Source organism: Podarcis filfolensis (genome assembly GCF_964270895.1).
Source record: "Podarcis filfolensis genome assembly, chromosome: 6".
Classification (NCBI taxonomy): Eukaryota; Metazoa; Chordata; class Lepidosauria; order Squamata; family Lacertidae; genus Podarcis; species Podarcis filfolensis.
In genome coordinates this window covers 23902300-24010590 of record NC_139609.1, presented here as the reverse complement: position 1 = coordinate 24010590, position 108291 = coordinate 23902300, and the positions used below count along the sequence as shown (strand labels likewise).

The 108291-nt window shown below is 43.2% G+C and overlaps 6 protein-coding genes and 1 long non-coding RNA gene across 16 annotated transcripts; 4 read left to right on the top strand and 3 right to left on the bottom strand.

Annotated features, from left to right (window-relative positions):
• Positions 1 to 10706: 10706 nt before the first annotated feature.
• On the top strand, positions 10707 to 32783 carry MFSD14A (major facilitator superfamily domain containing 14A). The gene is made up of 12 exons (XM_083620498.1): positions 10707 to 11074; positions 19413 to 19508; positions 21883 to 21945; positions 23024 to 23151; positions 24093 to 24207; positions 24631 to 24849; positions 26623 to 26736; positions 27515 to 27586; positions 28052 to 28164; positions 29630 to 29727; positions 29978 to 30141; positions 31245 to 32783. The coding sequence occupies exons 1-12, from the start codon at positions 10988 to 10990 to the stop codon at positions 31449 to 31451; spliced, it is 1476 nt and encodes a 491-aa protein (XP_083476624.1). The 5' UTR covers positions 10707 to 10987; the 3' UTR covers positions 31452 to 32783.
• Positions 32784 to 34498: 1715 nt separating this feature from the next.
• SASS6 (SAS-6 centriolar assembly protein) lies at positions 34499 to 52020 on the bottom strand (the record flags this gene model as incomplete). 3 transcript variants are annotated; one of them, XM_083620446.1, is made up of 17 exons in its annotated part: positions 34499 to 36308; positions 36415 to 36509; positions 36981 to 37078; positions 37581 to 37706; positions 38028 to 38149; positions 38731 to 38812; positions 39394 to 39573; positions 39663 to 39752; positions 40293 to 40487; positions 40656 to 40847; positions 40929 to 41048; positions 42211 to 42288; positions 43105 to 43276; positions 46303 to 46407; positions 46798 to 46877; positions 48628 to 48688; positions 51895 to 52020. In XM_083620446.1, the coding sequence occupies 17 exons, from the start codon at positions 51963 to 51965 to the stop codon at positions 36220 to 36222; spliced, it is 1956 nt and encodes a 651-aa protein (XP_083476572.1). In that variant the 3' UTR covers positions 34499 to 36219. The 3 variants fall into 3 exon arrangements, with proteins under 3 accessions (XP_083476572.1, XP_083476571.1, XP_083476573.1); XM_083620445.1 differs by lacking the exon at positions 51895 to 52020 and adding an exon at positions 51708 to 51835; XM_083620447.1 differs by lacking the exon at positions 51895 to 52020 and adding an exon at positions 51479 to 51498.
• On the top strand, positions 51529 to 60340 carry TRMT13 (tRNA methyltransferase 13 homolog; the record flags this gene model as incomplete). Of its 4 annotated transcripts, none has more annotated exons than XM_083620502.1 (11): positions 51529 to 51548; positions 53218 to 53264; positions 53356 to 53422; positions 53857 to 53919; positions 54824 to 54893; positions 55642 to 55748; positions 56566 to 56733; positions 57025 to 57091; positions 58194 to 58268; positions 58951 to 59362; positions 59680 to 60340. In XM_083620502.1, 5 exons carry the CDS (start codon positions 56584 to 56586, stop codon positions 59873 to 59875), a joined length of 900 nt encoding a protein of 299 aa, XP_083476628.1. In that variant the 3' UTR covers positions 59876 to 60340. The 4 variants fall into 4 exon arrangements, with proteins under 4 accessions (XP_083476628.1, XP_083476626.1, XP_083476625.1 ...); XM_083620500.1 differs by lacking the exon at positions 51529 to 51548 and adding an exon at positions 52076 to 52219; XM_083620499.1 differs by lacking the exon at positions 51529 to 51548 and adding an exon at positions 52076 to 52219 and having other exon boundaries at positions 54821 to 54893.
• Positions 56916 to 72402, bottom strand: LRRC39 (leucine rich repeat containing 39). Of its 4 annotated transcripts, none has more exons than XM_083620507.1 (9): positions 71544 to 72402; positions 71015 to 71179; positions 70473 to 70578; positions 68520 to 68676; positions 66894 to 67030; positions 62969 to 63114; positions 61263 to 61415; positions 60905 to 61044; positions 56916 to 60158 (listed from the first exon to the last, which is right to left on the bottom strand). In XM_083620507.1, the coding sequence occupies exons 2-9, from the start codon at positions 71173 to 71175 to the stop codon at positions 60109 to 60111; spliced, it is 1050 nt and encodes a 349-aa protein (XP_083476633.1). In that variant the 5' UTR covers positions 71176 to 71179; positions 71544 to 72402; the 3' UTR covers positions 56916 to 60108. The 4 variants fall into 4 exon arrangements, with proteins under 4 accessions (XP_083476633.1, XP_083476635.1, XP_083476636.1 ...); XM_083620509.1 differs by having other exon boundaries at positions 71015 to 71353; positions 71544 to 71710; XM_083620510.1 differs by having other exon boundaries at positions 71015 to 71268; positions 71544 to 71710.
• On the top strand, positions 71610 to 73523 carry LOC310765505. Its single transcript, XR_014549619.1, has 2 exons — positions 71610 to 71716; positions 73049 to 73523. It is a non-coding gene; the product is annotated as an uncharacterized lncRNA (long non-coding RNA).
• On the bottom strand, positions 73314 to 93169 carry DBT (dihydrolipoamide branched chain transacylase E2). The gene is made up of 11 exons (XM_083620495.1): positions 93055 to 93169; positions 88766 to 88889; positions 87250 to 87325; positions 85856 to 86037; positions 84458 to 84585; positions 81942 to 82179; positions 80514 to 80680; positions 79305 to 79382; positions 77426 to 77617; positions 76415 to 76486; positions 73314 to 75650 (listed from the first exon to the last, which is right to left on the bottom strand). Exons 1-11 carry the CDS (start codon positions 93103 to 93105, stop codon positions 75483 to 75485), a joined length of 1476 nt encoding a protein of 491 aa, XP_083476621.1. The 5' UTR covers positions 93106 to 93169; the 3' UTR covers positions 73314 to 75482.
• A 1658-nt stretch (positions 93170 to 94827) lies between these two features.
• RTCA (RNA 3'-terminal phosphate cyclase) lies at positions 94828 to 107996 on the top strand. Of its 2 annotated transcripts, XM_083620506.1 has the most exons (12): positions 94838 to 95019; positions 97518 to 97618; positions 98897 to 99040; positions 100621 to 100744; positions 102355 to 102413; positions 102609 to 102750; positions 104380 to 104504; positions 104611 to 104669; positions 104949 to 105043; positions 106023 to 106127; positions 107456 to 107872; positions 107909 to 107996. In XM_083620506.1, the coding sequence occupies exons 1-11, from the start codon at positions 94972 to 94974 to the stop codon at positions 107552 to 107554; spliced, it is 1101 nt and encodes a 366-aa protein (XP_083476632.1). In that variant the 5' UTR covers positions 94838 to 94971; the 3' UTR covers positions 107555 to 107872; positions 107909 to 107996. The 2 variants fall into 2 exon arrangements, with proteins under 2 accessions (XP_083476631.1, XP_083476632.1); XM_083620505.1 differs by having other exon boundaries at positions 94828 to 95019; positions 107456 to 107996.
• The last annotated feature ends 295 nt before the right edge of the window (positions 107997 to 108291 follow it).

Genomic DNA, 108291 nt, shown 5'->3' with positions numbered 1-108291 from the left:
GGCCCCCCACAAGGTCTGAGGGACAGTGGACTGGCCCCCTGCTGAATAAGTTTGCTGACCCCTGAGATAAATGCTTTCTGAACATGTCGTCTTATAAGCAGAAATCTAGGGCAGAGGAGAATCAGGGTTTGGGGGTGGAGAGGATGCCTAACCCTTTCTACATCTTAACTCACAATGCAAAAGCTGCTCTCCCAATGTCATTTCCTTGCATCCTAACTTCTTCCAACATCATAACCTGACTGGGGTTGGGATGGGGAGAGAATAGCTTCAGACCTTAATTAGAAACAATTGAGAAGCCATGAAAATCTTCCAGCGTTCCCATTTCCTGTACCATGAACAATTTTCTAACAGTCCATATGTTATTCGGCCCTGTACCAAATGCTTTTTTAATTAATTATAACCCTGCCCTTCACCAACTGCTCCCAAGGTGGGTGGATGTTGCTGCCATCATCATTAATGTTTTAATTGCCTTCTACACCATCATCTCAAGGCGAGGTACAGTACAGTGGTGCCTCGCAAGACGAAATAAATTCGTTCCGCGAGTCTTTTCGTCTTGCGATGTTTTTCGTCTTGCGAAGCACGGTCCGTCGCAACTGCACCTCTTCAAGCGGCTTTAGGAAAAAAGCGAACAAACTCGCAAGACGTTTTCGTCTTGCGAAGCAAGCCCATAGGGAAAATCGTCTTGCGAAGCGACGCAAAAACCGACAAACCCTTTCGTCTTGCACGTTTTTCGTCTTGCGAGGCATTCGTCTTGCGGGGCACCACTGTACAAACTGCCAAAAACCTTTGAACACCAAAAGTTTTGTTTGAAAACAAAACTAAAACAACACAAAATAGACGCATTTATCCAGCTGAGAGAGAAGGCTGTTGGAACAAAAATGTTTTCTGTTTCTGGAAAATGCAGAGAGTGGGTTTCTGTTGTATCTTGACAGGAACGCTGTTCCACAGAGCAGGGATATCCATACTGAAATTGTGCAGAATGCAATACAAAAACCAACAAATACAGAAAATAAACGGCTGGAAAGTCCCAAATACAAATAATTATATAAAAATAAACAACCAACCATTGCATTCAGACTGCAATTCCATACCTGCTTTCCTAGAAACAGGAAACTCCATAGAATGTACTTCTGAGTAGACTTTATAGGATCGCACTGCAAGATTTTAGAACTAGAAAGAACTATAAACACAACTGACATTTTTTTTTTAACAACAACTGGCCATTGTGAAGAAAATTAATTATGACAGTTTAGTCATCTCTCATGTTGGTGGAAGGGAGCTCAGGTTGGAAGCCGATGTTTTTCCTTAAATTCTATTTTGTTGTTGTTTAGTCGTTTAGTCATGTCCGACTCTTCGTGACCCCATGGACCAGAGCATGCCAGACACTCCTGTCTTCTACTGCCTCCCACAGTAGCTTCGAGAACACTGTCCAACCATCTCGTCCTCTGTCGTCCCCTTCTCCTTGTGCCCTCCATCTTTCCCAACATCAGGGTCTTTTCCAGGGAATCTTCTCTTCTCATGAGGTGGCCAAAGTATTGGAGCCTCAGCTTCATGATCTGTCCTATTTTACGTTTTGCTTATTACAATGCTGCACTTGGAATTCATTCGTTTTTCCTCCCATGCTTGTTTGGATAAAACTACTAAGAAGTTTGAGCTATCCCTGAATTCAGCATGGGTGTGGGGCAGAGTTACAGTAAGCATGAATCTCCCAGTATTATTAGGGTTCTCTTTCGTTCTTTGGGGGCTCTTGAATTGGACAAATTCAGGCATTGTCAGAGACATATTCATTCAGTTGAAATGGTAGCTTGTTGATAACTGGGTAAGTTTATTTATCAAGAGGGTGGGTTCCTATTGCCCCCGCCCCAAACACAGTATTTCTCAGGAGACATTATACTAGTCTTGATCATTTTGGCTATCTCATCTAGCAAATTCCTTTCTGTTGGGCGAACAGAGTGTTTGCTTATTTAGCAACCCTAATTCAGAGGATTAGCAAATCACTTTATATATAAAAAATCAATACAGCACATTTTAATCATTTTTACAGTATCCGCCCCCCCTCCGAAGCCCGACGATGAAATTGGGCCTGTGATTAACTGAAATGCAGGACTCAATGTAATAGTTTGAGATTAAGCCGTTATCATTTTTAATTACTTGAATGTGCTTCGCTTGCCTGGGAGAAAGATCCATTGAACCCAATAGGATTAATTTCTGAGGAGACAGGGATTGCTCTGTAATAGGATATCTGAATCCTGTAATCTGAGGAAATAATTGGTACTACGGTGTTGAACAACCTCTGTAAGTAAGAATAAAAGTTTGGAAATACTAAAATTGGCTGATGGAGGTGGGGAGAATGACCTTAAAGGGCAATGTAACAGTTCAGTGTCCACTGAATGCTGTTTAGCTGTTCCAATTGTCTTCACAGCAACCTTGCAAATACTTTTCTCACTATTAAATTCCATTTTACAGATGGTGAAAGTTTTGCCATCCTGACTGGCAAGTGAACTGAACCTAGATCCCAGAACAAAATAGAAAATAGCTATCCCACTGCCTGAAAAAGTGCCAATTAAAACTAGTTAAATATCTGAAGCAAGCGCCAGTGGCGTAGCGTGGGGGGTGCAGGGGGGGCCGGCCGCACCGGGCGCAACATCTGGGGTTAGGGCAAATCCACGGGTTAGGGGGCGCAAATCCACGGGTTAGGGGGCGCAAATTACTTGCCTTGCCCCGGGTGCTGACAACCCACGCTACGCCACTGGCAAGCGCTCAGAGAACACGGCAGCGACAGCTTCAGATTCTTCAAATGGCACAATCGGATTCATTTTTAAAATGGAACAATGGGATTCATTCCATACATTGCTACCCTGCTCTGTATCCCAAAGTTTCCAGAGTAGCTCACCAATCAAGAAGAAATTAAAACCTAAAAAAGTCCTCTAATGCAGCAAGTAATTAAAAACCAATACACTTTTACAATCGCAGATGTAACGGCTGCAATCTTCTATGATTCCACACTTTACAGATTAATTGAAACTCTTAGAAAAAAAGTTATTGAAAAAATCTGATGCTCCTACTGAGAAGTCTTGCTTGCCCTTATTATTACCTTTGCGCAGACGTTATTGGAGAAGCATGTAATGAAGGAGAGGGGAAATAGCAAACGTATCACTGGTTGAGTAATAATGGATCCTCAGATAGGGTACGCGGGTGGCGCTGTGGTCTAAACCACTGAGCCTCTTAGGCTTGCTGATTGGAAGGTCTGCGGTTCGAATCCCCGCAACGGGGTGAGCTCCTGTTACTCTATCCCAGCTCCTGCCAACCTAGCAGTTTGAAAGCACGTCAAAGTACAAGTAGATAAATAGGTGAGGGATGCGGGTGGCGCTGTGGGTTAAACCACAGAGCCTAGGACTTGCCAATCAGAAGGTCGGCGGTTCAAATCCCCGCAATGGGGTGAGCTCCCGTTGCTCGGTCCCTGCTCCTGTCAACCTAGCAGTTCGAAAGCACGTCAAAGTGCAAGTAGATAAATAGGTACTGCTCTGGCGGGAAGGTAAACGACGTTTCTGTGCACTGCTCTGGTTCACCAGAAGTGGCTTAGTCATGCTGGCCACATGACCCAGAAGCTGTACGCTGGCTCCCTCGGCCAATAAAGCAAGATGAGTGCCGCAACCCCAGAGTCAGTCACGACTTGACCTAATGGTCAGGGGTCCCTTTACGTTTTAGATAAATAAGTACCGCTGCAGTGGGAAGGTAAACGACGTTTCTGTGCACTCTGGCAGTCGTTACGGTCCTCTGTGCGCCGGTAGCGGTTTAGTCAAGCTGGCCGCATGGCCCGGAAAACTGTGGACAAACACCGGGTCCTTTGGCCTGAAAGCGAGATGAGCGCTGCAACCCCATAGTCACCTTTGACTGGACTTAACCGTCCAGGGGTCCTTTACCTGTATCATACGTTACAATTAGGGGAGCTGATTTATGCTGTAACATTTAAAAGCTTGCCACTACATGGTAGGAGCTAACTAAACCATTTTTGTATAGCTGGGACAGCAGCAATAATAATGAGCTAAGGACCCATTATATACAGGTCCCTCTCACATGCCGGCATGCCTTTAAATGCTACAGCAGCACCATCTATGGGATAAACCTGCAGAAGAACAGCTCTCATGCCACTTCTAAAACACCCAGACTACCCAAGATGCCCTTGTTTGTAGTTTCTGCAGCCAAGAATTCACTCGTGTACAGTATTTGAAAGTAGTTTTGATATACTTAAATGAACCTTGCCAATGAATACCTCACTATGTCACACCCACATTATTTATAATGAGTGCAAATTTATTTTGGAAGCGTGCATGCACACAGTAGGAATATTTCACTGTTGTATCTGATCATCTTAGGAATATGTTTTCCATACATCTTAAACAAGCCAGAGCAATGGCTAGAGAAACAAAACAATAGCTACCTGCTGTTGATGTGAAGAATTATTCTGAGTAAGTTTAAACTTGGCATATGCAGCAGTAGCAAAAACGGGAGACGACCAGGTTTCTTGGCTCATCGTTAAAGAGACCCACTTATGCAAAACTGAATTTGTTAAGCAGATTCATTGATTTCACTTATGACTGCTACCAGTCATCATTCTCCCTTGTCACTTCTTTCTTTTGACATAATACCTGTTGTCAGAGTCCATTTTGGCAGATTTAGCTCTGGCACTGCTTTAAACGGATAGCGGATTTGGATAAACAATACTGTACATGAATTGTATGTACATATACACAAAACTGGATATAGAACTTCCTATGAAACAATAAAATTAAATTGAATTTGCTTGTAGTTTTTCTTACATTCTAGGCTTAGCCAAAGAATAATTGTTCCCCTGCCAGTCATTTGCACACAGGAAGATGAGCAATTTTTTTATCCTTGCTTGTAAAAACTATATTTTTACTGTGACCTGCTGCTGCTGTTTTGTCTCCCTTTAGAAAGTGGACTGTATGTTTGGCCACAATATTTGCTTTTTACATAATAGGATGTTTTATTATGATGCATACGTGTTGCTGGAGTTGTAGAAATGTAATTTGATGGCTACCGTTTGGAAGAATTTAAAGACCTGGTTTTGTTTACTTTTTAAAATAGATAAATCTTCCCTGATTTTTATAATGCTGGACTGATTTCATGTTAGCAGCTGCTTCTAGGCGAAAGAATGTTTGGATGAAAGACTTCATGCATGTGCTCTTGCATCAATTGATGATGATGATGATCCTTTTACCCTGATAAAACCCAAAGCTCTATGCATACTGAAGGAAATTTTGTACCTTCCAAGTCAGAATTCACTTGTTGTTGCTGTTGTTTAGTTGTTTAGCCGTGTCCGACTCTTCGTGACCCCATGGACCAGAGCACGCCAGGCACTTCTGTCTTCCACTGCCTCCCACAGTTTAGTCATACTCATGCTGGTAGCTTCGAGAACACTATCCAACCAACTTGTCCTCTGTCGTCCCCTTCTCCTTGTGCCCTCAGTCTTTCCCAACATCAGGGTCTTTTCCAGGGAGTCTTCTCTTCTCATGATGTGGCTAAAGTATTGGAGCCTCAGCTTCACGATCTGTCCTTCCAGTGAGCACTCAGGGCTGATTTCCTTAAGAATTCACTTAGGAGAGTCCTAAGTTCACAACCTGTGCTGCAAGCTCGGCCCCAATATTGGTGATGATCTGCAGGGGGAAACCATGGAAGTGGTAAAGTTCCAGGGAGCCAAATGGAGCTCCCTCTTCCCTAGTCACTTTTTAGCACTGTAGGCTTCCACTGACTCCAAAAAGGTGGTAAGAACTCCCTCCCGCTGCCCCCATAGCTGCAGCTTGCTGATACATACAGCCAACCTCATTTCTGTCTTTAGAGAGCTTCCCTGCTCTAGCCAGAGACGGTATTTCTTTGGCAGACAGTAAAAAGGTAAAGGGACCCCTGACCGTAAGGTCCAATCGCAGACGACTCTGGTGTTGCGGCGCTCATCTCGCTTTACTGGCTGAGGGAGCCGGCGTACAGCTTCCGGGTCGTAGCCAGCATGACTAAGCCACTTCTGACCAAACCAGAGCAGCGCACGGAAACGCCGTTTACCTATTTATCTACTTGCACTTTGACGGGCTTTTGAACTGCTAGGTTGGCAGGAGCAGGGACCGAGCAACGGGGGCTCACCCCGTCGCGGGTATTCGAACCGCCAACCTTCTGATCGGCAAGTCCTAGGCAATTGCATGACTGTTCAGCTCCACAAGCTCATTTCAAGTTTGGGGGATTGGAAGCAAAACAGGTAGAAAAAAAGGGGAAGTGTGGTCTAAGCTTTTAAAAGAAGTTTTGAGAAATTATTACTTGGGTGCCTGACCAATCTATGGCCCAAACTATGCTACAACAGGAGACACCTTATTAGTCACCTCCTGAAGCATTTGTTTTATTCTCTTCACTTCCTCACCAGTAGGTAAGAGCGTGGGCTGAGGTTTAATCTTGTTCAGCTTCCAAAAGACAGAACACCAGTCCTGCTTCCCCTCAGGCCTTTCAGTTTATAATATGCATACGCAGCCACCTCGAAGCTGCAGACAGGTAAGCAGCCTCTTTGCTCTGTCAAAACCTGTTGCGGCAGGTGCCTGTTATGAACCTTTCCCCTTCCCTAGGTGTAATACAATCTCAAAAATACAATCTCAGCTGCAGAGCATTGTGAAAGTGTTGTAGGCAACTCGCCAAGGGTTTCAGTTGGTAAGGTGAAAATGAGTTTTATATTTGGGTCCAGAACCTGATGGGATAAAGATGAAAAGAAGGGAGATAATTTGGTAGACATCCTGTTTTAGAACCACAAGCTATCGGAATAATGGATGCCCTTTTCAGACTATTTAAAGAAATATTTTATGATGAATTTGAACTGGAGGGCCAAAAGAAGTAAATGAAAGAAACCCTTGTGAGCTGTGAGGTCTCACTTCCAAAACATGCTTTCTGCTAATCTCAGTGTGTGTTTTCTGTTCTTGGATTGCCTTCTTCCAAATGCATAGGCTAGACTACCCTGAGGTTAAGAACATAAGAATAAATTTCTGGATCAGGCCAGAGCCCCATCTAGACCAGCATCCTATTCTCACAGCGACCAGCTGGACACCTATGCAGAGCACCCAAGCAGGACTTTGTTTTGTCTGTCCTGAGCCTTCCAATGAAGCAGAACATTGGATGCCCATGGGTTCTTCTGCTGTGAAAGAGGGAGAATTTTTTTGTCTTTATCTTTCTTCATCCCACACATGCTTTTATGTGCTTCTGTTATGTCATCTCTTGCTCACCTTTTCTCTAAACTAAAAAGCCCCAAATGCTGCGACCGTTCTTCATAAGGGATTTGTTCCAGTCCTTTGATCATTTTGGCTGCCCTTATCTGAAACTTTTCTCACACTACCAAATCCTTTTTGAGGTGAGACATCTAGAACTGGGCACAGTATTCCTAATGTCGCCACGGCATAGATTTGTATAACAGCAGAACGGCCATGGCAGTTTTTATTTTATATTCCTTTCCTAATGATCCCTAGAATTTGCCTTTTTCATGGCCTCCACACACCAGGTTGACATCTTCACTGACCTATCCACTATGACCTCAAGGTCTTCCTAGTTAGTTCTGGTTGGGCTGTTCTTTCTTTCTTTCTTTCTTTCTTTCTTTCTTTCTTTCTTTAAAATAAATAAATAAAACAAACCGATACAAAACTAACCACAACAATTCCAAGGATCATGTCAAGAGAGGGGGGAAACGTACATGAATGATACGTCCTCATTACATGTGTTTGGAAAGAATATATTTATAAATGCCAAACATATAGGATCAATTACAACAGCAGACTTACAAAGTTGAAAATAACCTTCTTTAAACCTCGGAGACAGTCAATATGATACCTAAATAAATAAAAATCTGAAAGTTCAGTAAATATCTCAAAATAAATATAGAATAGAAGGTGGTCCAGGTTCTTCTGCTGAGGAATTAATGAAAGAAATTAATGGAGACCAGTTATCATAAAATTTATCTCTGGTAATATTGCCCCTGATTTCTCCACAATGTTGTGTTCGTCTGTCTACAAGCACAACCTTCCAAACCCTATCATAGCAGTTTTGCATAGCTGAGTCTTACTCTTTACACACACTAAAAGCAAATATTTAAGACTGTAAGAAGAAAGTGTCCTTCCAATTTAAATTTGGGCCAGGGAGTGGGAAGAAATCTGCCAAAGTTTGCAGAAGCTCTTTGGGCAACAGTGGCCTGCATGAAAGGTGGTGATGGATAAGCTCCACTTGGCTTGCTGCAGAAGTCACTTAAAAAAGAAAAAAGCTTTTCTAATAAATGTTTTTAAAATAACAACCCAATTCTGAGTCGTTAAAAAACCAACATCTTGACTATCCTTGGCAAAGCAGGGAAATAAATGGAAGTGAGAAGGGCTTGCTTCCAGTATGAGAATCGCTGTGCATGTTGGTGAACGCTGTTTCCTGCTGGAGAGCATGAGATCTGTAGTTTCCCCTGCCTCCCAATCAGAGTAGGGAAGCAGAGAAAACTTCAAATCTCAGGTTCCTCATCAGGAACCTGATGTTTCATCACATAGGAGCTCATTTCCATTCAAGAGTGAGGCTTACCCTTTTCCTGTCTTGATGAGAAGCAAGCCCTTCTCATCCACAGTTCCTTCCTTCCAATCCTTTTCAAGGGTATTTTGTTTGGTTGGAGGAGGGTATGGTGATGTGGACAGGATTGCAGTGGAAATGGAGACAAACCCTAGAACGAACTCTAAATTCTGAGGCATCATAACTGAGGCTTTCCAAACTGGTGGATTTTTGTATTTCAGACTCCTCCAATTCCCTATTTGCCCTCATTTGGCAAATGGCAAAGGGCATCTCATGAGTTGCAGGCTAGTAGCAAGTAAAGTCCTGTGTAGAACTGCATCCATCCGTCTCTGTTCTCTGAAGTTTAGCCAGTGAGTTAAGCTTCATAAAGGACAATTTTCTACGAGTCACAAAGTGTGACGTCTGTGTCAAATTCATTCTGCTGCTCTGTGTATCAGTTAAAGATTTATACTGCCAGTGCCTCTCATTTAAATGGCTCTGAGAGCAGTAGGGTTGCACAGGGCCTATGTGAGTTAGTGTATGTATTGACCAGGAGGGTCAATAAACCCAGTGTGCAAGAACTGGCTTAATGTGTCCCACTGTGAGAGAGGGGGGGAATAATAATGGAAGAATGAAATACATTAATGTACACTTTGTAGTTCCCTTTTTATTGCACAATGTAAATATAACCCAATGTGCTATATTTACCACACAAAGTGTAAATATACAGTATCTTTAAAAAATAAAAAAAATGTTGTTACATTCATAGCAGAACAGGACATCTACAGCTGAACCAAATGGGTGTGATTTGTATACTGCCGGATGCTCCCTCAATCTTCTAGTGGTGTGAGATTCCAGGAGCTTAAACAGGGTTCGTATTTTGTTTTGGAATGAAACACAGTGAAGTGGTGTCTTTACAACCTGAGCCTTAACGGAGGGGTTCACAGCATTGACATCCCAAAAGGGTCTTGTTTCTCCCAGCCTTGGATTCAAACACCAACTGAGCATTGTACCTCGTTGGCATGCCAGCTTGCTACTTTACGTCTACTTTCTGGCTCACTTGCCACAAACTCAATTCTAAACTCTGGCTTTTTTCTGATTTGAAAGAGAGGCTCCACCCATTTTGTATCTAGCACAGAGCCCCCTTTCCTTTGCTCTCTTAATGGCCCATTCCCCAGGCTATTACCTGAACACAATAATCTAGCCTGTCTTGGTTAGCTTTTAACACTTGCTGAGTCCAGGGATTAGGTGTCTGGCACTCAGTTTAACACCCCAAGCTTGATTCCAACTCTTACTGGATCCAGGAATAGAGGGGTCTGGCACCCGCAAACGCATAACAATACTTTTGGTTGTACCTAATTAAAGATTTAATTCAGTACTTTAGGCTGTACCCAATTAAGCCATACTTGGAACAGAGCCACTGAAATAACAGAATCATAGAATTAAGTCCAAATGAATGGATTAAAATCCATTGGTTTTAAATGGATCTACTTACAGGGCACTCTACCAACATCGATATGAGCTGCGATTTCAGATTATTGTTGTTTTATCTCATTTAAAGGCCTGCACATACCACCCACTTACAAAAAAAGGCAGTTTATTATTATTTTAGGGCATTTGTACTCCTGCTTTTCATCCAAAACATACAATCCATTCGAAGTAGGCAGGCTTACAAGGGGGGGGGGCACAGGCAGGGGAGAGTCAGGGCGGGAAAGCAAAATCAGGAACCAATTCTTCAAACTGGAACTCTGAATTATTATTTATTATTATTATTATTATTTGAATTTATATACCGCCCTATACCCAGAAGTCTGGCGGTTCACAGAAAAAGATCACAGTATATAAAATAAAAATAAAAGCAATAATAATAATAAAATAAGACCGCAGCTTCATTTTAACTTATGAAATCTTGGTACATTCATGCCTACAGAGCTAGAAAAGGGAAGAGTGACGCGCCGCCCTCACGAGGCTCCTTCCTGCCACGCCCTGCTCTGCCAGTCACGTAGCCCCGCCCACCCCAGCGACGTGAACCTCTCGAAGGTTGGGCGGGGCTGGCGCGAAAATTAGCGTCGACGAAAGCGATTGGCTCCCTTCCTCCGCCTTGTGTTAGAGGGGGGTGGAGTTAGGGGCGAGGCCCCCGGGGCTCACGTGCAGGGCCCCCTGACCAATCGGGTGATCGCGTGATGTGAGTCTCTGTTGCCGGCGCCGCAGTTGTTGTTCCCCTTCCGCCCCGCCCTCCCCTCCTCCCTCCCCTCCTCCCCTCTCCAAGATGGCGGCGCCGGCGGGTGCCTGAGAGGGAGGTTGTCGCCGCGCGGAGGAAGCGAGGTCCCGGCCGCTGCCGGGAGAGGAAGACGCGACGCCTCCGCCCCGAGCCCCTCTCGCTGCCCAGCCCGCCCTTCCCTCGGCCCTCCAGGACGATGGTAAAATGACCCAGGCGGGGAAGAAGAAGAAAAGGGCCGCCAACCGCAGCATCCTGCTGGCCAAGAAGATCATCATTAAGGACGGCGGCACGGTGAGGGGGGGCGGCTCCGAGGGGCCCTGAGGGGAGCGGAGTCCTGAGGGGAGCGGAGCCCTGAGGGGGGCTTCGCGAGACCCCCGCGGGACCAGGCCGGCCTCCCGCCCGCGTGCTTCGGGCCCAGGTGCCGCCGCCTGCCCGCCCAACGAGTTTGGTGGGTCGCCTTGAACTGAAGGCGGAATGGGTCAACTGCCCCGGTTTGACCGAGGGGGGCCTTTTTTTTCTTTTTGGTTCTGCGTGGGAAAATGTTAAGGGTGGCTTTTGAAAGGAGCTTGGTTGACTACACTTTCCCTAGAGAGCGAGTTTGCCTTCCGCCGTCCTTTGGTCCCGAGTGGGTTTGGGGTTCCCGTTACACAAAATCAGCTTGTCACACAATAGGCTCCCTAAAAGATGTGTCCCTCTTCAGGGACAAAATTTGTAACCAGGCCTCGTGAGGAAGGTGAATTTCAGGTGGGGAGAATGGGGGAGGGGAGCACAGCTTCCTCTCTCTTTCCTCTGCTGTCCTATATATCATTAGAGGGGCTTCTGGTTCAGAAATCTTCATAGATATACTATATGGTGTATATATATACACACTATACTGGAAAGTGTGGAAGGAAAAGGGCACGTCCTTCTTTTGATTCACAAACATATGTTTTCTCTGAGATCTCCTGGCTGGTGCAGAAATCATTGGCTTTATTCTGGGCGGACCTGTTGTGCTTCCATAGTGATGGACACTCTTGAGCTGCTCAAATTCACTATTTGAAGGAAAGATCCACCCGGAGATTGCAAATTCTATTTAGCATAGTCAGGTGTTTTTGTTAAAGGAAACTGCTGTGGTTTCACCTGTGCATCACCTCCAGCCGGTGTAGGATGCCTGCTCTGTACTATGCTATATTAAATATATGGCTGTTTCAGCAATGTGTGCTGATGAAGTAATCTTGATTTGAATGTTTCACGGTATACAGGCATGTCCCTGTTTTCATCCCTGAAACTTTTTGGGGGGGAGGGGAACGCAAAATGAATGTCTGTACAGCTTTCTCTGTCACAAGATGTAGAGCACTTTTCAAAGGCATTTGTAATTTTGCAAGGGTGCTGAGGTTTCTGTGTAATAGATCATTTTCTTGGCAACTAGTATTTCTAGTTCAGTCTTGCCAGTCCCCCAGATGGTATGCTGGCACATCCACTTTTACCCTTGGATTGGCAGTTTGAACAAAAGCTTTGGCCTAGGGGGCTTCAATTGCTGAACTTAGTTTTAATTTCTATGCTTTGCCATTTACAGCATGTCACACACCCACACCTTCACACACCCTGTTTATGAGCTACTTATGTACATCTCTTGCTAATGGATAGCTTCATGCTTTAAATGTATTTTCTGCGTGGAGATCATCTTGTCATAGACACATGAACACACACTGTGTTTCCTTCTCTAGAGCCATCAAGTAAGGTAAAGGTAAAGGTACCCCTGCCCGTATGGGCCAGTCGTGTCCAACTCTGGGGTTGCGCGCCCATCTCGCTTAAGAGGCCAGGAGCCAGCGCTGTCCGAAGACACTTCCGGTTCACGTGGTCAGCGTGACGAAGCTGCTCTGGCGAGCCAGTGCAGCACACAGAAACGCCGTTTACCTTCCCGCTAGTAAGCGGTCCCTATTTATCTACTTGCACCCAGGGGTGCTTTCGAACTGCTAGGTTGGCAGGCGCTGGGACCGAGCAACAGGAGCGCACCCCGCCGTGGGGATTCGAACCGCCGACCATGCGATCGGCAGGTCCTAGGTGCTGAGGTTTTACCCACAGCGCCACCCGTGTCATCAAGTAACAGATGCACAATTATCTTCTTGTACTCTACTGGTCAAGCTTGTGATTGCAATTTTTACATTTTTAACACTATGGTTGGAATCCAGCTTTGCCTGTTCTTGTTATGTATTTAAGGCAGGGGTGGTTAACCTGTGATCCCCTAAATGTTGTTAGACTTCTAAACTCATCAACCTTAGCCTGCATGACAGGTAACGGGGGATGGGAGGAGTTGAAGTCCAGCAGCAACTGGCTGGAAAGATTAGCCACCTATAGTTTATGGACTTGAGCAAAGAGAGAGTGAATTTATGGCAGAGAACTGATAATAGCCTATTGATGTTTGATTTGAGTTTGGCTTGACTTTCCTGCTCGGTTATGAATTCGGAGTTGTTTTACATTTAACACATTCTGTGGTCGCACCAATGTTTTCCATAATTCACACACAAAATGTGAACAGTACATATGTAAAATGTGTAGAACCATGAATAGATATGCTTCAAAGAGTTGTGGCCAATTAGGAACACACACATCAGGGAACCCGAGTCTTTGGGGACAGGCCTCCTGTTTACATTCTTCATGTCACCGCTCTTGGTGTGAGCAGCTATTCTGGATTCTGCTGTTGGATTGGTTGGTTTGTTTTTGCAGACGTGCTCTTCACAGTTCTGCACATGAGAAAGTCATGCATGTTTCTTCATATGCAGGAAAATGTTTTGTGCAAATTGGCAATGAAGAGCTTTGACTCAGAGTTCTGAATGCCATAATCCTGTTAGTCAAACACATGTGTTATCAATTTACACAGTTATTTATGATGGTTCAAATGAATGACACTTTTCACTGAAGGAACAAAGCTTAGAAGATACATTTTCTTAAATGAATTCTGAGTTTCCTGTTTTTAAAAGGGGAATAATAGTACAGAATTGTTGAAGATAAAGCATTTCAATATTTTTTGCAATTCCATATCACATTTTTACTTGCAGTTAACTGTAACTGTAGGTAGAGCACCTGTTGCAGCCTCACTTGCTTGTAAAATTCACTGTCCTTTTTAAAAAACCTTGCTTGTCAATGCTCTGTCCATTTCTCTACTTAGGAAGGCACACAGTCTGTATATCTTGATTATTCTTGTTCAGGTAACTTGTTCCAATGTAGTTTAGCTTTTTTTAATTGAGTGGGATCTGCTGTATCAGTAGAAAAGGGACACAGGTGGAGACACTGTATTCATGTTACGATAGAAACCATTAAAGCACAAAGTTGCTCCCTTGAATGTTTAACACCACCTACATAATTATTGTTAAAATTGCTAAGTAGTCAGCACAGGTGGTGTGTTGCCTTGTGCTGCACTGTATAGAGCAGTTTTGAGAGAGTGGCCTTTGCCAACCTGGTGCCCCTCCCCCAGATGTTTTAGACTACCCCTGGCTACAGGAGTTGTATGTCCCAAACCTGTGGAGGGAACCAGGTTAGTGAAGACTGTGAATAGAGGGTTGACTTCTTATCCAACAGTTGTTCACTTTCTGGGGACTCCCTCTGTGAACTTCCTGTGCTTTCAAGGAGAGACTGCTTCATATTTTTGAGGTTGGTTGTGTTGAAACTAAGTTGAGAAAGGATGTATACTTATTAGTAGCCTTGAGTTCTGATTTAATAGGTGATGTCTCATTTCCTGACTTTGATTCGGTGGATGTCTCCTTACAACTTACAGTGAAACTTATCTTCCTCCAGCTCCTGCTCAATTCCTACCCTTTGTCAAATTACTGTTGCAAATGCTCACACTAGAAAACAAATATTTTAGGTTTCATAGTTGTCACTTTCACCCTCCTTATTGCAGGTCAGATTTCTAAGTTCAACATAAATGTATGTGAAACTTCAAAACATAGGGTGCCTTATAAATTACTCCAGAAATCTGTACTTGAAATGTTTGTTGTCCTGGGGATTACCCCTCTTGATCCTTGAAGGTGCTTCAGTAATAGGTTGGTACTTGTGTGGCCTTTTTATTGCTAAGAAAGGAGTTGGCAATTGTGACCTAATGCTCTTCTCCAGCAGGAGAGTAGGTACGCTGTTGCAGACAAGTCACCTTTTTCATCCTTAAAGGGATGACTGAGACACCTGCAGCACTTCCTATTATAAGACATGAGGCAGGGTTGTCACGGCTTCCCAAGGCACATGCCCTAGCTTGGCGATAGATTCAGACCTCTGAATCACTACTTAAAGAATCTCAGGTAGTAGAGACAGGAAAATCCTCTGCCTTAGACTTTGGTAAGCTACTGATAGTGGTGGTTCACATGAATCACCAAATCATTTTGGGGCATTAGGTGGAAGAGATTATCTGAACTTTCAGGCTCACATTCTGCTGCAAAGCCAGGCAGTCAGTAAATCACACACTTCAAAACTGGAGATAACTGTGTATTAGCAAAGCACTATTTTCACAGACTGGGCGGTTTCAGCACAGCATCTTACTTCATGAAATCAGTTGCTGAGACTAAAAGTTCCTTCCTCCCCACAGCCACCTATGTCTTCTCCTCTTCAGTGCTTCTTGCAAGCAATTGGAGACTGTCCCTGTGTGCAGCTTGTCTTTCCTTCTCTTTCATGCCTCATCTGGTTCTGGAAGTTTGGGTGAAGAGAGGACCTTGAGGAGGAGGAGACACCCGTGATTCTTCACCAGCCTGTCTCATCTCTGCCTCCTGGCCACCCTTCTGCCTCTGATTCTGGACTTTTCTCTGCCACAGACTCACCCCGCTCACTAAACCCCATTTCCAGTTTCTGACACCACCTCCCTCTGACCACTCATGTCATCCCTCCACCATTCCCCATGCTTTGAGCCTTTTTCCCTTGGTGGCTCCCCAGCTGGTTCATCCTACCACTCCTTTGCATCCAACCAGTCCATGACACATGGTCCCTTCCATCATGCACCACAATTCCCTACTTCTATTCTTGGATTAATCTCAAAGGAAAGAGGTAATGGCCACACAGAAGAGTAGGAAGAAGCGTACAAGACCGAGGCTTGTGCACGTAATGTCAAACCTTGGTTTAGCATTGCTCTTGAACTATTGCCCAGTAGCCGAGAATGATGATGGTTACAGCCGTACCTTTGTTGTCGAACACCTTGGTACTTGGACGTTTTGGCTCCAGAACACCGCAAACCTGGAAGTGAGTGTTCCGGTTTGCAAACATTTTTTGGAAGCTGAACGTCCGATGTGGCTCCAGCAGCCAGTCGGAAGCTGTGCCTTGGTTTTCAAATTGAATGGACTCCCAGAACGGATTAAGTTTGACAACCAACGTACCACTGTATGTATAGTCTAAGACATCTGGAGGACACCTGTTTGGAGAAAGCTGAACTAGACAGACTGACGTTTTGACTCATGGCTTAACAGGCATAGGCTATACACTCTACAAACCACAACTACTGGGTTAATATTGCATCTGAACCAGGTATGGTGGTTTGTTTTGCTCCAAAAAAACCATGGCTGATAAGCAAAGAACAAACTTTTGCTTATCCTTGTGGTTTGGAGTAAAACCAAAACATGGTTTGGATGGAACATGAAGGCAGGGCTCGTGGTTTGATTCTCTCCAGTGCAAGTAGGGAGATGGGCAAAGTGAGCATGATCAGTGCACACATGGCAAATCATGGTTTAAAACACATATCACTCTAAGGCAACTTCATGTATTCATATGTAGGAAGAACAGTATTGCTTCATTACAGTTCATTTTCCTCTTGGATAAGGAGTGTTGTGCTCTTTCCAGCCCAGAGTAAGATTGTTGTGGAGAATGAGGAGGTGCTGTTACTACTTTACACCCTCAAGGGAAGCATGTAATTGCCCTTCTGTGCTGATTGTACATAATGGTATAGTAGTTACGATGTGTTTGGTGCTCTGTGGTCTTCAGCTGCATATTTAACGCCTGGGTGCCTTCATGAAAAGTTGCAGAATTGCTTGTAAACATAGCTGACTTTTCTATCTACATATAAAAGCAGTGTGGTCAGTCAGATTCTCTTATAAATGGATGTTTCTGTGTGGATGTTTTCAAGCATCACTAAGAACTGTAAAATATGTAAAATATGTCTGGAGGAAAATGTACATAAGTGACAAAGTTCTGACTTGTTTTCCTGTTCCATAATGTGAATTAACACTACTCAAGAAAATGTCAATGCAAAAAAGTTAAAATAAGTAAAGAAAGCAATACTGCTCCCCAAAAAGGAAGTAACATTAATTCAGTGCCATTCATCTTTGTTGTACTTCCCTGTTTGTAATATTCAGTCGATTCCAACTCTGTTCATACCACCATTTTAAGGAAGCATGCTATACAGCTCCTGGGTGTGACAGGATGTGGTTAAGCATTTGATTGTATTTGAAAGTGCTCTAGAATTTTAGAAATGTGAAGTTGTGTGATGCTACTGCAGCTTGAGTACTGTTGTTTTTTAAAAGTTTCTACACTCCATGTTTTAATCCTTTGCAGCAGATTCATAACTTTTTTCCAAGTCTGTTATGAGTAATTACAAGGAATTGAGGCACCACTCCTGTTTATACCTTCCCTTTCCCCTCCGTCTGCCACTGTTCCATCATGTCCTTTCGGGAAAAGGATGAAATCCTGAGGGTAGCTGCAGATGAAATCCTCCCCTCTGTTGGCTTGGCTGGGAAAGCGTATCAGCATAAGTTGGCTGCTGCTGGTCTGAGTGCTATAGATGTGTCACAATGCCATAAAAGATGCAGTGTACAGATGCAGGAGCCTTAACAATTTTATGTAAGGAAATGCCACAACACCTTGGCTGCTGCCACTCTCAGCGTGTGTGTGTGTGTATATACACTTGGGCGTCAAATTTTTTTGGGTGGCTTTGGTGTCTGAACAAAAACATTTCCTCTGAACATGCCCCTATTTTGGGGGAGTGGGAGATAGCCAGTGTGAAGGAATACAACTTGATCTATTTGAAGTGGGGGTTTTTAATGCCAGAGTGGTTGATTTCTGGTTTAAGTGGTGGTTCTGAACAAGAGGCTCAAAAATTCAGCCTAATAAACTCCAAGTACAAAATGAAACCCAAAGTTAAAGGGAGGAGAGACAAGAAAAGAAGAAAAATGGGGAATCAGAAACTGAAGCAAGCAGCTACTCCCCTTCTAATTGGCTGAAAGATTGGGAGGGGAAGGGAATCTTTTGCATATAAGTAAAGCTGCTAAATAGGAAATTATTGTTTGTGTGTGTGTGTGTGTGTGTGTGTGAGAGAGAGAGAGAGAGAGAGAGAGAGAGAGATGAAACAATATGAAAATTAGAGATCATGTTTGGAGCTCAGTAAAAAATGGGGAAATGATTAACTTTCCTCCATTCTCTCTCACATTGCAGCTGGCAAGGGGTAGCAGAGGCATGCAGACTTTTTCTGCCTCCCAGCCAGGTGATCATCTATCTTAGCCTGATGAACAAGACTGTCAAACCCTCCAGTTAAATTACTTCCGCCTCCCCCAGCTTTCTGTAGTCACAGAAAGAATGCAAGCGTAGATGCATCAGTGCCAGGAGCTCCTCTGGAGAAATGTTGAAGCATTCTGGCAGTTACAACTCTTGGCAGGGTATTGTTTTTCCATGCATGAGTTTTGATGCAAACTTCAGCTCAGTTTGGGGCCAAAACAAAAAAAAAAGTAGTGCTACACTGAAATATTCCTTTTTGGTTTTGTGTGTACTGTAGTACAAAGGTGTAAACTGTGCTGTGGAGACTTGTACTCATTCTTGGCTTAATTCTATTTGAGGAGTAATTGAATTCCTGTGGCAGTTAAGGTTTTTAGCATCGACCTTTCCATGCCCTCAAAGATGTATTGCACTTGTAATCCCAATTAAATGTGGTCTCATGCAGAGTTATTGGGAGAGATATAGTAAGTAAGAGAACCAAAATGAGCCCACTGCATGATTGTCTCTGGGTGTAGTGCCCAACAATAAGCCGCTGGCTTAACAGTAGTATGTTCTATATTGAAGAGTTTTCGCTACAGTAAGGCATTTAACCTTAACATCCATTTTAGCAAAGGGCTGTGGCAGTTTTCCAATACATTTATGCAATTAATGGCCACACTTAAAAACTTGGATACTCTCATTTTGATTTGTTCAAGCAATACTATGTCTGCATGTTACTTTGTCATTGATACATTTTTATGGATAGTGGGTTTTGCATGAAGGTATGCAAATTCTTTGCAAAAGAAAGAAGTAGCACACTTTTAAGTTGAGAGGATTAATTGGGGAAACACCGATCTAGTAATGTAAGGATAGGTAACTGGAACATGCACCATTGTCATGAATGTCACTTGACCTGAGAGAATAGAGGACCAGTATTCAAACCTATAGTGGAATCATACAAGAGTCAAAATAGATTTTTTTAATGGAAATGAAAATGCTTACTGAAAAATTGTATGAATAGTTTGATGCATTCAGACTGTGGTTTTTCCATTACATGCGCATGGAAAGTTGAGTCTTGGGCTCATGCACTTTCTCCACTCACACATGGGGGTTTCCTAAAGTGGCTTCCTGTTAGCCAGCAAGCCATCGGTTTTCCATTTTATATGTGACTGGTTGTGCTATATGCAGTAACACTTATATTTCTTTCTTTCAGCCTCAAGGAATAGGCTCACCTAGTGTCTATCATGCTGTGATAGTAATATTTTTGGAATTCTTTGCATGGGGGCTTCTGACAGCACCTACCTTAGTGGTAAGTGATTTTTTTTTTTTTAATTGCTGTATTTTAACAAGGGATTAGACCTGACTCCCACTCCTCTCTCTGCTTCCTCCCTTCCTTGGTGCTAAAAGCTGGTTAGTAAACTGACATTAAATCACTGTTCCCTGTTTTGGAATAGCTGAGGTTTGATTGAATCAGCAAGCAAATATTTAGGAGGAGGAGTGAGATGGGTTACTCATTCTTACTGCTCAACTACAGTTTAGGATGTTGGGGATTGTGCACCTGTATCATGCATAAAACAGTGCATGGTTATTTGGAAATACACAACAGAGTAAACAGTCATTGCCGTCAGATAAATGTGTTCAGTCTTGGCATGACTGGCAGGTTATGTGTATGGCTGTACGAGGGAGCCAGTCCCCTTAAGATGACTTAATGCATGCTAAAAGCAAATTCTGAATATATTCTTAAGTGTTCTATTGTGGTTTATTGCCATTTCTGTATCTTGCAAAATGCTGTTATTGATGGTAATATGTAACTGAAATGGGGCGGTTTGTGTTCAAGAGACATAGTGTGACCGGGGTATTTGTCCTCAAGTAAACGTTCTGTTCTCAGTTAAATATTCATGTAATCCAAGTAAACTGGCTTGTCTTGCATTTGAAAGGTAAAAATAAACACTCTTTGAACATACAATTTTAGCTTTGTAATAAGAAGGAAGTAATTGCACTATTTCACTGCTAACTTTCTGAAGTATGGAAAGCCTAAAACAATCCAGCAGAGGCCGTGTTTCTGTAAATTCAATTCCAAAACACACACCCATTTAGAATTTCCTAGGGCAGCTCTGCTCTGATTTCTTTCACTTTCCCCTTTATTGATGCAGTGTGAATCTGTCTTGGCCAGAAACATGCTGGCAACCTCTGGCTTGCATGTGGATAGGTGGCTTTGAATTTTGTAATATCTTCAGGGAAAGGTCTTCCTAAAGGTTCCTTTGCCAGTTCTAACTCTGCAGCATGCACAGTATCCATGCCCTCTGTCTCTTCAGACTTCTTTTTTCCTAGCTCACCCCTCAGTAAGAGTCAAACTTTCCTTCTTAGTGCCTCGTGATATAAATGTGAGCACAATTCCAAATTCTCTGTGCAGAAAAAGCAAACAACTGCAAATAGTGCAGTGTATGCAAATATGATAATGGAGGTAGTAAACAAATTGCTGACCATCAATGTTCCTGTGTTTGCATGGTCATTGTAGCTTATTGTGTGCTGTTATGTAATGACAGAAAAAAACGGCACTTGGTACCAGAATAATTTATGCTAGCTCTCTAAAACCTTTGACTGGTTACTTGCACTTTTTTTTTTAATTGTGTAAAAATGGAAAGAGAAATTGGTGTTAAACATGATAAAGGAAACTATCAGATATAATGTTTCAAATACTCCTAAAACTGCTCTTCTATGTGTACTAAACTCAGAAGTAGTACTTATAGAAGTGTAGTTAGCTTGCCAGTCTGTTGACTTCTGGCAAGTTTATGCATTGTCCAACCCTGAAAAGGAAAAAATATTTCAATCTTTCAGAGAATGGACAGAATATATGGGAATTTTTCCTAATCACCAAATTAATGCATGAAACACCAGCAAGCAGGCAGATTTAAAGAGAGATAAGCCTTTTTTAAAAATTAATATTGTAATAACAAAATTAGTTACAATTTAATACTACATAATTCTTTTCCATTGTATGATTCCATATCATGATGTTCATGTTTCTTCAGAGTAATCATATTTTATTCTTTTGATGCATTGGATATTTATTTTCTTTAATATAATTAGAACCTTAAGAAAGTCATAACCACATTTTATATTAGTTTGATACACTATTTGCATTTTTTTAAAAGTAAAATATAAGTGTGTCTGCATTATCTCAATTTGCATATGCAGAAACCTAGAAACTGTCTCTTTAAAAAAAGAGGCATAGTATCTCAAAAGTCAGGGCAAAAAGAAGCTACTGATGGTAGTGTTGCCACACTGCCAAGTAGCACCATGTCCCACTGGGATTTCTGACGAATGTGGGCATGGATACATCAGCAGTTGCAATGGTCTTTATGGTAGAAACAGTTCCCATGTTGAGTGATACAGTTGTATCGCATCAGAACGCTGCAGGTATTGCAGGCCCTTAGGTGTAGAACGTCATTCTTCTCCCTCTTCCTTTTTTCTTAGAAAAATCACGTAACAAATGGTGATAAGCTTTTTACAGTATTGGCAGCAGTGAGCATTTTCTGCTATGAAGGGAAGCGATTCTGTCTCAGTAAACTGTGGTGGTGGTAATGGAGGCTAAGGACTTTGAAACTTTCTTGTGCTTAAATAGAGTATTCAGACTCTTAGGTGTCCTTCATTAATATGTCACATGTGTAATTGTTTCACAGGTTTTGCATGAAACCTTTCCCAAACATACGTTTTTAATGAATGGCCTAATCCAAGGAGTAAAGGTAAGACCAGCCTAGTTTTTAAATGTTTTCTATTGAGGTGTATGATTCATTCATAAATCAGATGCCTGCAAATTAGACCTGAATGGTTCAATTATTCCACCTTTTTCTATTCAAGTTCAGGATTATACCTAACGTTGTGAATTTAGGGTGAGATCAAACACGATAAGCCAAAAGTTAGACTGCATTTAATTCTTGTTCACCCTACGTATTTCATATCATTCCTTTAAGAATCCTCTCAAAACTCTAGGAAGATCATAGCCTTCAGTTCAAGATATGGTGTTACTAAATTCCTGTAGTGACAGGGATTCCTAATGTTCTAGTTCAATCTTGAAGTGAAGACGTGTTATTAACCCAGGCCTTTTAAACAACTTGTGTGTGTGTGTGTAATATAGGCTTCTCAGTTTTATGATTCCTGTTTTCTTTATCAAAAAGAACAAGTTTATAATGCATTTTTAATCATTTTTGTGAGCCACTCAGATAACATATATTTTTGAGCGAGTATTTATTTGGAACACGCTGAGGGCCAAACAGTTTTTTCCTGCCTGGTTATCTGCAGGTGATTTGTTCTCACCTAGTGAGCCACGGTATATAAGCCTGCTTTATATCACACAAAAAGGCTTTTGCAATGCCGACCCCCAAAACTGGAAGGAGTACTGTCGGGCTACCTATGTTTTTGGTGGGCTAAGAGACATCCATATGAGCCCTATCCTGCACTTTGTGTTATAGGCATCCTATTAACTGAATCTGCTTGCTGTAGAGTAGTGAGTCATTTCAAGGAAAGGGCAGATTCTCTCCCTTTTTTTTAAAGTAGGTTTTAGGTGAATGTATTTCTTTTTAAAAGGCTTTAGATCAGTGTTTCCTAAACTTGGGTTTTTTTCAGACTACAACTCCCATCATCCCTAGCTAGAAAGACCAGTGGTCAGGGGTGATGGGAATTGTAGTCCGAAAACAGCTAGAGACCCAAATTTGGGAAGCACTGCTTTAAATGAATGTATCAGGATGTGAAACCTTTCAGCTCTTCTTTTTGCCTCCAGTGTGTGCATTGTTCTTCACTTAAACATTTGTTTTTACTTCCCAGGGCTTACTGTCTTTCCTGAGCGCCCCTCTGATAGGTGCTCTGTCTGACGTTTGGGGCCGAAAATCCTTCCTGCTGCTAACAGTATTTTTTACCTGTGCACCAATTCCACTAATGAAGATCAGTCCATGGTTAGTGTCCCCTTTTAAAATTTGCCTGTATACGTCTGTCATGTTAGTCTTGTGCTTGGTTTTCATTATAAGAACAGCACGGCTGGCAAATCCACATCGTGATTGACTCCCGCCCAGAAACCCATGTCCCCACTGTGGAAGGACGTGTGGATCCAGAATTGGCCTCCACAGTCGTTTACGGACTCATTTTTAAACCGTGTTTATGGAAGACAATCTTACTCGGCTATGAGTGATCGCCAAAGAAGAAGACGACGACAAAATGTCAAAACTTGAACTGTGTTTTGTGCAAAGCTAGATGGTGCTTGTTAGCAGAGTGCCAGCTCACTTAGCAATGAATGCATTGTGAATGACATAGACAAGCTGTCCTTGGCTGCTCTCCTTGTTTTGCTCTCAGGCAGTGCTGGAGATTGCCTTTTGGTATGCCTTAGGCTTTCCTGCAGTCCCTAGGCTTTATTGAAGCAGAGATTTGGTTCATGGGACTCTGCAATTTCTTGTTCCTCAGGATTTTAGACAAGAATGAGTCCTATACAGTTTTTGGTGCAGAGCGTCTCTCTGGAATGACCAGTTATATGTCATTTTTTGCTTCTCCTTTTCTGCTGAAACATTCACTTTTTATGACTCAAGGACATTCACTCTGACAAAGTATGCCAAATGCACCTATTCAGTGTGCTTAACATAACCCATGTTTTTCTTTCTGTGTGCATTGTATGGGCTTAGCTAAAAAGCAGTTTATAAATACTTTGAATAAACAAAACAAATATGAAAGCTTTTTAAATCTAATATATTGTGGAAAGGTTTGTCAAAAAAATGCTGTTTTAATATTTATTTAAAAATTTGGCTGTATTTCTCCAGCCCAGGCTAGGATTTTTCTTGTTAATTGTAACTACCTTTAAGAAACTATCCCTTTAAGAAACTATTACTGTGGTTTTTTGTGTTCCTAGGTGGTACTTTGCTGTTATATCTGTCTCTGGAGTCTTTGCAGTGACCTTTTCAGTGGTGTTTGCTTATGTAGCAGATATAACCCAAGAACATGAAAGGAGCATGGCGTATGGCTTGGTATGTGTGTAGTTTATCTGAATGTTTTAAACACAACAGTCGTTAGTAATTAGAATTCTTTTAATGTGAGTTGTAAGACGTTACAGGAAGTACATGCACCTAATTGGGTTCCTCTTGATTAGCATCATACGGTCCTGGCTTCCTGTTCCTATTTATCAGAAGAATCTTTACATCTTTTGTATTGTGAAAGAACAATCTATTGCTACTCCTACTCATAACTTTAATTCATTCTTCTGTTACCTAACATTCAGCAGTTGCTATAGGAAAATCATGATCATTAAGTCTATAAATTATCAAAACTTATGGTGATGTTTTGTGTTAAATGCTTTCTATTTCTCTGTCAACTTTCTTGAATCCTTCTTGGCATTAGAAAGAGAGGATGTGGTTACTCACTGAAAATATTATCCCTGTTATCATTCATAGGTTTCGGCAACTTTTGCTGCAAGTTTAGTTACCAGTCCTGCCATTGGTGCCTACCTGGGTCGTGTGTACGGAGACAGCCTGGTTGTGGTCCTGGCTACAGCTATTGCATTGCTGGATATTTGCTTTATCCTTGTTGCTGTACCTGAATCATTGCCAGAAAAGATGAGGCCTGCGTCGTGGGGAGCACCCATTTCTTGGGAACAAGCTGACCCATTTGCGGTAATAATGTATTTAAACGTTTGGAACAGAGGGTGCTGTGGTGTGCTTTGAAACTCTGGAGTTTTTATTAATGTGTAACAGTAAATGTTTTGTTGAGCATGTCTGTACTGGAATTTCACCCCATTGCTTTTTGCAATTGGTTGCTTAGCTAATGTTTTAGGAGGCTGTGGGGTGGCCCAATTTCAAAACACACGAACACACTTGGTCTGCGGCTAAATGCCTGGCTGGTCTATATTTCCATATAATTTTGCTTACTTAATCTCTCTTTCCAGAGTCACGCTTGTAGGTCTAGGCAGGATTTTTCTTTAGCCAGTTAGCTGTCCCCAACTGCCTTAAGAAACTACAGTCGTACCTTGGAAGTCAAAATGGAATCTGTTCTGGAAATCTGTTTGACTTCCAAAACGTTCAGAAATCTAAGCACGGCTTCTGATTGGTTGCAGGAAGCTTCTGCATCCAATTGGAAGCCGCAGAAGCCCTTCCGGGTTTGCGGCATTCAGGAGCCAAAACGTTTGACTTACAAGGCATTCGGGATCCAAGGTTCGACTGTACAGTCAAACCTCTTCTTACGTTTGCCTCCGTTCGCATCCATTTCGCCCAACGTCCTCAGCAAACCCGGAAGTAACCAGCAGGTTTGCCGCCATTCGCGCATGTGCAGGAACGGCAATCGCCATTCGCACATGCGCAGAAGCAGACAATTGCCACCTGTGCACCACGGCACCTCTCCTAGCAACCTGTTTTGACTTCAGGATGGGCCTCTGGAACAGATTGTGGTCATGAGTAGAGGTTCCACTGTATATGGAAGTTCCCATCCAAGTGGAACAGGCTCACTAACTACTGTAAAAATGTTTGGGGCAGTGTCAGGAGACAAAAGAACTTGGGCTCCAACATGAGCACATTCTTGAACTCCGGGAGAGGAATGAACGGCTATGGGGTGGGTACCGTGTGTCCCAGCTGAAGTGGCTACACCAGGACTGAATTCTGTCCATTTATTAAATGGGCAGGGACAGAAATTCAGCTATACAAGAAAAGCTCAGTCCTCGCTGGCCTCCTTGCTTTTTATGAAGGTCCAGAATGGAGACATGAAAGTAATAAACCGATTTCTGAAAATCCCTTTATTTGCTTCAGACCATATATGTCCATGTGATTGGGGAGGATTTAGTTTTGACGGGGATATAGCCCTTCAAAACCTTATTGTGTCCTGGAGAAATTCTAGAGAGAGGGAAAATATGGCTTATTGCCCGCCCAGGATAAGGCATTAGGTGTTCATCCGTCAGTTTTTCTCCGTCTCTGTTTATTTCAAACTCTCTTCAACATTCTGTGGCTCCTGAATGGCAGTGGACTTTCAGGTCTTTGTTGGGCTGTTTCAGGTTTTTTTCCCCTTTTAAAATTTACTCATCTTTTATCCTGCATTCCTGTGGAGATCTCTTCATGTATGCAGAAACCCCTCCATATGTGTGGCCCTGTTCACTGTCCTCCCATGAGGCAAGGAACATTTATTTATTTTATTGCACTTGGAATCCCATCATCTTTTTCTCCCAAGGAGCTCAAAGTGGCATGCATGGTTCTCCCCAGTCTCCTTTAAACCCCACAACAACCCTGTGAGGTAGGTGAGGCTGAGAGGCAGTGACTGGCTCAAAGTCACCCAGTGGCCTTCATGGCCAAGTGGGGATTTGAACTCTCCTTTCCCAGGTCCCAGTCCAACACACTAACCACTGCATCACATGGACTCTATAAATGATACTTGACCATTTCCCTGTCCCTCTCTTGTTCTAGTCATTGAAGAAAGTTGGTCAGGATTCCATTGTGCTGCTAATCTGCATAACAGTCTTTCTCTCATACCTCCCTGAGGCAGGACAGTATTCCAGCTTTTTCTTGTACCTCAGACAGGTAAGCATTTGCCTAATTATTTTGATTGTGGAATATTAATTGACAGAAATGATTGACAGGGTGATCAAGCCGGAATGATTTGTTGATAGATTCATTTGCTAGAACTTGTCAGCTTTGCCTGAAGGGTGCAAATCACTTTTTATTCTGTGCTGTGTGGAATCATTTGCGTTGCTTAAAAGCACGTTCACTTTCTGCTGAGGAACTGACTGAAACTCAGGCCTCTGTACCATTGTAAAGGTAAAGGCACCCCTGATCATTAAGTCCAGTCGTGGACGACTGGGGTTGCGGCACTCATCTCGCTTTACAGGCCGAGGGAGCTGGTGTTTGTCCACAGACAGTTTTTCCAGGTCATGTGGCCAGCATGACTAAGCCGCTTCTGGCAAACCAGAGCAGCACACGAAAACACCGTGTACCTTCCTGCCAGAGCGGTACCTATTTATCTACTTGCACTTTGACCTGCTTTTGAACTGCTAGGTTGGCAGGAGCTGGGACCGAACAACGGGAGCTCACCCCGTCACGGGGATTCGAACTGCCAACCTTCTGATTGGCAAGCCCTAGGCTCTGTGGTTTAGACCACAGCGCCACCCACATCCCCTGTACCATTGTAGGGACATTTTAAAAAATTGTCCTGCCTTTAAATTGAGTTGGCTAGCTATATTCAATATTTTAGTAAATGAAAGATTTTAGTTAGAGAGGTAACATGTGAACTGAGCACAGTTCGACACGCTCATCTATGCTTAACGTAAAAATGATCCAATTTTTTTTATTTATCCTTTAGATAATGAGATTTTCACCAGAAAGTGTTGCAGCATTTATAGCAGTCCTTGGGATTCTCTCCATTGTTGCCCAGGTAACTATAACTGACAATCTTGGTTTGCTGTAGAGGTTCTGTTAGCAGAGTATCTTCAAGAACAGAGGTGGTTGGGCTGTCACTGGTGATTAGCTAAGTAAGGCACTAAAGTTTATGGCACCAATGTTTAAAAAATAATCTGTGGAGCCACAGCAAAAATAAGATGAAAATGAAGGGCTTCCCAGTATAAATGGTACATAAAGTTCAACTTCTACATTCCAGTGCAACTTTACTAAATGTGTATGATGAAAGCAAACAATAGTTGTTACTTTGATTCTCCACTTGCGCCCCCCCCCCCAATCATGTCCCCAGTCTCCAGCTTTGTAGAAATCAGATGCCTGGGTCACTGAGAACTAACCCAGGATTTTCTGTAGCTAATGCTTTTTTAAATCTCTGAGGTGTCCTGGGTGTTTCCAATAACCATATACTGCATTAACTAAAATATTGACATTTTTCTCCCCTCAGACAATAGTTTTGAGTTTACTTATGAGGTCAATTGGAAACAAAAACACCATCCTGTTGGGCCTGGGATTTCAAATACTGCAACTTGCGTGGTATGGCTTTGGCTCAGAACCTTGGTAAGTAACGTTTTCAATCTGTTGCTTTTTTGTTTGTTTATTGGCAGAATCCTGTTCTTTATTTAGAAGACTCCTTAAAATATATGCTATGTGACTCATAAATCTCTCTCTTTCTGCTTTCATTCACAGTATTAGAAAGTGTATGTTCTAAAGATGTGCAATGATGATTGTCATAATGCCTCTGTTCTGAGCTACACATTTAGGGTGATATACAATGGTTAAAGGGACGAGGGTGGCGCTGTGGGTTAAACCACAGAGATTAGGACTTGCCAATCAGAAGGTTGGCGGTTCTAATCCCCGCAACGGGGTGAGCTCCCGTTGCAAGGTCCCAGCTCCTGCCAACCTAGCAGTTCGAAAGCACATCAAAGTGCAAGTAGATAAATAGGTACCGGCAGGAAGGTAAATGGCGTTTCCGTGCATTGCTCTGGTTCGCCAGAAGCGGCTTGGTCATGCTGGCCACATGACACGGAAAAACTCTGCGGACAAACACCAGCTCCCTCGACCTGTAAAGCGAGATGAGCGCCGCAACCCCAGAGTTAGTCACGACTGGACCTAATGGTCAGGGGTCCCTTTACAATGGTTAAACCTTTACAATGGTTAAATCTGAGTACACCCATCCAAATGCATGGGTAGTACCTGATTAAATCATATTGTAATGCTAGAACCCGCGGCCATGCACTAAAGCTGAAGGTTGGACAATTCAATACAGACAAAAGAAGGTATAGAACCATAGAATTGTAGAGTTGGAAGGGATCCCAAGGATCGTCCAACCGCCTGCAATGCCGGAATCTCAACACACAGTTGCCCATCCGGTTTGAAACCATGCAAGACCCTGCTTAGTTGGCAAATGTACTAGCAGTTTCACACCGCAGTTAAACAGCCACAGTACTGTAGTGATGACCGTCAACTTGCACAGCTTTAGTAGGGGTTTAGACAAATTCATGGAGGATAAGGCTATCACTGACTACTAGGCATGGGTATATATATTTCAGGATCAGAGGCAGTATTCCTCCGAATTCCATTGCTCATATCTTGCTTGTGGGCTTCTCATAGGCATCTGATTGTGGGAAGAGGAGGTGGACTAGATGGAACTTTGATCTGATCCAGGAAGGCTGTTCTTTGAAAGCAGTGGGTTGTCATGGCTTAAGCCTTTTGATTTGAAGTGGTCTACTGAGAGTATGAATTTCTGGGGTATTGCCTTTAATGACTGCAGACAAGTGTAACAAGCTCTTGTTTTCTGATGTCTTCCATGTAGATCTTACATACATTATTCAAGATATTTTGTTGCTCCTTTTTGCAATATTAGCACTGATGAGACCTTAATAATAATAATAATAATAATAGTAAGGCACGTTCTTGTCATACAAATGGTTGGTTTCCCTGCAGCATTATGTGATTTCGAGCTGAAATTCTCAGAGGTGATTCTGAATTATACCTTGACAAATTTATCCATTCTTTTTTCCAGGATGATGTGGGCAGCAGGGGCTGTTGCTGCCATGTCTAGCATCACTTTTCCAGCCGTCAGTGCACTTGTTTCGCGAACTGCTGATGCTGATCAACAGGGTAGGTACTTGCTAAGACAAGACACGTGAAGTGGAAAATTCTCGGAACCAATAAATGGCTTAATTTTTTTAGAAGTACATTGAGTACTAGTAAAAAGTGATCAAAATGTCTTTAGCAATCTCGGGATTGTGGGGAGACAGTTTCCAGACAGTTTGTTCCAGATAAGGCAGGCAAATATTTGTTAAGCGCACAGTATGGCCCCAGTATAGAAAACTGTTAGCCTGTAGCTGATTCTTTTGTTGTTTTCCAGGTGTCGTACAAGGAATGATAACAGGAATTAGAGGCCTCTGCAATGGCTTGGGACCAGCACTTTATGGTTTTATATTCTACATTTTCCATGTAGAATTGAATGAAATTCCAGTGACTCAGAATGATCTGGGAGATAATGTAGCCACACAGCACCATTCGCAGCAGGTATTGTATTCAGCGTTTCTGTATATTTTAACAGAGGGGGGCAAACATTTCACTGCTTGCATACAAGTACCTCTTAGGTGTATATGTGGTGGTAGACTTTGCTTAATGTGTGACTTGTCCTTAAGGGTCATTTCAGAAACAGAATCCGTGAAGGTTGCTCTAAAAAGTATCTTCTCTGGTACATGATAGCAGAGGCTGCGAATACCAAGCTTACGGCATGGGTAGCCTGTGTTGGTACCATACAGGTGTCATCATCCCTGTCCATCATTCATGCTGATTGGACTGATGGGAGTTGAGAGTCCACAACATTTAGAATATACTGTACCTTGTACCTGGCTTAGAATATCTGATCCTCAAAATGGCTTAATATATCAATTTATCACCGCATGGAAATACTGAAGGTTATTTGTTTCACCATTCTCGAGTTAAAAAAATAATACTTCACATCTGTCCAATGCTGGAAAATCGTTTTATTTTGTTAACTGTGTCGTACCTTACCTGCTGAAGTTTTGGCTGTTGGAAAGGGGGGTGAGGCTGCAAGTGCAGTCCTTTTGCAGTACCTGGAGAAAACCCATATGCAGCTTAAGACCGATTTCTGATTGATAAATGCACACTTCATTTGGGAGTGGCATTCAAGGATAAATCCAGAATTTTGCCAACAAAGATTTTGTATTACTTTTACCAGCAAACTACTGTGTGAACATTTTATTCTTGCAAGTCCAATGCTTGGTGCAGTATAACAACAACAATAATAATGCATAGAGTAGCCATCATCTCTACTTTGAATGACATATATGGGATTACCTGTTGTGTTTGGCATTCTCAAATATCTGGAGCAGTTCTGTAGTTTGGTTTTAAATATGTCACACAGCCGGGGTGAGATGATAGGTTATTGTTTGCGTTTAGTGGCTCAAAGTCCAGTGCCCTCTAATCGTTTAGGTTAGCGGGAGGAAGGGTGGGAAAGAAACTTTGCAACTCTGTTGGCCCAGTGTCCAGTCTTTGCTGCACTAACATCTGGCGTAAGATAATCTAAAGGGGAAATGCAATTCAGACTAAAAGTGGTGGTTTCTTTTGGTAAGCTTCTCTTGTGCTTTTCCTTGCAGAACTCCATCATTCCTGGTCCCCCATTCCTGTTTGGAGCATGCTCCGTATTACTGGCTCTGCTTGTTGCCTTGTTTATTCCCGAACACACCAACTTAAATGGTCGATCGAGCAACTGGAAAAAGCACTGCGGTGGCCACGGTCACCCGCACAGTCCACAGGCCCCTGGAGAGGCCAAGGAACCTTTATTACAAGACACAAATGTATGACAACAAAACTTGAGGACTCCTAGAGCGAGTTTCTTACTCTCTTTTTCCCCCCACCTGCAGTTCTGGATGCACATTCCATTTCCATTGAAAGTGTCGTTTCTTAAGGTGGTCTTAAGAAATTTTATCTCTTTGCATGAAAATTGTAAGAACCACAAACAGGAAGTGGAAAATCCTCCAAAGAAGTTACAACTTAAATTATTTGATTTTTGATTTTTTTTTACCCTCTAGGATTTTTTGCCATAATGTCCTAGTGAAAAAAAACAAAAACTTATTAAATCTTTACATCTTAATTTTGAAACTAAATTATATATATTCAAGGTATCGGCATGTGTTCTTGCATTAGTTTCTGGAAGGTGTTAAGCTTTATTCTCTTCATGTTGGTCTCAATGAGACATACTAGCAGGACTTGGGTACCCATTTATTTTAACTGTAAAATCTTGGGTCAGACGAATTCAAAGCCTTAATGTAGATGCACTTGACCAAGAAAAGTGAACTGGGTTGACCTTGGACTGTCAAATCAGTGTCTGGCAGGCTTTCCTTATTTTTACTAACACAATCATGTGTTGAACACACATCCTGAACAGTACACACTCCTTTAAGTGCATTATTCTGCTAATTCTTTCATTCTTTTAATTAAGTATATATCAGTATGTAGTACTTAAAACTAGTGGGTAGCGTGAGCCTAAAAGATTTTATTACTGGCTCCAGAACTCTACCTTCCTAAATACAATTTGATACCACTATGCTTTGGATGTTTTGCATAAGGACCTCAACACTTGAACACACAAACTCAACTCTAAGCTGATAGCCTTGAAGACGTTGGTGTGGTCTATGCTGGATTGCCACTTCTGTTACTGGTCAGCGACGGTAGCTTTTTAAGTACAGAGCTAAAGCCAAATGGCAGTTGATCTGCCTTCTCTGGCTCTGTTGTTATTTGTGAATGAAGTCTGCAGAGAGAGAGAGAGTGAGTGGCGACTGGTAAGTAGCCATGCCTAGTAATAGAGGCGGCAATCCTTGCGCTATAGTGGCCTTTCAGGACTGTCACAAGTTAACACTTCAGAGCCAAGGATTAGTCCTGCCGTTTCAGGACCACAGTACAGGAGAGAGCTTTATACAATTACTGATGTGAATTTCTCTAAAAATGTATATTTTTGTGTCCGGTTGTATTATTTAAGTGTTCCTTTGTATAAAACGTGTATAAAGTATTGTATAGTTCAAAATGTTTTCATCTTGTACTGTGGTTATTGCTTAGCTTTTTTAATGCACCACGGTTGACTAAAAGCTGGAAAAAATATGTAAATACACTGTTAATAAAGTTGAATATTTTAGTGATTTTTTAAAAAACAAATTACTTGAAACAAGACTATATGCCGTGTGTGTAGATGAGCTTATGCCTTTCTCATGGTAACGCTTCTTCTTCTATGTACTCACAGATATTCTTTACTACTTAAAGGCATCACCAGCCTGTGCTTTGTATGAGACACCAGGAAGAGGTAAACATATTCTATAAGGTGTAGTATCCAGTGGTGACTATGTATTAATAGAAAAGAATCTGCCAGCAGAATGGGGAGGAAAATTTGGCAATCCCCTCTTAAATCTGTTTTAGACGGTTGTCGGAGCACTTGGTGAGGGGAGCGATGGAATACTGTAGAAAGAATTCCCTGCTGACTAAATAAAAGGGTGTTTTTCGAATTTGGCTCTTGTAAAACTTTTATAGGAGCAAAATGTATCTACATAGCACCAACTGGATTTAGCTGTTAAGATTTCTGCCTTTGTTGATGAATTAATCAACAGTTATTTTCCAGAAGGGAATCTTATTAGGTAATGTACAGTTTTTTGGCCTTGTCTTCAGCCAGTAATGTCAGTAACAATTTTCTTTATATACAGTTAGTGGAGGAGTTATATGAGTAAGACAGTTTTGAATAAGAACCGTAGAATTGAAACTTGAAATGCTTTTGGTGGGCAGCTCCTCCACTTGAGACAGTAGTGGGAAAGCACTAGAGTAGTACTGCAAGCACACAACTGGGCATTTATATTTACACCTTTGCTGTAGTTGTTTGGTCCTAGGCAGGACTAGTGCATCTTGCCAGTTACTCTTAGCCTCATTTTGTAATTTTCCTGTGGAAAAACTTAACGTGGGTAGAATTATGGAGGTGACTTAGGGGAAAGGCTCATCAGCCTGGCAATCCCTGGTGTTTCCAGTACAGCTGGAAAAAGCTATCTCAAACTCTCGGGGATGGAGCAGTGATCTGACTCAATAAGGCGTTTAAGCTTAAAAATTGACAGTGCTGCTACCTTGCCCTATAACATCTGAGAAAAGACAGACTTTCTCTACTGGCAGAAAAACTGCAAAATTTCTGTTCTGGAATACAAGGAGTAGGGCACAAATCAAATGCACTGATGTAAAATCTAAAAATCCCGGTGTCCTTCAAGTGAAGGCTAGGCAAATCTTGCCTACTGCACTGGGGTTATCTCCTGTTTCATTCAGAAAGCAAGCTATGGGGCAAAATGTGCAGGTACCTACGAAGCAATTTCTGTGAAGTGAGAATGAGTGTGTTATGCCTACCTTGTATACTTTTCCTGGTACTGAGGAATGCATGCTGTTGCTATTAGCAACAGGTCACAATGCATGAAGGTAAAAATCAGTGTTGTATTGATCTCCCACAATCAGGACCAACAGGATATAGCTGTCTTCCCAGGGTAACAAAGTTGCTAGAAGTAGCTCTTTCATACTGTGTTTTGCCATGTCCCCACCCCATGGCAGCCCCAGCACTTTCAAAGTTGGAAATGTGCCCACTAGTCCAAAAAAGGTTGGTGACCTGTCTTCTATAGCATGGAATATGGGCAGAAGCTGACTTTCTGCAACAGTCTCTTTTAAGAGCATTCGCAATCCTGTGTCATATTTGTTGAGAAGTCAGACCCATGTAAGCCTTTGTAGGATTGTAGCCTTAATACCATGCAACCCTTAGCTTTTGTCAGTTGACAAAATTAAATGTTTGCATCTTCTCTTAAGAGTCAAAATTTATAGATTAATTCCACCAGCAATATTTGTTTCATTTTATTTGAAAATTTACTGAAACGAGCATTTAGATACATGTGAACATGCATTCTGATTAAAAGACAAATGTACAAATTTTACACTGCAAGGAATGATTCTGCCATACATGTTCAAATAATTTGTATTTACACACCTGTAACAATATACAAAAAGCCAATGTGCTAAAAAAGCAAGCCACTCATAAGTGGGTAACAACCTACTATACTAACCACCTTTAAGAGACTTGAATATCATGACTGCTAATAGCTAAAGAAATGACACTTCAATTTTGAAATCACACATGTAGAGTTCCCAATATAAATCAGTGAGACTGATAAAAAAAATGCTTTGCAAAAATCTTACACTGCTGCTATTTAGAATAGAGAAGTGTAATTACAACCTACTGAGATTAATAGGTCTTGCACTGGACATTAATCACCCACCATCAAGTATTCTGAAATTCCATAGCTTTTGGGAGAATCAGAATAGTGCTTATATATCTTACTGATTGCAGTAGCAATGTAAAGGCCTCAAAATCATTTTGAAGGATTGCTGATTTTCATTAATTATACAAAAGTTGTTTGTTATAGGTATGCACCAGTTTTATGTAACGTAAGACTTCTTAAATCATGCCACTATACATTGACTGCAACACTTTACAACTTAAAAACTGACATCCTAAGTTTAAAATAATTTGAAAAGCAGCAAAATTATCCTTTCTTGTGATTCAAATGTTGAACAGTCACTTAGAATGTTAAAGATACTCTGATATTATACTACAGACCATTAAGATATAAAAAGTTGATATATTTCAAAAATAAATGAAAATAGGAGTTTGCTGTAAGGCTGAACTCACCTGGCAAATCTAATTTAGACTGCTGCATTTGGTATTCAACCATGTCAAGTAATGCCTCCTGAACCCTGGTAAGAACTAGACACACTTGCTTACTATTAGGAATCTTGGTGGATTTTTGCACTGCTCAATGTCCCATTGACATCAGTGGAACACTACCAAATTACTTAAATTTAGGAGCACTGAAAAATAAATTTGTAAGATTGCAAAATAAACCTGGAGCAGCTTATTTACTTTTCTCCCTGTAAAGTTAGGAAAGGTTCAAAATGTTTATAAAGAGTGCCACCATCTGGTCAAATAAGCCACAGACAATCAATATTAAGGTAATTTAGTTTGACATGGTAAGTAGGACATTTTTGCACTTCCGAAAGCCTCCGAAGTGTTGCAAAGAATGAATGAATGAGCTCATCCTTGGTAAAATTTTAATTTAAATGTAACTAGGAGCTGGTAGCGATGACTTGAAGAGTCACAGCTGAAGTGCATAGTAACTTTGACAAGCTTTAAAATAAAGAAAAGGCTCCAAGGCTTCAAAGACGAGTTTTTACCTCTGAGGTCCATATCCAAGAAGAAACATGTAGCACACGAGAATTCAGCCTGGGAGAGAAATCGCAAACCTTTCTTCCCGTCAGTGCACTTTGATGATAATTGATACAAAATTGCTCAACCACTCATTTGGGTCCTTACAATGTTGGAAGTCCTGTTAGGAAATTTCTGTAATTCACATTACAATGTAAGCAGACCAAAAAACTAGCTCTTGTTATCTCTCAGATATTTCATTGCTTACTAAATGAGTTTATGTTGACGCTTTACAGGGGAGATAATCATAAAAAGAATTGCAACTGCTGATAAACTTTTTACCATGGCAAATACGTTGTCCACTATCCAGGGAAGTAAGCAGAGGGTCTGGAAGGTGCTGCAGATTTGGCTGGTATTTGAGTTTTTATCAAGGCAGTTGACTTCAGGTGTCCTAATAATGGGGAAAAGAATCTTAAATGAACAGCTTCAGAAGATTTCAAAAAGTTTTAGAGCAACTTCTCACATTTTAAGTTTAATGCACATGCATGCTTGCCCACCTGTGTTGTGAGATGTGTTTTGGCTGAGCCTTCGTAAAGGAATGCTGTCTTCTCTTTTCTTCAAATATTTTGCTTCCAATCCCATGTTTTCACCACTAAATCAGAAGGAAGATACTTAGTAAGAAGAAACCATTTCAGTTTGCCACACTCAAAGAATGTTTCTAAGTTCACTAAGCTGGGGTTTCATAAGATCTTCAAATAATACATTTTATGGTCTCCTAAAATACTGCTTTCTTTAGAAGAAGTCAAACTCTCCAGATGGTGTTGGGGACGGTCAGAGTTGTAGTCCAACCTGCTGGCTGGTGCTAATGGGAGTCCCTTTCAGTCAAAGGCCACATTCCTTCAGGGATAATATGATGGGAGACACATTCAGGATGTAGATTCCTTCTTGCCACCCTTTTCTCTCCCCACATCCTGCAGACTGCCAGCAGAGGGACAATCACTCTTGCCAAAGGACTTTGTGCCATCTATTTTGGCACCCCTTTCCTCTCTTCTGGCAACCTCCACCCATAATTAAGCCAGGGCCACTGATGGACCACTCCTCAACTAAAAGCACAAGCACTCACTTCTCTTTATTTGTTGGGTGATTCGTCATCACAGGAATCCCTGGCTGCAAATCTGAACATCTGTTGGTCTCTTGAGGCTGCATATTGAACTGAACCTGCTGGAGACAGAAAATTTTTCACACACTCACATTTCTATGTCTAGGCTTTAATTATACATTAAAGAATGCTGAGAAGAATTATCCTAAAATCTGGTTCATACGCACAACACTAAAACTTAATTTAAGCCGCTAAGGCATAAAACTTAGGCTTCCACACTCCCAGTTTTTAGTTGAAATTATAAAGAAGGGCAGTTGTGAAAATTAATTTCACTTTATATACCTGCAAAAAAGAGAGGCTAAGAGATTTCAACAACTTAAGAGGGGAAAGAGTTGTTCCTGAGGGATGAGGTTTGCCAAAACAGTGACAGGGTAATTTTTTTTGTTCATTAAAAAATATTTGTTTTAGTTCTGCTGCCACAGGTAGCAGTTTCTCCATATGAGAACTTGAAGCTTAGTCCTTGTTACACGTATTCTTAAAGCCTGTATTCTGGGTGTGCAGCAGCTTATAATGCTAACTTGGAAAGATGCAATAGAGTATAAAATTATATATTTGGGTGCCTGCCTTTTGTCCTGAAGTTTGCTGGTTGATGCTTTTGACAGTCACTGTATCTGGGAAACTTTGAAAAGGCAGCAAAGGAGAGATGGGATAGCCTAGTCCCGAGTTCAAAAATGGAATTCTGCTATCAACCTGCAAAAGAAAAATTAAATTATAAAGCCAGAGCAACAACAGCACACTATTAGTTACAAAGCTCCTTTCATACCTTTCCCCTTTTTTGTATTTAAAAGCAAACACATCCAAAATTAAACTATACTAATAATTTATATAGTACTTCATAATTTGTACTGTACTCTGTCCAGTTGAAAACAAATTCCTCTATTTGTATCTTAATGGTAGTGGATATTAGGTATAAGCACTTCCTTCTCTCCCAGTACGTGTAGAAATTAACACTATAGGAGAAGGAAAGGACCAGAAGGACCATACAAAAATTCATAAGGACATTACTATTACCATACTGTGAGGTGAAATGCCAGTTCTTGGAGTGGTACCGCTAGGACTAGTAGATGTTCCTGACACTTCTTGCTTCCTCGTCATCTGAATTTCATTCAGCTGCTTATTTAGCCATGTGATGACTACAAAGAAAAAATGTGCACCGAGTATTTCACTTTTCAGGACTTTTATCTGCTGTTTTAAATCTAAACCATAGCTCAGTATACATAGCTCAGTATACATAAATAATTCACAGTGCCATCCTATGAATGTTTACACTGAAGTCAGTCCATCAAGTTCAACATGCTTGGGTGTAGGACTGCAGTCTCAGTTTTGTGATATATTAAATTAGAGACTGAGAAACCTAGTCAGTACTCTGCGACAGCCTTACACAATAGATGGGAAGTGGGGAAATTACATTCAGGAATTATTTATTAAAAATTTAAATTACATAATGAAGTTGCAGAAGAGAGAAGGAAACAAAAGGGGAGGAATATGACAGCCCCAGAAATTCTTCTTTAGGTTCCAGCTGCCAAACAGAATTCTTCGTCTTTGCACAATAATATTTACATGCTTGCACTTCCTTAACTGAAAGCTGTTCAACTGCCACATATCTAAGAACATAGAATTTGTAGACCCACGAAAGTGAGATTACGTCTCAAACCAGCTTCAATTGTTAGGATTAGATATTAGTGGCTAATGCAAGAATCTCATATACACACACCGTTTTCATTCGTTTTGAGAAGATGCTTGCTTTCCTCCAGCTTCTGTACTGTAGCTTCCAATTGTTCCTGCAACTTGCACACCTGAAATGTTTTAACACAGGGGTCAGCAAACCTTTTCAGCAGGGGGCCAGTCCACTGTCCCTCAGACCTTGTGGGGGGCTGGACTATATCTATTTTTTGGGGGGGGGGGGAAAGAAATGAACGAATGCCCCACAAATATCCCAGAGATGCATTTTAAATAAAAGGACACATTCTATTCATGTAAAAACATGCTGATTCCTGCACGGTCCGCAGGCCGGATTTAGAAGGCGATTGGGCCAGATCCGACCCCCGGGCCTTAGTTTGCCTACCTATGTTTTAACACTATCAGTCCATAGCAGTTTAATCGGCAGCGCCAAAGCTTACTTTAAAAGCAAAGTGTATTAAGTCTATTGAAAAGCTCATACTGATGGTATTTCCACCACACCATAGAATTGGTCTGCCAATCATATGTACAGGGATTATGATTCAAGAATGAACTGCTCCTGGACAGAGCTTGGTATAGGGGTGATTTACGCCTGCTTCCTATACTAGAATGAACTGACATAGCATGAGTTTAAAGTTAAGCATCTTTTTTAAAAAACCCACACACTTACTGGATAGAAACCTGACCCTCAAGTTACCTCTTGCTCTTTTGCTCGGAGAGAACTTTCTGCTTCCTGTAGATCCTTCTGTTCTTTCTGCAGTTTTTCTTCTTTTTCAGCCAAGAGTTTTTCTTGCTGAATTGTTACTGTATTTTTCAGCTTCAGTTTGCTCATTAGAGTCTTTACATCGCCTTGCAATTTCTTTATTATCTCATTGGCCTAATAAACAACCGCAGAATTTTAAATCAGGAAAAACATGAAGTCAAATAATCATCATCAAGAAGGACAATAACGTGTTTTGAACAAACCTTAAGGAGTTCAGATGATAGTGACTTTAGTGTTGTTTCGAGATTTCCTATTTGAATTTGTTTCTTTTCTATATTTTTTTCCAGGTTTACCTTTTAAAAGAGCATATATTGTATTAGGGAGGTTTTGTTTGTTGAAATATTCACATGGATCTGTTGCATAAAGTAACAAGAACATTAGTTCTGAAATTCCTATTCTGTAATGTAAAATGCTAGCAATTTCTGGAAAGCCTATCACATCCAAAAATGCTTATTTATATTACTATAGTTACTACAGTGTGGTGAAATATATAACTTTTTAAAAAGTCAATAAATTGTAGTATTGCCTACACTTTCTAAATATAGCCATAATCCAGAGAACTACATAACTATCTGTGTGTGCCCAGCAGCTTTTGGATTTGTTTCTCTAATGGGAATGTCCCATGTCACACAGCACACTATTTTTAAAACTTAAAAGGAATTTCAAGGGCATATTGAGGAACACAACACTTATGTTGTATCAAATAGGAAGTAAAGTAGATAGGGCATGAGGAACCCCTGCTGTGCACCGTTGTAGCTCGTGTTCTTTCATTTCAGCATTCAGTTCTCCATGAGTTAAAGTACTGCTGTATTCTAGAAAGTAAAATTAATAACCTTTTGCTCATGTGTTGCATCCGATACTTCTTTTGCCCTAGTAACCAGATCCTCCTTGCTTTTGACCTCCTGTTCTAAAACAGCAACTCGAGTCTGCAGCTGATTGACTAGTTTTTCCTTTTCATGGCATTCAGCATCTAGGGTAGCATTCTCTCGACGTAGAGACAGAACTTCCTGGTTTGCTCTCTGGCATTCCTGTGTGGTTGAAGAAATATTTTACAAGCATTTTAACAAAAATGTTGCTGGCAAAAATTCATGCTTGTTTTCAATACATAACTGGCAATATTTAGCATATTTGTATGAGTGACTGGAAACTATCAAATTGTCTCCCAACGTAGATCTTAATAGGTGAATATAACTTACATCTTCTATGCCAGACAATTTCGCTTTAAGTTCTCTGACTGTTGAATCGCCTTTGTATCTCCTTTCCATTAGCTCCTTGTTGACATTTTCCAATTCCTTCAACCTATTCTGCAGCTGCTGCACTGTTTTCTGATGCAAGCTTTCCAGATCCCTTTTCTGTTGCTCATTCTGTTGTTGATATTGTGCTTGTGCCTGCAAAGAACAGCAATTACTTGAGCAACGACTAAAGGCATAAGGATTCTGCTAGATGTATATAGGCGTCTCTTTACACACCTGCAGAGCTTTCTCCTTCTCATTTGTCAGTTCCTGGGTATATTTGTTGGTTAGAGATGCTGTTTTGGATGCCAATTCATTTCTCAACTTGTCCAATTCCCTGCTCTTTTCTGACAAGCTCTAAATATGAGAAAATAAAAATAGTAAGATGGTCAACTTGCATGTAATTGAAGAGTTTTAATCAATACTATGCCAGTGCTTTATAAAAAGGTTACAGGCAGGTTATCCTATTACAAACACATCCCACTGCAAAGACTAGCCTACAGAACATTTCCCACATCACAGCTATCCCAGAAAAAAAGTGACTGCTTTGCACTTTACATCCTTATATAGACACACATAATTCTTCTGTTTTTACAGAAACCTATAGCACCTTAAACACTAAAACTTAAGTGCAATATGAGCTTTTACGGCTAAGCCTACCCTTAACCTCCCATGCATCTGATGAAACAGGCTTTTGCCTATTTTAGCACAAGTTGCAATAAGTTTGTTACACTTCAAGAGCCAGAGAACTCTGTCGATTTTGCTTCAGCCATCTAATGCAGCTATTCTTAAATCATTTCCTCTCCTCCTGTACTGAATTCTCAGCAAGAAGGCATATCACAGATCCTAAATTTAGACACAGTATTTATACAATGAATTCAATAAAATAGAGACAATAATCTTCTTCATTTTTTTTTAATCCCACCCCTCAAAACACAATTTCATGGGGAGCCTTTGGGCTCATTCTCTTAGCCCCGACACCTTAGTGCAACAAATTGAATTGCATGTTCTTTCCCTGCCCTGCCCACACCTCTAATTCTCCCTTCCCTCTGTTGTTTTGCTATGTCTGACTTTGATTTGAGTGCCCCTTGGGGTAAGGGTCTGTCAGACTTTTTCTTTCTAAAGGGTCAGGTACAAAAAGGTCATTAAGTAAACACAATACAGTAATTAAATAATAGAGTCAAACACTGCTCAAGCAGACTTCGATTTGTGCAATGGGTTCCTATCCTCTCTGCAGCCCCCCAACGTACTCCAAAAATCTGTTCCAGAGGGGTTGTCATTTTAAGGACATGCAGGGGAGAGGGTAAAGAATAAGAGAATTGTAGAGTTGGTTAGGACCCCGAAGGTCATATAGTCCAAAGCAGGAATCTCAACTACAGGAAGGTGATGCCCCAGTGCTTACAACAGTGGAAGTTTTGCTCACACACAGGTAACTTTGTATACAACCCAATACAGGGTGGGTATTTTTTTTTAACATTAATTTTCTACCAGTTGACCCACAGTGGAATTCTGCTCTTACCTGCTGGGCATAGTTCAGCTGTCTTGTAAGGTCCTCGTCTGTTTTTCTAAGTTTCTGTTCCAGCAGCAATTTTTCTTCCTAGGTACAGTTGACAGCTTTGTCGGTCAATGCAACCCTTTCCAGTTCTTGAAATCATTAAACCTACAATCCTAAACATTCTCACTTGGAATCAAGTCCTACTGGACACAGGGAGATTACTTCTGAGTAAAAATGCATAGGACTGCACTGCTATTCAGCACATCAGATACAAACTCACTCCTGTTACAGGAGTTGGGCTACTTAACTATTAGGTGCCTTTCCATAGGCCTAATTCTGAAAGATGCACTGGCCTCATTTGCATATCACATTAAACCATAGTTAAAATGAAGTATGGTTTAATGTGAATGAGCAGCATGTTGGTGCACACTGCTGAACTCCCAAGTGCTTCGCTTCTATTCCACTGTGCTACAAGGAAACAAACACAGGCCTGAGGCTTCTTTCCCTCAAACAAATCATGAGTGGTAAGCCAAGAACAAACCTTGGATTCAATTCATAGTTTGGCTGGAGAGAAATAAACTACAACCCAAGTCCAGATGACGATAAGCCAGAACGTAACTTGTTCCTGGCAGTGCAGCAGGAGCACCTGCAATTTCACATTAAACCGTACTTTATTTCAACTTTGGTTTAATGTGATGTGTGAACTTTCAATTGTAAAATATAGAAAACGTATGTCAAGGCAGCCTTGTTACACCACTGTCATGGAAAGAAAAGCAGAAAATGCCAGACCACACAGCAGGACAAACCCCACAACTTTATATTTTGCCTCCTCATTTAGACAAAGTGACCCAAGCTAGTCGCTATGCCAAAAGATCCAAAAATGTAACTCAAAACATACAACTGAAATTTTAGCTTTACCTTAACACATTTCAAACAGGTTGCCAGAAACTTCTTGATTTCTGCATCATTTCCGGGTAGGAATTTCAGTGATAAGTGGGTGAGGTGTTTAAATGGGTTTGTCTCGACCACGTTTAAAAAAGCAGGAGTGTGATCTAAATTAGGGCCTGATGAAACCAGGTGCAGCAAAAACCTAAAAAGAATAAGAACACATTAAAAATTGACTTGTTAGCTGGGTCTCTCAGCACATGACGCATATCCTTATGGAAGGGTAGGCTGGTACAAAGGAAATACCGTATTTTTCCCTCTATAACACGCAGATTTTTTCTCCTAAAAAGGAAGGGGAAATGTGTGTGCGTGTTATTGAGCGAATGTGTGGTCCCTGGAGCCGAAAAATCAGGCAAAAATCAAATCGCGCTTCACGGAGAAGGGAAATCTGAAAAGAGGAAGCTGCGGCTTTCCTGCATTCTGCCTCAGGGTCTTACTGCCCACCCTCCTCTGTTTCCTTGCTGTGTTTGCTGAAACGGAACAAAGAGCAGGGAAAGCCCCTCCCCTCCAGGCAAGCAGAGAGGAAAGCAGACTGTGTTCCTTCTATTTCCTCTCTGTGCTCCGGTGCTGCTGGGGGAGAGGGAGAGAGAGAGAGGGTGGGAGGGAGGGAGGGAGGGAGGGAGGGAGAGAGAGAGAGAGAGAGAGAGAGAGAGAGAGAGAGAAAGAAAGAAAGAAATGGCTGGGGTGGGGGGAAACGTTTGCCTTTCTTTTCTCCCTCCCGTTAAATCCCTCTCCTGCATTCTTAGCCAGCTGCTTCTCTGCACACCACCTCATGTCCCTTCTTTGTTTTTCCTTCGCTCTCCATTTAAAATGTGGTTACAAAGCATGGATCCTCAGGATCTTTGCATTGGGTCACCCCAAATTCACCATCAGATCACATAGCATGTCCATGGCTACAGCCTGCACCAAAAAAACCACGCACCCACTGTTGCCTGGGGCTGCAATGGTGCAAAAATGTGGTTACAAAGCATGGATCCACAGGGATCCTCAGGATCTTTGCATTCGGTCACCCCAAATTCACCATCAGATCACATAGCATGTCCATGGCTACAGCCTGCACCAGAAAAATCACGCACCCACTGTTGCCTGGGGCTGCAATGGTGCAAAAACGTGGTTACAAAGCATGGATCCACAGGGATCCTCAGGATCTTTGCATTGGGTCACCCCAAATTCACCATCAGATCACATAGCATGTCCATGGCTACAGCCTGCACCAAAAAAATCACGCACCCACTGTTGCCTGGGGCTGCAATGGTGCAAAAATGTGGTTACAAAGCATGGATCCACAGGGATCCTCAGGATCTTTGCATTCGGTCACCCCAAATTCACCATCAGATCACATAGCATGTCCATGGCTACAGCCTGCACCAGAAAAATCACGCACCCACTGTTGCCTGGGGCTGCAATGGTGCAAAAACGTGGTTACAAAGCATGGATCCACAGGAATTCTCAGGATTTTTGCATTGGGTCACCCCAAATTCACCATCAGATCACATGTCTGTGGCCACAGCATGAAGCACAAAAATGATACATCCACTGTTTCATTCAGAATGTTTTTTCCCTTGTTTTCCTCCTCTAAAAACGATGTGCGTGTTATGGTCAGGTGCGTGTTATAGAGCGAAAAATACGGTAACTCTTCCAACTCCACTGCTATCCAATTGGTGTGTTAATCCACCGATCATTACAAATACTGGCTACTTCCTCTGTCCACTGGTAGCAGTGTGGACCAATGCAGGTGCAACAACCTTTTCCTAAGAAGTCTGCAAGCCTTATTTAAAAAGCCAGCAACAATCTTTTGCAAGTAGCTCATGAAAAGACAAAGGATAGGGAATAAGGAAGCAGCTGGTGGGGGGAAGGCACATTGCACTATAACAGAGTATTAGATGCACTGGTCAGAGTTTGTGCTTTGCCTCTAACTCTATTGCAGCAAGAGGTATGTGTTCTCCACTTAAAGGGTGTCAACAACCCCAACTAGCACTCCTAGAAGCAAGTCAAAGTAAAATATAATTGATAGATTTATATGGAATAATTCAACACAGAGCTAAGCAGATTGCTCTGGCAGCACAAACATTTCTCCTTGCCTAATAATAATAATTTATTTCTACCTCACCCTTCTGGCTGGGTTTCCCCAGCAACTCTGGGCGGCTTCCAGCAAAAGATTAGAAATACATTAAAACATCAGTCATTAAAAACTTCCCTAAACACGGCTGCATTCAGATGACTTCAAAATGTCATAGGGTAAAGGGACCCCTGACCGTTATGTCCAGTCATGGACAACTCTGGGGTTGTGGTGCTCATCTTGCTTTACAGGCCGAAGTAGCCGGCGTTTGTCCGCAGACAGTTTTTCTGGGTCATGTGGCCAGCATGACTAAGCCACTTCTGGCAAACCAGAGCAGCACACAGAAAGCCATTTACCTTCCCGCCAGAGCGGTACCTATTTATCTACTTGCACTTGACGTGCTTTCAAACTGCTAGGTGGGCAGGAGCTGGGACCGAACAGCGGGAGCTCACCCCATTGCGGGGATTCGAAACGCCAACCTTCCGATCGGCAAGCCCTAGGCTCAGTGGTTTAGACCACAGTGCCACCCACGTCCCATATCAAAATGTCATATAGTTGTTTATTTCTTTGGCATCTGATGGGAGGGCGTTCCACAGGACGGGTGCCACCACCGAGTAGGCCCTCTGTCTGGTTCCCTGTAATTTCGCTTCTCGCAGTGAGGGAACCACCAGAAGGCCCTCGGTGCTGGACCTCAGTGTCTGGGCAGAACAATGGAGGTGGCGACACTCCTTCACGTATACTGGGCCGAGGCCGTTTAGGGCTTTAAAGGTCAGCACCAACACTTAGAATTGTGCTCGGAACAATGGGACAGTCAGCTCTCTCCTTCTCCAGCTCACTGTTCTAGCAGATCTCCTGCCCCCTCCCCATGTCAATTTGGGAGAGGGCATGGGGACAGGAGAGTGGGTAAGCCCACCTGTGCAGGCTTCCATTAGCTGAATCCTGCCCATAGGTTTTGCATTGCCCATTTTTGTTGTTACCGAACGTGAGATTTCAAATGGTGTTAATAAAATAAGTAAGTGCTTTAGACACAATCAGTCTCCTTGAATCCTACTTTTGTTGTTTGTATTACTTGTTTTAAAGAAAACATAGACTACTGCTTAAGCGTTACTAACCTTGGGATGTCTTTATTTTGTTCTTGGATACAATGTTGAAGGAGGTCTATAAATCGCTGAGGAAAAGCAGAAAAATCTACCAGAAGACTCTGCTGGAGTTTTAAACTATGCAAAAAGAAAAAGTATAATAAATATGTATTCCTATAGACTATTTGTTACTAAAATCATAGAATTGTAGAGTTGGAAAGGACCTTGAGGGTCATCTGGTGCAATACAGGAATCTTAATTAGATCATACATGCAGATGACCATCCAACCTCTGCTTAAAAACCTCCAAGGAAGGAGAGTCCAACAGGACTTGTGGGAGTCTGTTCCACTGTCAAACAGCTCTTAGTGTCAGAAAGTTATTCTTGATGTTTAGTTGGAATCTCCTTTTTCCTTCTGAGATATGCAAGTCATTAGGTACATAGGAACAATGTGCATAATAATCATTAGCTAAAACGCAGCTTCCCAAACTTTTATCTAAGTATTTTCTAATCAGAACTTGGTAACTTACCTTTGAAAATCTTCCTCAGAAATAACAAGATTGTATAGAAAGAAGGGGTCGGAATCTTCAGTTAGACGAACAACTAAATCCTAGAAGAAAATAGTTTGGAGAAATTTATTACAGCTTCACAATTCTTTAAAGGCTGCGCGGCTCCTGCGGGCTTTTCTAGGTTCCCCCACCTCGTAGAAAAGCCTGCAGAAGCCGTGCAGCCTTTAAAGAGCACACGGCTTTTGCGTGCTTTTGCAGGAGGTGGGGGAATTCCCCCATCTCACGCAAAAGCCCACAGGAGGGAGAAGGGACTGACTCAGCCAGTCAGTCCATTCTCCCTCCTTGGGGAAAAGCCCCCAAGAGCGGTGCGCTCTTTAAAGGCTGCGCGGCTCCTGCGGGCTTTTCTAGGAGGTGGGGGAATTCCCCCACCTGGCAGAAAAGCCCGCAGAAGCCACGCAGCCTTTAAAGAGCGTGCGGCTTTTGCGCGCTTTTGCGGGAGGTGGGGGAATTCCCCCATCTCCCGCAAAAGCCCTCAGGAGCCGCGCACCCTTTAAAGAGCGCGCCGCTCCTGCGGGCTTTTCAACCGAGCCTGTGGGGCTGGCGGTGGGGGGAAGCGCTGCTTTCCCCCACCGCCAGCCTCAAAGACCAGACTCTCCTGGCTTCAGCGAAAGCAACACGAAGCCTCCGGAGCGCAGGATTCGGAGGCTTCGCGCTGCTATCGCTGAAGCCAGGGAGCCTGCATTCGCTCCATAGGACGCACACATATTTCCCCTTCATTTTTGGAGGGGAAAAAGTGCGTCCTATAGAGCGAAAAATACGGTATTTAAATATTTCCATATCCCCTTTGATTAAGAAAAAAATCTCAAGGTGGTTCACAATCAAACACTAAAAATACAATAAAAACAATAAATTCAGGAGCAAAAAAAGTTAAGATAAAATCAATATGCTGATATTAATGGTTAGCAAAAACCTGAAGTAGTAGTATGTTTTTAGCAACCACTTCTAACCAAGAGTAGATGTTTGCCTTCTCTCAAGGGAGACAGTTTCACTGGCAGGGTACCACAACAAAAAGGCCTTTTTCTTGGCTGTCACAAGATGAACTGCAAACCTAATAACAAACCTGGGTTACCACTCAATTTGTCTTGAGAAAGACAAATAAAAAGTCTGAGTTTAGATTACATGCTAAGCAAAACCATGGCTTAACTGACGGAAGGAAGAGGACAGCAGGAGGAACAAAATGCGCACAATCCAATCTCCAGCAGTCTGCTTGTTCATCCTAAACCATTGTTCAGCTTAGCATTACATGCAAACCAGCTCAAAGTGGTAACAAAGTAGAAAACAAACCACGGGTACTCTGCTAGGCTTGGACATTCAAACAAACCATGCCTTAGTGTTACATGCAAACCAGGTCAGCAACAGCCTACCCATGCATTTTGTAACTGTTGAATGCATCTATACAACAGATGACATCACAGCACCGTAACATAGAAATATTAACCCCAAAGACAATGCTTATTCATAATGTTCCACAAGAAACTGTACAGCAGTTCCTACAAGACGGATGGGACTTGTGGACCGCCATATATTGTTGGACTACACCATCCCTCTCAATTGTCCATGCCCCAGCCTTTAGGGCATTGTTTATACTTAAGAAATGTCTCAGGAAACACAGTGTGTTTGGGGGGGAAAGACTAATAATCCCAGAATTCTTCTTACAAGGCTGTTCATGGAATCAAATGTGTTTGGTCCTAGCTGTTTTATCGATGAGCCTGCTTTGTGTTAGTAAACATGATCATATGAAGAAACAACTAAAGGATAGCAAAACCAACACATGACAAGCAAAGTACAAACCTTTCTATGAATGGGATTTGTTGTTGATTGCAGCTCAATATTCACACGAACGTTTATTCGCCTGCAAAACAGACATGTGACTCCATCTTTATTCTTCATTTTACTAAATGAAATATTTTGTACTTCAGCTCTGATCAAGATTTTCACAGGAAAAATTAGATTAAGTGCTAAAATAAGCTATAAAACAGCAATGAAGCCTTAATCATTGAATTATTTAGATTATATTTATATTAGCTAGGAAGTTTTCTCAACAATACAAAAGTGAACTTGGGTAACAGATACTTTTCTTAATGTAATGTCTCCATACATGCCACTTGCTTTAAAATTGCTATCTAAACCATTCATTCATACACACATCACTAATCCTAAAACCAATCCACTAATATGGAGTGGTATGCAACCAAGTTTTACTTACAGTAGACACATTGACATTAATGGACTTTACAGTCATGTTTGTTAATTTCAATGGGTTTACTCTAAGTGAACCTTAGTTTCATACCACCCATTGTTTAGTTAATAACAGCAAGCCCACTCATTGAGTGTGGATCCTTATGAAGCCAAAACAGTACAAATTATCAGCAGGCTACATTATCATTTCCAATGGGGATGCGGTGGTGGGAACAACTCAAAACAGCCCAGCGCAGATTGTGCATGATCAGTGAGCACAAGATGCCGAGCAACTGTTGGGGCAGCAGTGATGGTGAGGAGTGGCACCTTGGTTTACTAACTTAATCCATTCCGGAAGTCCGTTCTTAAACCAAAGCGTTCTTTTTTTTAAAAAAAAAAAAATTATTAAAGTTTTAAAGATTACAGAAAGAAAAAGTAAAAAACACCATTTTAAACAAAAACAATACAACACATCCCAATAAGGAAAAAAACAAGAATGTGGAAAAAAAGAAAAAACAGAAAAATAAAATCCATTAAAAAAACAACAGAAAAATACAGCGAATCTTCTCAAACCTTATCTTTCATTAGCTTATTTCTTTGACCTCCTCACACCTCCCTTTTTTGTATTCTAGTTCAACTATCTATTTCAGCAAATCCTTTCCATCTTTTCATATTTTTGTCCTGTAATTTATCTTAATATAATGTAACTTTACTTTCCCTCCTTTCACCAATTAACAGTCAGTTTTTTTCTTAATCCTTTATAACATTTCTGCTAAAACCACATAACATTATTCCAACATCCTTCTAACATTCATTAATTTTACAATGTTTCTGTAAATAGTCTTTAAATTTCTTCCAATCTTCCTCCACCGACTCTTCTCCCTGGTCTCGGATTCTAACAGTCATTTCCGCCAGTTCCATGTAGTCCATCACCTTCATCTGCCATTCTTCCCGGGTGGGTAGATCTTGTGTCTTCCAGTACTTTGCAATAAGTATTCTTGCTGCTGTTGTAGCTTACATAAAGAAAGTTCTATCCTTCTTTGGCACCAATTGGCCGACCATGCCCAGGAGAAAGACCTCTGGTTTCTTCAGAAAGGTATATTTAAATACCTTTTTCATTTCATTATAGATCATCTCCCAGAAAGTCTTAATCCTTGGGCATGTCCACCAAAGGTGAAAGAATGTACCTTCAGTCTCTTTGCATTTCCAACATTTATTATCGGGCAAATGGTAGATTTTTGCAAGCTTGAATGGTGTCATGTACCACCTGTAGATCATTTTCATTATATTCTCTCTTAAGGCATTGCATGCCGTAAACTTCATACCTGTGATCCATAACTGTTCCCAGTCAGCCATCATAATATTATGCCCAACATCTTGTGCCCATTTAATCATGGCAGATTTCACCGTTTCATCTTGAGTATTCCAATTCAACAGCAAGTTATACATTCTTGACAAGTTCTTAATTTTAGGATCTAGCAGTTCTGTTTCCAATTTTGATTTTCCCACCTGGAAACCAATTTTTTTGTCCAAATTATATGCCTCCATTATCTGGTAATAATAAACCAAAGCGTTCTTAAACCAAGGTGTGCTTTCCCATAGTTGTGGGGACTCAATTTACAAATGGAACACACTCAGCAGAAAGCGGAACATGTTCTGCTTCCAAGGCAAAGTTCACAAACCAAAACACCTACTTCTGGGTCTGCAGTGTTCTTAATCCAAGTTGTTCATAAACTAAGCTGTTCTTGAACCAAGGTACCACTGTATCATAGCTGTCAACATTCCCTTTTTCCCCGGGAAATTCCCTTATTCCAGCGCCATTTCCTGCTGCTTCCCGCTGCTATCCCGGATTGTTAGATATCCCGTAGACTGTCCCCGGGACAGATAAGGCTGCTGATCCCTTATTTTCAAATCTGAAAGTTGACAGCAATGCACTGTATCCTGGAAAATGACACGGCTGACTAGAATCCTGAACACAAGCACTCCACATTACAGCATTGTTACAGGTTCCATTTGTAAAGACAATTTGCAGCACAAATGTACTTTATCAAAGCAATTGATATAGAAATGAGCAAACCAGTGATATTTTAGGGATCAGGCTAGCAGGTGAGGCCCATTACTTACATCATAGGCGCCTACACTGTTGTTGCTGTATGTAGGTTTTATTTTATATTCTGGAAATGTACACCCATATTTTTTTTCCTTTAATTTTTTTGGGACCCCCAAGAGAGTGGGGCCCTAAGCTATAGCTTGTTTAGCTCTACGTAAATCCGGCACAACACACACAAAATGATGGCGCCAACATGCTGGGAAGGGGATGAACTCGGGCAAAAGACCCCAAAGGCTCAGGTGCGGCGCCTGGCTCCTCCTCTCCGCTGAACTCAGTTGGACCACAAACAAACACACGCAGGTTCCCGAGTCCGTTGCTCCCGAGCCTCGCAGCGCTTTAACACCCGCAACGCACGACATTTATCTGCAACCTCGAAAGGGGGGTTGTTTGAAAAGCGTGACACGCGTCTTCCCAGCCCGCCAGAGTTCGTGTTACAACCAGTCTCTGAAAAAGCCCCCCCCCAAACTTGATAAAGCCCCTCAAAAGCGGCCAAACTACAGAAAGCCGCAGCTTTCCTGTTTCAAAAGGGTCCGAGGGTCTTGCTCTGGAGAAGTGGGGGGCAAGCAGCCGGTTTTCCCCCCACCTCAAGGGCCCCTCCGTCTCCCCGGGTCCCGTCAGGGGACGAGCCAACCGCCCGCCTGCTGCGATGGAGATAGGGCGGCCCTTCAAGCAATGGAGGGAGTGGGGAGAAGAAAGCCCCCCGTAGGCCATTGTGAGGGGAGACACGGAAAACGTCTCCCTTTGTGGGGAAGCCGCGCCTCGCCGCTCACCTCTCCTCGCAGCCCTGGCACTTGGCCTGCACCGGCACCAACTGACTGAACAGGCTCTCGGCGGCCGCCATCTTGCGCTTTGAGTTTGGCGCCGGCCTCCCGCGGGGCGGAGAAAAGAGGGAAGGAGGCCTCGGGGAGGAGCGGCACAGGCGGAGGAGGAGGAGGAGGAGGAGGAGGCAAGATGGCGGCGGAGGCTGCTGCCGCCGACGCGCCGGTCTCCCCTCAGCCGGGCCGCTGCGCCTATTTCGTGGCGCGGAAAAGGCGCTTCTGCAAAATGGTGCCGGCCCGGGGCAAGCGCTTCTGCGGCGAGCACGGAAGCCGTGAGGTAGTCGCTTCGGAGGCGGAGGGCGGGGAGGAAAGAGAGAGAAAAATGGCCACAGCTGGAGCTCGTTTCTCACCAGGCGACGTGGAGGCAGAGGGAGAGATTGGCAAACAGCTAGTTCGCTTTCGTTCTAATAAACAATGACCAAAACAAAAAACACCCCACTATCAGATGACCAAAATAAAAACCACGCCGTCGATAAAGACACCCTTCGTTCCAGAAACGAGGAAATGCGCTTTGCACGTGCTCAGAGGCACGGTGGTCTGTTGCGACAGATCCACCACATATTCAGTAGTTGGAGATTCCTCGTGGCTTCGTTTATTTCCATGCTGGATGAAGGCTTCATCTGTTGCAACACACATATGCTTAGTTCTTCTTTAAATTAATATTTATAGTGGACGACTTGTAGGTAGTGTATCATTCCCAGGAGGGGAAAAACCACACACACCCTATAAAACTGGAAACTGAAATCTGAAAATATGCGCAATGCAATCCTTTACTCAGTTGGGAAAGCAGGAGACTCTTAATCTCCGGGTTGTGTGTTGGAGTTGGGCAAAAGCTTCCCCGCATTACTGGGGGTTGGACTAGATGACCCTCGAGGTTTCTTCCAACTCTACAGTTCTATAATTCTATGATGGCATGTTACCCAAAAGTAAGACCCATTGACTTCAATGGGACTTGCTGCCAGGTTAATGTGTATATAGGACAGCAGTCTGAAACATCAGGTCATAAAATTAAAAAAAGCTTTCTCTTTTACACATGCTTTTAAGTAAAACTTGTTCCCAGGTAATGTTTTAAGGGTTTGAGTGCAAACTGCACACCCCATTCTGTGAAAGCCAATTTTGATTTTGTATTCCGTTCCAGGGTGCTAAATGCAGTTTAGAGGACATGGTCAAGTCCACTGATCTCACTGGGGCCACTCTCTGTATAACATATAACAATACAATTGACTGCTAAAGTAAACACACAGTTTTAAAGTTAAAACTTTTTTTGCCACTCAGGAAGAAAATGGCAGGAAAAGAATTCCATGCCCTTTGGATCCGAAACAGTAAGCATGCTTAATAGATGTTTGTACGCTAACTTTTTGTTTTGAGAACAGTGAATAGTGCTGCTAGTTTTCTTTCTGTTTCTGCTTTTAGTACTGTATATGAAGATCAGCTACAAAAACACTTGAAAAAATGTAATTCAAGAGAGAAGCCAAAACCTGTAAGTGTACATCTAATGAATTAAACAGGGTTTTTAATGGTGTCTCTTAAGCAAAACTGCCTTCTGCAGTGATGTTACTGCCATTCTTCCTTCTGATGGTTCTCCAGTAAGATAAAATCTATGTGGCTTTGTTTGGGTGGTGTTTTTATTACAGTTATGCAGACATGGTTTATGGAGTACTGGGTTCTCTTAAAACTATGGATATAAAAGTCTAAGGCAGGATGCTCTAAAGAGGTGGACACTAAAGTTTAAAAGAGGGGAATAAGAAGAATGGCATCAAAAGAAAAATGGAAAGGGGATGGAAAAGGAACTCTTTCAGTGAACATTTTAATGAAAGGCTAGGTAAAACCATATAAACATACTGAAAAAGTAATTGTATGTTGTCCTGCCATAATTAGATCCTAACATGATATTTGTTCCACGATTTAATTAAGGTCTACTATGCTCAAGATATTAATGCAGGACTGAAAGATGCGACAGAGTTGCCAGGAGAGCAGGTGAATGATTAAATTTTAATATATGTTGTTTGTTGCAAATGATAATCAAGGAAGCAGTTGCAATGTGTTCTCTGGTGCAAGGATACTGCTTCTTGTAAGTGCACATTTCCTTGTGTGTCAATCATGGTTCTGCAGCAAGATTTATTAGTCTAGAAGACAATCCAATGGGTTTAAACATTGATTTTAGCTGACCCATATATTAAACCTCAGTATAGAAAAAGCTGTTTGGTTTTGGTTTTGGACAGAATCATATGCTGCTGATCATTTGAGGCACCACACCCAAAGGGCCGTTGTTCAGATGACTGCATCCATCTTCTTATATGTGCTGTTATCTTCTTCATCCATTGTTGCTGTGGCTGCCTCTGCTGAAAAAGCCTAATCCTATGCCTTTTTGCTCAGGAATATATCCCTCTGAAATCATTGGAGCTTATTTCCGTGTAGATGCATGTAGGACAGGACTACAGGTGCTTATGAATCACACCAGGCAGGATCCACTGATACCATAAACAGCTATATATACGGCATATAAAAAAAGAGCACCAGGTAGGATGTAACTGACAGTTGCCCAGACAACCAAGTTTCTAGATGTGTGTTCACATTTACTAGGTACAGTGAGAAACATCAAGCTCTCCTCCTCAAGGCTTTCCATTCACTTCAATTAGAATGTGTAGACAGACTGGGAGAATTGCACCATTATTGCTTCTGCATTCAATTCCCTTTTATTCTCCTTTGTCTAGTCACTACATTTCCTAACTGGAGAGAATTTGAGGATCATGCCCAGGGGATCTGTACATGATCCCTTCTTCTTGGTGACCAGCACCAGTCTAAGGGCAGGTGTACCTTGTTTGAATCAGATCAAATTTAATACTGCTTATTTGAGGTTTCTTTGTGTACCCTTCAGCAGGTACCAATTTCTGCTCTGTCTAAAGAAGAGTTGGAGGACTTAATTAGAAAGCTAAGAAGAGCAAGTAACTGTGAGTCTGTTTTATTTTTATATTAAATTACGTCAGGAGCTGAGGAAACAGAGTATTGTAGAAATAATCCTAATGGTCAAAGCCTAATGTTTTTAGAATACAGTAGCACCTTGGCTTACGTTACGCTTGGGTAATGTAAACTTCGGGTTTGCGAAAGCAGCAAACCTGGAAGTGTCACTGTGCGCGCATGTGCAGAAGCACTCTACCGCGCACATGCACAGAAGTGGTCCTTCCGGTTGCGGAAACCTCAGGATCCAACCCGAGCTCCAGAACAGATCCCATCCGCAACCGGAGGTACTACTGTATGTAAAGATGGAACTAGAAAACCGTTAAACACCGACTGTTTAAAATATTTTTGCTATTCAAAATTGTGTACTCTCATATGGTTGGTAACTTAGTCACAGGAGGGGACAGTGTAGTGGGTCGACGGTGCTCACCTGACACCTCTGGTCAGTTGTGTTGCTGCTGTTTGCAAGAGATGGAGGGGCAAGGAGGCGGGGGCATTGCTATGGTGCAACTGCATTGACAGGGGTGCAAGATTTGCTGCATAAATGAGTTGGGCCCATGTTGCCTCTTTCCCCCTCCCCATAAGCAGCAGTGGCCCAACCTGTTGAGGTTGGGAGTTGCACAGGCCCATCACGCCATCCATTACCCTTCCATCTACAAGATGTATCTACTTGGAAGGAGGTTCTTTGTGACTGCCTCAGTTGAAACTCAGGCAAAGGATAATAATGCTTTTCCTCTTCAGGTATAAATTATGTACTTAAGGACCAAATCCTCTCTCACCAAGCTTTACAAGAGGCCTTGAGTGATCCCCAAAATGGAGAGGTGGCTTTTAAGCATTTGAAACAACAGGTGAGTACTCTTGGTGGTAAATACTGACTTTAGCAAAACTTTCTTTTAAGTTTCTGGTTGTTTTGTAGTCTCTTTACAGTTTTTACTTAAGATGTCAGGTTAAGCACTGGCAGCATTACCTGGAAATGTCTTGGAAGTGTTAGCATATCTATCTATCTATTTTTCTGAAATTGCTATGTGCTTTATGGAGCTTTCGTTCACATTTGTTTGTACTGAGTTTGGACATGAAATGAATCCGTGAAATTCTTTAAAAAGTAGATGCCAAAAGAAAATGCTCATATATTAGATAAGCAGCAATCAAAAACAGGTTTGGCTACAATTTCACCAACCTTTTTGGTCCATGGGTATGCATTTGCAAAGCAAAGGAACTGTTGTGGGTGCAACACACACACACACACACACACACACACACACACACACACACACCACAATCTGTTCTGTTGGCTACACTGCTTTCAAGCCTAATTTCAGCAAGAAGAGGGGTCTATGTGGATGGCAGGAAGGGCACCTGTGGGTGCATATGCCTGTGGGTGGCACATAGATGACCCCCCCCCGCCTGGAATTATCAGAATATGCTCAAAATAATGCAATAATTTAATCCTGCAATCCAGTCTCAAATACCTAGAGCAGGATCTTATGTGTAGAAAGCAGACAGCTTGGTCTTCTGTGATTGCTTAGCTTGTTGTACCATAAGTATGGGCAGAATCAGAAGTAGCATTTTAGTAGGTGCTATGGAAAAGTCTTCTGATTGTTATGTTGATGATAGTAGAGAGAATTGATTTCGCTGAGCTGATAAATAATCTTTTGACATCTGTAGGCTTCTATATTAGGTAACATGGAAAGACTACATTTGCTTGAACCTGGCAACTGTTTTGTTGAATTTGGAGCGGGACGAGGAAAGCTGTCCCACTGGGTGGATATAGCCTTACAAGATTCTAAAGATGTGCATTTTCTTCTTGTTGAAAGAGCAACTACTAGGTTTAAGGTAAGGCAGTATTGCAAGCCTTATAACCCACCCACCCCCAGGGGAAGCCAACTCAAGGGTTTTTTGTTTCTGTTTTTTACAAAAAATAAGTTTATCAATAAAAAAGTAAGGCCAAATCTAAACTTGTCTGTTTTAAAGTCTTGCCAATAACAACATTGCAGCAGGGGAAAAAAATACTGAAATTGTTACTGAACATTTTTTTATTTCATTTGTGAAATATAACTGGAATTTGCCAAGTAGCTTTTTTAGGAGGCAATTACTTCATAATACTTTCTTGTTGTTTTTTCACAGGTAGATGGTAAGCATAGAAAAAATTGCTTTGAAAGGCTTCAAGTCGATATCCAGCATTTGTGTTTAAGTAAGTTGCTCATTCATTTAACATATGCTTCATTTTGACAGTAATCATTCTTTATGAACTCTGTGAAAGACAGTGCAGAAAAAACCCCTGGTGATTTTAGAAACAGTTAAAGCAGGATCAGTCCTACTAAACTGAGATTTGAGAACAAGTGCGGTGCAAGAGCTAGAGAACAGGATTTCAGTGGCAAGATTTTATATACTGTTAGGTATATAAATACAACTTTTCAAATCCATTACTAGACACTCCCCATTTGTATTCCTTAAGTATTAATAATCACAAAGCAGGTCAGATACACAAATCAATTAGAGTGTTTTGGTTTCATGTGCATTACTCTACACATTCGGATTGCCATCAGTGAACTAACTTCAGATTAGTCCTCTGTGTATTATTTTTAGAATATTTATTTGTGGCTAAATGCATTGCACTGAAAAACTTGAAGGCACTGTATCCAAGTACAGTGGTACCTCGGTTTTCAAGCGCAATCCGTTCTGGAAGACCGTTCAACTTCTGAAACATTTGAAAACCAAGGTACAAAGAGTGATCTGCCAATTAAATAGAGAAAATTGTGAAAAACAACAGATACACACAGCGGAAGCCATTAGACTTCCAAGGCGTGTTTGAAAATGGAAGCATTTACTTCCAGGTTTTTGGTGTTCGAAAACCGAAACGTTCAGCGACAGAGATGTCCAAAAACCGAGGTACCACTGGCTAAAACTTGATACATTTGACTAGGAATGTGTGTTTGAATTGTTTGGCATCCTTGACCAGCTTACTAAAGGGGTTGGAAGAAGGCTATTGCCTTCACATCCTTATTTCTTATGTGTTTCCCAGAGCTGGCTTCAAAAGAGCTTGTGAGATGGGCTTTTGACTTGATTTACTTATGTTGTTAGATTTGATACTCTTATGTCCTACTGTGCTTTTTTTGGTAATCTTTCTTTTAAAAACCTTTCATCACAGTGTCTCTGGCTGCTCTGTGGCTGGACCAACATGTAATTTGTATGTAAAAGCATACGATTTTCTGTTTTTATTTTCTTCTGATTGCTTGATGCACGTGTGTGTCTGCAGCAGTCAGAAACATGCTGGCTGGGGTTCTCTCTTTCAGATAAGGTCCCGGTTCTTGTGAAAGAGAAGCTGCCTGTGATAGGAATTGGAAAACATGTTTGTGGTGCGGCAACAGGTACAAGACTGTCCTAGTTGGTGAAGAGAGAGGTGATTGAACTATACAGTGAGAAGTTTTCGCTGATTAAAATCACACAAGCCCAAAGGGTCACATGGCTTGGCGCAGGCTTTGACTTTATTCTGAGAATCAGTATGTCATTATCTCTCCTTGGTATATAGCTGAACACATTGGATCTGCTTAAAAATATTCACGGAAATACAATGTTAGGCTTGTTTCCCAAACTTGGGTCTCCAACTGTTTTCGAACTACAATTCCCATTATCCCTATCTCGCTCACTAGGGATGATGAGAGTTGTAGTCCAAAAACAGCTGGGGACCCAAGTTTGGGAAACACTGATAAGGTAACAAAATAAAGGAGTTTAAGGCAAGTTAATAGAACTTACCAAACCCTTTCATAAATAATTGTTGTACTTATTAAGCTGCAAGCCTTCTTACACTTAACTTGGGAGTTGGAGTCCTATTGGGTTGGGCTGCTAAGTAAGAATATAGCTTGAAAATGTTGCACCATAAATATGGCACAACAAACCAAGTTTTTTTAACTGTTGTGGATGGAATCAGGTGAAAAGATGGTCCAGACACCAGAAGAACATGACCAAGATGACATAAATGTTACAAGTTATACATTATTTCTATTGCTCTTTTAAGCAGCCACAGTTCAACCAATACTTTTGTGTTCACAGATCTTGCTTTGAGATGCTTAGTTGAAACATATGCAAAACTCTGCGAAGGTGAAAAGGAGAGCCCTGCACCTAAACGCTTTAAGAGCAATGAAACCAGCATAACTTCTAATAATTCTGGTGAATTGCATGGCAAGCCTATAGCAGACAGCTGGAGCCCTGTGGCTGGAGTTGTTATTGCCCTGTGTTGCCATCATAGATGTGACTGGAAGCATTACGTAGGCCAAGACTTCTTCACAAAAGTAGGACTTGGGGCAATGGAATTCAATTATTTTAAAAGGATGACAAGCTGGGCCACTTGTGGCATGAGAGAAACTGAGAGGAAAAGCTATGCAACTCATACAAAGAATGAAGAACAAAGCAATGAGACAGAAGAACATGACCAAGATGAATACAATTTGGGTAGCCTGCAAGGGTACGTGATCCTTTTCAGCACAACAGATTATTGAAATAAATAGGTTTTAACATTCTGCATTTGATACTCTCTCAGATATGTAAATTAGGAGTATTATTTTCCCTTCCAAAATGTATTTTGTAATTTGTTGCAACCTACAAGATTTTAAAGTAGATCTCAGTCCACAAACGTAAATTTGTTGGTCTTTAAGGTACTGTATGACTTTTAAGGAATTCTTAAGTCGCCCATTTGCATTGCAGTGCTCTAAATCTGATGTCCTGATTCCTTGAGATGTTACAATTGCTGTACTTAAAAATATTTTTTCCTTCTGGTTTTAGGCTGTTAACCACTGAGGACCGAAAGCAGATAGGTCAGCTTTGCAAACTGTTGATTGATCATGGTCGGATCAAATATTTACAGCAGAGAGGATATGAAGCTGTGTTACAGCACTATACAGATCTCAGCGTGTCCTTAGAAAATGTGCTCCTGACAGCTGTGCCATGTCAGTCTTCATTAACCCCCTCAACTGCTTAAAAGCGAGAGGACTTTAGAAAAAACTGGACACACAGTCTGCAGAACATGTCTCCTCTTCTAACATCCAGTATAGAGCTTACCAAATAGCTAGAGGTTTTTGTAGCCTCCTCTGGAAGCAGAAGAAAGGAAACATCAACTTAGTCTTCTTCACTGAGAGAACGCCTTTGTTTGGAAGACATATTCTTGTGAACTTCCAGCAGCAGTGAAAACTCAGACTGGCAAAGATTTTTTTTTTACTTTTCATTGACAGCAGCACCAGCTAGCATACCACTTTCCATGTTTTCTGAAAGAGAAAATATTTAATGGAAGAAATCTACATGCCAAGAAACTTACATTAAAAAAATAATACTGTCAACTTATTTATAATCCTATCTGTTCACCATATCTTTTTGAAAGGTTTTTTTAAAACAAGTTTTTATACTCTTTGCATTATGTGCTTGCATAGAATTAAAGTACTTAGCTGAAGCCTGTTGAGTATTTTTTTCCCCCTGCCAATGGACTGTAAATTAAATTATACCTTACATGTAACACATAGTTTACTTTTTCACATGTTTATGTTTTTTCTTTTAAAATAGCAGCTAGAGGCTCCCACATCAGAACTGGGATTGCATTGCACAGAGAGTGAGCATTGAACCCTTTCTCCTGTGCAGTGAAAACCCTTATTTCTGAAGCTGTAATTTGCCTCAAGAAGGGGTGATTTTTCACCAGAGCTTTCAAAGCTGTTTCCCCTTAGAAAATCTTACGCTACAGGGGGGTGAGGCAGGAAAAATTAGATAGCACATGCAAACATGCTGACAAATCTAGTAATATATTAGTGTTTCCCAGCCTGCCTTGACAGCCCAGAGAGAAATGCCTTTGTTATTTGTTAAAAGTAGCGCCAACAATCTTAAGAAGGAATATATTTCCACCCTGAGGAAGAATAAAGATTAGAAAGCAAAAAAATTACAAGGTTGCATCACATGAAAATATGCCCTTAGCATTTGGTCACTGAATTCAAATATAACTTTTATTTTAATGGTATAAAGATACCTTTTCTGCTGAGCGACTCCTGAATGTATGCGTGCATGAACTGAATGCCATACAGTTCCTGTTCTTCTTCTTCTGCAGGATTCTCACAAGGGGGTAGTGTTACCTCCAGCTTCAGTGGATTGTCTCTGAAGTTGACAAATCTAGTAATGCATTAGAAATTCAAAAAGCAAATGAGGAAGAGCTGTTTCAGGCCTTAAAATCTAATCCTCAGGTGAAATGGTTTGCAGTAAAGTTTACTGGAGTAGTATGTGCTCTTTGAAACCTTATTAGACCACTTCCTCCACAATATTAAGGCAGCGGTGTGGTTTTGTGTCTATGAATATGAACATTGCGGGCACAGCGATTGCTTTCCTCTCACCTCAGCTCCGTCATGTCCTTTAGGCAGGCAGGAATATCTTGGAGCTTGTTGCTGGTAAGGACAAGCGTGCTCAGATTTTTCAGGTTACAAATGGATTCGGGTAAATGAGTTATTTCATTCCTTTGGAGCCACAAAGTATGTAGGTTTTCAGCTCTGTGAAGTCAAGCAGATACCTTAATTATGAAGAAAACCACTTGGCTATATATACACATTTCTTTACCCCCTGTAATTCTTCATTGCGGTGGTAGTAATGAAGGCTGAGCATGGAGTGCTATGAGCAGTTTCTCTGTGGTATTCGATTACGGAATCTCTGGCAGCTAGCCGAGAATAAATACTGTATTTTTTGCTCCATAAGACACACTTTTTTCTTCCTAAAAAGTAAGGGGAAATGTCTGTGCGTCTTATGGAGCGAATGCGTGGTCCCTGGAGCCGAATTGCCCAGGGGCAAAAAGCAGATCATGCTTTTTTTTTTTGAAAGAGGGAAGTGGGTGTTGAAACAAAGCCGCTGATCAGCAAGCGATTGGGAGCGAGATAAGGGACGCTAGCAATAAAGGAGGCTGCCTGGGAGTGAGGAGGTAAAGACAGCAAACTTGCAAGGAGAGGAGACAGGAAGACTAAAGCAATTAGGAGAGAAATTAGAAGAAAAGGAGGATCAAAAAACTGCTCCAGCTAAGGAAAAGACACTAAGGCAAACAAGAGGAAAGGGAGTGTTGAAAGGAAGCAGCTGATCGGTAAGGGATCGGGGAGGGAGATAAGAGACGCTAGAGATAAAGGAGGCTGCTTGGGAGGGGGGAGGTAAAAGCCCATGGATCCTCAGGATTTTTACATTGGCTCACCCCAAATTTACCATCAAATCACATAGCATGTCCATTGCTACAGCCTGCACCAAAAAAATCACGTACCCACTGTTTCGTGGGGCTGCAATGGTGCAAAAATGTGGTTACAAAGCATGGATCCACATGGATTCTCAGGATTTTTGCATTGGGCTACCCCAAACTCACCATCAAATCACATGTCTGTGACCACAGCATGAACCACAAAAATTATACATCCACGGTTTCATTCAGAATTCCCCCCCCATTTTCCTCCTCTAAAAACTAGGTGCATCTTACGGTCAGGTGCGTAAATACGAAAAATACGGTATCTGCCTGAGATCTTGAAGAGGTGGTGCTTGTCAGGGCTGACAATGTCAAACCATTAGTTTGAACTGGTGGAGGGTAAACCCTTGCAATAGTAACTAACTATAGCATTTCCAGAGGAGAATACGGTCCCCCAAAGTCATGCCAAAATTGTTTTGTCATTCACCTGTTCATCCCTCTCTGCACAACTCACAAAGAGGGCTTCTATGATCCTCATCAATGTATGAGCCTGAACTGCTAGCTTGGTTTGCACACCCTTATATTTAAGGACTCACCTGGTAATCATAAGCATTCAGAATTTCATGCATGTAACTGAATAGGCTGGTGGAGAAAGGATAGGCAACTTGGTTTCTCTGCTGGCTGCAGAGGAAACAAAGCCTGTTCTGTCCCACGACCAGCAAGGACTTGTTTGCTTTAGGATAAATGATACAATAATACAGCTTGCCTATACTGCAATATATTTCAGTTTTTACTATCTGGTAACAAGACATTTCATTTCAGTAAACTTTGATTGTTACCAATAAATACTGGAAAGCGGCAGGAATTTCCCCAAGGTTTGTAATTTACCTGTCCAGATCCCCAGGGATTTCTGTAATTTTGTTGCTCCCCAAGTCTAACCATTCCAGGTTTGGCATATCCAGGATGACTGATGGGAAGGTGGTGAACTGATTCATACTCAGATCTAGGTGATAAAGCTTCTTCATGTTGCTGAGCTGGTAAAAATGCATAAGTATCTCAGTGATAACAACTTTACGAAGCATGCCGTGGGCTATAAACATTGAGGAAGCATTGGATCCAATTTTGGGCTCTCCTGTGCAATAAACCAGTAGTGCCTCTCCCTATCCCCCACCCCATGAGGTGGGAGAGATTAGAGGAGATACCTGGACATAACTCATGTTGCTTCAGTCATTTTTAATCCATCCTCCCCATTGATCTTTGAAAGGAAAGCAGAAGTCTAGGGTCCTAAGCATTGTACCACATGTGCAGGACTTAGCTCAGCAGGTGTCGGGAGCCAGCCAGCAGTAAACCACACCATGCAAGTTGGAGTTAATGCTTTATCAGCAAGAACACTGTCTGCACAGACTTGGCAGAGAGGCCTCATGGGCACAGCAGCACATCCCCGGTAGGTCTTGCCCCATGGTTCAGTTGCCAAGACTGAAAGTTCCTGCCTCCCCTCCTTTCTAGGGTTTTCCCAAGCAATTGGAGACTGCCTGTGTGAAGCAAATCTCTCCTCTGCCCTTTTCATGCCTCTCTTGGTTCTGGGAGAGGGGAGGGAAGCAGGAGGGAGAGACACTCCAAGGACCTTCTGGCGGTTCCGTCACTGCGAGAAGTGTGGTTACAGGGAAGAAGAAGAAGAGTTTGGATTTGATATCCCGCTTTATTACTACCCGAAGGAGTCTCAAAGCGGCTAACATTCTCCTTTCCCTTCCTCCCCCACAACAAACACTCTGTGAGGTGAGTAGGGCTGAGAGACTTCGAAGAAGTGTGATTGGCCCAAGGTCACCCAGCAGCTGCATGTGGAGGAGCGGGGAAGCGAACCCGGTTCACCAGATTATGAGTCTACCGCTCTTAACCACTACACCACACTGGGAACCAGACAGAGGGCCTTCTCGGTAGTGGCGCCCACCCTTTGGAACGCCCTCCCATCAGATGTCAAGGAAATAAACAACTATCTGACTTTTGGAAGACATCTGAAGGCAGCCCTGTTTAGGGAAGTTTTTTAATGTTTGATGTTTTATTGTGTTTTTAATATTCTGTTGGGAGCCTCCCAGAGTGGCTGGGAAAACCCAGCCAGATGGGCGGGATATAAATAATAATAATAATAATAATAATAATAATAATAATAATAATAGCTCTTCACCAGCCTGACTCATTTCTGCCTCTTGGACTCCCTCCCCAACTTCTTGATTCTGGACTTCACTCTGACACAGACTCTTCCAGTTCACTAAACCCTGTTACCTCCTTAGCTTCCAACACCTCTTCCCAGTCTTCTCCTTCAGCCCACTAAAACATCGTCCCAGCACCACTCCCAGGGCTCTGAGCCTTCTTCCCTTGGTGGTTCTCCAACTGCTTCCTCCCACCAGTCCTCTGCGTCCAACGAGGCCATAGACAAAGGTCTGACCTTACTTGTGCCATTGGCAGCTAAGCTCAGCCACCTCCTTGAGAAGAATCATATTTAAATCAGTGGCACCAGGGCTATGTGTCAGGTATAGTCAGGCAGCCAGCTTACTCTTGAATCTAGTCCAGTATACAATACTGTATGAAAGATGAGCCACAACAAAGGGCCTGAGTGACCAGTGGGATATGCTTGTTCAATAAATAAATCGGCCCTGTTTCTATAGCAATGGCTCGTTTGCTCTCTTTCTCCGTTTGACTTTGTATAATAAGCACATAAGCCTGCGGGCGTTGTGCAAACAGTATGAAAGGGCCAACACAGAGTCCCAAGATATTTTGGTAGAGTGACAAGGGAAAACCAAGCCTGAGAATTTCTGCAAGGAAATGTAACGCACAAACGGCTGCAGAGCAAGCTAGGCAGAGCCATGTCAAACATTACAAAACAGAACGAGGAAGTAGAAGCATGAGTAACCTCTCTGGAAATAATGGATCTCCTTGGAATAAAATAATAATAATAATACTAATAATAATACTAATACTAATAATAATAATAATTTATTTATACCCCACCCTCCCCAGCCAAGGCCGGGCTCAGGGCGGCTAACAACCAATAATAAAAACAAGTTGATTAAAATACAATTTAAAAACAAGATTAAAATACAACATTAAAACATTAGGATGCAGCCTCTTCACAGGAGGAGAAAGGAAAAAGAAAGAGGGGGAGGGAATCAAACTGATTCTAAGCCAAAGGCCAGGTGGAACAACTCTGTCTTACAGGCCCTGCGGAAAGAAATCAGATCCCGCAGGGCCCTGGTCTCATGAGGCAGAGCGTTCCACCAGGCCGGAGGCAGTGTTGAAAAGGCCCTGGCTCTGGTTGAGGCTAACTTCCTTAGGGCCCGGGACCTCTAGGGTGTTGCTACATATGGACCTTAAGGTCCTCTGTGGGGCATACCCGGAGAGGCGGTCCCATAGGTACGAGGGTCCAAGGCCGTGAAGGGCTTTAAAGGTCAAAACCAGCACCTTAAATCTGACTAATAAATCATTAGCGCTGCCCCCGTGAACCGCTTTGGCTGCAACATTTAGGATGCTGTCCTAAGCACGCTTACTAAGGAAGAATCTCCTTTCAACACAGTGGGGCTTACTCCCGAGTAAACGTGCATAGGCTCGTGCTGTTGTGTCCTATGCCATCTTATACCAGGCTTCCCACCTTCTTGCAAATACAAAAGGAAAATCTCTAATCATGCCTACTGTGGAACATGCATGCATCATCTTTTAAAATTATGTTTCTCCTTCAGAAGTATTGTTCGACGTGCTGATGCATGCAGAGTTAACCAATGGTAAATCAGTTAATCAACCGAGATTCCTTTAATCCGTCAACAGCCCTAATTGTACAATGGAATGTGATACTAGGGGATAGCTCAAAATGGCAGCCCTTGCACCAGATCCTTGGGATCTGTCATTGAGCTAACTATTGGACAGTGGTTGTGCAGCAGTGTCTTTATGAGAACTGGCATACCCACATGGCGCTGTACATGGAGCTACTGCAATTTTGACCATTAAAAGGCTTCCACAATTGGATGAACTGTGACAGTTACATTAAATCCACTCTCGCAAGTGGTGTCTCCATGTTGGTGCCACCTGGTTGCAAGGGAAGGGAAGGGCTAAGTTGGCACGTGGTGAAGGAATAGATTCCACATTGGTTGGGTAAGGGAAAAGGGACCCCTGACCATTAGGTCCAGTCGTGGCCGACTCTGGGGTTGCGGCGCTCATCTCGCTTTATTGGCCAAGGGAGCCGGCGTACAGCTTCCGGGTCATGTGGCCAGCATGACTAAGCCACTTCTGGCGAACCAGAGCAGCACACGGAAACGCCGTTTACCTTCCCGCCGGAGCGGTACCTATTTATCTACTTGCACTTTGAGGTGCTTTCGAACTGCTAGGTTGGCAGGAGCAGGGACCGAGCAACGGCAGCTCACCCCATCGCGGGGATTCGAACCGCTGACCTTCTGATCGGCAAGTCATTCCTAAACATTAGGAAGAACTTCCTGACAGTAAGAGCTGTTCGACAGTGGAATTTGCTGCCAAGGAGTGTGGTGGAGTCTCCTTCTTTGGAGGTCTTTAAGCAGAGGCTTGACAACCATATGTCAGGAGTGCTCTGATGGTGTTTCCTGCTTGGCAGGGGGTTGGACTCGATGGCCCTTGTGGTCTCTTCCAACTCTATGATTCTATGATCTAAGTCCTAGGCTCTGTGGTTTAACCCACAGCGCCACCCACAACCCTCCACATTGATTACACTGGTATAAAAATAGTAATTGTAAGCAAGTCTCTTGTCACCCTTGTGATCAGAGAAACGGAGAGAAGGAATATGGTCTTTCCAAACCTGATGGGGAAGGTCACAGATGTCTCTGTTCACTGCCAGCTCCAGTCTTTCTAAGCTGACACAGTTGCTTAGCTCTTTAGGAACAGATTTAATTTTATTGTAACTGAGGATCAGCTCTTGGAGATTTGACAACTGGCCTGCAAAAGTTACGAATGAAACAAAAATTGGTGATGATGTTCACTTGTTAAAAGCTTATTTTCCAACAAATAGCTCTCTGTTTGCATTTCTTAGTGCAGAAAGTATTGACCTGATGTGTAGATATCTTTCCTATTCTAATTCATTCAAGAGGGTTCTGGAAGCTTCTCCGTATGAAAGAAGCTTAATGTTGTTTGGGTTATACCTTCTGGGAAGCTGGTTTGAACTGCTTCTCTTATCTCTTCCAATTAAGGTCATGCTGACTATAAATACAGGCCAGAAGGAGCCTGGGTTTTATTTTCTTTCTCTTTCTATCTCTCTTCCTTCTGGTGTGGTGTTCTGTACATAGCATGCTTACTGCTAAGGTTTAGCCTTATTATGAGTTAAGTTTATAAGGTTTTGTAAGCGCTGCAACTGGATTTCTTATGGACTGTGCCAATCCTGAATGTACTGGATTTGTGACCATTATGCTCATTTGCCTTCAGCACAAGTAAAGCTCTGCTGGATGAAGTACTATTGCCTCTGGTCTGGTTTTTTTGGGGAAATTCTGCTACATGTTTTAAGGCAGGCATGTCCAAAGTCTGTTTCGGGGGCCTAATTCAGCCCACCGGTCGATTTAATTTAATCCAGCCCCCATGGCAGTACAGTGGTACCTCAGGTTAAGTACTTAATTCGTTCCGGAGGTCTGTTCTCATCCTGAAGCAAAGTTCTTAACCTGAAGCATTATTTCTGGGTTAGCGGAGTCTGTAACCTGAAGTGTATGTAACCTGTGCTAAAAAACCTCAACAACTTTGGGGTAAAATTGTAAAAAAAAGCTCAACAACTCTGGTTGGCCCTCACACATGTTCACTTCATCAAAACTGGCCCTCTTTGAAAAAAGTTTGTGCACCCCTGTTTTAAGGTTTTCCTCCCCACGTACAACAATAGCATCCTCTGGAAAAAACCCAGATGAAGACATCAAGAAGGTGGATGCTTTGGAGGGGCCATCTCTGATGGATTTTGAAGGCTCTCTCAATTTTATCTTCAAGACTGTGGAAGTGTTAAGCTGGGTCCACCTCCACAGAGACCATACGGGAAGGCCCTCTCTGTGGGAAGCCATCCCAACAGGAATCCCAATTTATTATTATTTTATCTGACTTGTATACCACTTTATATTTCAAGCAACCTCAGAATGATTTACGTTTCAGCAAAAATCAACAGACTCTACATTTTAAGCATACAGTAGTACCTCGGGTTATAGATGCTTCAGGTTACAGACTCCTCTAACCCAGAAATAGTACCTCGGGTTAAGAACTTTGCTTCAGGATGAGAACAGAAATTGCGTGGCAGTGGCGGGAGGCCCCATTGGCTAAAGTGGTACCTCAGGTTAAGAATGGACCTCCAGAGTGAATTAAGTTCTTAACCTAAGGTACAACTGTATTCTTTTCAACGGGATAAATATTGCTGTGCAAATTCCTGCATTCCCGATTCAGATTTCATGGTTCAACTCACCGATTTCCCTAGGAATTTCTGCAATGGAATTTCGAGACAGATCTAGAACAATGAGACTCTGAAAGCGACCGATGAATTGAGGGATTTTAACCAGACCAGTTCTGTGTAGTTGCCATTCCTGGAGGTGGTTCAGTTTCAGTAAGCAAGAAGGCAGAGTCTAAATTTGCATGAGACAAAACAAGACGGAGATGTCAGTTATCATGCCAGATGAACAAGTACAAGAATCCAATCAGTTTGGTGCCAAATAAGACCAGGAACCAATGCAGAACATATATAGCAAATGAATGGCTACTAAGAGATTTTTGTTTATGCCTATATAGTTTTGACACCTTCAATAATCCAGTACGAAGAATATAGGTAAAAACACTGTTTACAATTTCCAAGATTTGGGGGGCGGGGGGAATAAAAATAGTAAGCATTCAGTATGCTAACATAGACCGGATTTCAATACTGTATATTAAAGTCTATAAATGCCAGAGAGCTCAACTTCAACCCAAACCCTCATTACCCACCACTCTCTGACTACATTTGTAGTCGTTGTACATTGTTTGCCATATTTATTTATTTTATTTATTGAATTTATATGCCGGACGGACGCAGGTAGCACTGTGGGTTAAACTACAGCGCCTAGGACTTGTTGATCGGAAGGTTGGCAGTTCGAATCCCCGCGACGGGGTGAGCTCCTGTTGCTCGTTTCCTGCTCCTGCCAACCTAGCAGTTCGAAAGCACGTCAAAGTGCAAGTAGATAAATAGGTACTGCTCCAGCGGGAAGGTAAATGGCGTTTCCGTGCGCTGCTCTGGTTCGCCAGAAGTGGCTTCGTCATGCTGGCCACATGACCCGGAAGCTGTACGCCGGCTCCCTCGGCCAATAAAGCGAGATGAGCACCGCAACCCCAGAATCGGCCACAACTGGACCTAATGATCAGGGGTCCCTTTACCTTTACCTATAGGTCTCAGGGCAGCTCACAGAACAAAATCAGAATATAAAACCACATAGCATATTGTTATGAGTCCAGCAACTAATGGGCAACCAGTGGCTTAACGAAAGGGAAGAATTGTTATTTGATGGCTTAATCTCTCTCCCTCTTGCTCTTGGGCTGTCTCACCCATCAGGTTTTGGGGAAGGCGTTGTGATTCTGATTGTCACTTTCCTGTGGCTCAAGAGACTCCAGCTTAGAAGCCCAACTGCAACCCGTCTCCTCCATCCCATTGGACTCAATGACTGCTGAAGCAGGCTGAGAGGAAGGTATTCCTCACACAGAAGATGAGTCTCGCTATTGAAACAGAGCAACGGCTCCTTTTCCAGGCTGAGGGCGACTGTCGCTGAAGCAACATCAGAGCTCTGCTCTCATGAAGTCTTCAGCCTGAGCCTAGCATGGAGCTGTCTAGGGTACTCCTCTGCTTGGCTGAAGTCAGCATTCACAGCAGAATAGCACAGAGAGACCATTAGAAGCAATCTGCAGCTCGAGAGCATCTGATGGAGAGAGAATGAAACTGGAAGCTGGCTTAGGGAGCTGCGGGGAGCTCAGCACTGTTGATGTGGGAATCTGATGCAGGATTAGTGACTGTGCTTCCTACTTTTGGAAGCCTGTGTATTTCCAATGTGCTGTGCTTCTGTGTATAAAAAAATGATAGTATAGAGACACACATCTCCAAGCATGCACACTAATCCAAAATAAAGGAAGGCTTTCTAGCATAGTCCCTGGAGCTCTTCTCCTCCAAGGAGACAGGAGCATATAACAGTAGAATAAGTCAGTTGTACCCAACATGGCACCCTCTAGATGTTTTGGACTACAATTCCCATCAGCCTCATCCAGCGTGGATGATTGTCAGGGATGATGGGAGTTGTAGTCCATAATTACTGGCAAAGCTTGGATTAAACTGATGAAGTGGAGCACTGAAGCCGGGATAACATTGTAAAATGTTTCATTAGCAGCATCAAGCAAATGATACCTTCCATTCTTCCTGTTCAATCTTTAAAACAGCCCTTCCGTCTTCTGTGATAACTTTTTCTTTGAGCTTGGCCAAACTGACTCTCTCTTCCCAAACAAGCGTCAGCCTAGAAAAAGGTTGTAACATATTTAATATATAGAAGGGATTTTTCTGTGGTTGGGGCCCTGGCTCTCTGTCTCCTATATTATTAGTTTTCAGACATCAACCGAAGACATTTTGAATTACCTAAAGTTTTACAGTTTGATAACGAGATGCTTAATCCTCACAAGAAATATGAGTCGGTGTTCCATTGTTTTTGAATTTTAATTTTTAGCTCATACACGTTTTGATTGAAGTTTGGTGCACTTTGCTTTCTGCTTGCTGTCTATTGCCATGAGCTCCTTTGGAGTTCCAGGGTATTCATAAATACACTAAATAAACCAACAGATCAGGCCTTCAAAGGAGATAGTTCAACTTAATATGTTGCTCCCAATGAAGCTAGGAAATCAATTTCTAAGTTGTTTTTTTGGGGAAGGAAAACTCAAGTCGTATTGACAACCTACCTCTCTGCAGACCTCTGACTGAATGCCTTTTGCTTTCGAAGCTCTTCGCTGATTTTCTGGATCCTGACTTCCCAAAGTGCCTTAACAGCTGTAAACGTGCCGACACAAACTGACGTTTCAGTCGTGGCCCTTCCACCTCCCGGTTCAGTGTCTGGTTTCATTTTTCTGCATCACCGTCGCATACAGGGGCGTCACACATGAAAGAGGAAAACCTGGCGAGACCTTCAGTGTTAAGAATCGTTGATCCCTGCTAACTTTCAGTAATAATAATAAAAAACAATGTACAATGAAAGTGAGGGGGTTCCACAGCCTAAAATGATCACAGCCTCCTTCGCAGGCCTATGTAGTCAAGCAGACAAAAAGAGGAGAGGCGAGTTATTTATTTATTTTGGACAAAGCCAATCTCACAATTGCTCAGCCGTTTCAAAAGCCTGCTCCCATTTTTAGCCACAAAGCAAACAGATCAACAAATCCGTTGGTAATGCATTCACCTCAGGCGTTTTAACGGAAGCATTTTGTAATGGCTTACCTCAATTATTGGCTGGTTTTCCATGACCCCCCGATTCCTGTGCGACAACAGAAATCGGCCGCAAACCCTGAATGCTTTGCTAAAGCCATTTACAACCTTTGTACCAACTATGGAAGAGTGAAATGCAACGCCTGACAAGTTCTAATTTTAACTCACGACGCTGGCTGGGAATAGTAAGTATTGCTGTGACCAGGTGTCACAGCCCTCTGAAGTATCTCCCCAATTTTGAATCCCTTTCCGCTTTTCAGAACTCGTCGTCGTGTTCCTACAAGTCGAAGAAAACTCAGCTGCTCTGTATAAAAAAAGAGTTTTACTATATTGCTACTATAATACAGCTGATTATGATTGGTGACACGAATCTAAATCCATGAGGAATCCTGGATAGAAGAACTGCAAATCTGGGTATAAAACAGCAGCCATTTTTTAGTAAGCAATAATGGGGAACACCCAGAAAGGCTCGAACAGTTTATTGTAAAGTTCCTGGCAGTAACTTCTCTCTCTCAATCCGCCTTCAACTTTCTTATCTTTGGCCAGAATTGGAGCAAGGTCACCCCTCCAGAGAGCGTGAACCCTGCCAACTTTCAGAAGGATAGCTGCAGAGACAAGGGTAGACATTACAGTATAGTTTTTGGATGAATGAAGAAGTAATCACTTAATCTTCCCTAGTGTACTGTGGGCAGTTCTGTGAGCATGAGGGGTGATCCTGCAAAATTGCAAATAGATCCAGGTTTTTGTAGTCAGGACCTTTAAAGGTGACTCTGGGGTGAGAAGAACAATAAGGGGGGCATTTTTTTACCAGCCAGGGCTGGCAGTCACAAAGGAGGTCTCTCTTCTCCCTCCACAATGAGGGAAAGTTCCTTAAGATTAGAGATCTAAGTTTTGCTCTCTGTCCTAAGTACTGGGACTGAAATGCACAGGTAAAAAATTAGAACTGACCCTTCAGTCACAATGGGGCCCTTTATATGTCCAGCTGTCCTTTGTCAACAACAATTGCCGCTGTTTTTTGTGTTGAATATATGCTATATGGGAATTTATGGACCTAACAGGTATCTAAAGCCATCTGCAAATAACAAAATATGCATTTTATCAGAGTAATTGTTGAACTGAAATACGATTAAGAAGTATATTAATAGTGAAATACAATTAAGAAGTATATTAATAGTGAAATAATCATTAAGCTCTAACTTAAAATGAGTTTTTATTCATAAAAACTTAATAATGCAAACACATTGGCATTTGGCAATAACCAAAGTTCCTTTAGAAACACAATTTACAAAGACTCATAATTTGGGGGGGGGAGGCAAGAGAGTGGAGCCCTAAGCTATAGCTTGTTTAGCGTATACATAAATCCTGGCTGTTGTAAACACTATAATGATTTGCTTCGGTGAAAGGAAGTGAGGAGGGCAACAGAAAAATTGGCATTGCCCAGCCAGATTCTTGCAAAATCTCTTGGTCTTCCCCTACTTCTGATATTCCCACCCATTACTGTCCATTTCTGCTTGTAGCTTGATCTTGCCGCAATGGCACGTTTCCTCTAGGATCTGAATTTACATCCACTTTTCGATCCAGTCTATGTGTCAGCACGCAGGTAAAAAGGAGGCCGAATGCTGTTGCACTACGGAAAATCTTTAAAGAAACAAGTTTCTGCAGATGAGCTCAATCGGTTGCTTTCATGCGATGAGATGAATAGTGTGTTTTCAGGACTTTGTCCCGGTTTGTGGATTTATGTTCTTGGTGGATTTAAAGCCACAAAGTACCCTCAGATAAAGGTTGTAATAAAAGATTTATTCAAGAATAGAAAACAATTTAAAAGAAATGTTAAGACAGTATGTAGTAATTGTTTTTTAATCGGCAAAAGTGAATACAAAATTCCTCACAGATCTATATGAGACTTGAGTATTATATCACATCTTTAGGTTTCTAAATCTCAAATATTTTACCTCAACTTTCTTCTCACAGATGACAAGAGGAGTGTTTTTTTTAATAAAAAATTAAAAATCAACATATACTATTCAGAAGTTTGTAGGGATGTTTAACCAAATAACTTTTCACAATGAGGATACAGTACAATATTGTTTGAAAATACGCTGTGTGTGCAGTACTAAGCTTCCGTCAAGCATTTTGAGTGTATGATTATTTCCCATATGATTTTTAGAAGCTTATTTTATTTTCTTTCTTTAAAGTGCCTTTTAGTTTCAGTCACGTACAGCCTTTAATCCGGCATGCTCACTTTTAAGGTCACTTTAAATCTCCCTAAACAGTTGTTCATTTGTGTATTGCTTGTTTCAAACCCCTTTCTGCTTGTATCTCAGGTTTTCGCTGTTCTGAACTCCAGTCCACAACTGCACAATAGAGTTGGAATAGCCTTCCGAGCAGATTTGGGAGACAGTATGGGGGGCAATTCCTGTGCACACAGCGACTTAACGGGATACCATTCTTCGGCTCTAAATGCACGTGCAGAAAAAGGGATCGTGAACTCCAGCGACGCTGTGGAAAATCCTCAGACGAAACCACTTAACAGTTGACGCAGCTTGAACCCAGCGTCTCTTCAAAGTATTCATTTCATGTGAATGGGCAAACACCTTTCTGCTGTATGTCTTTACTTCCTACTTAACAGCCTCCTTTCCAAACCCAGGCATGCACTCATGTGGAGAAACTTAACGCAGGAATTGGCCATTGGCAAATTTTTTTATTGTGCTGGCTCAAAATGTGCCTCCCTGATCACAGGAAGTGATGCCAGCCATGTCTATCTGTGGTTGCTTGCTTCACAAATTACATTTGTCCACACCAGAGGTGCCAGCTTGCGAGGGCGATGGGCTGATGTCACACATGATGTCAGAGCATCTGGAGGAGCCGGGGCAGAGCTGGACATGGCAGCCACATGGCTTCAAGAGCTCCTCCTCCTTCTCCCGCTGCCATTGGCAGGGGGCTGTTTGGACCCTCCTTCCCCTCCGCAGCAGGAAGAGGAGGAGGAACTGGCTACGGAAGCTGCACCGTGCTCAGACCTCCTCCTGTTTTTTGGACATTGGGCCCCCCAAAATATTGGGGTGGTGTCCAAAAGAGCTGGGCCCCCAGGGGTCTGTGCCCCTGGTCCACAGCAGGATGCGGGGGACAGCGAAATAAACAAACGTATTGTGCAAACTATCCTTTGGGCACCTCTGTTACATTCATTAGATTTCACACAAAATACCTATCCATACCATCTTGATATGGAGCACCAATGACTGTCCAAAGTCAACGCACTTGGGATTCTGAAGAACCTCCATTTTGCATGAGTTTCATTTATGGCTCCTTAGCTAAGCTGTACCCTGTATGAGCTTCAAACTTTACTCCTATTGGACATATTCCCATTTGCCGACAGAAATTAATTTAGGCAGAAAGGACGTTTGGAAAAGAAACGTTAGCATCAATAACCAATGAAAGGCCATCCCTGTGTATTTAATAAAATAAGAAATAAAAGCATTTTATTTGAACATGATTTGTGCGTTTGTTGCATCAGAAACTTGGTAACATCCCTTTTGTTTTGTGAAAGAGAAAACCCTGTTTCCAATCAAATTCTGAGAAAAGATTAATCTACCAACAGCAGAAGCAGTTAAAAAATAAATGCTAGTAACCTTCATCTGGCAATGTCAGTGTGGTGGAATATGGCCTGTTATCAACATAGATTTCTCACTGCCGCACCAAAGAGCCGAAGTATAACAGTCTGGTATGACAGTCTCTAGCCTAATAATTTACAAACTAACCTACTCAGCCTGACAAAATGTAACAGCTAATCAGTACACTGACCGGTGATCAGAAAGGCCTATTGATCACACCTTGTATGTGATCACAGAATTCACACACTGAATTGTGAAATGTAGTATTTAAGGACACTTGCTAGCATAGCTAGCTTGATAGCAGTTTCAAAATTTAAACAATGCACCCATGCATTAGTCCTCTTTATTTTAGATCCAGCAGCATGAAAGCAGGGTTCTCCAAGTAAGATTTCCACAAGTTGGAAAAACGGGACATGGTAGCGCCGTCGATAATTCTGTGATCGGCCGACCAGCTCACATTCATTATCTGTGCTTTAAATATTTCACCTTTTGCATTAAACCGAGGAAGGCCCTAAAAAATCCAGGAAGAAAAGGAGAGAATACTAATGGAGTATTGTTAATACATCAGAACTCTCTAACACCTTTGGCTATTGACCTGGATACGCAAGAGGCCCTGAAATTAGTCAGATGAGAGTGTTTCCCCTCTTGACTCTGAAAGCTTGCCTCACAAAACCAATAGTATCACTCAGAAAACAGTCAGTTGTGTGATTTTTCTCTCTCTAAAGGCCTCAACTGAGCAGACAGCAAATCTGCAATTGAGGAAAATGCTCGTATTTCAAGTTACTTTTACAGAACAATCCTGTGCATATTTTCTCAAAACCAATTCCCACTATGGGGCTTACATCTTAGGAAGTATGTTTGGGGCTGTAGGCTTATTGAGCAATCCAAACCCATCCCCTACTGTGGGGCTTTGTGGAGCAAGTGCTCATCCACAGCCCTGACTCTTCACAGTAACTGCAGCAGGACAATGTGCCTTTGTAAAACAGCAGCAAGACTGGTTCAAAATCTGGCCGCTCCTCACAATCAGAACACTTTGAGTTTTCACTGCCCCTAGGTAAAAACCAACAAACGCTTGCAGAGCGTCGTGACCACTGCTTTTTTTCTTAAAAAATGTTTAGGGGTACTCTCATTTTCCTACTCATATTGAAATACTGCCCCTTAATGAGGCCAAACTTAAGATTCACAAAATGTGAATCTGGTCGTGACAATGCATTCAAAAACGTATGGGAGTGATCAATACTGAAACTGTAGGTTTATCATTCAGAATCAACATACTTGTATTTTCCCCAGAGCGCCAATAGCTACTTCAGGAGGAAGAATTACGGGTTTTGCATAGGTACCGCCAATCTGGAAAATAAAAAAATAAAATAAACAAGCATTTTTTTCTGATGACATCTGTATTGGGTGATCTTTAATTTGGGGGAAACAATTCCCCCCCTCCCAGCCCATGGGTGAAGCTGTGCATGTTGAGTTGTTTGCTATGTGTGCTCGCATGTACAGTGGTACCTCGGGTTAAGAACTTAATTTGTTCCGGAGGTCCGTTCTTAACCTGAAACTATTCTTAACCTGAAGCACCACTTTAGCTAATGGGGCCTCCTGCTGCCACTGTGCCGCCAAAGCACGATTTCTGTTCCCATCCTGAAGCAAAGTTCTTAACCTGAGGTAATATTTCTGGGTTAGCGGAGTCTGTAACCTGAAGCGCATGTAACTCGAGGTACCACTGTACATAACACCATTACTCTTCATGGGGGGGCCCATACCACTCTCTCATATTCCAAATGCCCTGTGAGGAAGAGAAGCAACAGCAGACTGCAAGGTCAACGGATACCTTCGCCATCTCCACTCGTAGCTGTTTTCGCCACCCCTCCTCCACCCACCACAGAGACCATCAGGCTCCACTGCCCTGTTATGAAGTCCAACAGGACTATCTACTTTGGCAGAGGTGGGTATCATCTAAGCTGGGCATGGGGAATCCAATTCCTCCCAGATATTTTTGGGATTCCAGCTCCCCTCAGCCCTAAGCATGGCCGATGGGCCAGGGATGATGGGAGTTGCTAGCCTGATATTATTATCCATCTGTGGGAGCCTTTTTCAGCTTAAAAGTAGGGTATTTACATAACTGAATATTCATTCATCTAACCCCCTGTCCTCCCAGGGGCTTAGTCCCCAAAGCTAGAGCAGTTTCTCCCTCCCCCGTGGGGTAATAGTTTGTGGCCTGGTTGTATTTAAAACAATATGGCTAGATATGTTTCTAGAGTTGGATTTTAAAAGGCTGTTCAAACTCACTGTGCCAATGTTGGAGAGTGTGAATGTTCCCCCGGTGAGGTCGCTTGTTCCCAGCTGATTCGCAGACCCCAGGCTCTGAAGGCGATTTAATTCTGAAGCAATCTCATATACACTGCAGGCCTGGACATTCTTCACGTTAGGGACAACTAGGCCTTGCCCTGTATCCATAGCAACTCCAATGTTGTGAGAAGCCTAGAATGAATGAATGAATATATAAAAAATATTCCTCTTTGTTTTGGACAAGACAGAATTTCTCTTCAAGATGTAAGAAGGCATGACCACTATATTCTCCCTTTCCTGCTCCATAACTGGACTTCAATTCATGCAATGCTAGATGCAGCCAGTACTGTCAACTGAGCCGGAAAGACACGGGTTCAAATTCCAAGTCTACCAGCAAAAGCTCAAAGGGTGGCTCTTGGGTGTATTGCTCTCTCCCTCAGGCTGACTTGCAGGGGTGTTGAGGATAAGATGGGGTTGGGGGGAACCACATATGCTGCTCTGAACTCCTGAGATAAAATACAGGACTTTAATTTTAAAAAAAAAACAACAAACCCATGCAAGCTGCAAACTGCTGTTGAGGTACTCCCATAAGCACCCTGCTTGCTTGCAGTACAAACTATAATTTCCTGTATCTTGTTGGCATCAATCATGAGAGACAATGGAGTGTGCCTCCACAGGTGAAGTCAAACCACTGTGTTAGCAGCACCCGAGTGACCACCCTGGGATGCAAGCCTGGCTAGTGGGCATGGAGATCCTGGGCTGCTCAGACAAGAAGATGCTGTTGCCTCACTGATGCAGTCCAAAGCAATACGTTTGGCACCAGCTTGGCTGCAGGCGTTGCCAAAAGGAGGCGTCCAAGACACCGTCCAACCACTTTAGGGACTCTATTCCAGATTTGTGTTGGGTTTACTCCTTAGCCTTTTCTTCTCCTGAAGATATCACGCAAGGCAGTGGAGGTTTAGGACCAGAGTTTTCCTTCATCCTCATCCTCATTTTTAATTTGTATACCGCCTTTCTATCTTACAATTCTCAAGGCGGTTTACAAGTTGAAGAAACAAAAAATGTACATCTTATAACAATCTAATGCAATACAAAAATGTGATAATAAAACATAACTTTAAAATAGGCAGCCTACCTCAAAAAAAGTAACATTCAACAATCAATTAGAATAGTATAATAATATCAACATATAAAAGTTAAACAGAAATCCACTCAACAGTTACAATAATATCTAAACTATAATCAATAAAACAAAGGCAAGCCGCAGTACACAAAATAATACAATACACATTGAGAAGCAGAGGGTGGGACAAGGCAGATGGAAGGAGGACTTGCCTGATGGAGTCTCTCCCCTCACAGTTCTTCCTCCAGGAACAGCTCCCTTATGAAGACTCCTAGGCCCGGAGGTGGGGCAAGGCTGGTGGAAGGGGGCCTTGCCTGATGGAGTCTCTCCCCTCCTCAACGGGCTCCCTTTCTAGGTTAATGAGCCCCATCTGCCCTCCATGTAGAAACTGTCTTCTCGTCCCCTATTGGTCTTGTCCGCTCAATCCACTGGAGCCTGTCTTTGCACGCAGGGGAAGTCTTTAACCCCAGGAGTCTGAGGCCTATTGGCTCCCCTCACCTGGTTTAGCCGGCCAGTCAAAGCCATTCCCAGGGTGTGGCTCCTATCGCATGCTGGCAACTTCAAGGAGCCACAGGTGAGAGCCAAGTGTGTGGGGGGGACGGACGACCCAAGGTGGACAAACTACCCCACAAGGAGCACAACATGTCCCCCACCAGAGGTACTACCCCTCCCCTAACACCCCCTCCCCGTATCTAATCATCGTAAAACAGAGCTGGATCTCCCTTAAGAATGTAACAGGAATGTCAATATACAAACCTTGTAAGTGATGTTTTGGCAGTTTTCATCCAGCGAAGCGTTGAGGATCGGATAATGTAATAAGGCTAAAGAAGCAGCCTGTTAAATATTTTTTAAGAAAGACAAATGGGATTATTCTAGTAGCCAGAGCCAAGAGGCTGCATGCTTCAGAAACTGTGCAACATAGCTTCTGCATACGTGTACATAGGGAGATATTGGTAGAGCATCCGTTTTTCATGAAGAAAGCTCCAGCATCTCCAGGTAACCCTGTGAGAGACGCCTGTCCGAAACCCTGGAGAGACACTGCCCATCAGTGCAGACTTTACTGAGCAAGATGGACCAATGGTCTGACTCAGTTTAAAGCAACTTACTATGCTCCCAAGGGCTTTTGATTGAGCAGAGGTGCCTACTAATGCAAGAGGAGGGGATTTTATTTTTTTGCCAATTCTCCTTTCTCCCTGTTCCGGCACGTCCCCCAACTCACTGGAGCTGATGGGGGAAGAGGGAATGGGCAGAAATCATCTTCCCCTCCTCTTTCAATAGCAAATGCCTCTGCTGGATCAAATGCCCTTCTGTGAGCTGGATTTATCCCCCCCCCCACACTCAAAATCATTCCCCTCATTTAAATAAAAGTGCCTAGAAGCCCATAGGCTTTTCTTTATCTAGCATTTCAGTGGAAATGTCTCCAATCAGAGTAATTTCTGGTATTCAATGGAAAAAATTATTGGATGGAAGATCCTTTTTGTTAATTACAACATTATTGTGAACCACCCTGAGATCTTTTGATGAAGGGTGGTATAGAAATCAAATAACAACAACAACTCCTGAGGCACTCCAACCCAAAGAATTGCATTTTGAAAGAGGACCATGACTACGCCTCATACTTTTCAAAATATTTTGAGAAGCATGAAAAAAAAATCAAGTTTTTTTTAAAAAAGGTCAGTCTATGGTTGCAGCCAAGCATACGTGCAAAACTAAATATGTTGTCGGTGTAACAGCCTGTAAGAAGGAGTGCTGTCTACCAGTTAAAGGACTCTTATTATTTATTATATAGATTTCTGTACTGACTGTCCACAAAAATCACCAGGACATATACATTAATTATCTCCCTTGAAACTTATTACAATTTGATGCATTTGCATCTTATCAAAACTACTGTACGGACAGCTTGAGATTCTTACAAACCCCTCTCGTTTTGCACATTAGCAAGGCCTGCTGGTTCCGCCTCACCTTTAAAAAGAAAGGCATGAAGGTGAGCTTAATTCCACGTTCGAGCGCTACAGGTTTCAGCTCCTCTCTCAGCCGGACAAGTTGCGTGAGATCAATCTCGTCGCAATAACCGAAGTGAGGAATTTTCAGCGCTGCAGACATGGTTTTCACCATGACCTTCTGGAATCCTGGAAATAAGGGGGAGAAGAAGAAAAACGAATTCCAGTGATGTCCAGGTTTCCTGCCTTGCTTTCCATCTTCCTTCAAATTTATTTAACAAAATTTATATGCCACTTAACTGATGACGATGACAACCTCAGACATAGGCATCAAAACTATTAAAGGTAAAGGGTAAAGGGACCCCTGACCATTAGGTCCAGTCGTGGCCGACTCTGGAGTTGCTGTGCTCATCTTGCTTTATTGGCCGAGGGAGATGGCGTACAGCTTCCGGGTCATGTGGCCAGCATGACCAAGCCGCTTCTGGCAAACCAGAGCAGCGCACGGAAACACTGTTTACCTTCCCGCCGGAGCGGTACCTATTTATCTGTTTGCACTGGTGTGCTTTCGAACTGCTAGGTTGGCAGGAGCAGGGACCGAGCAACAGGAGCTCATCCCGTTGCAGGAATTCGAACCGCCGACCTTCTGATCGGCAAGTCCTAGGCTCTGTGGTTTAACCGACAGCGCCACCCGCGTCCCATCAAAACTATTAAAAAGGTTAAATATCGCAGATGGGACTCCAGTAAGCCATATGAGAAACTCGGGGGGAGAAACCATATGAGAAAATACCTTCTTATTTATTTGCGGAAGACTGCAAACAGTAAGAATGTATTTGCCCAATGAACAGATTACAGCATCCAAGGATGTTGTACTGTTGAGGCTAAGTGTGTACAGACTTTATCAATGCCTGGGTGGGAGACGTTTTGAGAAGGACGCGTGGCCATATCTATGGTTTGGTTACCCAGAGTACCAGGGTAACCAGAAAATACACTATGTTGGCACTGCACCACAACAGGGTGTTGTTCTCCCCTGCCCTGTTGCATGGTGATGTCACTGAATGCCAAGGCTTAGAAGTCTCACCAAGACAGTGTCTGGATTAATTTTCCAGGAGTCAGGAAGATAATCTGGTGATTCCTGATAAATATGAGAATAGATGGGAGCAGGGAGCAGACCTGCCAGTCTTTGGAAGCTTCCCTAAGTATCAGTGCCTGAATGAGCTCTCCCAAAAATTCTGCATTGCCATTTTCCTGGATTCATCTCTAACTGTAACAAAAAATTGCAGCACATCCCTCAACATCCTACTGGCATTACAAGAGGAAAAACACCAGCAATGTGCTTCGCTACAAATGCAGAAACAAATATTCATGTTTTACTTGTTCAGTTGCCCTTTACAAATATTTTACACATGCTGTTCTATATTAGATCCTCAGGAGGTTTCATTAATTTATTTACCTGAAACTGCCACTGTTTTATCTTTCTGTGAAATTACGACAGGTTTGGAAATGGGCAGAGGGATTCTGGGCGTCTTTGGCTTATCTGCTGCAGGCTTCGGTGTTGGCGGCGGCGCGACAATTTCAGGTTTTGGCGATAGAGGTAAAATAGCTCCCGTCTGTTTGGCCAAGTAATTGAGAATGTCTTCTTTGAGGATACGGTTATCTTTCCCTGTTCCAACAACTTCGCTCAGTTTAATCTGAAAGACAAGAGCACAAGCTAAAGAATTCTGGATATAGGGCATGAAGAGAGGGAACGCGTCCTTTTTATTGAAATAGCAAAAAAAAAAAAAAAGAGAGAGAGAGAGAGAAGGCAGGCAAGTTAAGCGTTTGAAGGATACGTGGGGCGTTTCCAACTTCGGCATCCCCTCAGGGCAAGTAATTCCACTTGCACAACAGAACTTGCCCTCTCTTGCCCCCATGCACCCCCCCCCAATTTCCTTTGCAGAAATGGAAAGCCTTACGCTGATGGAATGCATTGGTTGGATACTTCCCTCTGCAAATATTTATAGGTACTTCATTAACACTGAATACACGTGTGTCCAGTCATATAATCTGAAAGCATCTAATTTGCAGGATTGTTGAAGCTGGGTGAGTGTGGAGCTGGGACCGGTAACCCACCCCCTCCCCAAGGAATCCACATACTCCCTTAAATTGGTGTACACATACATGCAACCAAATACTGTGAACCAAAAATTCTGTATCATCCATTTGCTCAAGGCTACACGGGAAATGTGCTGCGACAAAGATCCACACACAATTCCACTGAGGCTGCTAAAAGCTGGGAGAAGAAAGGATTTAACAGGAGATATCTTCAAATATTTGATGGGCTGACACATCAATAAAGAACAAATTTGGTTTTTGTTGCTTCAGAGTGTAGGGCCCGAACCAATGGGTTTAACTTATTGGTGCGGACAACTTTAGACTAAACATTAGGAAGAACTTCCTGATGGTATGATCTATACAACAGTGGAACAGATTGTCTTGAGAAGTGGTGGATTCTCCTTCAGAGAAGCTGGGTGGGTGTAATCTCCTGTAAAAGGTAAAGGTAAAGGACCCCTGGACAGTTAAGTCCAGTCAAAGGCGACTATGGGGTTGTGGCGCTCATCTCGCTTTCAGGCTGAGGGAGCTGGCATTTGTCCACAGCTTTCTGGGTTATGTGACCAGCATGACTAAACCACTTTGGGTGCAACGGGACACCTTGACAGAAACCAGAGCACACGGAAATGCCGTTTGCCTTCCCGCCACAGCGGTACCTATTTATCTACTTGTACTGGCATGCTTTCAAACTGCTAGGTTGGTTGGAGCAGGGACAGAACAGCAGGAGCTCACTCCATCGCGGGGATTCGAACTGCTGACCTTCCGAATGGCAAGCCCGAGAGGCTCAGTGGTTTAGACCAAGAGCCATCTTACCTATAGGCACTAGGGGTGTGGAGCACCTGGGCGCCGGGCTCTCAGGTGCGCCAGGCCAAGAGTCCAGGGCCCGAGAGTTGAGTCCAGGAAACAGTCCACCCATTGGTCGGAGCGCTACGGCGGGCTTTTCTGCTGCGCCGCAAGTTCGGGGGTGACTGAGCCAGCGAGACACTGAGGCGGCCAACTGGCTCCACCCTCCTGTGCTCCTGGGACTGGGCAACCTGGGGGGGGGGGGGAGCCTGGGTGGATCTTTGCACCCCGGCGCCACATATGCTTAAGACAGCCCTGTTTAGACCACAGCGCCACCTGCGTCCCTGTATTTCCTGTACTGGCAGTGGGCACCTTCCAAGTCTGATTCTACAGCAGATGGGACTACACTGCCTGCCTCACATCTTAAACTCCCCGTTTCTGTTTCCAGGAACTCCTTGAGGATGGACCAGGCTGCTTCAGGGTTTCTTCCAAGGCTCTCCCGATTCTGGGAGCGGCATGAAGGGTTTCTCCTGATGACATGGGACTCAGAACATCTCCTGAACAAAAAGGGCTCGTCATTGTGTGCCAATGGGCGCCGGACTGCATGCAAAGTCATACGTATCATATATCACTAAGGGACTCTTGTGTTCTAACGGAACTATTCTGCACAAGAAGTAAATGGCTTCAAAATTCCTGAAGCCACTTCATCAAGTCACAAGTGTTGCAGTGCAGCCCTCCAGAGCCTCTCCATGCTCCATGGAGTCTCTCGGGCCACATTAATCCCCAGCAAGCCTCTCCACTGCGTTTGACATAATATAGCATGTGGTGGGTGGAGCTTGCCGTAAAGCCCAGCCCACAATATGGGAGGTGGGGCACTAACATACAGGAAGGCAATGTACCACCTTCAGCCACCAAGAAGTTACCTACTCCTGTCACAAAGCATCAAACCTTCTGGTCAGCTGTTACATTAGCACAATCGCTGTGTTAGCCGTTACGTTAGCACAGCTTGTGAATGCATTACACCGGGCCCTGCATCCCTCCTCGCGAAAAGAGATCAACCGCAAGGCAGCCCGCTTCAGTGAAAAGGGAACGCACATTGTTTTCCATGGCAAGGCGGCGGACGGCAGGAGTTGCCAAGGTTTTGTGGCCTTTGATTTCCTGGTGGGTCTGCTCTTCGTGAGACACGGCAGGGGTTTCGACCACGTCCTCTTCGGGAGCGACATCTGCAGGTTGGACACAAAGGGGTTAACTTTAAAACGCAGCACTGAAAACGGCTGTCAAGGGAAAGGAGAACGTGGGTCAAGTGACAACGCTGTCAGTTTACTTTGTTTAAGCTTTGGAATGTGAAACGAGACCGTTTGCGTGTTTAGATTACGGCATGGTGTTTCCTTCCTTCACACATCGCTGGAGTGATGTGGGACAACACCCCAAGGGAGGCAGCTTCCAAGTTGCCCTCAGCTTGCCCTCGTCTCTGGCCAGGGCGCAAAGATATACAGTGGTACCTCAGGTTAAGTACTTAATTCGTTCCGGAGGTCTGTTCTTAACCTGAAACTGTTCTTAACCTGAAGCACCACTTCAGCTAATGGGGCCTCCTGCTGCCGCCGTGCCATCGGAGCACAATTTCTGTTCTCATCCTGAAGCAAAGTTCTAAACCCGAGGTAATATTTCTGGGTTAGCAGAGTCTGTAACCTGAAGCGCATGTAACCTGAGGTACCACTGTATACAATTAGCTCCATGCATTCAAAGGGACTTTAGGCTTGTGGCTCTGCAGCAACGGTGCGTCATAGCATAGCAGACAGCTAATGGCTTTTGAGACACCTCAAAGCAGTTTGTGACATGGACTGGGTTTGTAGGTACAGAAATCCAGGGTTTCCCACTATCAGAACGAGCTGCAGTCTTGTGTGCGCCTATTTCCCCTCTCCTCGTCTTTTGCACGCCAGCAGGACAAGATTGGATGCTTCTGATTTTAAACCACTGTGACGTACAAATGGAGGGAACTATGCTTTTGGTTCTGAGAACAAGCTAGGACCTGAAAGTATGGTTTGAACCTGCCTTATTTTCACCAACCAGAATTTAACCAGGCCAGAATTTCCCAGGTTTCAGATGCCCTAGTGGTTTCTATAAAATGCAAGGCAGAAGCTTCCAACCAGGCCTGCAAAAGAGGAAGAAGGGGAGAAGATGCAAGCCCAAGACTTGTATATGGCCAACAAGAAATAAGAACCCGAGTCTGCTGCTCAAAGCCCTTGTACACACTTGAAATGGTTCTCTGAATCCTGACTTCTGTTTATAACGTAACTGAGTGACCAGGCTCTAAAAATGAATTGAGAAGTGCATAAAACTCCCCCCACCCCCTGCCTAGTGAAGAACCTCCTGCAACTTGCAAAGCACTTGGAAACAAGAACTGGTTTTATGTTTTTAAAATTCCCATTTACCTATTTCACATTTGATTCTATGAGACCATCCTGACAGAATGATGAAATCCACTGACGTTACCTTTCAAGGCAGCTGTTTCTATATCCACTAGCGGTTTCCCCACATGGGCAATTTCGTCTAAGTTGTAATGGAGTTTTCTAATGACGCCATCGTAACGGCTGGTGATGGTGACAGAGGCTTTATCGCTTTGGACTTCACAGATGCTGTCAAACTGGGAGACGACGTCGCCTTCTTTTACATACCTAAGAGAAAAGAAAGACCTGCGTAACATACACGGCAGAAAAGCCGGAGGGTTATCAAAGAACAATGGGACAATCGGCACCTCTCCTTTTTTAATGCTCCAAATAGGTGCTGCAGGTAGAACCATGGGAAATATGGCAGAAATGGGTTGGCAGCATTGAGTAAAATCATGGTTTGCTGATGTTTCAGGAAAGGAGCTGCTTTTCCTCACCTTCCCTCTGATTGCTGTGGCAACCTTGATTTATGTGGGGCCCCTAGCATAGCTCAGCCCCCCCCTTCAAACTGCCAATGCACACTCAGTTTTATGTTTCCTGCACAGTGTGTGGAAAGACCCTCTGGTTGAAAGAGCTTGTTCAAGGACGTGGTTGAGGTCCACCTTCTCATCCTCCTCTAATTCTGGCCAATTGGTTGTTCCTCGTGTCTCACTGTTATCTTCCGTGGATACAGAAGGATATTTCCAAAATTATGTGGAAGTATTTTTTAGTGAGGGAAGCGGGTGGCGCTGTGGGTTAACTCACAGAGCCTAAGTCTTGCCGATCAGAAGGTCGGCGGTTAGAATCCCCGCAACGGGGTGAGCTCCTGTTGCTCGGTCCCTGCTCCTGCCTACCTAGCAGTTTGAAAGCACATCAAAGTGCAAGTAGATAAATAGGTACCGCTCCAGGGGGAAGGTAAATGGTGTTTCTGTGCGCTGCTCTGGTTCACCAGAAGCGGCTTAGTCATGCTGGCCACATGCTGTACGCCGGCTCCCTTGGCCAATAAAGTGAGATGAGCGCCGCAACCCCAGAGTCGTCTGCAACTGGACTTAACGGTCAGGGGTCCCTTTACCTTTACTATTCTTTAGTTGGATGCATGCAGAATGCAACCTCAAGCTATACTCTTGAAATTAGTGGCCTTCAAATATGAGGGACCATTTCTCCCCATAGTGGGTCATGTGCCGGTCACTGTCAGAAAATAGGCCTCTGCTCTATATGGCTCAACCCTTGCCAGATGACAACAGTGATGGCTAGGAGCCGAACTTTAACCTGCAGACTGAAAGCTTTGGAGTGCTCTGCCTATCAATGTCCTTTTCTTTGTATGTGTGTTTTGTGAGGGGCCTCTTGACACAATGAGATTCCTGCCTTAACACAACTCGAACATCCTTTCCTACCCTATACCAACTTGTCAGGGAAGTGCAAGGCAAAGGAAGCCTTGTGGCATGAAGCGAGGAAACCTACCATTCTTTCACCGTCACCTCTGTAATCCCTTCTCCAATATCCGAGAGCTTGAACTGGACAATTTGGCCATGTGACACTTGGGGAGGAAAAGACAAGGGAACAAATGTCAAACAAAACAACAGAACAGCAGCATGGAGTAGCTCTACGTACAAACTATACAATTCTTACATTACATTAGAGTCAGGTCCCAACAACTGCTAATTAGAAGTGCAATACTGTCCCCACTTTCTAACCTCTTTATTACATTTAAATCTCAATCTTCTTCACTTGTGGAATCAAGTTGGGGTACACAGGGTTCTCAGGCAGTCTCCCATCGGCCTTGCTTAGTTCCAGGCGTTTATTTATGTAGTTATTTATAAACCTCACTTCCCTAAAGTATATTAAAGGAGGCTCAATGCACACAAAACATAATAAAACCACTCCCATAAAACTCAAGCAGAAATATCAATAAAACATCAACAGCAGGTACTGGTGGGTTAAAATTCTGATTGGGAAGACCCGTCTGAACAATTTTCAGAAGATGTGAAAGAAGCCAGGGACCGTGCCTGCCAAACCTTTGGTGGCAGGCAGTTCCGCAGGGCAGGCCTTGCTCCATGAAATACTTGGTCTCTAGTGAAGGCATGGGGAACCACCAGCAGTGCCCCATCAGAGGATCTCAGTAATTTGAGGTGGAGTAAAAACTATCAGACGGTCCTTAAGATACTTTGGGTCCATGTTGTTCTGGGCTCTGTGAATTAACCATGTATTGCTGCATAATTTACCTCAAGACTATGTTCAGTGATGCTTACTGCAGAATGGAGTGCTTCAGGGTTTCAGCTACTCCATCCTAATCAAACCTCACTACCAGTCGTCGTCCCCTCTCAGTCAGCATTTCATGGCCACTGAGCACACCAGTCTTCTCTGAGCTATTTGGGACTCCTCTACCACGCATGAGGTTTGTTCCTCCTCACCTCTCTTTTAGGTTTTTTGGCTTTTTGCAAACCTTGGGATTTCCCCAAGTACAGTGGTGCCTTGCAAGACGAAATTAATCCGTTCCGCGAGTCTCTTCGTCTTGCGGTTTTTTCGTCTTGCGAAGCACGGCTATTAGCGGCTTAGCGGCTATTAACGGCTTAGCGGCTTTAAGAAAAAGGAAACAAACTCGCAAGAACTCGCAAGACGTTTTGTCTTGCGAAGCAAGCCCATAGGGAAATTCGTCTTGCGGAACGACTCAAAAAACGGAAAACTCTTTCGTCTTGCGCGTTTTTCGTCTTGCGAGGCATTCGTCTTGCGAGGTACCACTGTATGCTGATACCCAGTGGTGGCTTCCAAAACAGACTGAAGTTGGGAGGGCAGTGCCCCATTTGCCCTAACGGGACACCATTCACTGTCCATGGCTCCATTTTGGCTGCCATTTTGGCTATATAAGTCCTGGCACTTGGAGAATTGAGATTGCTCCAAGTATATGTGTTGATCCTTCCTTTGGAGTGACAAGAACTCCTAATAAAATAAAACAATTTTATGTGTGAAAGAAACTCACCAATAGTTGTTCTGAACAATCGGTGTGGATTTCGATACCTCCATGAGGGCTTGTCAAGGCCACAATTGTATTTTGCCTTTAGCGAATGGAAGTTACTGTACAATCTAATATGGTGGACGCAGAGCTGGCAAAGGAAACAAAAACCAAGCCTTAGAGACAAGCACGACTGAAATTGCCACTTATTCTCTTCTTTCAATTTGTCAGAAGCGCACAGAAGCAACTTATTATTGGGGGAGAAAAATGACAATTAAAGTTAGCAGATGTTATCATTTGCATCTTACTCATTGTTATTAATTGCTTTGTTTCAGAAGGCAAATTCTGCCATATTGTGTGTTCATTGGAAGTTAACAAAAAAGTGAAGATTTGTCCTTAAAATCCTGAGGGGCCTGTATAGAAGAAATGTAAACAACCATATTAAAAACTACCATCAGATTCCACTAGCTCTGGGCCATGGGCTTTGGAGTCAACATGGAACTCCGTATAAAGAGAAACTGCCCCCTTCTCTTCAGTTTTGGGCAATATCAGGAAATGTACGTCCACAGTGCATCTATGGACCATGCTCCAGCACTGAAGAGGTAGCCATTTTGTATCTTACAAGCTCATCAGAGCTTTGAAGAGGTGACCAAGAAAAAACCCACACCAGCAATCTGTCTGACCTCAGCTGTGGTCCCAATCACTACAATACAGTATTGTTTACCAAAATCACAACTAGATTAATGCTGCAATTAGGTCAAAATCAGCAGTGAGAAGGTGCAACTGATTATCTTCCATAGGTGCTTACTTACTTACTTAGGGCACAGATACGTAATCTTATTGTCAGTGTTATTCTCATTGGATGTAAACTGCATGTATTTGCTTATTACTTTCTTAGTGAAATAGTGGGAAGGGAAGGAGAATTCCTATGCTGAGGTTCTCAAGCTGTGGAGGAATGCAAAGGAGCAGGTGAGCTGCAGAAGATCTTCTTTTGAGAAGCTGGAGAGGGATGCTCAGCCACAGAAATGCATCAGGTCTCATCCATCCATCAATGGTGGGAGGAGTCACAGAGGGTTTCCTGCTCCCAAGTCCAGTTTTGAAGTCATTAGGACAGTGAGAGAGCATCTACAGAATAATCTACAAGGCACCGTTTTCCCATTTCAAAAATGGCACAATACTCAAAGAGTTGTTGTTTGGCACAGCTTCCCAAAAGAGATCAAGATGTCTTAGAATCAACCTAAAATGGTTTAAAACAAAAGTTAACCGCTGGGATTCCTAATAAGGAAGTGTAGCAGGTCCCGCAAAGTACCTCAAGCATTTCACATAGCAAAAACTGAGAAATGATCTTCTTGGCAAGTCCAGGAAAGAGGAGACCTGTGTGGGAAAGTTGGCAATTGCGTGTTTAAATGTGGTACCTTTAACTCCGAGTAAAGATTTCTCAAATTCTCTTCCCTCCTATACTAGGAAGAAATTTACAGGACCATCAGAACATCATTCCATGTTACTGGTTCTTCTGCAATGCTTCCCCAAAGTTAGCCCATTATGGGGGAGGGGGGAGTATTGCTGGACAAAAAAATAGGCCTGAACATTTGGGGTACAAAGAGTTACCGGATTTCAGCAGGATGCTAAGGGACTTGCACTGACTAGAAACGAAGTAGTATGTCCACTCCAAAAACATTTGCAAGTGTAAACAGTATTGGTAGTGTGGTCATGTATAACCACTCCAATACCATCATAAGCACAAATCACCCCGTGACTAAAGAACTGAAATTGGCAATTTCAGTGTCTATCATCAGCGTCTTAAAAGACCAACTAATTTTGTTCTGGTATAAGCTTTTGTGTGCATGCACACTTCTTCAGATACCATGAAAGCTTATACCAGAACAAACTTGGTTGGTCTATAAGGTGCTACTGGACAATTTTTTATTTTTTTATTTTGACTGCGACATACCAACATGGCTACCTACCTGAATCTATCATGAGCGTATTAACTACTTTCTGAAGTAAACTTCTGCCAAAACTTTTTTATACAATCTGAAGTCAAAGTAGACTGCAGCAGCATCTCAACTCACAAATCCTGCAAACCACACACAAACTTGCACCAGACATTAAATGAAATCAAAACACCACACCAAGATCCACACAGCAGGCTTGTTCTCATTCCCAATCCTTTACATTGGGATTAGGTATCGGACTATCATACAATAGCCACAGCTCACAGTGGAATTCAATGGAATTATCAAAGAAGCTTAGACTTAACTAAGCACATGCATATCGTTTACCAATTCAAGTTATCAAGTTCTGACTGTATGACAGATTAATCTGCATGTGCGTAGACAAGAATCAAGTGAAGGATGTACTTGCAGTTAGTGCCATGCGGCGCAGTGGGTCAGTGGGTCTGGCTGTTAACCAGGAGGTTGGTGGGTCAAGTCCATCCAGGGATGGCTGCGGGCAGGATTCCTACATTGCAGGGGGTTGGACTAGATGACCCTCAGGGTCCCTTCCAACTCTATGATATCAGTTTAACAAAAGTTTGCTAGCTTGAATACGTTGTAAAATACCCATTCACAGTGTTCATCACAAATGGAGAAGACACACATGGAATCTAATCATCATCCACAAATGTCAGCTCAAGAAGAGTCCCTCAGTGGGTTCACAAAGGACAGGCCACTGGACAAATGGCAGGAGGTCCTGTGACAAGATCTGAAGTTTGGATGCGGGTGGCAGGAGGGATGCGGGTGGCGCTGTGGTCTAAACCACTGAGCCTAGGACTTGCCGATTGGAAGATTGGTGGTTCGAATCCCCGTGACGGGGTGAGCTCCTGTTGCTCGGTCCCTGCTCCTGCCAACCTAGCAGCTCAAAGTGCAAGTAGATCAATAGGTACTGCTCCAGCGGGAAGTTAAATGGCGTTTCTGTGCACTGCTCTGGTTCGCCAGAAGCGGCTTAGTCATGCTGGCCACATGACCCGAAAAAACTGTCTGTGGACAAACGCCGGCTCCCTCGGCCAGTAAAGCGAGATGAGCGCCGCAACCCCAGAGTCGTTCGTGACTGGACTTAACTGTCAAGGGTCCTTTACCTTTACCTTTTTTACTGTATGTATAGACTGCCTGGGGACCATACATAAGCTGCCCTGAGCTCTTCGAGGACTAAGTGCAAAACATAAACAACTTGACATTTTTTAACCATAATTTCCTGGTTTTTTTGTTTTTCCCATTTCTAAATATTCATCATGTAACCTCAGGCAGCATACATGGGGTTTCTACGACATCTCCCAGTCAGGCACCGACCACACCTAGACTCAGCAGAATGGGGACTTGCCTGTCTTTAAACCACCAGTATTTGTCCCATCATCTGCGACCTACCCAGAGGTATGCTGCCTCTGTTACATGGAAGCTCCATCAATCCACCAGCACTAACAGTGGTTGGAAAACATCTTTCATTAACAAATCTGTTAAAAACTGCTGTGGTTTTCAAAAGCCTTATATACAAATAGGAATGTGGCAGGGCAGATTTTATACTGGGAAGTTTCAGAGAGCTAAGACTGCAAAAATGGGCAAGACAGCAGCAGCGGTAGGGGGTGCTGAATTCTTCAACTTCCAAAACTGAGGAGTGCTTAAAAAGTTGTAAGGCAAAAGGTATTTCGGTTACATCAATATAATTTAGCTTTGTTGGCTAAGCAAAACGTGCAACAAATTGCGCAGAAACCATTAAAATGGATTGGTGTTATATATGTTGTTATTCTTATTTGCTATCACCTTACATTCTCAGATGGTAAGATTAACATGATTTCAGTTCTGCAAAACTAGTTTATGTGCTTTTTTAAAAAATGGAACGCAGATCTACCAAGCCAAATGTAGTCTGGTCACAAAAATAAGAGCAGATTTGAATTCCTCGCATCTCAAAAGCGTATTTTTAAAGACACTGCTCATGGGAGAAATCTGCAAAATTTTAGTTCAACCCCCCTAAGATGACACGCTCTACCTACTGCAGCAGAAGATCTCTTAAGGTGTTACCGACAGGGAAGCTTTTGGGAGGGGGGTGGGGAGGAGGATCGACCACAGTTCCCCACTTTTGACGACCCTGATTCAGGTGACCCTTCAGATCCTTGCAACCCGCCTTGAACAACCATATGGCGGGCAACCAAGGCGCTCAAACACCCGCAATCACTGGCAGATTTCAAGGCAAGGTCCTCCCAGATCTCTTGCTTTCCACAGAGGAGGATCGCTGCGGCGCGGGATCGACTGAGGAGCTGCTCTTAACCCACCCACCCCTAACCTCCCCCATTTCTCACGGGCTTCACTGCACTGCCCCCTTACCAGGCGCCCCGTCGCCTTGTAAAAGCTCCTCAGCCCGACGGCTGCCGCCATCTTATTCCGGGGGAGGGAAGACAAGAGAGAGGAGAGACCCTCGCCTCCCCACCCCTCCCACCTGGCAGCCAATGGGATCGCACGATTGGCGCCCGGTAGCCAATTAGACGTTGAAAGGCTGCCCCCGCCCCCTTGAAGGTCTGTTTCTCTCTCTCTCTCAATGAATGGTTGAGAGAGGGAGGCGCTTAGCTTGGAAGGTAAAGCGAGATTAGTCTATGGACAGCCGCAAGCAGCCGAGCGGCACAGAACTCTTTGGCAGCGCACGAAGCCGGGTATATATTTTAGAAGGAACAGGCTTCTGCCTATGGCAGTGTTGTGGCCTCGCTAATATATATATATTATACACACACACATATTATACACACACACACACACACCTTGCTCATATGCAAATACACATATGTATGTCTCTGTTTAACCTACCTCACAGGGTTATTGTGGAGAGTGTGGGGGAGAAAGAACCTCTTGCCCCAGTAGTGATGTGTGGAAGTGAGAGCTGGACCATAAAGAAGGCTGATCAGCGAAGAATTGATGCTTTTGAATTATGGCGCTGGAGGAGACTCTTGAGAGTCCCATGGACGGCAAAAAGATTAAACCTATCCATTCTTAAGGAAATCAGCCCTGAGTGTTCACTGGAAGGACAGATCCTGAAGCTGAGGCTCCAATACTTTGGCCACCTCATGAGAAGAGAAAACTCCCTGGAAAAGACCCTGATGTTGGGAAAGATGGAGGGCACGAGGAGAAGGGGACGACAGAGGATGAGATGGTTGGACAGTGTTCTCGAAGCTACAAACATGAGTCTGACCAAGCTGCGGGAGGCAGTGGAAGATAGGAGTGCCTGGCCTGTTCTGGTCCATGGGCTCACGAAGAGTCGGACACGACTAAACAACAACAAAGTAGAATCACAGAATTGTAGAGTTGGAAGGGACCACACGGATCATCTGGTCCTGCAATGCAAGTAAGGAACAATGTTTCTGCACTGTCTGTATACCCTGTTCAGGGCTGGCCCAAGACATTTTGGCACTCGAGGCGAACCCTTCCCTGCCATGGGAATAAGGGGTGAACCAAGATCTACATCGGGGAACAAAGATCTGCATCGGGATCTGCTGCCCCTGTGGATTGTGCCACCCAAGGTGGTCGCCTTACCTTCTTGCCTCAAGAGTGGGGTCGGCCGGATCCTATTGCTGCTCAAACCGAATAAAAGCTAGTCGAAGCACACTCGGGAAAGACTACGCTGCGGTATTTGTTCTAGCATTTTAACCTTCTGCATGCACTGGTTGCAAATTGTTGTTGATCTTCCCGTTTCACCCTTTTTTTTTTTTTAAATTTGTTTGTTCACAAGCGGCGTCTAGAATTTTATGGCACATAAATGAAATTACATGAAATTTATAAATGAAATTTATGATACGGCGTTTTGACAGTGGCAGTTGCGCGCAGCTCATCATTCCAGTTCAACCCCTTGCGGCGCAGGGAACTTTCGCCCCGCGGTGCGGAACTCGAACCCACGACCCTGAGATCAAAAAATAAAATAAATCTCCTGCGCTCTGGGAAGGATCTTACGCATTTTCGGTTTCAATAAAATCAGTTACCGAAAGAGCCTGTCGGTAGATAAGAGAAGCCAAATCCCGCTTCGTAAGCGGCGCTGCAGATCCGCAGCTCCGAGGAAAAGGCGGCTGCGCTGGTCTCCCTGTGCGCCTGCTCCGCGCGCCTCCAACCCGAGCCCGGCGGGGGCGGCGCTTCGGCGGACTCCGCAGCTTCCCTTCCTCGCTGGCGGCGGCCTGGAGCAAAGGGCGGGTGTGCCGGCGTCTCCTCCTCGCTCAGGTCCGCAGGCTCCGGGGCTCGGATCATCGACGGCGGGTTCCGATCATGGGGGATCCACAGCCGGTGGAGATCGACGGCGGCATCATGGAAGGGGTGAGCTGGGGATTACGCGCGGGGCCGGCTGCCTTTCTCGGGGTTCATGGACCTGAATGAATGGGGTTTTTTTGGGCGGGGGGCGGACTGGTAGATCGGAGTTGCATTCTTGGATATTGTCGGGGGGAGCGTCTCCCCTTCGATCCCCTGCCGTGGAGCCGCATAACTCCTTGCTTGCTTTCCCCAACGGGAATGCCAAACTGCTTGTGTTTACCTTTCTCCTTACCCTACCCAGGTTACTTAGAGTAGGCTGCAGCCCTGCTCGGTGGGGCTTGCTTCTGAATAGAACAGTAGAGTTGGAAGGGGTCCCTAGAGTCATCTAGTCCACCCTCTGCAATGCAGGAATCTCAGCGAAAGCAGCCATGACAGATGGCCATCCAATCTCTGCTAAAAGTACATCCAGGAAAGGAGAGCCCACCACATGGGTAGGCAAACTAAGGCCCGGGGGCAGGATCTGGCCCAAACGCCTTCTAAATCCAGCCTGCGGACGGTCCAGGAATCAGTGTGTTTTTACATGAGTAGAATGTGTCCTTTTATTTATGCATCTCTGAGTTATTTGTGGGGCCTGCCTGGTGTTTTTTACATGAATAGAATGTGTGCTTTTATTTAAAATGCATCTCTGGGTTATTTGTGTAGCATAGGAATTCGTTCATTCGCCCCCCCAAAAATATAGTTCAGCCCCCCACAAGGTCTGAGGGACAGTGGACCGGCCCCCTGCTGAAAAAGTTTGCTGACCCCTGGCCCACCACCTCCCGTCCCACTGTAGAACAGCTTTTTCCTCTCAAGAGAGCTTTTCCTGATGTTTAGTCTCCTTTCCTGTAACTTGAAGTCGCTGGTTCGAGTCCTGCTCTCCAGATCAGGAGAATACTGCCAAATTTTGCCCTTGCTCAGGGTGCCATATTACCAAAGTCCGCCCCTGGTTAGTAGCCCGCCTTGCAGGTGTGCTGGTGCAAGTTGCGTTTATGATAAAATCAGAAAGCACTTTAAAAGCAAGCTGCAGTCAAAGGAATATAGGCGGCTGCCTTATAAGAAGCCAGACCATTGGCCATGTAGCTCTGAAGTGTTGGGACAGACTGGCAGTAGCGCTTCAGGGTTTCAGGCATGGATCTGTCCTAGAGACCCCAGGAATTGAGCGTGCGGTTGTTTGCATACAAAGCAGGTCCTCTGGCACTGACTTACGCAGCAATGAAACTGCTAGCACACTTGCAAAGCTAGACAGTATGGTTTCAAATTGGATGGGGGACCACATGTTGAGATTCCTGCCTTGCAGGGGGTTGGACTAGATGACCCTGACTCTATAGTTCTGTGATTCTACGGCCTTTCCCCGAAGACCTCTGCCTACCCACCTGGGTACCCAGTGGGACTTGTGTACAAATGCATACAAATAGACTGGGTAACTGCAATAGCAGGACAGTACTTAATTTCTGGAAAGAGGAGCAGTCTGCCTGGAAACAGTGACGAGGCTGTACCTGCATGACAGTCGCTTCTATCTTTTTTTCTTCAAGTTTTTTTATTGATTTTCCAAAATTTATAAACAAACAAACAAACATAGATCCTAACTGTACTTAATCCAATCTTAAGTCACATTGTTAAGTGACTTTCTCGAATCCCCCTGCCTGAGTTTCAGTGTATATCATTGTAACAGTTTTCCAAAACAAATTTCTCATAAAATTAACTTAATCACTTAACATCTTTCTTTCTTTTCATTTTAACTTTAAACATATTATTCTATAACATCACATATTTAAGTCCTAAGCCTATCTGGTATTTGCAAGTATTTCTATTTAAATTATCTTAGCATATTTAACTAAACAGCCTTTGAATTTCATCCATTCCTCTTGGTACTCCTCCTCCTTCTGGTCGCGGACTCTTCTAGTCAGGTCGGCTAGCTCTGAAAAATCCATCATCTTCATCTGCCATTACTCCACTGTTGGTACTTCTTGTGTTTTCCAATTCTTGGCTAACAAAATTCTAGCTGCAGTTGCGGCATACAAAAACAATCTAACACCTTCCTTGGGCAATTCCAAACCCATTATTCCAAGAAAAAAGGCCTCTGGTTTCTTAATAAATGTATATTTCAACATTTTTTTCAATTCATTATAAATCTTCTCCCAGAAGTCTTTCACCTTGAGGCAGGTCCACCACATATGATAAAAGGTACCCTCTTTTTCTTTACATTTCCGGCATAGATTATCATTATTATGATATATCTTTGCTAATTTTACAGGGGTTAAGTACCATCTATACATCATTTTCATAATGTTTTCCTTTAACACCGTGCATGCAGTGAACCTGACCCCTTTCTTCCACAACCTTTCCCAGTCTTCAAACATTATATTATGACCCACTCCTCTTGCCCAATCTATCATCACGGATTTAACTTGTTCATCCTTTGTATGCCACACTCCAACAATAGATTATACATTTTAGACAAATTTTTAACTAAAGACAGTCGCTTCTATCTGTAGCAAGTATTTGATCCTCTCTTTTCCTTTCAGGGGGGCCAGATCCTGCGCGTCACCACAGCTCTGAGCTGCCTCTGTGGTACGCCCTTACATGTGAAAAATATCCGAGCCGGCAGGAGTCAACCCGGCCTTAGGTAAGTCCAGGAGAACAGTTGTGAAAGCGGTTTGCTTTAGGAGAGGCGTTGAGGAACCTCGTTGCCCCCAACATGGCAGGCCAGCTTTGATAGGACAACCCACCTGTCAATCACCTGACCCCATGATGCTCTGCATCTGGACATTATCGCTTCAGACTGCAGGGTGGGAATGTCAGTGTGACTGAATGCACATCCATTTTGCATAGCAAACCGAGTTGAGGTGGACAGTCATCAAGGACCACCCTGCCGAGAGCCTGAGGGTCCTGCTCCTGCCTCTATCTACCTGACCCAGGCTGGGGCCTGACAGGCTTCATAAGGACTGGTGTTGCTGCCCAGCAGAGAGTACTGCTTTTTCTGTTAACTTGATTTTAAATAGTTTTTTTATGTCCTTTTCAATCATTAAAAAAATGATTTAACTGTTTATAACATACATCCTCTGCCGTTTTAAAATGTGTTTGGGGGGAGGGTTGTTGGGTTGTGGTTGTTTTTGTTTGATTGTGTGCTTCGTGGTTTTGTGTTCTGATTTTATCCTGTGGACTGCCCTGAGGCCTATGGGTATAGGACGGTATATAAATTCAAATAGTAATAATAATAATCGATAACACTTGGGGAGATAACCCGTGACTCTTCAGCCATTTGTTTATTTTATTTATTGCTCGACTACAACTCCCATCTTCCCTGACCTTTAGCTGTGCTGATGGTTGTTTGGAAGCCCACAGTCCCCAGTCCTATTCTAGGGCAAGATTCTCCCCGACACGCTCGTTTTCTATGTGTAGGAATCTTTTGTTCTTGCTGGGTAGCATTCAGTCATATGAGCCTCTGCTTGCAGCCGGAAATCCCTTAGCCCCCCGTACAGACTTAGCATCTCTTCTGTGTGCTAGCAGTCCCTGAGGCCTCATGTGCACTGTGCATTTAAAGCATTCTCGTGCTACTTTGGACAGTCAGGGCTTCTCCCAAAGAATTCTGGGAGCTGTTAGGAGACCCCTCACAGAGCTACGATTTCCAGGGTACTTTAGCAACCAATCCCTCTTCCCAGGGAATTCTGCAGCTGTGATAGCGCTGGTTTCCTCTTTCCCTGGAAGGTGATTGCTGCTATGACCACTAATTTTCTTGGCCAGGGACAATGGCTGCTCACCCTGAGCTTGCAGGCAAGTTACTGCTTGCACCTTTGGTGTACTGAGAAGTTTGCACCGGACATGCAAAAATTGAGTATTCCTTGCTACGTGAGTGCATACGCAGGCTTTGCTTCTGTTCTAACTTAGTCCTCTTGACTTGAAGGCCTCAGCACCTGTCAGGATTGAAAATGGTTCGCGACCTTTGCAACGGGCAGATGGAAGGTGGAGAAATTGGATCGACCGAAGTCACTTTCGTGCCAGGGAAGATCCAGGGTGGAACCCACGTCGCGGATACCAAAACAGCGGGGTATATCTCTGCGACTTCTTTGGGTGCTGATGTAGCAATTGTCATTCCGCGTTCAAGAGAAATTGCGCATAACAGAATGAAAGAAAATGGATCTAGTATTGACAAAACACCTTACCGGCTTAAAATGCCAGTGGGTCGTGTTTTTTCTTGCTGCCTTTCAGGTCGAATTTGCCTTTCCTTGTATGCACAAGTTGCTGTGTATAGACGTTACCTGCTGCGGGTCCACACCCTCAGGTGGTGATGTCTTTGCTGGACATACCGTATTTTTCGCTCTATAAGACGCACTTTCTCCCTTCTAAAAAGTAAGGGGAAATGTGTGTGCGTCTTATGGAGCAAATGCAGGCGGGAGGCTCTGCTCAGCGCTCCCTTTAAAGAGCTGTGTGGAGCGTGTGTGCGGCTCTTGGGGGCTATTCCCCGAGGAGGTAAAAGGGCTCTTTAAAGGAGACGCGGCTCTTGGGGGAGCCTTCCTCCCGCTGCCCGGGAGAGGCTGCACGCGGCTATCCCATAAGCCAGAAGAGCAAGAGGCTATCCCAGAAGCCAGATCCCTCTTGCTGTTCTGGCTTCTGGGATTCAGAATATATTTTTTTCTTGTTTTCCTCCTCCAAAAACTAGGTGCGTCTTATGGTCTGGTGCGTCCTATAGAGCGAAAAATACGGTAGTTGTCCAATTGGTTTCTCTGCCTCCTGGAAATCCAGAAGGAAAATGAAATGTACTCAGATGTACCATACCTGGGGCTCTCTACCACATGCACCTTGGTTTTTATACTTTGCCAGTTTGCTTCCTTGCACAATCCTGCGTGCCAGACTGGATTGCTTAGCTAAAGAGATTCAAACGAATCTGCAAACCAGTTTCCTGCTGTATAAGGCAGGCATGTTCAAAGTGTGGCCCGGGGGCCCAATCCGGCCTGCCGATTGGTTTATTCCGGCCCCTGTGGCAGTTAATTTCCTGGGATAAAATCCTAACAGAAGGTCAAAAACTTCAATCCTAAAATAAAGGTTGACAACTTTGGTCAGCCCTCACGCATGTTCACTTCATCAAATCTGGCCCTCTTTGAAAAAAGTTTGGACACCCCTGGTATAAGGGGAATGTGATTTGCTACTTGACTCACTAGCGTGAGTAAAGGAAGGATAATAATAATAAAATAATAATAATAATAATAATAATAATAATAATAATATATTTGTACCCCGCCCATCTGGCTGGGTTTCCCTAGCCACTCTGGGCGGCTTCCAACAAAGATTAAAAATACATTAAAATGTCACACAATAAAAACTTCCCTGAACAGGGCTGCCTTCAGATGTCTTCTAAATGTCAGGTAGTTGTTTATCTCTTTGACATCTGCTGGAAGGGCGTTCCACAGGGCGGGTGCCACTACCGAGAAGGCCCTCTGCCTGGTTCCATGTAGCTTTGTTTCTCGCAATGAGGGAACCGCCAGATGGCCCTCCTCTCCTATATCCTCTCCTACTATCCACAACATTCCCACAGATAGAAAATTGCATCTGGGAGTTTGGGAATCCCCATTGGCTCCAGTCCCTCCATAATAAAGAACACATTCTGTCTTTGTCTCATTCCCGTTGCAGGAGTGTCTGCCTGCTGATGCAAGTCGCAATGCCCTGTGTGCTCTTTGCAGCCTCTCCATCGGAGCTTCGTTTGAAAGGTGGCACCAATGCAGAGATGGCTCCCCAGATCGACTATACGGTGATGGTAAGTTGACCTTTCCATCTTTGCAGCCCAAGTCAGTCCTTTGCTTCATTAGACTTTGGCAGCAACGTTACACAAGAAAGCTACATCCGAAATAGATTGCCACAAAACGGTTAAGTGGACCTATATTCCAGAAAGTGGAGATAAAGCCACAAAATTTACTAGTCCTCAGTTTTCCACATCCACCTGCTTTGGCGTTGTGGCATGTTGTTGGCAGGAAGGAGGAAAGAATAAATTTGTTTTTGGTAGCTTCCCTGTCAAGACTACATGAATGGTCTGATGCTGCAGCTACGATGGTATGGCCTGAGTAGTCCTTTGACAGGCAGATGTCAGATAGTCACATATAAAGGCAGATTATTTCCTTTATATTGGCAGATTTTATTTCCTTTATAATAAATTGCTTCTTTGTCTGATTGCTTGGAATAACTATGTGAATACTTGTCTACTAGCCTGTTCACTTCTTGATACCATTCATTCAGGTGCTATAACTTCTTATTTGCTGAAATAGATGGGATTGTATAAGTAGCACAGTACGCCTGTCTTTCGAATTGTGGTTCCTTCAGAATTTTCATTTCAGTTCATTTCCTTGAAAGGCATGCTTCAGAATAATGCAACTTCAAACCATGGATTATTTAAATGGAGTTTGTTTTAAACCAAGATATACGTAATGACAAACCAGGATTTGTGTAAACTAAAAGTCAGCACTGCCCATCGACTCAGTTCAGACATAATGTCAAACCAGGATTTTTCATTGTGATTTCTTTGTCATGTGCAAGTCTTTTTCTAGTGTGCAGCAAGCCATAGCTTGCTTTGCCTGTTTGCAGGAAACTGATTTGCAAAAACTTTATTTTGCCTGCAAGCCAAAATCAAACTATGGTTTCAGATAGTAGTTTGCAAATAAACAATGATTTGTGCAAATCAACGTTTTCTGTATTCAGACAAATTAGAAGCGGCTGCTTTTAATCTACCTCCCCATTACTGTTGCCATGTGCAGATGAAGGGGAAGAGGGATTGTGAGAGTCCAAGACTTGTTTTCCCCGTTTTTTATTCTGTGAACTGCCCTGAGATCTCATGATAATAATTTGTTATAAATCATAATAAGTAATAAAACATTAATAAGATTGAATTAAGCCAGTACCTTACTAGCAATTTTGTTTGTTTGACTTGTTGCTTGTTACCCAAAGGTTTCCAAGTAAACTTTTAAAAACATAAATACATCATGCCATTAAAAGAATTCGTGCAAATTAACTAGTCGTCATTTCTAGCTAGCTATCTTTCTATTGCTATATATGCAGACCTTTTTTTTCAGCCAGAACTTGCCGGAACTCAGTTCCGGCACCTCTCAGTTGGGCGCCATTGCCATTCTAAGAGAACAAGGGACGTGTTCATGGTGAGTTTCAGCCCTTCTTTTTCCAGAAAAATACACTGTATCTGTGTATTATATATGCACAAAACAACCTCCCATAGCAATGACTGAAGTGTGTGCTTTGGCAGCACATGAGTCAAAAACAACATCATTCTTTTGACACTCTGACAGGGTGATAGGAAGGAATATTTTGCTCACTAAAATATGTATGTATCTGTGTTTTTCAGCAAATGTATTTACTCTCCAGGTCTTCAAACCAATGGTTGAGAAGTTCAATTTGACCCTGGACTGCGATATAAAAAGGAGGTAGGTCTCAGGCTCTTCTTTTTGCGACTGTGAGGAGGAGATTGGAAGCTTTTAAATAACTGCAGTTTGACATTGTGTTTGAACCTTGAACTGTGCTTAAATAAGCCAGCCATAAACTCTAGTTTTTATTTGACATGTTTCTTCGTTGCCATGACAGGAACATTACCTGGCCCATAACCTGCTGTTTCTTGACAGGGGCTACTACCCCAAGGGGGGTGGCGAAGTGATCATACGGATGTCGCCTGTTAAACAGTTGAGCCCAATCGACTTAACCGACCGCGGCACCGTGACCAAGATACACGGAAGAGCCTTCGTAGCTGGAGCTCTGCCAGTCAAAGTGAGCCTGTCCACATATTCTTAGGACGTGTCATTTTAGGGGGCAAAACTCAATTTTTTGCAAATTTCTTTCAGTGAGGGGGCCACAAAGTTTTTGGGTGTGAGGCGTTCAAATCTGCTCTTTATTTTTTTTTGTGATTGGACAACTCTCAGCTTGGTAAGTCCAGCTCATTAACTGCTTTTGTAAAACCAAGGTATTTTACTGTTACCTTCTGGAAATGTCAGTTAATGCTAAATAGATTACAGTGGTACCTCGGGTTACATACGCTTCAGGTTACAGACTCCGCTAACCCAGAAATAGTACCTCAGGTTAAGAACTTTGCTTCAGGATGAGAACAGAAATCGCACGGTGGCAGCAGGAGGCCCCATTAGCTAAAGTGGTGCTTCAGGTTAAGAACAGTTTCAGGTTAAGACCGGACCTCCGGAATGAATTAAGTACGTAACCAGAGGTACCACTGTATATATCAATCTTATGTTTTATTACTAACTGAAAGTACAGTGGTACCTTGGAAGTCACACGGAATCCGTTCCGGAAGCCCGTTCGACTTCCAAAACATTCAGAAACCAAGGCGCGGTTTCCAATTGGCTGCAGGAAGCTCCTGCAGCCAATCAGAAGCTGCGTCGGACGTTCGGGTTCCAAAGAACGTTCACAAACCAGAATGCTCACTTCCGGGTTTGCTGAGCCCGGGAGCCAAAATGTTCGACTCCAAGGCTTTTGGAATCCAAGGTACGACTGCACTTGGCAATCGTTTTTAATGATTTCTGTGCAATTCGACACACATTTCACTTGCCAAGCAGAACCAAATTGTATTAATTTAACCGAAACATCTTGTCAAAATATTGCAACTTTGTAGCACCCCTTATTTTGGGGATCTGTCAGTCGAAAAATTCAACGCACCCTCATGGGGGAAATGCATGTGTTCTGCTGCACATGGTGAATTAAAAAAATGTGCAGCTACTTTCTTTCCAGCATGTCAGTGAATCTGTAACGCATATGTATGCAGGTGCCCACACATATTTTGTTATAGAACCATAAGGAGAAGGACCATAGTTTTTTATGGGGGGGTGTCTCAGGAGCTATCACTGGCACCTTTGATTCAACGAAGGAATGGGGAGCATGTGATAAGCTAGACCCCTGCCAGAGACCCTGGGGGAGCTGATGTTGGTGAATCAGCCTGACCTGGGATAATGTATCTTCCAGGGTCTCGTTTTTGTGACATCGGAATAGCACCTCTTTCTAAATATGCAGAGGAACCTAATCCAGGTATAGCCAGCCAATGGGGTGCCCTGCAGACATTATAGGACTCTAACTCCCACCAGCCCCAATGGTTGGGGATGATAGGAGTCTCAAAAACAATTTTTGGGAAGGCACTACATTGGCTACCTCTGACCTACACTGTATAGATGTTGTCTAATAGGCAAGTGTTTACCAAGCAGTAACATGCTTTGCGTATAAGAGACACTTTAGCAAGCCAGGTGTTTGTGCGTCAACCTGCCGAGGAGTAAGGAGAATTTTATCGCCCGTTTTGTATGATAGAAGCCTTTTTCTACGTCGGAACTTCAGCCTATGGTGGAAAGCTCTTCTGTCGAGGTTTCAGTTGTTTTGACTTGTTTGACCTTGTCACGTTAGTTAGCAAAAGACATGGGATCGGCGGCAGTGAGGTGCATCAGAAAGGAAATCCGAGACCTTGACGTCAACATTGAGGCCGTTCGAGAACCGGATAATGAGGCCTTTGGAACCGGAAGCGGAATAATGTGAGTGGGCTATCCAAAAATTCACTTATCTGCACTTTAAAGCTTTCCAAAGGCTGTTTTCTATGCATAACTGTTCCAACATGTCACCCTGCCCCCTTCTGTTTAGAATTGTTGCAGAGACTTCCACAGGTTGCTTGCTGGCTGGATCATCGCTTGGTAAAAGAGGTGAGGATTTGAGCAAACAGGATTTTTAATTTTTTTTTTAAAAAAAAGCTTCCAATGAAAACTAATTTGGCTCTCTGACATGTTTTGTGGTGGTGTCTTATTTTATATTATCCATGTTCTGGGGAATTATGATTCAATAATTACAGTCACTAAAAGGCCACATTCTTGAGCTGCGGTAGCTAACCTTTTTTTTTGCGCCTAGATCACACACGCACAAAACACTTGCCACGCATGCAGCACAGATGTGTTAGGTTCTACCTGTGCTTCTTCTTCACGCAGGTAAAAATGCTGACAAAGTTGGAATCGAAGCCGCTGAGATGTTGCTTGGAAATCTTCGACATGGGGGAGCAGTGGACGATTATCTGCAAGACCAAGTAATAATAATATAATAATAATTTTATTATTTATACCGCGCCCATCTGGCTGAGTTTGCAGCTCCCAATCGAGTGTTAAAAACAATACAGCATTAAATATTAAAAACTTCCCTAAACAGGGCTGCCTTCAGATGTCTTTTAAAGATAGGATAGTTGCTTATTTCCTTCACATCTGAAGGGAGGGTGTTCCACAGGGTGGGCGCCACTACTGAGAAGACCCTCTTGCCCTCATAGTGTGGTATGACCAATGGCCAGGGCAGAGGGGAGTTGTGGTTCAGTAACATCTGCTAAGGCCACAGGTTCCCTATCTTTGGCACAGAGGTTCCCTCATATAAGCAAACAAGAGTTTGACAAGGTCAGGTGGAGGCACCTCCCAAAATGAGAAGGGCAGAATATCAGGCTTGTCGGTGGTCTTGAAAGGGCTGCACTCTGGCACCTACCTGGGAGTAAGTCCCCTTGTGACACGGGTGGCACTGTGGTCCAAACCACCGAGCCTGTTGGGCTTGCTGATCAGAAGGTTGGCGGTTCGACTCCCCGCTACAGGGTGAGCTCCCATTTCTCTGTCCCAGCTCCTGCCAACCTAGCAGTTTGAAAGCACACCAGTGCAAGTAGATAATTAGGTAGCACTGCGGTGGGAAGGTAAATGGCGTTTCTGTGCACTTTGGTTTCTGTCACGGTGTCCCGTTGTGCCAGAAGCAGTTTAGTCATGCTGGCCACATGACCCAGAAAGCTGTTTGTGGACAAACACCAGCTCCCTCAGCCTGAAAGCAAGATGAGCGCTGTAACCCCATAGTCGCCTTTGACTGGACTTAGCCGTCCAGGGGTCCTTTACCTTTGTCGACTTCTGCAAAGACATGAATAGGATTTTATTGTGAGTTATGTGGGCAAGGAGTGTTACTTCAACTGGCTTTCTTTAGCTGCCATGGGAGTTGCATCACTAATAATGATGTGGTTTTTTTTCTTCCTCTCTCTTCTCAAGCTAATCATTTTCATGGCTTTAGCAAATGGCCTCTCCAGAGTGAAAACTGGACCAATTACTCTCCATACAAAAACTGCTATACATTTTGCAGAACAGCTGACAAAGGTGAGTGATACATAGTTTTCTTTTTTTTTTAATGTCGGTTGATGAGTACACACTTCACAGACTTGCTTTCTCTAGTTACCGTAGTTTTCGCTCCATAACATGCATTTTTTTCCTCCTAGAAAGTAAGGGGAAATGTCTGTGCGTATTACGGAGCAAATGCTTCCCTCTTCCGTGGCTCGCTTTGAAAGAGCAAAGTGGGAGAAGAGCCGCTGAGTGGGGAGGAGAGAGGGACAGAGAGCCTGCTTCTTTAAAGGAGCAAAGCGGGAGAGGAGAGGAGCCGCTTACACGAGTGTAAGCGGCTCCTGTCCGGTTGGCTCCTTTAAAGCAAGCAGGCTCTCTGTCCCTTCTCCCCACTCAGCTCGCTAAATAGCAGCAAAGTTTTTCAGCTCGCTAAGCCGGGGGGATGAGCCGGGGAGGAGGGAGAGAAACAGAGCCTGCTTGCTTTAAAGGAGCAAAGTGGGAGAGGAGAGGAGCCTTCTCCCCTTATACCCCTCTTCTGCATTATTAGCAGCATCCTTCTCCACACACCCCACACGTGCTCCTTGTCCCTTGAGTGCTTTTCCTTCCCTCCCCACTTAAAATGTGGTTACAAAGCACAGATCCACATGGATCCTCAGGATTTTTGCACTGGGTCACCCCAAATTCACCATCAGATCACATAGCATGTCCATGGCTACAATTTGCACCAAAAAAATAACGCACCCACTGTTGCCTGGGGCCGCAGTGGTGCAAAAACGTGGTTACAAACATGGATCCACGTGGATCCTCAGGATTATTGCATTGGGCTACCCCAAACTCACCGTCAGATTACATGTCTGTGGCCACAGCATGAACCACAAAAATCATACATCCACTGTTTCGTTTAGAATATTTTTTTTCTTGTTTTCCTCCTCTAAAAACTACGTGCGTGTTATGGTCGGGTGCGTGTTATAGAGCGAAAAATACGGTAGATATTTTCAGTAGTTTATGCTGCTGTTATGGAATAGTCTCCCTCAGGTGGGGGTCTAGCAAAGCCTCCTCAGGTCTGTTCATATGACAAGTTTACTCACGCTTTTAACACCTCAAGTTTTAAACTGAACGTTGTTTACTATCAGTTTTGTATTATTATTGTTGTTGTTATTATTGTTGTTGTTGTTGTTGTTGTTGTTGTTGTTGTTGTTATTATTGTTATTATTATTATTATTATAGTATTTTATTTCCAGAGCCTGATTTTAATAAGCAAGCTCTTGCACGTCATGCAAACAATATACAGGTGGCTACACATGTGCATTTTAAAGAATATGTTAATAAACCCACTTTATGACACTTAAAATTATTTTCATTTGCAGGCTAAATTTACTGTGGCAAAATCAGAAGAGGACCCTTCGCCCAAGGATGCCTACATTATCGAGTGCCAAGGAGTTGGACTGCTAAACCCCAATTTGTAGCTGCTGCTGTTTGTTGGAATGGTTTAATTATTATTATTTTGGCTTTGTTTTTGTTTTGCCTTTAAAAATATTGCTGACATCCTCAAGGGAGAAAAGTGTGGTTAGTGTTAGGTTTGAATTAAAACTAATAAAGGACATCCATTTTGGGCTCTCTAGATAATAAAAAGCCTATATTGCTGCTGTTAAACACAGCAGATGATCAGTATAGATCACAGCAGAGTGGGGAAAGCGATAGCTTCGGCTTTTAAAAACGGACTTCTGTGATTCGGTCATTCTTGTCCCCTGTTGGGAGCTGATCATATGGAATCCTTCACGTGCGTTGCAACAAAAATGTCGACAAAAAGTCATTTTCAGCAGTTTCTGTTCACATCTCTTTTTTTATTTCTGTAACCCTTTCTTGCACACGACTACAGATAAAAATAAAGCAGTCTCAACAGATAAAGATATTTGCTACTTATTACCAGTAAAAGGGCAGAGGTTTGCAAATAATATGGGGGGCATTTTCTGACGGTGGCACCTGTATGACCTGGTTTGCATCAAGTGTGCAGGTTCCGGAAAGGGAGAATGTAGCTGTGTCCCTTCTCCCTGTCCATTTACTGCTGCACGCTTTGACTTAGTGCAGTCGCTCCCAAACTTGAAAACTGCCGAGGGTCTCGGTATACGCGCTTAATGATATTTCTGCCTGTTGTAGCAATTTCAGTGCGCTGTGCTAGACGCCGTATGCTTTATAATTGTGT

Bases quoted from the DNA above. Each gene is read 5' to 3' on its own strand.
- LRRC39 (XM_083620507.1), bottom strand. From the start codon at position 71,175: ATGAAACCAGACACTGAACCGGGAGGTGGAAGGGCCACGACTGAAACG. The intron at 67,031-68,519 runs GTGAGTTGAACC...TAACTTTTGCAG, and splicing joins AGAAATTCCTAGGGAAATCG to GCCAGTTGTCAAATCTCCAA. The intron at 63,115-66,893 runs GTTTGGAAAGAC...CATTTTTACCAG, and splicing joins TCTGTGACCTTCCCCATCAG to CTCAGCAACATGAAGAAGCT.
- MFSD14A (XM_083620498.1), top strand. From the start codon at position 10,988: ATGACCCAGGCGGGGAAGAAGAAGAAAAGGGCCGCCAACCGCAGCATC. The intron at 21,946-23,023 runs GTAAGACCAGCC...TTTACTTCCCAG, and splicing joins GCCTAATCCAAGGAGTAAAG to GGCTTACTGTCTTTCCTGAG. The intron at 24,850-26,622 runs GTAATAATGTAT...CTCTTGTTCTAG, and splicing joins AACAAGCTGACCCATTTGCG to TCATTGAAGAAAGTTGGTCA.
- RTCA (XM_083620505.1), top strand. From the start codon at position 94,972: ATGGGGGATCCACAGCCGGTGGAGATCGACGGCGGCATCATGGAAGGG. The intron at 99,041-100,620 runs GTATATCTCTGC...TTCCCGTTGCAG, and splicing joins GCGGATACCAAAACAGCGGG to GAGTGTCTGCCTGCTGATGC. The intron at 104,670-104,948 runs GTGAGGATTTGA...TTCTTCACGCAG, and splicing joins ATCATCGCTTGGTAAAAGAG to GTAAAAATGCTGACAAAGTT.
- DBT (XM_083620495.1), bottom strand. From the start codon at position 93,105: ATGGCGGCAGCCGTCGGGCTGAGGAGCTTTTACAAGGCGACGGGGCGC. The intron at 86,038-87,249 runs GTAGGTTTCCTC...CTTTTCTCTTAG, and splicing joins GAGGTGACGGTGAAAGAATG to GTATGTAAAAGAAGGCGACG. The intron at 77,618-79,304 runs GTTTGTATATTG...CATTCATTCTAG, and splicing joins GCCAAAACATCACTTACAAG to GCTTCTCACAACATTGGAGT.